Below are 104725 nucleotides of genomic sequence, written 5' to 3' on the forward strand. Positions count from 1 at the left end.
AGGCCATTTTAAAAACATCATATTTTGGTGTATCCCTCTGTCTCTGTGTGTACTTGTTTCATGTTGGTTCCTGTGACTTCCTCATGAGAGCTACTTCAGAAAAGACCACTGGTCCTGACAGGCAGGTCTGTTGGTAATTGAAAGATTAGAGTGCTAAATGGGGGACCCCTCTTTCCAGTTAAAGCTGCCCAGAAGCCTTTGAAGTCTGCTGTTCTTACAGCAAAAGTACTGGTGCTGATGTGAAGCCGGTCTCCCAGCCCAGATCTCCTGGTTCTTGGGAGTCCGCCATGCTATGCCTCACTTTGTGAGATCAGCTTGTGCTGAGTGTATCGTCTTCCAGTAGCCACTTCATTCCATTGGGTAGGAGGACTACTAGGCTGTCTAGCAGCAAGGGAACGAACGATATTCATCTTGATAAAGATGTCATGTAGGTTGGCCTTTAATTCTGAAATTTGTAGAACACCACCACCTTGCATGCATAATGCAGCACAAGAGAGGTCCCTTCCCAGCAATCAACAAATTGCTCATGAAACTGAAAACAGCAAAGGACACTATCATTCGGGCAAAGGGTCAGGCTTCAGAACGGGAAAAGATTTTTTACCAGTTACACCTCTGATAGACGGCCGATATCTCCAATGTACAGAGAACTTAAAAAGACTGGACATCAAGAAAACAAATAACCCAATTTAAAAATGAAGCACCGAGCCAAACAGAGTTCTCAAAAAAGATGAAACAACAGCAGCTGCAAAACCCTTTTAAAAAGTCCCAAGCCCTTAGTTGTCAGGGAAGTACAAATCATGATGACTTTGAGATTTCAGCTCACACCAGTCAGATGGACAAGATAAATAAGTGACAGTTTATGCTGGTGAGGACATGAAGAAAGGAGGGCATTCATCCATTACTAGTGGGAGTGCAAACTTAGGAAAATCAATGTAATGGTGCCTCAGGAAGCTGAGAAAAGATGTGTCTTAGAATGCAGCTGTCCCACTCTTGGGCGTATACATACCCAAAGAATGGAGCTGGACAACGCATAGAGAGCGAAAGATTTTAGAGCAGAGAGTCCTAAATGGGGTATCTTCATGGCACCTCGTCCCTTAGGGCTCAGTAAGCTCTATAGAAGATTGTAAAAGCCAGTGGAGAAAGAGGGCACCAGGGACACAGTGCCTTCCAAACATAGCAGGACTAACGCACATAGGAACTCAGATGACCTCATACACGGGGGTCTGCACAAGTTCAATTCAAGAGGGGTCCCAAACTGGGGATTTAGGGTGCACATAAGCCCCATCCCAAACCAAGAAACTGTCTCCAATTGACATCCTTTTGCAGAGGGAAAATTTAGTTTCTCCTGTGTCTCTTGTTTGGTATTTTGTTTTTTATATTATCTCTTCTAGTTTTGTACTTTTATGGGTTTTGGTTGTGTGTGTCTATATGTGTATTTTTCTGTGCTTTTTCTTATTCTGATTTCAAGACTCCTGATAACTTTCCTTTTTCGTCCATCTGCAAATGTTTCTCTGAATGCTATTACTGTTGGGTCTCCCTTAGGCAGCTCTAAATTATTAAGGTTCTTAAGGACTGGAGGTGGCAGTTGGCTGGCAGCAAGTACATCTGGCTGGACAGTTTTCTGCAGAACCATTCCAGTTAGTGTTTAGAAGCTGGGGAATCTCATAGAAGCCAGTTCCTAGCCTCTCCTGTAACACCTTGGATCTGATAACACTGGCTTGGACCTGATAACACAGTGGAGCTGTAGCAGGCAGTCTGGGGTATACATTCTAGCTCTTGTCATGTGCTTCCGGTCTATTGGGAGGGACAGCAGGTGGCAATCTCCTTTTACTTCTACTACTTCTGACTTTAACTGCAGAATTAGACCATGGACTAGGGGACAGCAGATACATATACAGTTCTTGTCCCTGAGCACTCTAAGGACTCCGGTGAAGACTGTATAGTCTTCAGCATCTGTCTCTCCACGGTACATTCAGAGGCATGCGTCTCCCAAGTGCTATTTACCTAGGATCAAACTTTGGAATTCAGTGACTGAGCAGCACTCTCTTCTCTAACTGGGACTATTCAGGCCTTTTCTGCAAGTTTAGCGCTTTATTAGGACTGCTACAGCTGCCTCCAAGAAAGCTGCATTCTCCTTGTGTGAACCATGAGAGTCTTCTGGAGGAAAACTGGTGGCATCCATCAGCTGCCAATATGTAACTTTTTCCCCAGTGATTTTTCTTCTCAATGGATACACACATGTGCCACTTGTCGTATGTGTATGGGGAAATTCAAATATATCACCAAAGGCCTTTTTGAATAATGGAGTACCCCCAAATGGAACAGCTATTAAGCAGTGAGGTGAAACAACCAATTGTAGTCATAGGGGTTGAAAAGCAAGTCACGGGGTAGAGCTCACCGTCTCTCTGTTAGACATTGATCTTGGGACCTTGTACACACCGAGCCAACACTGCCACTGAGCTACACCCCCATCTCAAGAAGACTTCTTAATACTCTGTGTTTGGAACATGTGAAGGGGGTGCTGAAACTGGACAAATAACTGTTTACTTATGGAGATGAGGAGTGGGAAGAAGCTTCAGTGTTTGTGTTTGATTCTGTTGGCAGGATTCCTGCCATGCTTACTCTTCACTTTCATGGTGACCCTTTCTTGAAGTGTACAGGACCTGGAAATGCCAGTGTAGCTGCAGAGCAAAAGGCCCCCCCCCCCATTGCAGCCTTTCTGAAGGGCCTCTTTCTGGCCTAGCCCTCTTTGGGGATGGACACTGGGAGGTGCTTGCCTGTAGGTTTACCTACTGGAGTCATGCCTGGCCCTTTTGAAGCTAGACAGCTTTTCTTTGGTTTTGATAAGTAGAGTGTTTCTGTTCCCCAAGTCTGGGGTTCGATGGAGATCTTTTGGGAGGATGCGGACTTTACCATGCCTGAGTACCAGACCAGAGTGGAAGATTCAGACTCGGAAAGGTAGTTTATCATTTATTAAGCCTTTATTAAACACCTCCCTGAAAGGCCCAGGATGACACCAGGACCTTTAGTTAGGACCAAGATGTAAATGCAAGGACAGCACAGACCCAAACTACCCGCTCGTTAGTTCAAATCCAGCATGACTCTCCATGGAACCAGAGCCTCGTGAACTTGAGAGTGTTCTGGCTCATTCTTCCTGAAAAATCTTAAAAGAAAACAGCAACTGGGAACCCAGTTTTCAAAATTGCTTTTAAAGGCCAACAAGAAGTTGGAAGGAAAAGGGTAGAAGAAATAACCTCTCTGTACATAGTAAGTCTACACAGACGGCCACAGAAAGCTCTTAGTGTGGGCATTATCACCTGCTGAGACCCTCCCCCTGCCCGGAGAAGAACGCCTGGATAGCTTCTCCTTGGTTTCACCATATACTCCAGAGGTATGTGTGGGGTTTGTTTGTTTTTTGGTTTTTTTTTTTTTGTTTTTTGTTTTTTGTTTTTTGTTTTTTTTTACATTTATACAGTTTACAAAGCTTGACCCATAAATAACACTTGTGAGATTAACAGGGCCTAGTACCAAGTATGTACATAGCCCCACCATGCATACAGAGCCTTTTTTAATATTGAAGGAAACAAACAAACAAAAAAAAAGAACAAACCAACTTTCCATCAATAAGCAATAAAATTGACTGTCTAAACTTACAAGCCCTGACTAAAATACAAGCAGTCATCTCATCGATAGATGCTGTTTCTGAGTTCCTAAACAAATCTAGCACGGCAGTGTAACAAACATCTTGCAATTCAGGGATATAAAAATATCAGCTTTAAAATCTGAACTGTACAGTATATACACTAATATTTGCACCGTTAAATTAGGAATACACTTAGGTCTATGAAACACTACATATAAATACCAAGTCCTTTTGATCTGTAGCTGGGAGTAATACAATATGTTTTACCTGGCTAATAAGGGCTGAAGGAGAACAGGTTCACCTTACACAATGGAGCACACGGTGTTAGCTAGGTCGTCATGGTGACATGCATGCCTCACAAGACACCAGTCAGGACCTGAGCCAACCTGACTGAAGTAACGACAAGCACTATTGCTTACAAAGGTGGCTATCGATCTTCTAACACTCTGTCCAATCACCTGCCGGCAGTTTCTGGAGTGTTCTCGGGCACAAGACTGTGTTACTATGGCACCGAGACTGGAGAAACCACCCCTTTCGTGTGTTAACCTTACTGTAAACACAGTGGGGCTCTCAATTACATAGGCCAAAGAAAGCACTTTATACTATTTTAGCGACTTTCCTAGGATGAATAAAAGGTCAAAATCCAGGCTAAATGACTAAGTTTTAAACAAAGACTCTCATGTCTACTTGGTTAAGAAATGATACAGTTTTTGCCCTTGTGTCCCTTTTTCTTCTTGGATTTAGTTGTCCTCTGATTAAACTGTGGGTTGGGCAGTGCAGACGCTGGACTAGAAAGGTCATCCGTATAGTAAGTGAATCTCTGTGGTCGCGGCTGAGGGATCGGCTGTCCAAGGAAATACCCTTCTTCTTCAGAGTCGGAGGAGGAAGTGGAGGATGAACACCAGGAATCATCGTCGTCCCCGTAGAGACCCAGAAACCGGTTCATTCCTGGGTTCTGCAGGGCATAATCAGACGTGGCGTGAGCATACTGGCCATAGAGGTTGGCATTCTGCATGTATGCTTGGAGCTCCCGGGCGCCTTTATTCTGTATGAATTTCTCATAGTTATCAGGGGTGTACAGCCGAAGTCTGTCCTTAGCGGAGTACTTCCTTTCTGTGACCAGGTTCAGGGCATTGTCAGACCGCGACTTTCTACTTCTCCGGTGGCGATGGTGGTGAGGCCTGGATCCCCTCTCTTCAAAGTGATACACTCGTCTCCGAGTCCGTTCGCTCATTGGAGGCTGCCGGATTTCAATGTCATAGCTTCCGTTGTCAATGACGTCATCTGAAAACTTGACCTGCTGTGGTCGGGACTGAGACTTTGATCTTCTGAGCACCGGCAGGTGCGCTGGTTTTTCCTCGGGTATAATTTTTTCTGGGCACAGCTCCGAATTCAGACTTTTTAAGGACTCTGCACTCCTGTGCAGCATGGAAGAATTCAGAGTTCCCATATTGCTCATTTTCTCACAGTCCTCCGCCTCTATCTCCTCAAAGTTTTGGAGAGAGTATAATGACGGTCTTGGCTTGGTTTCTCCATCCACTGATGCCCCTGCAACAGAATCGAAAACACAACGTGAAGTTCTCACAAGTCCTAACATTCTCAGAGCTGTCAAATGTGATCGGAAGAGCATTTCAAGGAAAAGTGCCTATTTAATCATTTGATTAAAGCACACCAGGCACTGTGTATTTGTTTACCAACCGAGAAGTAGGAATCTTGTTAAAGTGACTAGGGAAACAAAAGATTCCCTAGCACAAGGCATGAGCAGCAGAAATGAGCACCTATTCACAACAGAACCCCTTCAGTGTGGGTGTTCTTCTTTAGCTTAGACTGAGGCCAGCACCCTGCTCTATGTAGTCACACCAGAACACATCTGGCCAGATGCTGTCTGGGGCTGCTTCCCCCAAGTGGCAGAACTGAGTAGCTTGAACTGAAATGATATGGCTTGGCCAAGAAAGTGCAATGAAACCCTTGAGAGCAGACGGCTTGCCAGCCTCGGGTCTGTACTATGTTGTCAGTCATCCTCCTCCAGTCCTTAAAATACACTACCTCCAGATTGCTCTTACTTCTGAACCAAAATCGAGGACCCCAGTTACTCAAATATCTATGGAGCCAGGACAGAGGGCAACTGCTTTCTAAAGATAGCTGGTTTCTCAGTCCCTTATCCCAAGGACCCTCAGCCTCTAACATCCCTAGTTTTAGCTTTCAGCACTGGGGGTTAAATGAAGGACCGTATACACACAAAGTGCCCACTGTACTTCTGAGTGTCACCTCCGGCACCTGCCTTTCACATGTGGTGCCTGGCAGGCAGTCTCACCCACCCTGCTTCCTAGACTCCCCTCTATAGTAAGACTCGTGCCTGACACGCCAGGAGCTAGGATGGAGCAGTGTCTCTTCCTTTTGCACAAACCACTCTGGCAGCAGACAGCGCATGGCTCTTTCCTGGCTGTATTATAACAACATAACAAGCTGGCACTACTATCTCTGTCTGTTTGCCTGCCTGTCTGTCTGTCTACCTACCTATCTTTTTTTTAAAGACAGGGTTTCACTGTGTAGCCCTATCTGTCTTGGAATTCACTCTATAGACCATGCTGGTCTTGGATTTGCAGAGATCTACCTGCCTCTGCCTACCGAGTGCTGGGATTAAAGGCATGTACCACCACTGTCCGCCTTAAAGTACAAGCTGTAATTTGGGGGGGGGGGGGAACAAGTGGTTTTTTTTGTGGGGGGGTTGTTTGTTTGTTTTTGTTTTTTTTTTTTGTTATCTTTTGCCACAGGGAAATCCAGAAATATTTATTTTTAAGAGTTAAAAAATCTTATAGCACACTCAGGCTACTTTTAGTATCTTAAAGCATTTGGTATCATTTAAATACAGAATATCTAACCAATAATCGAGACACAGATTTCCTTATTCAAATCAGTTTTCAGGCTATGTTCAGAATGTTATACATATGTATGGAAATACTATCTTGTGGCATGCAAATGAAAAACCTTCATTAGTCCAGAGTCTTAAATAATACGCCCCCTACTGGCACTCAGTTGTAACTAGTGTATCAACCTTTTAGTGCCTGTTTTTTCAAACACCCCTTGGATGACATACCAGTGATGTTGGACAACGCCAAAGAATCCATCGAATCCCGGACACTCTGCTCTGGTTTCAAGTCGGATAGACACTCCAGGGAGTCTTCATACCATTGGGTTTGGTCGTGATTATACCCTACAGCACCATGGTCCAGATCTAACTCTTGTAGCCTTCGGCTGCTGGCAGGGCCTGGATGGCTGCCGTAGGCAGAGTCACCCAGCCCATCTTGGGACTGGGCCCAATACATATCGGACTGATACTTTTTACTTGCAAGGCTCTGGTGATTCGGCTTTACCTCGGACTTATTTGTAACCATGTTGTCGGGTATCCAGTGCTCACTGGCTCTCATATCCACCTCACTGGGCTGCTGCTGGAAGAGATTCTTATCGCCAAACTTGAGGAGAAGCTGTGTCATATAATCTTCATGCTCAGCCCATTCTTCGGGGTCTTCAGACGCCTCCTGATCTACTCTGGCTTTCCAGAATTCCTCGTTAGCAAAACCGGCTCCCTGCCTGGAGAGACTCATGTCATCCAGCTTCCGAGAAAGTGTGTCGTCAGCATTGCCGGAAAGACCTGGGAACTTGTAGTTCAGGGCGGGAGACAGGAGAAGAGACTGCCTGCACTGGTCTGCAGAGCGGCTGCTTCTGCCCATCCTCACGCTTCTCCGAGAGTCTCTCGATCGGGCTGACTGGAAGGCAGAGTCAGAGGAATCAGAGGCGTGGATGTCTTCCCCGAGGCTGCAGGTCTTGGAGCAGTAAATCTGACCTTGTTTTGGGAGGAAGGGGCATCCCAGCAAAGAGGCCTTACACTGTGCACAGGAAAAGCAGGCCTCGGTGGCATGCCAGTGTTGCCCGTCGTAAGTCATCTGTGCGTGGTCCACACCTGTTTTTAAAGGGTAGGAAAACAGTTAGGGTCTGTGCAGTGGTGTGACCAGGAGGGAATTGTGGGTAATGGAAATGTTCCAGGCTTTGTTTTAAGGCAAGGTCTCGCTGTGTGGTCCCAGCCAGCCACGAACCCAGGGTTGGCTCTGAGTGCTGGAGCTGCAGGTGTACACCACACATCTGGGTCTGTGCTGCCTTGGTCAGGTATGAATTACATATGCTCAGTTAACCTTCCTTATTTTGCAGATAATATGTTTTTCAACGTATCTATTCAAAAAACTATTTCTAATCCCCAAATTCATAGCCATAACACAGCCATCAACAGATACGCAGAGCGATGAAGATACAAATCGACCAATATGTTCCTCACGGAGGCACCATTTGGTCTTATCACACGTACAGCAATCAGGTATCCTGCACGGATGTGTTCAGTGCAGGGACTTTTGTATTTCTGTGCCTTTTTTGCCGATGCTTTTGCTATTGAAGATGGCTCGGGGCATAGTGTTTAAGTGCTGTCTAGTGATTCTACACACATGCAAATACAAGCGTTACATAGATTCTAACCATGAGTCACCTGCTGTTGTTAAGAGCTCAACATTGACTTGCTAGTAATATTTTCAATGAAATGTTTCAGACACATATGAATATGTTAGTAGACTGATAAAAAAAAAAAATGGTGTGACCAGGGCCTTTCTAATACATGCAGTTCCCAGGGTTTCATCTCCAGCACCACCAGCACCCCATCCAAAAGAAAAAGGAGACTCCCTAGAGGCTCATGGGAACTTCAGCTGTGAGCTTCCCCAGAATCAACAGCTCGCTTGGCATTCACTGATTCTGTGACTTCTGCTCTGAATACTCAGAATCCAGTATTCACCTGCCAATCACTGCAGGGCCGTGTATTCCAATATGTGTAAGTTATACCTTAATTTTCACAAACGTTAAAGATGCAAGGCCGTGTGGGTAATCACAGAGAGCTGTGTGACAGGGCAGACGGCGTGGGTGGGAGCTACACTTACCAATATGCTCCCCACAGGTTTCGCAGTACTCGGCATAGAGAGACTCGAAGCAGCCACAGCAGAAGGGGCGGCCGTCCTTCATGATGTATCTCTGCCCTCCCAGGACAGTTTCACACTCGAGGCAGCAGAAATGCTTCATGTGCCAGTGGCGACCCTCGGCTTCTGTGCACTCGTCAGCAAAAATGATCTTTGGAGAGAAACACAGGACCGTGGATGGAGGATCAGCATGTACCATCTCAGTGACAAAGCTCCGCCCTGCACGGCTGGCACTGGCTGTCAGATCTGAGCACAAAGACCCTAGAGCAGGTGCTGTCTCAGGGGTTCACTTGGTGGTGACATTCTTGATGGAGGTAGCCTTTGGGGTGGCTGAAATCCTCTAAGTCATCCAGGAAAAGAAGAGGTGAGGAGAGAGAGAGAGTATGTGTGTGTGTGTGTGCATCTGTGTCTGTCTTGCTATAAAATGGTTGTGTCCTGGTAGTGGAACAAGGCACCCACTATATCTCTGCCTAACTACATGGTACTGGCTTCTTTGGGGTATGTGCTGAGCAAACATGGCTGGCTGGACGAGACCCAAGAGTGAGGAGAAAAAGATGGAGGAAGTCGTATGTGGGGTGGAGTGAACTCTGATGGAGCAGGAGGCTGACACATTGACAGGGACCCTGACAGGGACCCAGACCTGGCATGGAAAAGGTCTTGCTCCCAGGACTTAGAAACAAGAGACCAGTTGAATTTCCAGGACAGAGTTGGGCGATGGTGTGCAGGACGACAGAGGCTGGCAGTGTCAACGGAAAGTAAGGAAGGTCTGGGCAAGGGCAGTCCAGCCCCAAGCTGTGCGTGTTCACTTGTTTGCATTCAAAGCCTTCAATTGCAGGCTCATAACTTTTACAAGGAAAAGCGTAAGGAGTGAAGAATAGCTTCACGTTGACAGGGGTCTTTCGATTTAGAAGGTTAGCTTGTTCTAGTATGTTCTATCATTGCTCTAATTTTCTACCCTTCCCTTGTTAACCCTTATCAGATTGAGGACTTTTAAAGAGTAATACTTGTCTGGTTTGTGCTGGTCTGAAGAGCTTATTGCTTTTTTTTTTTTTTTTTTTTTTTTTTTCAAGACAAGGCTTCACTATATAGCCCTGCTGTCCTGGAACTCGCTTTGTAGACCAGGCTGGCCTGGAATTCTGAGATCCACCTGCCTCTGCCTCCTGAGTGCTAGGATTGAAAATGTGCACCACCACCATGTGGAGAGCATATAGCTTTGTAATCATAAATGGTCTGACCCACTGACTTAGTTATATTGTATTTACTCCTGGTGTCCATCATGTAAGAGAGAAACAGTGACCTCTGCTATGAAATGTGTATGTTTGTCTGTTATGGATAGCTACACATCAGTATTGGCTTCTTTCAGTGTTTTCATTGCACTGACCAAGACTTGTCTACAAGAATATAAACTGACAGTGTTGGAAAGGTAAACTACATAAATGTTTGCTTAAACATGAAGAAAGAACATTTCTTCATGGAGGTAGAATTCATTTGTCACACTGTTCCTGAGGAAGATTTTGGCAGCATCGTCTGGCAAAGCACACGCTAGCCATCATGTACCTTTTGGTCTCTGTGTGTTTTAACTGAAGTAAAGGGCTGTGGGCTGTGCACAGAACTACAGTGGTTCTGTGATTGTGTGAGCAGTTGTGCAGGAAATGCTTCATCTGACACCACAGGTCCACCTGCACACTAAGGACTTTAAAATTGTTAGATCGCATTGAAGAAATATCTGTGTGGGTGTATAAGCTTTCTGTCCCGGGCTGAAGAAGATGGAGAAGATATACAGTGAGGAACCCTGAACTGCATCTTGGGATACTAGGAGGACCCAGAAGATGACCTGGGAAGTTAAAGCAGGAGGATTAGAGGGTCAAGGTCATTCCCTACATGAGTCTGAAGCTTTTTTTTTTTTTTTTTTTTGTTCTTTAAGACAGGGTTTCTCTATATAGCCTTGGGTGTCCTGGAACTCACTCTGTAGACCAGGCTGGCCTCAAACTCAGAAATCCGCCTGCCTCTGCCTCCCAAGTGCTGAGATTAAAGCCATGTGCCACCACTGCCTGTCTGCTCCTACCTCTTAAGGCTTATATATTCTTAACTTCTAAACTTAATTTTAAGCCTTACTTTATCTTTAACCCTCATTGGATCATATTTCCTCTGAACACTATGACTAAATAAACTTACCGATGTCTCCAAACATGGAAAAGGAAATGTAAAGAGAACCCGTTGGTGTAAGTCCTGCTCTTACACGAATGGTGGGTCTTGCTTTTTTCTTGTGATGGTTTGTGTATGTTTGGCCCAGGGAGTTGCACAGGAGGTATGGGCTTGTTGGAGTAGGTGTGTCACTGTGGGTGTGGGCTTTAAGACCCTCATCCTAGCTGCCTAGAAGCCAGTATTCTGCTAGCAGCCTTCAGATGAAGTTGTAGAGCTCTCAGCTCCTTCTGCACCATGCCTGCCTGGATGCTGCCATGCTCCCACCTTGATGATAATGGACTGAACTTCTGAACTTATGAATCAGCCCCAATTAAATGTTGTTCGTATAAGAGTTGCATTGGTCATGGTGTCTGCTCATAGCAGTAAAACCCTAAGACACACCCCAAGGTGATGGAAGATGCCATCACCAGGAGCTGGAAGAATGGAGTTTAGGGGCTCTCTACCGTATCTTGTCAACTTTTCCCTAACTTAAAGTTACTTTAAAATAAGAAACTTGGTAGACATCATGGTATGTATCTATTATTCCAACTCTAGGAAGGTGGAGGCAGGAGGATAGGAAATTTAAGTTTGAGACCTGCTTAGTGTCACAGGACCATTTCAAAAATACCAAAAACTTAATCAATAATAATAACAACAATTATTGTTATTAATAATAATAATGTAAATGGAAGAAATGCCTTTCACAGAGTCATCCGTCTTATCCTCTCCTGAGCCAGTCTGTCTATATCTTTGCTGACTGCATGCAACGTATCTACTACATTGAGATTTTTCTTTCCTGTGTTTGTGAAACAAAAGATCATATTCTGCATATCCTTGTGCACAGGTTTCCCCCCCCCCCCCCTTGCATTTCAGAGACAGCATCACGGGCAAGCAAAAGCACCTGCTGCCCTCTTTTTTAGCTACATAGAATTCCAGTGAGAATGGGCAGCTTTATCTTAAAAATATCCATACAGAACAAAAGCAGGAGAGCCACGTATTTTGCTTTGTTGGGAACAGTGTGGAATGTTGGCCATTGGCTTATTTTTCCATCATTAAGGGATGAACATTCTTTTTTTTTACCTCATCACAGGCTGAGCACCGAGGTTTGAGCAGTTCGGCGTGGTGCCTGCCACAGTGGATTTTTCCATCCTGATAGAAATAGATGAGGTCGACCAGTAGTTCATTACACGTGAAGCAGACAAAGCAGGACGGATGCCAGCATACTCCAGGACCCGCACGGGAGGCAAACACTGCGACCTCCCCTCCGTTCATCTGCAACCCGCACTAAAAACAAAGACTTGGAATTACAAATGGGCCTTCACCTAAATTCCCAGATTTTCAGCTTTTCCCACTTGAAAATAAACCACAGGTTTGTTAGGATAGCTTTAATTTCTGTCTGCTCCTGCTGGTGGTTAAATGGCTATCCTACCTTCGATACATCTTATTCAGCCACTCTTTCCAGCTCTGTCCAGTGTGTCTGAGCTGATCTCTGTTCACAGAGGCTTTCCTGTGGGGTGCGCTTCCTACTGAGAACCATTAGTAGGGGGGTCAAAATGTCTTCATTATATCGATATGTTTTAACTACAAGGTTTCCCCTCTGCAAGACACAGTTTCATTCAAAGAGACTGACTCCTGTGGTCACATAGCAGACCGTGAGTAAGAAGTTTTTAGGGTGTGCATCCATGCCAGCCATGGACGCATACCCCTCTGGGTCACCCTACACTCCTCCCACCAACCCTCTGCTCCATCTAGAAAGGGCCTACCTGTTCACACACTGCATGCATCACTGCTCTGGACAAGAGTTTAATGGTTCCTCTTCCCAGAGCTTCTTTCTTCCTCTGAGCACTGAACACCTGCAGCTCCTTTTTCTCCTCTTCGCTTAAAGACTGGCAGTACCGCACCTTTCCAGGAGAGAGAACGGAAGAGCGTGATGGAAGGCCGTCCTTACAGGTCTTCACTCCCAAGAAGCCAAACAGGAAGCCTAGCTGCTCTGCCGTCAGCCCTCATTTATAGCATGGCACGGCTCAAAGTCGTGACACACAGGCTTTTCATCCCAGTACCCGTGACTTAGAGACCTGTAGATCTTTAGGAGTTCGAAGCCAGCCTGGTCTACAGATCCAGATCTAGACCCTCAAAACCAAAAAGTAAAACGGACCCCAGTCTTTGGAAAGGGGGCACACTATCTGACAGGACAGGTGTGGTTTATTCTTTTTTAAATGTCAACTGATTGCGGGGAAGATACCACCTTCCTCAGAAGGCTGAAACTGACTGTTCTCAGTCCACATTCTACGGGAGCTCAGGTCTTCAATGCTGAAATACCCTGAGGTGCCCACGCTGCACATGGAAGGAAACGCTCCTGATAATTGGTGGGTGGCTGAAAACACTATCAGAAACAACTTGTGTGGAGCTTCCTGCTACGATGCTCTTGTCTCTCTTCTCTTTAAAAAAAAAAAAAAAAAAAAAAAAAAGATAAAAAGAAAGAAATAAAAGCTATATTTTTAGGGTGCATTTTAAGAGAGGCCTAGCCAGTGGAGAGCTGGGATTTCGGAACGGCCCCTTGATGCTTACTGTTTATTTATTTATTTATTTATTTACTAATTAGCTTTCCTCCTGTTACTTTACCTCGTTATCATGTGGAGGCAACTGGTACAGAAGCTGTTTAATCCGGTGTTTCTCTCCAGGGCTGTTAACATAAGGAACCTTTTCCTCTGGCAAGCATGCGAAATACAGCTGGATCTGTGGAAGCAGACGCCATCATCAGTACGGAGAAGGAAGTCCTGAACCGCCTGTCTTTTCTCTTCCCTCCTCAGAGGGCTTGGCCTCCTGCAGCTAATGAGGGGACCAGCTGAGCTAACTCAGCAGCAGTGCAAACCTGCATCTCCTAGCATGCACTAGCATCCAGCTGCTAAATTGCTCCTGAGGAATGCAATTTGTAGTGACAATTAAGGGCGCCATAAATTATGCGCAATCAAATGTGCACATTTATGGTGACTCTTCTCCAGTCTTGCAAAGGTCAGCAGAGGGATCAAGGGATAGCGCTGGGTGAATTCTCTAAATGACCACACAGGCTGTGTGACAAGATCCAACACCCAGCCCCTCTACACAAACAGACTCAATTTTCTCTCTGAATTCTATATGGTTCTGTCCAGCATCCACAAGGCAGGCTTCCATGGGTGGTATCTGCAGTGTCCAGCTCCACTCTCCCCAAGGAAGCAGGAGGAGGGGGATGCTGAGCTGATCTTAGCTACTTTGTTGCCTTTAAGGAACATCCCTTGATGAACACAGCAGGATCTTGCATTGCTGAGATGGAACCAACACCATTCATTCAAGTGAAAAAAAAAAAAAAAAGATTAGGGACTTGGGACTTGTCTGCAAGCAGCAAGTCTACAAACACATACCATCCAAAGATGTAAGGGATCCTCTTCACAAAACAGTTTGTCAAACTCCACTTCCCTAACTGTTACACTAGTGTAGCTTTCTTTCCTGTATTGTCCTAGAAGCTTTTCTGTTACTTAGCCACTTATACACTGGGCCTTGAATGTATAAGGATTTTCTCTCTCTCTCTCTCTCTCTCTCTCTCTCTCTCTCTCTCTCTCGATATATATATATATATATGTGTGTGTGTGTGTGTATGTGTGTATATATTATTATATACATATATATGTATATAATATGTATATGTATATATACATATGTATATATAATATGTATATATATGTATATATATATATTATATATATACACACATATATACACACACACACACACACACACACACACACACACGGAGTACACTGTCGCTGTCTTTGGACACACCAAAAGAGGACATCAAATCCCATTACAGATGGTTCTGAGCCATCATGTGGTTGCTGGAACTTGAACTCAGGACCTTTAGAAGAGCAGTCAGTGCTCTTAACTGCTGAGCCACCTTTCCAGCCCTATCTCAAAAGGGTCCCTTTCTACCTCTCAAGAATGGCAACTCACAATCAGGCATGGAACTGGTTACATCTTCTGTTTTGAAAGATAACCTGGCCTGTACAAGATCTACCAATAGTTTTTTTTAATAGACTCATCATAAGGATATTGGGAAATAAAAATAGATCATTCCCATCTTTAAAACAGGGAGAAAAGGAAGCACCGCCATGATGCTTCAATAATCCCCACTGTACTTATCAAAGGCCACATTTACTGGCCACATCACATCCCTCTTTCACACAGGAGCATTGTAGAGAACTTGCCTGGAGGTGGTCTTTTATTTCTTTTTCTTACTGAAGCTTTGAAACATGTAATAGTGGCACACACCTTTAATTTCAGCACTTGGGAGGTGGAGGAAGGTGGATCTCTGAGTTCTGCAGCTGGAGGCAAGCCAGGACTACACGGTGAGGCCCCATTTCAAAGATAAACACCCCTCCCCCACCCCCTACCATTAAAAACAAAAATCCAAATCGGGAACTCTTCACAAGAGTGACTTGTGAAAGCCCCATCAGGGACACCTGCGGTGCCCTGCCTGCATTAGTCACCACAGCTGAAGCAGGGCACTGCTGTGGGCCAGAAGCTTCTACTGAAACCAAACCAGACCTTAGAAAGCAAAGCCAGCCGGGGAGAAGAGAGGTCCACACTTCCCTGGAAAGCAAATCAAGGGAGACTTGCTTCCTACCTGCTCGGGCCTGAGGCCAGGTGGGACCCAGGCATACTCTTCGAGCGCACAACCGGAATCATCGTCTGACGTGGAGCTTCTCTGGCACCCGAAGGCCAGTTTGCTCATTTTGGGTTCCATCTCCAGAGGCATAATAATGAAGTTTAAAACCCTGGCTTCTCAGTCACAGGACATCCAAAGACGGTTGCTGTGGGTGACATAGAAGATACAAAGTGTTAAAAAAAAAAAAAAAAAAATGCTTCTCTACCAAGAGCTTCTAGTTAATAGGGCTTACACACTGATGGGCTCAGAGAAAGTGAGCAAATGCCTGGAGTCACTAACTTCAAGCCCCAGTGCCAACCAGTTAGGAAGTGATCCCCTTAACCAGCTCAGTACCAAAAAAAAAAAAACAGGCCACCAAGTTTAGTGTTCTCAGTTGCCTTTAAAAGATGCCTCTTGCTCGTGATTTACTTGGTAAGGAAATGGCTCTGCCTGACTAATTACCTACACATGAGATCCTTCGAGGTGTAAGAGTTTAGACAGAAGGGCTGAGAACTGGGCTCTCTGCCTCACCCAGAAAGCTGGCTGCAGAGACCCTGAGAAAGTTGCCCACATTTTCTAAGCAAGTTTCCCAATTGAGGCAGCAGAGACAGCTGAGAGCGCATCCCTGAAGCAAAGTGCACAGCTTAAACTTCTAATCCCTGACATCAAACTTTACGCACAGACTGGAAAGGGCAAGCAGTCAGTCAGTGAATCCTCTCAACACACAATAAAGGAATACAGGATACAGTCCAGGTCCCCACTGGTCCAGCTTGGTGACTTGAGAGTTTAATCTCATTATCAACCAACATTTAGGAGTGCTTATTGAGTGTGAAATGGAACCAGCCTGCTATTGGTCAAAGTAAGGTGTTAAATCTCTGAATAAGCAAGCAGTCTCAGAGAAAGGGCACTGAAGGTGTCAAGGAGTGGTCCTGAGGCTGAGATGTCAGCTTTGTTAGCACCTCATGTTATCCCTTTGTCTTCTAGTTCTTAAAAAAAAAAAAAAAAATCATCTCTCAAACATGAGGCACTAAGAAAGAAAACAAGAACCTACATGGCTCCAGTTTGCTTTAAACGTTTTTGATCTTGATATATTTTGATATAAAGAAGTGTGTTGGGGGGCCAGAGGGTTTAGCTGCTCTTGTAGAAGACCTGGGTTCAAATAACGGCACCCACATGGCAGCCCACCCACATCTATAGAGATCTGGTGTAGAGTGAAAAATTATAAAGGCCATCTTATGAAATATGTGTAAATTTTTCGCCTTAGACCTTGGGCAGAAAAGCACCTGCCAGCAGGTTTGGGTCCATCTAATTAGTTACAGAGGAGGGGGGAGTTACAGTACAAAGGCCTGTTAAGAACATCCCAGAAACTGACTGGCCAAGGGAAGAACTACACCCTGCCCCATGGTACGGCCTACTAGTGTTCAAAAAAGGTAAAACAACCAATCCTGTGCACCCGCGCGAAAGTTCGCTTTTTCCCTACCCCGCCCATATATAAGCGCTATGCCCCTGAGCCACGAGGTCAGTCCCTCTATCCCTATGTGAGATATGGGGATATGGGCTGGCCCAGAGCTCTGATTTAATAAACCACCTCATGTGCTTTACAGCAAGACGGTCTCTCGTGTGTCCTTTGGGTGCGTGCTATCCTGTGACTTAAGTGGACCCCTTTCTGGGGAGTCCCGGACCTTTCACTGGCACCTCAAAACATACATGTAGGCAAAACATCAATGCACGTAAAGTAAAAATTAATATATATTTTTTAAATTGTGATTAGTCGGATCTGGTCACTTTACAGAGAAGGCTCAAGGATGGCAAATGACTCTTGTACAAGAGTTAAAGCCTCTGACTTGAAATCCTAACCAATCCCAGCCCGAGGTAAAATGGTGTTTCAGCAATTCTCTCAGTGCAACACTAAATACTTAGCGGTGGGGCTGGGGAGCCACTTGTTAAAATACACAGCTAGCAAAACATCCAAGGACATTTTAAACTTCACACTTTAGAACAGCTCACAGAGGGTCAGAGTTAAAAGAGCACCTGCCTCATGGCTGCAGTCATTCGTGCAGGAGAAATGGTGACTCAGCAAGATACCGCCTCAGCCAGTAAACTGGGCTTTCATCCACCCCAACAGAAGGAAAGGCAGCCTCATTTCCGACCCCATGGCGGCGAGGCTGTCACCTTCTGACCCAGTCATGGCACACAGGTGCAGACAATTCCCGTCTTAGGGAAGACTCTAAACAGAGGTGCATTTCTCCACCCCCTCAATAAAAGGGGATGTGTTAATGAAAGTCAGAAGACAGCCTGGGTCTTTTTCCCTTTTGCCCTGAAAGATCCGCCCCCAATGTGTCAAAGGAAGGGAACTAGGGATTAAGACTTTAATTAGTAACTCATGGGCTCTCACCAGGAGAACTGGTGCTTTACATGCAATTTAACCCGAATTTTGAAATGAGAGCATTTGTCTGTTGCCAAACCTGGCTGGGGGTGGGGTAGGAGGGAAATAACAGAATATAAATATTAAAAAAGAACCTAAAAATTAAGCGTTATTCTATTTTCAAAACTAAAAACACACACACACACAAAACAAAAGCTCTGCAAATTATGACAGACCATGTTTCTTCCCTAAAACAAAGATCTGAATCCCTTTTCACAGCTGTACTCCCTGACAATGTGGGGTGTGTCACTATCCTGACAGAGGTGAATAATGTGACATGCCACCAACCTCCCCAAACTAGTCACTTGGATACAATGGCCTCATTTTAAACCACAAACTCTCACAGGTTCATTCCAGCCTTTGAATAAACTATCATGGGGACTTTTTTTTTTTTAAGATTTATTTATTTTATGTATATGAGTACACTGTCCCTGACTTCAGACACACCAGAAGAGGTCATCAGATGGTTGTGAGCCACCATGTGGTTGCTGGGAATTGAACTCAGGACCTCTGGAAGAGCAGTCAATGCTTTTAACTGCTGAGCCATTTCTCCAGCCAGAGACTTCTTTTTTTGACAACATAAATGGAACCACAATTCTAGGAAAACAAGAGAGTCACTTTCATCTGAATGTTAGCTTCCAGTTTTACCGGTGGTGTGGCCACCATACCTGCTACTGTTAACATTACACTATTTAAATGCAGCATGAAGCAATGCAACCTGGGAGATGTCTCACCCAGCACACACTGAGCCTTAGGGCCAGTTGCCTAGCGTCATGGAGTTAAGGGGCCTTAGAACCAGACCCATCTGGGTGAGAAGAAAGCCAGAGGTTGGCAGAGTTGGTATACTTTTTCAGAGATTATCATGGGAGTGGTCCACCTAGCCTGAGCCTCAGGAAGTGTTAACACTTCCAGGCTTCCTTCCTTTGTCTTTTCTCACCCCTCTTTCTTGAAATCTAGCTAGCTCCTTCACCATTTAAAAAGAACCACACAAACACACACCAGCCTGCAGCTGCATGACTTCTCCATCATCATAAAATTGTCAAGAGAGCATCTGGGAACCAGGCAGAGACACATGGTGTACAGACATACATATACGCAGGCAAAACACCCAATCGCATAAAATTTTTAAAAACAAAATTAAGAAGGTAAGGAATAATCCATTAGGAGCCCAGATTTTAAGTAAATATAGCCAATGTGAGAGGAATGGTTACAAATTCTACTGTGTATGTCCCTTGTGAGCCTGTGGCTGGTGACTTTGAGCATAGTGAAAAGTGCCCACATTTCAGAATTCCAGAAACAGCAGACAGAATCCAGCTGAGTGACCTAGAAACCCGCTGTTCCCCTGGAATGAGGATAGACTGGGGTCACCGCAGTGTAGGAGCTAAAGTCCAGAGTCCAGTCTTTTGACCTCTCATGTGCTAGTTCAAGTTTCCTGCAGGTGCTTTTCTCCTGGTTGTCATGGTTTTTGTTTCTTTTCTGCTGTTTTCAAAACAAAGTCTCGCTAGGTAGCTGGAGCTGTCCTGGAACTCACCCTGTAGACCAGACTGACCTCATCTTAAACTCACGGAGATCCACCTGCCTCTGCAATCCTGAGGGTTGGGATCAGAGGTGTGTGTCACCATCCCCAGCTGGGTGTGGTCATGTATTGATTCCCACTATGGTTGTCCATCAGTAAGTAGCCTTACCCTTTAGTCCATGACCAACGATTTTGAAACCTTTAAAATCTGTCGCTTTCAGTATTTTGTAAATTAGGCAAATCTTGAAAGTACAAACTGTTACAGTGAGGACCTGTGTCCCTCTGTCAGCATGGGAGTCACTGAAGGCATTCAGGACTTGAAGGTATCAGTCAACCCAGATGGCACCTCTTTACTTTTTTTTTTTCTCTCTGCTATGTTTGGTCATTGGCCATCACTTTCTATTCTACTTGGGACAGCTAAGGGGTTGTGTTCTGACTGACTTTTAGATGTACAACTCAGCCTCTGCCTTTGTTTCTCTAGAGAAGTGGTTCTCAGCCTTCCTAATGCTGCGACCCTTTAATACAGTTCCTCATGCCGTGGTGACCCCTAACCGTAAAATTATTTTGTTGATACTTCATAACTGTGGTTTTACGACTGTTATGAATTGTAACATAAACATCTGATATGCAGAACGTCTGACATGAGACCCCGGTGGGGGTTGTGACCCACAGGTTGAGGACTGCTGTTCTAGAGCAGGTTTTTCTAAGTCGGCAACAGTAAATAAAGTTCTAGAGGCAGCGGTGCAGAAGATGGTATTCCTAGGAAACAGACTCTCCCAAAGAATGGTACCTGATCAGACTGCCAAGGACTGTACCTGCCAGACAGGTACAGACTTTACCCTTGACACCATGGACAGTAAGGAATGAGAAAAGATGCCACAGGGTGTTTCTGGCCTTCTATTCTAAGAAGAGTGGTATTGAAAATTATGATCAGGAAAGAGAAAGAAGCCTAGGAGGGGCACCTAGTTCCTAAGCAAACCGGAACCAGAAAAGAAAGCAAACCAAACTAGCAGGAAAGGGGGAAATGAATCCTATCGGGTTTTTTGAGATTGTAAAGTTTAAAGTTGGGAGGGCAACTCGGAAGGGGAGGGAGGACTGGAGGGAGTCAGGAGCCTCAGAAGGTTGTAATTGTGTCAGCTCTGCTGTGGTGTCTAGTAGTCATCATTTTCTTGGACCAACTCACCAAATCACATCAAGTTATGCAAATTTAACAAATTATGCAAATAAAAAAACAGCTGTCAGGGGACTGGAGAGGTGGCCCATCAGTTAAGAGTATGGGCTGCCTCTCTGGAGGACCCAGAGTTCAATTCCCAGCACCCCATGTGGCAGGTCACAACTGTAACTCCAGTTCCAGGGGATCCACGGCACCAGGTGTGCCCGTGGTGCACATATATGTGTATGCAGGCAAAGTACCCATACGCATAAATCTTTCAAACATCTGTCAGTGTTTGCATGACTACGAAGTCTAAGATCATATCACTGATTGTCAATACTTCCCAATAAATTTCCACTCTGGCTGCCGTGTGAAAATTGCCATAATAGTGTGGGATCCTTATGAGACTCTTTAACTACCTGAACAGATACTGATCTGTGAAATCACTGGGCTAAAATTCCTTAGGTGTCCCCTGCTGCTAAGTGCCACCCTTTGAGCCACAGCCGTGAACAGCTTCTTTGTTAATCTGCTTGTTAACAAGACCCTAGCACGCTGAGGATGTCACCCCAAGTCCCTTACTCTTTCGAGCTAAACACACAGGTCAACTAAGTGTAACCAAGGGCAAAAGTGAGAGCATGGGCGGCTGCAGACTTCTGTTCTCAAAACACAAATTAGAAAGCTTTGTGGACATGCACATTTCCTTGCTTATATCCTTAATTTAAAAGGAACCCAGAGTGAGCAAACGTTAGAGTCAGGATTTGAATGTCCCAGTAAACCACACACAACATAATGATTAATGTTTTCAAAGACACTCAAAGAACGGTCCATGCCTGTTGTCTACAGAGACAAAAGGCACTGTTAACAGAACCCAAGTCAGCTTCAGGCTTACCAAACCTATCGGAAGGTGACTAATGCAACTAACTTCCTTTCTAAAGTACTTCACGCCAGCAATCCGTGGCATTTGGGCATTTGCCACATTGGGTATTTTCCAGGTAAACCTCCACCTGCCCAGTCCCCCTGCTGTTATGTGCCACCAGTTGCCAAAATACTACGCAATTTTTCCAAGAGAGAATATGGAACTCTTCGACAGCATTCGAACTTCACTCAAGTCCATTCTGGGACAGACGGCTTAACAAAACGAGGAAATTCCATGACAAGGCATGGTGCTTTGCCAGAGAGACACTTCTGGAGAGATCTAAGCTTGCGTACTGTGTGGCCTGTGACAAATCACGCAAAGCCATGTCTACCAACACCATCATTTTCCACAGTGGGAGACACATTTTCTCAAAACTGTGTTCCCATCAATCTCTGATTTTTTTTTTTTTAATTTCTATTTTCGGCAGCGGCCCAAGGAAACGGGCGGCCAGACCTGACTCCAATGTACACAGAGACTCGGGTTTCACCCCGTCACCTGTTGGCTCCAGAACAACATCCCCTTTGTGAAACTTACGGCTCTCACGGAGGAACGCGCTCCCCGGGAAAACACTTCCATAAAGTACGCGAGAAGACTCAAGTCGGGGAAAAAAAAAAAACAAAAAACAAAATCTCCACACACCGCCCGCTTTATCTGTACACGGATTAACCCGAGCCTTTAAAGACAGGCTAAAAGGAAGGATGTCACCATCTTCAGGGACACAGCAGTGGTGAGCACGGCGGGGCCACCCAGACCCGAGGGCAGCCTCGGTCCTATGCCCGGCCGGCGGCGGCGGTGACTCTGGCCGCAAGAGGGCGCCTTGTCCCAGTCTGCCCAGCGCCGGGGCTGCAGGGCGAAGGCCAGCGCCCACCCCGCGCTCCTGTCCCCGCGGTCCGGTCCCTTCCACCCGGTGGCAGTCCGTGCCCCATGCCCGCGTCCAGCAAGCACTGCGCTCCTGCGTATCCGGCGACCCGGACCCGGACCCCAGCCCGGTCCCCAGGGCTCACAGACCGTTTGCGTTCGCCGCCGCTCGCTCTACCCCCAGCTCGGCTCCGGCTCGGGGCCGCCGGTCCCAGTCGCCGTCACTCCACTCGCTTTCCAGGAACTGTCACGCTGACCGTCCTCTGGCAGGTGTCCACCGGGGCCCTCCCGCGCACGGCATTCCTAGAAAAGTTACCCAGACACCGGAGCTCCGCCGCCGGCCGCGCTCCATCCCCGGTGGCACAGGACTGTGGCCAGCGCGCTGCAGACGCCCCTGGAAGCTTCTGTAAACTTCCCCCGCCCGCAGGTGCACGCGCGGGCGCAGGGGAGTGTGCAAGGGGGCGGTGCTGAGCCTCGAACTCCCGGCCCCACTCGCTGGGCTGGGGAGGAGCTCTCTGCAGGCTTTACACCCCCAGCCCCACTGGGCTACAAGCTTACACAAATCATCTCCAGGCTGTCCATAACAATGCCAGCAAAAGGCGAGTTTCACCCAGTTCTCACTTGGAAAGGCTCATTAACATACGAATTCTCCCCCTTAGGACTTTCTTGCATTTAAAAGCAATTCCTGCGGCTTAGAGCAGGAGATTTATTTTTTATCAGCAAACAACAGCAAAAGCAAAGGAGTCAGGCACACGAAGCACTTAAGGAGCTAGTGAGAGTTTCAACTCCCATCCTTGAAACACAAGAAAACGCCCTGAGCACGTTCATGCTAATCTTGTTACTGTGCTATTTATAGGGGCTCTCAGAGAGGAATTTGGCTTCAGCTGTCTGCAGAAAGGGTTCAGAGGAGCCAAAGCTGGACCTCAAAGCGAGCCCAGGAAGCAACGACAATTACTGATGATCATTAGGAATTAGTAACCAGGAGAATCCACATTCTAAGCTACAAGCTTTAGTTGGGGTCAAGTAAGGGGATGCCAAGAGAAAGGTGAGGAAAAAACCTAGATGCTCCATCCTCCGTAAAATGCTATAGAATAAACGCACCATGAATGCCCCTCCCCCCCCCCAGTTTTAACTTTAAAGCCTTATGGTGAATTTGCAGCATATATTTATTTATATAGAGAACAATAGCCTATTGTAACTGCGATTTAAAAATACACAGGTTGCCATAAATAGATCACTCAAGTAAATAGTTGTGTGGCCAAATTCTGTTATCTCTGTTGCTTTGTGAGGCAGAGGAGGACAAGCTGGGTGTTTTAAGTTGCTAGTTTTTTTTTTTTTTAAGCGACAGAGACCAAAGGGTCCTGGCTCTGTTGTTAGAATAGTTTGGAAACACTACTAGTACAGACATCACAAACCATTAGTTGCAATTCAAGTGGATTCAAGTTTTCCAGATGATTCCCAAAGAACAAGAAGTCTCCTCTGGTCGGAAGATATGGGAGTTTGTGGGGAAAACCTTTAAGGAGCCCATTTCCCTGTAGATCTGTGAGATTCACCAGGGAGGGCTGTGTCTGAGTCAGGCTGCTCTTTAACTCCTGACTTTTGTCAAATTTTACTACTTTATTTTTGGACAGGGTTTTTCCGTACAGCCTAGGCTGGCTTCAGACTTGCTATATACCCTAGCCTGGTCTCCCAGGTGCTGGGGTTATCAGAGCAATACACCATATCTGTCTCAATATCCTATTTCATTATGTTTGATCTTCTCAGAGGTCGTGCAACCAGTCAATAGACTTTTACATCACCCTCTAAACCGGCATGTCAGTAAAATTCAGATTATATGTGGTCTTTTTAACAAGGACTCTTAAAGGAGAGTTCCCTTCACACTGAATGTTGAGAGGCACAAACACTCCCATTACATCCTGTGGAGAGGCTTATCTGTATTAAATGTAGCCACTGTGGGTATGTAACAAGGTAACTACTTGTAAATACCATTTGTTACATTTCCAACAGGTACTGTCAACTTCTCTATTGTATTTCGGCCAAAGAAGCAGTTTGGGGACAGTTAGAAACTTCCTACTAACTTTCAATCTGAATGAAACAGACTTTCAGTCTGGTCTGAAAGGCATTGCTATGGTCAACAGTGAACTTATGCAGATGGGTGCAATACCCCCAGCTGGCGTCCTTTTGTTTCCGTTAGGTAGAATATTCAGTTATTTGAAGATCACACTTTAGGGGGCTGAGAAAGGAAACTCAGAAATTCTCAGGGCTTAGCTTCCTCTGTCCTGCTTCTCTAGTCCATAGTCATTTCCACAGAGAGGGTGCCCCACCCCCCACTTACTCCTCAAAAGCCTCACCCTCTCCTTTGACCTTAAAACACTTAGCGCAGCCTGGCACTGTGTGCCAATGTAGTCACTGCCTTATTGTCTTCTGTTCTCTGGGGACTTCTGGAGTTCACTACTGTGTTCCCAGCATTGTGCCTAGTGCATAATGGTACGGTGCAGTGAGCCCCAGTTAAGTGAATGTATGATTCTCACCTGTTCTTCTCGGGTCCATACCTTATCCAAGTAACTCCTAAGGATGGGGTTGTTTTCCAAAAACAAATGTGCCAAGGGCTGAGAAACAAAGAGCTACTATTTTATCCAAATTGGGCTAGCCTTATCTAGTCTGGTAGAAAGAGATAAAGTACGGAGTGTAAGCAAACCAGCAAATCGTGGTGCTAGTTCCTAATAGTGACCTTGGTTTCTTTTGTAACACGATACCCTGGGCTGGGAAGGTGGCTCACTGGATAACTTGCTTGTTGTGCCAGCACAAACACCAGAATTGGCATCTGAGCGTCCCTATTCATGTAAAAAGCCAACTGTGGCTGTATCCATCTGTAGCTCCCTGCTGAATCTGTAAGCGAGACAGAGCGAGTCCTAGGGGTTCACTAACCAGCCAGTCTGGTTGAGACCACAAGCTCTAGGTCCAGTGGGAGACCCTGTCTCAGAAGTAAGGGAGAGAGCAATAGAGGAAGACAACCAGCGTCGGGTTTTGGCCTGCACATGGTCATACATAGGTGAGCAAACCTATACATGCATGATGCACACTTGCGTGTGTGCATACATACACAAATGCACACACACACACACAGAAGCAAAATACAGACTTCCTTCTTAGGCTGTATTGCTCTTGCTTTTCAAACATTTTAAAGGCATTAATAATGAAATATCAGTGATCAGGATGGCAACATTTCTGAAACAGGGATAACTTTCATTATAGCATCTTATTCATTTATTTCCCTAACCTTGGGAGACAGCTGACAAACAAGTATGGCTTTAGTGTTTGGTGAGTCGGGATATAGGACAGCCATTCGGTTTTCACAATGGATAGTGTCCCCAAACTGTACATTTGTAGAATCAGTCACAAGTCTTGTTCAGATCAAGGAGCCAAGTGCTGGAAGATTAACTGTCTGGTCCTTGCAACCTGGCACCAAAGGCTTCTGCTGTGGCTTGGGAGACCACTGAGCATTCAGAAGTTTTTCCCATTAGCTGAGCCTGCTCCATGCTAGGGAAGGGCTGGAAGGCAGGTGGCAAGTTCCTTCTGGAGTGAGGGGCATCATGGAGGGTTATGATAAGTTTCAGCTTCACAAGGTCTCCAATTACTTTCTTCGCCCTTTGATTATATTTAAAGCATCATGATTAGAGAGCACTGCACTGGTTCTTCAACAGTTTCTACACTCTGTCCCATTGCATTTATGACTCCAAACCTCCCAGCGACCCCTCCCCCGACCCCTCATCCCCACCTCAGCGAGTGGGGCCATCTTCACTTCAAAGTAGCCTGGCCCACAGAGTTTGTAGTCAGGAGGCTAAACGACTGTTCTCTCAGCAAGTACTTTGCCAACACTGGGACAGATCGCTTCTCTAAGGCTAGCCTTTGTGATGGTGAGGGTCCCATCTCTAAAATGTCTGTGTCTGGGGAAAGTCAATTTTAAGGCTTCTGGGCAGGGGGTGGGGGTGGGACACAACCATTTGTTTAAATAAAACAGATCTTTTGACACAGAAACAGATAAGACTGCCATAACTCTGAGGAAGTCTGTCCCACACACCCAGCCTCCTCCACGTCGAAGCTGCCTGCACCCAGCACTCCATCGGCTCTCTGTGTTTTTATCTAAGAGTTTGATGGCTGGTCATGATGCTAACACCAGATAGATGCTTGCAGCTGTGCTGTCTTGAGACCCTCAGCCCAAGCCTGGTGAAGAACACAGATCTATGGTACTTAGGGGATGTTTGCTCGGGGAAACAGCTAGTAAAACCCAGCAGCCACCTCGACCTGCTCTTCCCTTCACTCCCAACTCCTCTCAGGCACTTTTCATACCCGAAGACATGTTGGATAAACAAACTTGTGTCCGGTATATATATGAGAAGGTGGCCTCAGATTCTGACCTTCAACCTTCTCAGCTTCTTCAGGTCTGGGGTTTAATGCAAACATCTTTAAACTCCACTACTGAAAAACTACCAACGTGTGAAGACATTACGGAAAAACCTCCCAAAAGGTATTGAAAGAGCTGTACCATGGCACCGTAGCCAAAACATATTCAGGTGTCATGGCTACAGTGTTGGACTGAAAACTTACAGTACATGCAAGGCAAAATATTGACAGCATATAAAAAGGAAAATGCTTTTTTTTTTAGGGGAGGGTAGACCCATTTGAAACTACCATTTTAAGATTATATTTATAAAATAGGTAAGCTGTCACGAGTGGAACAAGAAGAATGTTGGTGGCCTGTGTCTCCCCAGTGCCATCAATCAGGACGGTGGTCAATTTAGGGGCACAGAAGGAGGAATAGCTTTGGACCAGGCTGAGCCATTGAAGGCTGAGGAATAAAAGACAGTCCCGGGGAAGGGGAGGCACCTGAAAGTGTGACCAAATGCAGACCCAGGGTGTGAATGGCTGTAGAGCCACCACAGGGACATTTAAGACATTCCGGGTCAGTGGGGAACCACAGAAACTTCCAAAAAGTGGCAAAACCATCCATGTGTTCTGGTAAAAACAGGAGGGTGAAGGAAGCAGGGCCAGGAACCCAGAACAGCAGGTGGGAAGAGCCAGGAAGCCCCCACAGCAGTCAGGAGCAGGCGTGGCAGGCCTCATCCGAGGAAGAGTTTCTGGGAGCTAAGGGCTGGACTGTAGCTACAGCTGCCCAGGACACAATGGCGAGGGGTGGCTGATAGGCCTTGCATCCCCAAGGGAGTCAATAGTCTTCTGTGGCTTGCCTGAGAGGGAAGGGAAGCTGAGCCCTGACAGAAGCGCTGACTTCAAACTGCAACAGGAGAGACACAGAGCCCAAGGCGTCCGAAAGGATTTACATTTTGAAACTAAAATGTTCTCTTTGTTTGATGACCCCTTTAAAAAAATAATAATACTTAGGTGCTGGAGAGATGGCTCAGTGGTTAACAGCATTGGCTGCTCTTGCAAGAGGACCCAGGTTCTAGTCCCAGGACCCATGTGTCAGGCGGCTCACACTCATTTTGGACCCAGGGTTTCTTACTACCTCTTCTGACCTCGGAGGGCACTGGACCTGTGAGCGGTACACATGAATATATGCTTTGCATACATGAGGTAAAAAAAAAAAAAACACACACACACACGTATAAAACACTTGCATTCCACAAAGTAAAGAGCTCAGGCCCATGACTGTGAAATAGATCCCCACAAAATAGATGCCCATGATCCTCAAGTTAGCAAACTTCATGAAGACAACCTACCCAACTGAGTACCAGGCCAGAAGAGGCCCAAAGGGTGCAAGGAGAGGGGAATGTGACGTGATGGTGGTTGGTATGGTCTGCAGTGCAGCTGTATTTAAATGAAATACCAAAGTGATAGCACTTTGTGGTAAATTTTAGATTATAGAATGTTCGGTTCATGTGCTACTTGCTCAAAAACAGTTTCGCATATCATCGGTTTCTGCCATTTAAACTCTCCACCAGCTAAGAAAGTTGAAAATGCAGGCCAGCCAGTTTTGAGCATTGTAACTGGGTGTGCAGTAACTAACCCAAGTTATTTTCAGAGGGGCATCAACAAAGAATTATTTCCAGCAGCCAGAAGCCTCTGGCCAAGAAGGGTTCAGCTGAGCATGCTACATTGTTTCTTTATCTTATCTGAGATCCCCTGGCCCTTTCTGCAATAGTGGGAGTAGAAGGGGTGATGGTGCATTAGAGACTGGTTTATGAGCTGTGGCTGGCCTGATGCTCTCAGATCACACTTAGTCGTAGATAAGTAACTGTCTTTGACCAAGTTACTTTGGCATTTCCTTTCTGCCTGTGTTCATCTGGACCTTCAGTTTCTTCAGCACTGAGTTTGCGTTAAAAGTCTGCAAGGTCCTGTTGCTTTTCTTTGATGATCTCTGGCCTAGTCTATCAGATAAGCTGCTTGGCACACATTAGCTCCTGATGAGTGGGAATGTCTCGCTTGCTCCTGTTTGATCCTCCGCAGACTGACTTGGGACCTTGCCCACTAAGTATTCATATATTCTGTAGTAAATCTACTATTCTTTATTTGGGATTTTTGATAAAAGTGAATGCTGGGGTTTGACTCACTGACAGAGATACTGCATAATATGTGTGAGGCTCTGAGTTCAATTACCAGGACAAAAAAAAGGAGGAGAAAGAAGAGGAGGAAGAGGAGGGAGGAAGAGGAGGAGGAAGAAGATAAAGAGAGAAGGAGGAAGAGGTAGAGAAGGAAGAAGAGGAGAAAGGGAAAAGGGAAGAGAAAAGGAGAAGAGGGAGAGGGAGAGGAAGAGGAGGTGGAGGAAGAGGAAGAAGAGAAAAAGGAAGAGGAAGAGGGTCAGTTGGGTCAGCAAGAGGGCCCATTGGGTAGCAGCACTCATTAGGTACAGGGTTACAACCTGAGCCTTATCCTTGGGTCCCATATGGTGACAGGAAAAATGGAACTCCAGTGAGAAAATCTGTCCTTTGACTATCACAGATACCAAAAGTAAATAAATCAAAAAAATAATTTTATGCCAACTAATTTGAGCTTCAATGTGTGTGTGTATATATTTGTGTGTACATGTATATATGTGTATATATATATGTATATATATTCACATGTTTTGTGTGTGTGTGAGAGAGAGAGAAAGAGAGAGAGAGAGAGACAGAGACAGAGACAGAGTCCCACTATGTAGCTCAGGTGCCTGCAACTTCCTATAGAGCTCAGGATGACCTCAAACTTGCAGCAACCCTATCTCGGCCCCCCCTAGTACTCAGATCACAGAGATGATATGTCATATCTGGCTTCAATGTTCTACCTTTAATATTTAAAGGAATTTAATTTTTGTTTTGGCTTATGAGATCCAACACAAACTAAACTAATAGGCTAGTCCTGATTTCTAGGCCGTAGAGCCTAAAGCAAGGGCCTCATTTGTCCCTTACTCCTGGTGCGGGTGTGGTACTCTGAGGAAGAGCAACATCCAGTCATGGATCTTTTCCTGTCAGAAATTCTATGACCCAGAGTGACAAGATTCCTGTTCTGCATCTGTACACCTAAGGAATATCCTAGAGGCTCCATGGGCCACTTAGAATCTGTCTACACCAGGGACAGCATACATCAAGGATGTTTTGGTTACTATTAATGGACTATATGTGTGTGTGTGTATACAAATACATACACACATACAAACACATAACACACACACACACACACACACACACACACACACACACACACACTGGAGACAGAATTGACCATGTGTGGCAAGCTCTATATCATTGAGCTACACTGAGCACAAAAGAGGCTGGAGAGATGGCTCAGTGGTTAAGAGCACTGACTGCTCTTCCAGAGGTCCTGAGTTCAATTCCCAGCAACCACATGATGGCTCACAACCATCTGTAATGGGGTCTGTTGCCTTCGTCTGGTGTCTGGAAACAGCTACAGTGAACTCATACACATTAATTAATTTTTTAAAAAGCTTTTTTCTAGCTCCATCAGCGTTCCTGAAGGGTCCCAGTCTCCCTTGCCATCCCGTCCCAATGGTTCAGCGTCCAGCTATTATTCTCAATGAAAACACTTACGCTGAATTGCAGAATTAACACCGACCACAGCAAATAACATCCCAACCCGATTAGTCAGCTTATAATTTGGCTACTGCTATCTGCCCTCTAGCTGCTTTCTGGGAGCTCATGGTGCAGTGCAGAGCGGTGTACAATGAAGAGAAGGAGACTGGCTAACATGGCTAGTTTATGTGAGGCGCAGAAGCCAGGAAGCAGGGTGGATTTATTTTTTTTCCCCAGAAGGCTGCAAGAGTACCGAGTCCTGAGATAGAGGGTTAAATGACCCTCCAGGAAAAACAGTCCAACTCAGCATCCCTTGACTCGGCCTCAGAGGCGGGACTTTCCTATACATTCAGACCTCTGACAGCAGGTTGTGGGCTACACTGAAAGATAGTTTTTCCAGACACAAAAGTAAAACGCAAAGCCACAGGAGACCAGTAACACTCACAGGACATCCAACAGTAAACCTGAAATGAACCTCACTAGGCTAAGGGTGGAAGGCATCCGCAGAGAGGGGACTTTGAAAGGAAACGATGGTTATGTCTTCCTCACGCTACTTGGTGTGGAGACATTATTTGTTGGGTATACACGTGGAGTCTGGGTTGACCTGGAACTTCAGACATCACCCACAGCCTTCAGAGAGAAAGGTTTTCCTTATGGTGCCCCTCGAGGACATGGCACAGTACTTTCCTTCCAGGTGACAGTTTGTGACGTAGAGGCAGTGGTAGACTCTGTATAGAGTGGGGCATCAAACGTGTTTTAGGACTGGATTAATTTTGGACATATTACGTGGTGTCACTATCTTGGTGATATATTAGGCAAGAACCCAAGGGTGTCAAATAGACCCCTTGTGACTGATACTGGGGCTTCACCTCATGGAGACACTGTATTTATTGTAGGCACTCAGTCAGTTCTAAAGATATATTTTTAAGTTTCTCTAACAACGGAAGTTGAGTCTCACATCTCAGCGTATCCTTTTGAGCTACTGTATTGTTTCTAGAGCAGAGTTGGTTTTTCAAGACATTCTATTGCATAGCTCTGGATGGCCCAGAATTCATTATGTAGACCATGCTGGCCTCAAACTCACAGATATCTGCCTGCCCCAGCCTCCAGAATCCTGGGAAAAGTCATGTGCCACCATGCCCAGCGTAGCAGCGCTGGTAAACAGCTGAATAAAATGTTTTGCCTTCCCTAACTTTTTCCTTAACACACTCGAACACAGAAGGCTACGCTAGAAACCTGAATGCCAGGTTATTTCGGTCAATAACGAAGTACCGGCTGTCAGCTTCTCTGAGGGCAGCTCTCGGATAATATATCACTTTGCTGACCTGCAGAACCAAACATTTGTGTAGCTCGAAGGCAAATACGCTAGGAACGCCTCCCTGCCTCTGGAGATTCCTTGAATTGTTGAAGTTGGCTGTGCCATTCCAATCTTGCAGACACATACACATCTGATGGTCCAAACACAGCGCAACTGGCTTACTGAGATCTTCGCACGGCAGATGTGCTGTCACCTGGTTGTTGTGGCCACACCAGCGTGTCCTGCACTCTCAGTTGGATCTCACTCTTGCATGTCATCAGTGGCTTGCCCATCACCTCCTCAACTCACAGATATCATGTAGAACGAGGGACAGATCTTAAGATCTGCTCCACTGAGGTCTCTGTGTAACTCATTCTGCTGCCTCACATGACCCCCTCCACCAAAGCCAAAGCCACTGAAATAATGCAACCATTATAAACTTGTCAGATAAATTGATTACAGTTCAAGTCATAGGATCATCGTGCTTTTCTTTTTTTTTTTTAAAGAAAAAAAAAAAAACAAAAAACAACCAACTGACATTCTTCAGTTGTGACAATAAAGAATGAGAGGGAAGAACTCGGCAATAGAATTCTTAAGTGTCTGGCAGCGCCTGCAGGCAGTTCTGCTGACATGCTGCCCAACAAAGATTTTTTTTTTTTTTTTTTTTGCAGATGAGTTTAAATAACAGGAGCCTCTGAGGGCTGGGAACTAGGTTGGGGGAGAACCACTTCCTTTCATATAAACTGAATTGGCAGCTGAAGACTGACTCCCTAGATGCTGATAGAATGGAGGAAGCCACATTTCTATGACCAATCCCTTCTGAGGCTTTTATTAGTCTTTTGACAGTATGATCCAGCAACCTTTGCAAAACTTTGCCTTGTATGAGGGTGCAGGGTGTTCTGTGGGGCTTAGACGTGGGCTTCATGTGTGCTGGGCAAGTGCTGTACCAGGGAACTACCTCACCAGCCTCCCAGTTTTGGGGAGACTGTGTCTAAAGAGGATGGAGGCAGCACATAGGAGGTTTTGATGTTATGTGCCAGAGTGCATTTGAGGATGTGAAGGGACACATTTTTTTTTTTTTTTGAAAGATCTGACAATATGGTTAAAGAGCCTCCTTGGATATGACTACTACTTAAAAGATTAAAATGTCAGGGCTGGAAAATAGCTTGACCAGTAAAGCACTTGCCTTGCAAGCATGAGGACCTGGGTTAGGTCCCCAGAGCCCATGTTTGAAAAGCAAAATCAGGGCACCCCATTGCTAGGATAATGAAATAAAATGCTTCCTGGGGCTCACTGGTTAGCCAGCCTAACAGTGACTTGGCAAACAGTGAGAGACCTTATTTCAACACAGCAATGTGACCAGCAACTGAAGCATATATGTTTGACCTCTGGCCACTATACATGTATACATATGTGCATATATACCCACTTCCTTGTGTATCTGCATGCACATGAATATGCATATGTATACTAATATCATGCACAAAATAAATGAAAAAAATATATAAAACTTTCTTTTCTTCAAAGAGGCCAAATAGCAACAGAAGCAGCAAGCATCTTCATGCTGCTCCAGGAGTCTTCCCCTGACCCCTGAGGACACCTTTCAGAAGGTGCAGAATGTTTTCAATACAGTCAGGCAAATTAAAATCTCCTACATGGGCTGGTTTAAGAGCACTTACTGACTGCTCTTCCAGAGGTCCTGAGTTCAATTCCCAGCAACCACATGATGGCTCACAACCATTTGTAATGGGATCCGATGCCCTCTTCTGGTGTGTCTGAAGACAGCTACAATGTTCTCAAATAAATAAAATAAATAAATCTAAAAAAAAAAAATCTACTACATGTCATTCCATTTCTGTGCTTAATAAGAGTTCTTAGGGAAAGGAAACACAAAGACCACACATACAAGGTACCCGGGATGTTGCTGCTAGGAAAAACAACTTGAGGATGGGACTAGAGAGTGGAGGGGCTCTAAGAACCCATGAGTGCATCACCTGGACTGCATGTTCTTCCGTCAGAACTGTGAGGCAGCATCTGCTCTTGACACTGGCATTGCTGGGACAATGAGGAGAAAGCAGACTGGGGTTGTGCCAGGCTGCCTCGAGCATCCTTCTGCAGGTATGTCGGCTAAGATCCTCACGGGAGGTTCTTGGTGGCAGGCTTTATCTTACTTAATTTTTCTTGTCATTACTTTGCGCATATGTGTGTTTTGCCTGCGTGTATATCTATGCATCACACTGTGTGCATAAAGTGCTCACTGAGGTCAAAGGAGAGTGCAGGATCCCTAGGACTTGAATTATATAGCCAATCATGGACCGCCATGTGGATGCTGAGAATCAGTGCTCTAACCACTGAGCAACCTCACTAGCCACTTCTCTCTCTCTCTCTCCCTCCCTCCCTCCCTCCCTCCCTCTTTCTTTCTTTCTTTCTTTCGTTCTTTCTTTCCTTCTTTCTTCCTTTTTCTCAAGTAGTTAAGGAACCAGAAGTTAATATAGAGGATGGCCTGGAAATGATAGATATTCAGAGTTTGTTTTGTTTTTCTTTTAAGCTTTTTTTTTTTTTTTTTTTTTTTGATGGTTTTAAAATGGAAATATGGGAACTACTTAACTGGGGTCCTCCTTAGGTATGATTCTTAAAAACTATTTTTCTGTTCTTTACTCTCGACTACCAAGGACCCACATTCTTCACTGGAATGTGTGGGGGCGGGATGTGTGTGTGCAGATGTCTCTCCTCTGTGCCCTTCCTTGCTACGAGGCTTTCTTTCGAGAGCTTTCTGATTTAGCGTCCACTGCTTCCTAATGCAAACCAGGTGAAGAAGAGCAACAGACACACAAACCACATGTTGCTTCGCTTTGCTTTTCTGAAGCAAAATTCAGTTTATAAGAAGACTACGCAGACTTCGCAGTTACACTGAAATTAAAGATGGTTTAAAAGGTTTTTATCCCTGGTATTGGCCATCTTGTAATATTTTAAAGCATAAATTGAAACATATGATCACGATGAGCTCTGATTCTACTTAAAAGCAAGCCAAAGATGTTAAACCCATGGATAATGGTAAACTGAATTAATTTTGACTTATGGGACAATCTGAACATTTTCACCTAGGCCAAAGATAAGGGCCACAATAAAAATTCATTTTAAGCACACCTGCGTGAAATCGGCACATTTTAAGTCTGGGATTAACAACCTATACCTGGACTCCAGCAGACCTGAATAAATTATTCAGAACTTTTATGGCTCAATTCAGCTGTCAAAGATGAGAGCATCATGACGACACCTCACACCTGTTACTCATGGCGCTGAGGCTCAGTTACTCCCACCCGGGATGGGCATGTTCAGACTTCCCTCATGATGGTTTACACAAGACAACAGCTTCTTTGGAGTTTTGAGTAGTAACAACATTAAGACACACTAAAAAAAAAAAATCTCTGGAATTTTCTGCAAAACAGAATATCGCAATGCACTCTAATATAGGTCATCACACAGAAGACCATCAGAAGGTCTACCTAGATGCGCCCATAAGTAAGGGCCACTGAGCTGGAGTGAAAGAGGCTGAGGCAGGAGGATTTTTGTGAGTCCCAACCGAATCTTGGCTACATGGCAAGTTCCAAACTAGTCTGGGCTACAGAGTGAGATTCTGTCTCAAAAAAAAAAAAAAAAAGAAAGAAAAAAAAAGAAGAAAGAAAGAAAGAAAGGAAAAATTAAACTGAGAAGAACCAAAACATTTCTTCCTTTTTTTAAAAAAAAGTTTTATTTATTTTATGTATATGAGTACACTGTAGCTGTCTTCAGACACGCCAGAAGAGGACATCGAATCTCATTACAGAAGGTTTTGAGCCACTGTGTGGTTGCTGGGAATTGAACTCAGAACCTCTGGAAGAGCAGTCAGTGCTCTTAACCTCTGAGCCATCTCTTCAGCCTCAAACCATTTCTTCACATAGAAGAAAAAAATCAAGTGTGGATTTTAGAAGTTTTAGATGTTAGGTGAAAGTGGAATATCAGTTTTCTTAAATGGAGGAAACAAGGTACCAGGAGATGCAGAGTTTGAGGGAAAATGTCATAAATTAGGAGGACACTTAGAGACCAGGGGTCTGGGGGCCCAGCGCACAGTCCTTAGAGGCAGGCAGTCTCCTGACTTGTCCCCTTGGGCCAGAGAGGAAATGGCTTGGGCTGAGAACAAGGAGACTTCTTAGCTATCATTCAAGTGACTTTGAGGAGACTGTTCCAGCTGGAAACCAAGTAGTCCCTGCCTCTAACAACCATATCTAGCTAGCAGAGGATCTGAACTAAGCAAGCCATGGGGGCTGCCTCCCAGTTAGGGAAGGGACGGCAGAGCTGGGATGGATGTCCACAGTATGTGTTAGTTGTAAATGCCCCAAGAAAGAGGAGGAAGACTCGCAGGCAGGGTACAGGTCTCTCCCATGTAAAAGCATGTAACTGAACAGCGGAAGTGACAACCACTCAGGAAAGGAAATCCTCTGGCAATCTAGACAGTGTTCATCTTCAAATGTTCTCTGCTTTCTTTTTTGGTTAACACTTCATCTTTCTCTTTGCAAGGCTCCATAATGGCGGCTCAACTGTGGCCCCTTCATAGCTCCTTGGTCATGATCCAGAGGGCTACCAATCACCACTCCTCTATGTTTCCTGATGGATTTGGAGGGGTGTGTGTGTGTGTGTGTGTGTGTGTGTGTGTGTGTGTATGAGTATCATGGGCTGGAGGCCAGTGATTGGGAAAAGATGAGATTATTTTGTTATGACAACTATTCCAAAAATGACTATAAAATGGATTACATGCTTTTATTTGCGTCTACCTAATACTTGCAGTCCCAGCTACTCAGGAAGTGGAGGTAGGTTGATTGCTTGACCTCAAGGAGTTCAGGGCCAACCTGGGCAAAAGTAAGACAACCATCTCTATGGAAATTTTTCTGCTTAGTGTATGGACAAGAAAACCAGATATGAGAAATTGCAGCTGGGCAGTAAGTGGTCTTTATTACCAGGTATCAGACAGAAGTACAGGCTCCCTGAGCTACCTGTAAAAATATCACGTGGGAAGCTTCTTGTACAACAGAGAAGTCTATAGAATATCCCATGTGCTCAGGAAATCTGAATTGTGATGCATATGATGGTGCTATAAATGTTCCCCATAGACAACTGCAGTTTGTGACTGGCTTAGGAACCATGGATCTACAGACAACATCAACCTCAAGTTTCCAGCTCTAAGAGAGTGGCACATTTGTGTGGTAAAAGCCAAGAGCCTCTTCAAAATACAGTCATTAGCTGGTTACTGCAAAATTCTTCCAGGACCCCAACATGTCTTCCCGTTTCCCCACAGAGCCCGCACATTGATGAGTGAATCTCATCCCTCCCCTGGAACAATCTGCAAGCAAAACAGACGTGAGGAATCTCACTCAGCTTTGCCAAAATGTCTTTCTCCAGTGAAAGTCAGTCTGTCCATAAGTGGGTTAGGAGAACTGCTATTTTGAAGTAGCTTGTGGTAATGGTTTTAATGCACAGAACCTTTAAAAACCATACATAGCTTTCCCAAAATACTTGCAAAAACGGGTTTAAAAAAAAAAACCCATGAACTAAGAAATTTAGAAATCAGATCACTTCATCATCTAATATCCAAGCCTACCATTTTGGAGCTAGGCAATGCTTAATTTTACTTACGCAGTTTCTGCATTTTCAACACATTTCTTATGCATAAAGCTCCATTTTTGACAGCACTTTCAATTTTATTTTTGCTCCTTTTTTTTCCCCTAGAAACACAGCCATCATGTAAAGCTACTTAGCGCCATTTCTATCTATATCAAAACTTTTTTTTTGAATGCTATAAAACTTTTGGTTTTAATTCAGTTGGATTAAAAAATATTTAAAGTATTTTGGTAAATGTTTTCACTGGCAAAATAAATGATTAGTTTCTTCCTTCCTCTTCCCTTCCTTCCTTCTTTCTACACAGCCTGGACTCCAGCTTCTGAGTGGCTTCAGTCTTGCCACTTTAGCCTCCCAAGTAGCTGTGACTGCAGACAGATCCCATTACTCTGCATAAACTCCATTTGGAGGCCAGTGCTGCCTCTGAGGGTATAAATGAACCGATGTCCTGTTGAGAAGGGCTGATGAACGTGAAGGCTGCAGAGCAGCTGCTGACTCTCTGACTTTGAAGTCTTAATTAATGTCTTAACACATGACACATAACAGGCAGATCACCTGTCATTTGGGGGATAGGGAATATTTGGTGAAAATACTAAGCAGATCAAGTTATATACACAAAGCAAAAAGCAAAAAGCAAAAAAAAAAAAAAAAAAAAGAAAGTGACTCTTATAGACAAAAGCTGGAAGGAGACTTAGAACCTTCTAGACATGGGGTATGCCCATTCACTGCGACTGGGGAATAGTCTCCCATCTTCTGCTACCTTCAATCTGACCACTGACAAGTGGGTCCATCTGGTTATAATTCTGCTTTGTCCTCCTAACTGTTATAATCTCCTTTGCTTTTCTCCTGATACTAGTCAGCGGCTCTTCTCTTGCTCAGCCTTCTGGTTTGTTTTATTGCATGTAATAATTTTTGAGCTATTATTATCCTATTACTGTAAGGAAGAATCTTCTGAAAGAGCTAACCTCAAATCCTCATCACACCATCTTTGAAGACAGCACCGCATGGAACCAACTACATAGCCTAAATGATGTTGACTGACACTCTCAAAGCCACAGCATCTTCGTTGGTTTAAGGCATAGAAACAGAAGATGGCTACAGTCAGTCATGTGCCAGACTACATATAAGCTTATAGCTGCCTTCAATCACTAGACTGATAGTATTAATGTTTGCTTGTTAGCCAGCGAGCAAGAGAAATACTTATCTGAGGATACATTGCAGTCTAAGAGAACCTATTCCTATGGTTTTTTTTTTAAATCAAGATATAAGCTCTGATGAAGTCAACCTCATTTGAATCAATCCATCAGTATGTCACTCATGAATCTTTGCAAGTTAGCTCTTGATAATCAGATGATAGTGAAAAGTCATTTTAATCATGATCGAAACAGAATTGTTACATTTATTTTTCTCCTTTTAAAAGATATATTCATGTATTTTATGTTTATGAGTGCTGTCTACACACACAAACACACACAGAAGAAGGCATCAGATCCCATTACAGATGGTTGTGAGCCACCATGTGGTTGCTGGGAATTGAACTCAGGACCTCTGGAAGAACAGTCAGGTGCTTTTAACTGCTGAGCTATCTCTCCAACTCCCAGCTATAACATTTCTTCTTTCCTTTTTTGGCTGTCCTGGAACTCACTATGTAAACCAGGCTCAAAGTCACAGAGATCCACCTGCCTCTGCCTCCTGAGTGCTGGGATTGCTTAAAGGTGTGAGCCACCATGCCCGGCTTAGTTATTATATTTCTAAGAATTCATGAAAATACTCTTTTATAATGGCAACAGTGGAAAATGAAAAGTACAGAGAATCTGGCTCTAAGGAGGAAGGAGGGAACAGAAAGGGGAGAGGGGTGGAGTGTTGGCCCAACACTATGTATCTTTGTAAAGGATCCTCTGATACTATGTATCTTTGTAAAGGATCCTCCAATACTATGCATCTTTGTAAAGGATCCTCCGATACATTGTATCTTTGTAAAGGATTCTCCAATACTATGTATCTTTGTAAAGGCTCCTCTGATACTATGTATCTTTGTAAAGGATCCTCTGATACTATGTATCTTTGTAAAGGATCCTCCGATACTATGCATCTTTGTAAAGGATCCTCTGATGCTATGCATCTTTGTAAAGGATCTTCTGATACATTGTATCTTTGTAAAGGATTCTCCAATACTATGTATCTTTGTAAAGGATCCTCTGATACTATGTATCTTTGTAAAGGATCCTCTGATACTATGTATCTTTGTAAAGGATCCTCCGATACTATGCATCTTTGTAAAGGATCCTCCAATACTATGCATCTTTGTAAAGGATCCTCTGATGCTATGCATCTTTGTAAAGGAACCTCTGATACATTGTATCTTTGTAAAGGATTCTCCAATACTATGCATCTTTGTAAAGGATCCTCTGATGCTATGCATCTTTGTAAAGGATCCTCTGATACATTATATCTTTGTAAAGGATTCTCCAATACTATGTATCTTTGTAAAGGATCCTCTGATACTATGTATCTCATTATACAGTAACAACTTAGTGCAGCACACTTCCCTATTAGAATATCCTGTACTTCTTGGACATTTTGGCCTAAAATTCAAGTGTTTCTGAACATCATACATAAGGTGATTTACACAAATGAACTATTGTTTGGGGGAAAAGAAAAGGCAAGTACCAGCAAAGCTGTAAATCTCTCCTGCAGTGCTAACCTTTATTGGTCTGGGCTCAAGTTTTATACATTGGAATATAGCATGTAATGATTCACGGGACTAGGGATAAAGGATTGCTTCATACACAGCTTTCCTTTAGAGCAGCAGTTCTCAATCTGTGGGTCATGACCCCTCTGGAGGTCACATGCTAGATATCTCGAGTATCAGATATTTACATTATGAGTCATAACAGTAGCAAATTTACAATTATGAATTAGCAACAAAATAATATTATGGTTGGGAGTCAGCACAACATGAATAACTGTATTCAAGGGTCACAGCATCAGCAAGGTTGAGAACTGCTGATTTAGAGCTTGAACAATCTGGAGAGAAACTTGCTTTAGGCCGAGTATTCAGGAAACATCCCAGCATTGTCTGGTTTCAATTCATAGATGGGAAGAGAGGTATCAGAGCAATGAAAAGGAGGGGGATGTGTCAGACAGAGTGGCAGCTTCCGGTTCTTGGGAAGCTGTAGTCCTCTGTCCTATTTCTCTGGTAGAGGGGGGAGGTCTGGCCTTGGCTACTGGCTAGAAGATCTCTGTCCTTTGGACTTGTGTTTCTAATCCACAAAATGGTAGGTGTTTGTTTAGGTCTCCAGGCTGGGGAGTCCTGGAATTTTCTGAATTCTTTACACAACCTAGGACTGCAGGGCAATGGATACCAGGAGGATGCAGGAGACGGCTTAAGCCAATGTGCTGTTGCTAGGATCAGAGGACAGGTGTATGTGTGGGTGGGGGTGATGAAGCAGTAAAGGACAGGTGTACATGCAGGAGCTGGAGGGATGGAGGGCAGATGTACTGGGTCGGTGGGGGAGTCAGAGGGCGGGGGGAGCTGGAGAGATAGGAGTGTACCTTCGGGAGCTGGCTGAAGCTAACTGCCACATAGAGACAACTCCATTCACTCTCTTGGAGCATAGACACCTGTGGTGGCTGGTTCCAGGGCAGCCAGTGAAGGGCTTGCAGGCCTGAACATCGAGAGTTTCTAACTTCAAACAAAGGTTCCATGACATTTACCCTAAATTCTCCATCTCAGCTATAGCTTCTCATTCTGGAATGGAAAATTCTATTTTGGGAGACTGTCTAGAGATGCATTTAAGCTGACACGAGGGAAAGCTGGAAAGCACCCTTGGACACAAATAACCAAAGAGCTGCTGGGAAGGAAAAAACGAAACCCTTAATTTAAAGCATACTTCAGAATAAAGTTCCAGAAAACTCCAGCCTCGAGCAGGAGGGTCCAGCAGCCCGTCACGACCCCTCTGCATTCTGTTCAGGCTTCACATTGAAGTGTTTGCTGTCTCTGACTGTCCTGGGGTAGGAGACGAACTCCAAAGACGTGGTACCAGAGTGCTGTGCTTGGTGCCTCACGTCAACACCAGCTCAGCAGCTTGAGCACAACAGGCATCAGACATAGGTTTGTGGAATCATAGGAGGCTATAAGATACAGGACACTTCCGAGTAAAATACCACCTTGAAAAAGATTATCATTTTATTGTTTCTCCACTTCTCTTTCTCCCAATGGCTTTCACTTACAAGTCATCCACTCCATTTGCTGTGAAAGGCTACTGAGATAATTTTAGAGCAGAACTCTTTAACTTTTTCCTGGGTAAAAGAGAGTATATAATTGGGTTTCATTTATATTTTCTTCTTCGATTTTTTTTTTAAAAATAACTATAGATTGATTCCTCGAATGTGGGGCTATTTTCCCAAAGACTTTTTTTTTTTTTTTTTTTTTTTTTTTGGAGTTAGGCATTCTTAAAATAAGTCCCCAAGTCTGTGCAGACAGGCCTGGAATGCCATTATTTGCATGCCTTGGTCTGTAAAGAGCCCAATAAAATGTGGCTGGATACAATGCCGAGGCTGGCTTATCTGAGGACTCTTCCCAGTTCAAAGGGTCATTTTCACACCAGGGTCCCAGGTCTTATCAGCTGCCTGCTCAGGTCTCTCTATTGTAAAACAAAGGATTCCTCTACTCGACAACAATGCTAGATCACCACACTTCAAAAGCAGCCTAGAGGGCGTGGCTGCCCACCCTTTGCTGTGATGTATGCTTAGCTTCTAAGAGCTCATCCTGCCTGGGACAAAGACCAGTCAAGGGCACTGGATTCTGTTCTTCCTAGAATATCTGTCTAACCACCACTTACTCCCTAGACGGTACTCTCCAAATGTAGGTTCTTGGTCCTCGATCTTCTACCAGAGCTGGAGGCCATGGAGGAATGCAAGCTGGCTTCAGAGACTGAATCTTGAGCACACAGTGGGGGTGAGTGGCCAGCAAGTTACATCTATAAAAGTCTCATCTTCAGGTATCCAGGTGACTTTTGCAGATGTGAATGAAAATAAGACTGAAGAGCTGTCCTGGCCTGCAAGATGCAACGGGAAAGACTAGAGGATGAGACGTGGAGACAGCAGCACTTACTGAACACCCTGGGAGGTGCTGGCCCTCATTAGTGCTGTGCCCTGTCAGCCTTATTTAAATTCCTTGAAAATCAAAATTCAGCCAGGGAGGGTGGTAGTGGAGAACACCTTTAATCCCAACACTCAGGAGGCAGAGGCAGAGGCAGTTTAAGGCCAACCTGGTCTTCATTGCGAGTTCTAGGACAACCAGGACTACACAGTAAAACCTTGTTTTAAAAAAGCAAAACCAAAACCCAACAAAATAAATAAATACTCAAACCTTATTTTGTCAAATCATAGTACACAAGAGAAGAGCTGTGGAGGTTCAATACCCACTGGCAGGTTTACCCTTAGGGTTGGTTCCCCAGCATTAGGAGAGCTCTAAGTATCTACTGCACACACAGGATGCCCAGACAATGGTTCTGCAAGCAGGGGGTGGAGGGGGAAGGGGGGGAGGGAGAAGAGCTTCATTTGTTTAGGATCAAAGTTTACTTACAAGGTGTTTGTTTTTCCTTTAGAGGTAGAACCTGTACATTCTTGGATGCCAAGGATTTCCAAAAGCAAGCAAACACCCTCCTTTGTTAAGAAAAGGATGAGGTGCAGGGCTGTGACCTGTGTTGATCTCTGTTCCTGCCTCCACTCCATCCATCCTCTTGCTGGCTAACTGATCATGCCCCAATTCTGTCCTTCATTCCTAAGTTCTGTGCTTGCAGGCCTGATGGGATGATGGCTCTATTGCTAAACCAAATAAAAGATTCGGGGGGGGGGGGGAACCCTCCCAGTGAGACAGATTTATTTTTGTCAAGAAATAATTTTAGGGGTTTGGGGCATATTTGAGTATATATAGAACATATGGCTAATATAAGCAAAGTCTGTTTATGATGCCCTACACTGAAACAAATGACGAGGTTGTCACATGTGTATTCTGTCCCCTTCCCATCGAGAATGGCGTCACTGGATGATAATGTCGTAAGGCAAGACTTTCGTCTGACATGCTGACTGATACGGTGAACAATGCCCACACACAGTGGTCACTCAGTATTCGTTAGTTGAACGAATACGACTGTTGGGCTGGGAGACGTGAGGCCACGTTAGAGCTGTTCTTTGCCTGTAGGTAATTTACTCTCTGCTTCTTTCACATATCTTCTATGCTTTCTTCATTTCTAGGTTGTTCTCTCTCTCTCCAAAGCTTTAGTGTGCCTCCCTCAAAAATTATTATAAAATAAGATATGGATACAATCTCATTATGCATTGGAAGCTACTCACTGAAGCGTGTACAGCAGCCCCAAGACTGTAACACTGAAGATTCATCTGGTGTCTTGGAAATCCTCTGAGGTATCATTCCCACAATAGAGTGGTTCAGACAGCATGCCATTCCCCCAAATCAGGACACATTTACGATCTCATAAAAACAATTAGTTCAGGTTCTTGCAACTGAAACTGCATTTTCTATTCTGGGGCTTAGAATGTCTTCTATTTTCTTTATATTTTCCTGTGTGTATGTCTGTGTGCCAAGAAACTAGTAAATTCCCCATCAGTCAGTGTTCCCATTACTATTCATTGTCTCTTCCAGCCCCCTCTCTTTGATGTGTATGTGCACAAGTATGTGGTATATGTCAGGTAGTTGTGTGTGTATGGAGGGCAGGGTTGTCCAGTCTTCCTGGGTTACTTACTGCTCTCCACTCTAGTTTTGAGACAAAGTCTGTGAGTGAATGTGGAGCTCGCTGGCTCACCTAGGCTGACTGGTTAGTGATTCCAGGTGTCCACCTGTGTCCCAACCCCCACCCCAATTCAGTGCTGGAGTTACAGGCGCACGGCACTGTGCCCACCTTTTACATAGGTCCTCTTGCTTGTGTGCCTGGTACTTTAAGCACTGAGTACTCGCTCCAGTCCTGGCTGTCACCTATATTACAGTTCTTTGGTGAAAGGAGAAACATTACCATTTCTGTAAATGTGTGACTTCCCTGTCAAAAAATACGCAGTTGTCCAAATATAGCTTATATTTAATAAATATGGCTGTTACAAAAGAAAGATTCCACCATGGCATGTGAACCAATACAAATACCCGGGGAAGCTCCAAGACCAATGAGTTAAGACCAGATGGGTCCATTGACCCATGAGATGAGATATGGACCATTGATGGGTTATGTGCTAATTATGTCATGACACACGTGTGGGGGTCAGAGGACAGTCTTCGGGTTTTTCCTCCCACCACATGGGTCCTAGCTCAGGAACTGAACTCGGGTCTTTAGGTTTGGCAGCAAGCATGTTTTACCAGCAAGCTGACCACCTTTGTCTTGAGACTCGAATTATACTTTGGCGAGGGATTTACTGCTATGCCCAAACTGATTTCTCCTTAGAATTCTGAAGGTGTTCCACTGTCTCCTGGAGTCCTGTATTCTGATCTTTAGTTCTCCATAGGAAACCTCTTCCTCCAATCTTTGAAAGTCTGTAGGACACTCCACGTTCCTGGTATTTTAGTCCCTTTCTGTTGATATGTGCTCACTTGAGACTATTTTCATGAAATGTATCTAACACATTGTGGGCCTTTTAATCTGTGAGTTCATATCCTCCCATTCACATGTTTCTGAAATTATTTCATTGATAATATTCATTCCTCCATTTTCTTTTACTTAGACAATGAATCTTGGGACCAGACTTCAGTTTTCTCATTACACTCTTAGTATACGCCTTTGCGCTTTTATTTTACTAAGAGATTTACCATGCTGCAACTTCTGCGCGTTCTAGTGAAGCTTTTCGTTTCTTCTCTCATGCATTTCCTCTCAATTTGAAAAATGCAATTTATTAAACGAAATACAAAATTCCTAAATCAAATCTTTGGACTCCCGCCCCCCAGATTTATTTATTTATTTATTTATGTATGTGAGTATACTGTAGCTGTCTCTAGACATTCCAGAAGAGGGCATCGAATCCTATTACAGATGGCTGTGAATCACCATGTGGTGGCTCGGAATTGAACTCAGGATGTCTGGAAGAGCATCTCTCGATGAGATAGACACCCTGAGCCATCTCCCCAGCCCCAACCTTTGGAGTTTTAAGTGAGGAATAATTCATGCTTTTATCTCTGTAAGTTCTCCTGCTTTTAGGACGGCTCTTCTTTTGTAGCACCTGTTCTTGTTGGCAGTTACTCTTTCCTCATATATGTATTATAAATTATAATTCCCTCAGCCCCTTCTCTACTGCTCCTTAGCTACATCTTCAAAAGCTGGTTAGAAGCTGTCTGCTTGGAAGGATGGAACAGGAAAGGAGCCTTTCAACTGGGTGGTTCCTCTGGACCAAAGGGACAGAGGGTTGGATTTGATCCTACCCCAGAGGGACTTTGTTCTAGCCTTGCAGGAAGGATACTGCTCCTGTGTTAGAGAGTCCTGCAGAGAAACTTAGCTGTGTCTCATTCCATCATCCAAATAAGGATTTTCTTTTGTGGTCTTCTAAGTCAGTTGCCAACTTTCCAAATTCCAAAATTCATTTTTATTTTCTTTTATCCCATTCTATAAAGGTTATTTCTTTTAAATTGTTCATTTAGTGACTATATGAAAAGGAACAGAGTTGGGCTGGAAAGATGGCTCAGCAGTTAAGAGCACTGACTGCTCTTCCAGAAGACCTTAGTTCAATTCCCAGCAACCACATGGTGGCTCACAACCATCTGTAATGGGATCTGATGCCCTCTTCTGGTTGGTGTCTCTGAAGACAGTGACAGTGTACTCATATACATTAATTAAATAAATCTTTTTAAAAAAGAAAGAAAAAAGGAAAGGAACAGAGTTAAATGTATAAATATTCCATTGTCTTTATCTATGAAAAGGTCTAAGCTTCCTTTTTGTTTTAAGATTTATTTTATTTAATGTATGTGAGTATACTGTGTGTATGTACACCTGCACACCAAGTGTATGTCTGGTGACCTTGGAGGGCATATCTCTGGGAATTGGTTACAGATGGCTGTGAGCCACCATAGAGATGCCAGGAACCAAATATGGCTCCTCTGCAAGATCCAGAGGAACTATTAACCGGTGTGCCTTCTCTCCAACCTCAGTGTGTCACGATTATTCATGGGGTGGTTTTTAGGGCCACCCCCAAACTCTAGTCCCACTGCCTTCTCCTGGCTCAAAGACACTGTTGATCTTTATATGATGACTCCAGGGGAGAGGAAGGCACCTCAGCTGTGGAAGGTATACTCAGCTATGGACTCGAGAAGAGAGAGAGAGACCTCTCTGGAGTCTGGAAGGTGATTTTCTCATCAGAGGTGGGCTTCCTTCTACACAGAAGACAGACATACACTTCAAAAGCTTGAAAGAGGAATTAGATTCAGAATGTCTTTGTAGACTTGAGTATCTGTCTCTAAAAGTAACATAATTTACTGGCACAGTGGATAAAGGTATTTGCTGCCAAGCTTGAGGGCTTGAGTTGGAACCTACTTGGTAGAGAGGGAAAATGACAGCTCCTAGTTGTCCTCTGACCTCTGCATCCACACAAGGACATGTGAGGACACACAAGCAATAATAAGATAAAACAGATAAATGTAATTAAAACCTGGTCTCAATTGTGCTTTGCTCCATCAGCAAGGAGGCGACTGTTGGTCACTAGATTAAAAGCATCAGAAGGACAGACACCGTGACAGTATTGTCAGCAGTTATCTGACGACAATGTCCGTGATGGTTTCACAGCCAAGAGAACATCTTCATTTTTTTGACCAAAGTGACTTTCCTTAATAAGCACCAACAATAAACATAGAATTTGCTGAAATCCATATGTTTTGGATTTTTTTAACACAGCAAAGTTATTTAAGTTCTGACAGTAACAACAGCTGCAAACTTACTTTGAGACTGTCGAGAATAGCGCAGAGGACCTTCATTTCCTATATTTGTCCCCTGCATCTGTTGGCCAATTTGACAACTTAAAAAAAAAAGCCATGCACACACACACACACACACACACACACTCTCTCTCTCTCTCTCTTTCTCTCTTCCTCTCCCTCTCCCCATCTCTCTCTCTCTCTCACACACACACATATACACACAACTCAGACATACTCTCTCTCACACATACACACTCATACACATATGCACACAACTCATACACTCTCACACATATACCTCACACACACACTCTCTCACACACATACTCTCTCACATACATACACACATTCTCACACACATATATACACACATACAAGCATACACACAACTTACACATTCTCTTGCATACACACAAGCACATAATCACACAACTCATACACACAACCCTCACACATTTCATACACACACAACTCACATACACACTTTCTCACATACATATACACACTTACACAACTCACGCACACTTGCTCTCATACACACATACACATAATTCACAACTCTCTCTCACACACATACACACACATGCAGACACGCATACATGCACACACAACTCATACACACTCACACACATGCACACACGCACACACACATACACTCTCTCTGTCTCACACATACACTCACACATTAATGTCACCTAAATAGAATCTACAAGATGAAATTCAGCATTGATTTATTTAAAGCAAAACTTGTTCAATTCACGCCATGACCTTGAGACACTTATGGAAGTCCCAGATGACTAAAATACAAGCAATGTGCCTCAAAGCCCTCACGATGCCAGCAACGATGCCCTCATTTCCTGATAAACTTCTTTTCCCACTGCTGGGGACTGAGGTAGACCTTGTGCATCCTGGGAGGTGCTCTGCCCCCCCCCCCCCAACGTATGCATACATGTGTGGGTCTGTGAGTGTACACCACATGCCATGCAGGAATCTGTAGAGGACAGCACGCCACAGCTGCTAGAGCTGGGGTGACATCTGGTTATGAGTCACCCCAGATGGCTACTGGGAACCAGTCTTGGGTTCTCTAGAAGAGCAACAAGAGTTCTTAACTGCTGAGCCATCTCTCTGGTCCCTGAACGCTTTCTTAGCCTGTAGATGAACATTTCCTTGAAGAGTTTTCTAAACCAAACCCCTCCTACAGGGAGGTGCAGCTGTGTCCCTTGAAAACCAAGCACCCATCCAGCTTTTAGATATGAGTGTTTTAACCCAATGTTTACTTCACTTAGTAACTCAACTAAGAATAAAGGAAGATCTATGAGCCAAGCACATAGGCATGCGCTTTAAAACACAGTAAAGGAATACACCCTCAGACGGAATTTCTCAGGCTCCCTTCTCCTTGTCAGCAAGTTCCAGTAGCCCAGGGCATATATTTGAACACAACTGCCATGTACCACACTTTATGTAGTCTCCATGTAGACTGCAATTTTACATGGTACCCACATGCCCCGTGATATGATGGAAAATGCTGATTTTCTGCTTCTTTCTCAGCCAGAGTGAATGAAGCTCTTTCTGTATCTTGGATGATAAATAAAGTCACCCTTTTCAGGGGCCACCAGACTGAGGGTGATTCTAGAGTCAAAGACAACAGAGAGTCATAAGGGATCTCCATAGAAGATGGCTGTACCCCTCACACATCTGAAGTAAATCCTGGCTTTACTGCTGTCTCTCTTCAGGATAAACTAGAAATGCAGGCACACTCCCTGGCAGTTGTTCTGTGTGAGGGAAATGTGAACAGAAGGTGGGCTGTGGGCTCAGGCAGTCCAGGGCTAGAACTGTTCCCTTTCTACTGGTTGTGACTGTGGGGCAAGCACCTTCATCTTCCTCTGGCTTCATTTCTTGTCAGTATTCTAGGGAATGTGAGACTGATGGGCCTGGATTGCATGACTGCAAGTTTTGCACAGTGGGGAGCTATTGTGAGGTCTGTCGCCAAGTTACTATTTTAATTTGACTGAGGTTTCACTTCATGTATTATCTACATTAACCTCAAAATATCCTTTTGATTTAAAAGGGTTTACTGTTGTTTGTCTTTAGACAGGGTGGGGGTGGAGTGTAGGGGCTGGTCTTCAAGTCCTCATCCTTCAGCCTCTCCCTGGCCCCCCCAGCCCCCTTCCCCCACAGGTGCTAAGGTTATACTATTGAGCTACATTATTCCTGATAACTCAATGGGTTTTTAGCTTTTAAAAAGTTCTTCAGTTTATGTGAAAAGTTGAATAACTGAACTTGGAGACAATACAGTGATGTGCCAGATGCTAGAACACATATAAGGTAGCGGTGTGGTAAAGTATGCTTCTTTATGTGCCAGCAGAGGGACAAAGGAGTTAGATATAATTGTAGATTATCTAGATAAATTATACTGCATTAATACAAATTGGTTATCTATTTTAAAGTTCAAAGAATGAAGGGGGGAAAAACCTTTACAGAATTGTTTTTTTGAAATTAAAAAAATTCATTTTTTAGTTGTTTTTTTTTTAAATTATTTTTGTGTATGGGTGTTTGCATGTGTGTCTGTGCACCACACGTGTGCCTAGTGTCTGAAGAAGCCAGAAAAGGGCATCGGATCCTGAGATTGGAGTTATGGACAGTTGTGAACTGCTGTTGGTGCTGGGAATTGAACTAGGGTCCTCTACAAGAGCAGCCAGTGCTCTTAACTAACGGGCCACCTCTCCAGTCTCCTGTAGCTCAGTTTTAAAGCCGTTATGAACAAAATACCTTTTAGAAGCCATACTTGGTTGAGTAGAACTCAACCAAGTTAAGTCCCAAGCAGTTAAGTCCCAGAGTCAGCACCTTTTTGTTGTTGTTATTTGTTTTTGGAGATGGTTTCTCTGTAGCCCTGGCTGTCCCGAATCTCACTCTGCACTCTGTAGACCAGGGTGGCCTCAGACTCAGTGATCTGCCTGCCTCTGCCTCCCACAGCACTGAGATGCTCACACATGGTGTCCGTCTACATAAACTAGCAATGAAAAGTGGGGCCATGACTCTCACAACGACATAACATGCTTTATTCTGTTAATGTTTCAACCAAAGTCAGGGTTTCCCAGACTTCTGTTTTTACCTGCTCAGCACACAGGTAAACAGATGCGTGCATCCTTGGGTGATGGATGCATGCATCCCGGGCAGCATCTGTCAGAGGGCAGCACCTTTCCTGACTTGCTTTCCCTCTAATATTTCAAGGTATATACATTTCTGCCTTGGACTTTGTGTTTGATATTATAAATTCTGCTTCCAGTGACTCAAAACAACAGCCAATAGCAGTATCACCTAATGTGCCAAGAGAGAAAACATATGCACCTGACAATGTACCTTGTTTTTATAAATACAAGTTCTGAAAATTGGGAGTGGAGGTCTACGTACAATAACTATATTTGGATCTTGGTCAGGCTAATGCTTTTGGCATCCTAGGTGTCTTTAGTTACAGTTGTGTACCTGTGCTTGCACACACATGGTTACAGGCGTGTACCTGTGCTTGCACCTACAGGGTTATAGGCATATACCCATGCTTGCACACATGGTTACAGGCGTGTACCTGTGCTTGCACCTACAGGGTTATAGGCATATACCCATGCTTGCACACATGGTTACAGGTGTGTACCTGTGCTTGCACACACATGGTTACAAGCATGTATCTGTGCTCACATACATACCTTCCTGGCTGGCTTCAAATTTGAATGCCAGGATTTACAGATGTCCACCACCACAGGCAGTTTTGGAATCTTTTTCTTTTTAAATTAAGAAATTGGTAAAGTTATTTTAAAAGTAGATACTACCTAAACTCCATCTCAAGGGGACCCTGGGCCTTTTGGTGGCCATCTTTAAAGGAGAGCAAGCTTTGCACCAGTCTGTTTTATCCTTAGTCTCATTCAGTGATAAAGCCTACCCATTCCCAAAGCAGTTTTAATTGAAAAGTGATTCTAGGGGACTTAAAAAAAATATGTCCTTTAAGAAATATTCAAAGGCCAACCAAGATGTTGTCTGGATTCTCTTCAGCTCAGTTGCCACAGGGCAGTGCTCCCATTCTGAACAAGGCAGAGGGGACTGGCACAAGGCAGAGGAGACTGGAGTGTTCTTGACAGCTTTATGAAGCATATGCCTTCCCCAGTCCTGTTTCTGAAATGACTGCCTGATGTTAGCTTCTTCGATGGAGCCTTCATAGAACTCAAAAAGGAGATGGGTGGGGGCAGTGAATTTCTACCTACATGCCTGTTTGGTGTGGTCCCCATGGCTTAAAGGATGCCCTGGGACAAACAGGAACCCTGCTGTTGCAATAAACGGTAAAAATCTAGGGAGACATTCTATAGGACAGATAGAAATCACCTAGAAACACAGTCATAACATAATTTAGATGCTTGTGATTTTTATCTATCTGCAAACTATCTAGTAAGACTATCCCATACTTACGTCAAATGGAAACTGTCAACCACAAGGTCACGGTAATGATCTTGGATGTTAAATACAGTATTCTGAAGCACTTTTTAATTTTTTTATTAAACAGGCATTTAAAAAAAAAATAGTAGCTATCTTCAAAGCACAGTGCACAACACGTGATCCCAGGAAACCAGTGAGTACTCAGAACAACTGTGTGGAATTAGGTCGTGATCTTAAACATTCTTTCTTCTGAACTATATTTTAACACTTTAATTGAATTGACCATGGCCTTGTTGAGCTAACCAGAGTTACTTCCTATCTTTAAGATAATTTTATTTCCACTAAGATGTCCTGGGCAACACAGGTAATTTAAAACAGCACAAGCATATGTAACATGGTTAATACAGGAGAAGTGGAGTCAGCTGGGATCCGAGGGATGAGGGACAACGAACATAAGGGTATGTCCTACAGGTGAACTCTTTCCCTCTGTCCTCCCTCAGTGGAAGCGAAGCCAAGGCCCACCTCTTAAGCTGCAGGAAGCTCTGCCACAGTCATTCCAAGACAAGGGTGGGACTACTCTGACTCTCCTGGCGATCTACGAGGTCTAGGAAGACCTGGGAGTACCTGCCACGTGCTCTGTGCTCACAGAGCCTCTTGGATTGACTTGGTTTAGCTGGGATCAAAGCGTTCTGACTTCTTCATTTACAAAATGGAGATGAACATGATAAAAATCAAAGGGAAGACATTCTTAGAATAAGACATGATCAACAAGTACTGGGCAGAAAGGGTTAAGTAGGGACAGGAAACATGGAGATGGGACAGAAGACATGGAGATGGGTGTGGGAGACATGGGTCAACAGAAACCATGTATGAGAATGTCATAGAGAAACTGACTTTGTAAGCTATTTTTAAAAAAAAGTATCCATAGAGCCAGGCATGGAGGCACAGCACACACCAGTAGTTCTTGTATTTGGAAGGCTGGGGTAGGCGAATCAGGAATACAACAATATCCTTTATTATGCAGTGAGTTTGAGGCTAGCTTGGGATATATGAAACCCAGAACAAAAACTAAAAACTAAAAACACACAAAAAAATATTGTTAGTTGGAAAAATAAGCAGCTACTTGAGACCTCTTTGTGGAGAGTATTTCTGTCTAGCAAGTAGTACATCAAACGTGGGATACTGGCGAGACATTACATATCTACACACTTATATAGATAGGTCTTTTATTAAACATTTAGTTATGAGTGTTTTGCTTGTATGTATGTATGTATGTGTGTATGTATGTGTGTGTGTGTACCATGAGTATTACTGGCACCACAGAAGCAGAAGACTGTGCTGAAACCCTTGGAACTGTAGTTATGAATGGTTGTAAGTCACCATGGAGGCGCTTGGAACCAAACCCGGGTTCTCTGCAAGAAAAAGTGTTCTTGAAATATTTACTTATTTTATGTATATGAGTGCTCTGTTTTCCTGTGTACCACAAGAGGGCATCAGATCCCACTACAGATGGTTGTGAGCCACCCTGTGGCTGCTGGGAATTGAACTCAGGACCTTTAGAAAAACAGCCAGTGCTCTTAACCTGTGTGTCATTTCTCCAGCCCCTGTACAATTCTTTATACTTCTTTACCCAAATTCCGAATTCTTATCTTCTGCCTTTTTTTTTTTTTTTTTTTAAATAAGTCAACTAGAGAAATAAAATGAAAGTCAAACATTGTCAAATTCACACAGGACAGCTAAGTTTGTGTGGTTCAAAGATGGCTTCTAGTTTTGAGAAAAACAGATCATTTGCACAACAACAACAACAACAACATATGCCTTTTCATGTACAGAGCTAAGCTCAGGAACAGAGTATGGTGCGATGATGAGTGTGTTCCACACATATCGTAGCCAAGTTCTACCCTGAGCACCCGCAAAAACCACAAGCAAAGAATCAACGGAAAGACGAACCCAGGAAGCGCTGTATCTGTCTGAATGTCAACTCATAAGACATTATTGTTTAAAAAAAAAAAAAAAAATCCTTAACCTAGCAAGTTTTCTAAGTTAACTGAAAGTTAAGCATGCAAGGCCCAAGTCTCCCTACAGCTGTAATCTGGGTGAGCAGAGGGAAGAGGACTTTATTTGCTTTTGAGCCAACTTGTCTACACAGTTTGCCTGGTTTGCCAGGGCTGCATAGCGATAACCCTGTTGCTCCAGGAAGGTTTGGGGGAGCTAGAGTGCAGAGATGGGGATCCTTAATGATCATATACATTGTATCCACGTGTGACATTCTCAAGTTATTGTGTAGAAAACAAAATAAGTAAGTAAATAAATAACAAAAGATCAACTATTTCCATTAAATATCAGCTGGAACCTGAACCAACTGCAAGTTTTCAAACACACCAGGGAGTGAGAGTCCGCAGGTGTGCTTAGGCTCAGAAAACAACCCAAGTCACGAAGTTGTCCCATGGATGATGGGCTGGGCAGGTGACACCTGCGGCTGCTGCCTTTCTGAGTCACACATCTCTGCCATGGTGATCACTAGAAAAGAGTTCTCCTGTAGAAACCCACCGTGACTGGACTGTGCCTTTCAGAGCTCCAGAGTGATGAAGCCTCCCTCCTTCCATCCCTTCCCCTCCCCACACCCCCTTTCTAATGAACGCACTGGGCTCTGTCTTTACCCTCTCTGGCCTTGCACATGGAAACACTTACAGAATCATACTAGAATAAATGACAGGATTCCCATCTCTCTTTTCTAATTAGGAAAAATACCTGCTCCTTAAAACTAGACGCGTCACTTTTGAATTTTATTTGTAATCAAAATTTTGCTTTGGAAGCCTTTTCTGTAGTCTTCATTCTTCAAATAAACATGGCCTTCTGGGACTTTATGTCACTGATGTGTGGCAGACCTGGTGATGGCAAATGCTTAATATGGAGTTAGACTATTTATTATGTACACAAGTTTCCAAAAGCACCTAAATGAATAGCCTTTAGAAAAGTTTTTTACATTTCTAACTAGCAAAAAAGCTGCTGCCTGTCTACTTACTGGTAAGAAATGGGCTGCATTAGGCCAAGAGTCGGGATAAAGGACCTACTTATACCTGCTTCTCATGTGGCCCATAGGCTCTCATCTTTCAATGCCATCAAAGGAGGCTGGGCTGTTATTTGTGTAAAGCACTAACTAACCTAGTGTGGGAGCAGGCCTTGAGTTCAATCTCCAGCACTGTGAAATTTAAAAGTATATATTTAAAATACATTATATATTATATATTTAAAATTACACATACACACATATATATGTATGTATATAATACATATATATATATATATGCAGATGTATATATATACATACACACACATATGTATATACACAGGCCTTTACCATGTAGGCTGGCTGGCTTGGAACTCACAGAAATTCTCCAGCTTCTGCCTCCTTAGTCCTCGGACTAAAGGCAGGTGCATTTTATTTAGTTTTTGTTGCTGTTAATTTTAAAATGCTACTGACAGATGATGTGATTCTTAGAGAATACAAGCCATTTCAGATCTACTGCTACTGAGTCTGACCTAAAACTGAAAACATCACAGGCTAGTATGACATGGTGCATGCCTTTGTATATTATTTATATTATATATATTTATTATGCCTCTGTATATTATTGGAAAGGCATAGGTATATCGAATAAGGAAGGTGTGACTCACCAAAGGCACATCTGTCAGCTGGGTAAGGTAGCTCACACCTGTAGTCCTAGCAGAGACAGGAGAGTTGCTGAAAGTTTGAGGCCAGCTGAAACTACATAGCAAAAAATGAACCACACCAGCAAAGCCCCAAACTGTTCAAATTAGTGAACCGGGAAACCCTTTTTTGCTGTCAGATTGGACGATTTTCTACAGGGGGCTAGGGCAACAAGAGGCGGCTTATGTGAGCGTGTGCACGCCAGGATCTCCAGCTCCATAGTGACACAGCGGAGCCCTTAGAAACACCTGTGGTTCTCAGTATTATTCTTCTGGAATTTGTCTTCCTCTTCTCTCCTAGAAAAAAACCACCTCTGGGTTTGTGCTTCCTAAGGGCTGAGTTGATAATTCAAACTCAAAACCAGGGGCAAAGGGAGGTACTTGCCAAGTTGGATTCATGTAGGCTTTTATTTTTCTGTCCTCCACTATTAGACAATGTAACTAATGATTTCAAATAAAACACAGGCAGTGAACCAGACACGTCATTTTATGAAATGCAACAAGCCTTTAAATTACATTCAACTTTCTGTTTGGTGCAATAAATCCTTCCTAATCCTACACCTGAGCCGAGCATAAGCTCCACTTCCTGAGTCAGCAATTCTTCCACACCACCCATGGCGCGAGAAAGAGACCAGCAACTCCCTGTCAGTCGCCAGAACAGAACCAAATCTGTAAGGGAGCAGGGGCAGCCCTATTACAGAGGCACTGCTGGCCACTAATACAGAAAGTCCAATGTGTTTTATCCAGTTAATACTACAAGAAAAGCACACAGGGGCAGCAGCTGCTTGGTCTAAGCCTTTGATTTTTAAATCGCACAATACTAAACAAAGCTAAGACTGTTGGCTTGTGCCTTTACACAGACAGAGCCAACACTATAGGCCTCTGATAAGTTATTGCTTAAACTCACATCCTACCAGACAAATCAGAAATTCTGAAGTCATATGTTATTAGTATTTTCTACCTTTGATCAACTATAGCCAACCAACTTAACCAATCTTTAATTTAGAAGACTTCTGTGACATTCTGACTCAGTACTTTTCAAGTCGGATAAAGCAGGAAAACTCCATGTAACTTTACAGTACCAACCTAGTGGTGGCCAGTTGTAATTTTTTTTTTTTTTTTTTTAAATATAATTGTAAAGATGGTTTTTGAATCATAGTCAAATGAACAATGGATAATCACTGGAATGATTTCTTTCTGAAAAAGGAGAAAGAGAACTAATGAAGAACCAAAACATTTGTTTTTATTTATTTACTTATTTTTAACAGGGGTACACGTGTGGAGAATGACTAAGAGGAGTCAGTTGTCTCCTTCCATCTATATAGGTCCTGAACAGAACTCATGTTATCACATGTGCACACACACCAGAAACACACATATACTCACACACACACACACATTAGACACACACATCATATACACAAACACACACACTGGACACACAGTCACATACTAGACAACACACCCACACCAGATATATATATATACATGCTCATATATACACATTAGACATACACACCAGAAACACACATATGTCATACACACAAACACACACACCAGACATATACACTCACATACCAGACAACACACTAGATACACATGTCAGACAACACAACCATACCAGACAGACACACACTCACACACACCATACACACTCACACACACCAGACATACACACTCATACACACACTAGACACACACATACATACTCACACACACACCAGACACACACATACATACTCACACACAAGACACACACCAGATACATACACACCAACCAGAAAACACACCAGACACACACATCAGACAACATGTCCACACTAGACACATACACAACCACATACAAGACACACACACCAGACACATAAGCACACACACACACACACACACACACACTATTTTTAAAATTCAAGAACAGTTTATATGACATATATACAGTATGATTTTAACACCATGTTTTAAAAATTCATATAGGAAAAGAGCCTAAGGGGTATATGTCAAAATGTTTACAGTGTTTTCTAATAAACCTGTAATAACTTGAAGTTAATGAACAGTTATGTTACTTAATGGCTTCCAATCAGCATAGGTTGGAATTATGATAGTCAAAGCCTGATCCTTGAAAAACTGAGGTGTGTTTGTTCTGTATTTCATACTAGTGTTCACTGTCTGCAGAGAATAATTCACCACTGTGGGCAAGACTTGTATTTTGAATGTTAGCCCTAACATTTGCTCCTAAATGTGTGTGTGTATAATTATAGTATAAGAAACTGTGGATAAATTATTTCATTGCCTGTTAAATAGCCATTTGTTAAGTCTAGACAGCAATAATAAATAGCCATTATTTATAATGCGGCCATTCAGAGTACTTGGGGGAATTGTATAATAAACAGGTAATATGACCAATACCCTCTGGACCCCCTATTCAGAGACAGGGCTGGCAGGGAGGGAGGTGAGAGAGGAAGGGGAAAGGGGGAGGGGGAGGAGAGGGAAAGGGAGAGGGAGAGAGTGTGAGAGGGACCACCAAAAATGCTACCTGCAGACACGATCTACCGTGAAATTGAATGGTGAGACGTAAGAGCATGAACATCACGTGCCTGGCGTCCGGTCATGTGACACACAGTACTTCCCTCCCCCGCTGACCACAAGGTTCTCAGGTCAAGGCCAGCATGCCTTTCCTCTTCAACCCTCTTGCAGCACCTCCCACCACTAGCACTTGACCTGCTGAGACAGTCAGTCATCAGAGCATCTTCAACAAAGTTCCCAGGACCCTTAAACAGGTCCAGAAAAAGCTGACATTACAGTAATCTGTCATGCTAAGAAATATTTGCTGAAGTCCCACTTGTAATATAGGGCGCGGGTTATGGTTAGGAAAATCTCCGAATCGTAGCTGAGCAGGGAGAGGCAAAAATGGAAAAGGGTTCTGTGGAAGAAAATCAGAGGCCAAGTAGGGTCTCTTTCGCTGACCTGGTTGGTTCAGGATAGACAGATTGGAATGAAAAGAAGCATGTGCTCGTAGAGGTAAGAGGGTGGCTGCTCAGGGCTGTTTGGGAAAGCTGGGCAGAGTAAGAAAGCAAACCCCGGCTGCGAGAGTCCCGCAGATGAGCCAGCACTGCGCATGATCAAGCGCTTAGCATGCTCGGTGAGCCAGACACACGTTAAGACCGCCCCACATGATAGTGGGTTTGTTCTCCCAGAGGTAGGTATCACTAAACACCTGTGAAGTGGCTGTCTTGTCTAAGGTGGCAGGGTTTGTGAAGTCGGGGCAGGGATCAGCCCGATGCTGGAGTCAGAACTCTGACTCTGATTGGTGGATTGCCTCTCCTAATTTATTTTGCCCTGATGCCTATGAAACTACGGGAAATGAAAAAAAAATTTTTTTTTTTGGAGTTACTGGGGGAAAAATAACAAATTAGGGTGCTGTAGCAGATACCTTTCTATGATCTTTGTTTTCCTAATACCCATTTTCCTCAATTTTGTGTGAAGATAATTTGTCTTTGGAAAGTTGTGCTGGATAGTTTTTTTTTTTTTTTTTTTTTTTTTTTCCAACTTGATACAAACCAGAGTCATTTAGAAAGAAGGGAAGTCAACTGAAACAAAAACCAAACCAAACCAAAGCAAAAAACACACAACAAATAACAATAAGACAAACAAACGTCTCCGTAAGATTAGCCTGTAGGTAAACCTATGGGTCATTTACTCCATGATTGATACTCAAGTGCCCAGCCCACTGCAGGCACTGTCACACCTGGGCAGGTGGTCTTCAGGTAAACAAAAATGCCAACTGAGCAAGCCAGGAAGAACAAGCCAGGAAGGGCAAGCCAGGAAGGGCAAGCCAGGAAGGGCAAGCCAGAAAGAGCAAGACAGGAAGCAGCACTCCTCCGTGGCCTCTGCGTCAGCTCCTGCCTCCAAGTTCCTCCCCTGCTTGGCTTCCTATATGCTGTTACACAGCGACTGGGATTCCTAAGCCAAATAAACCCTCTCCTCTCCAAGTATCTTTGCGTCATGGTCTTTATCACAGTAATAAAGAACTAACCAAGACAGAAACCACCTCTTAAACCCTCTGGTGGCCTGTTTTTGAGGCTGATCACAGAGACCCTTTAGACTTAAGCAATTACAATCCCACATCCTTTACCAGAAATTTGCTTGGAGATGGCATACAGCTGATGATATCTGAGCTCGACCCCAGGAACTTTCCAGAACAACTGAAAAGGTGCAAATGTCCATTGCCTCCATGCTGGATGATCTGCCTGAGAAAGAGGCCCGTGTGGGTCTTGGAGACGGAGGCTGGGTTCTTGGTAATCATCAAAGTAGATGGTGCTTGAAGCAGATTTACTCCTGGGCTTCGCATCTGAATGGACCAACAGGTTCTTTTTCTCTAGAAGTGGCGTTTGAGAGATCTGATTTGGATCAGAGCCAGGGCAGACTGGCTAGCGATGAGTAGACGGGTCATCAGAATGACCTGTGTTGTATGACCATTGAGTGTTCAAACATCTAGAATGACAATGTTCATCTCTTCTTTGGGACAGGCAGCCAACAAAGTGGAAGATGTAGCTGGGAAATGTAGCAAGTAGCCAGCAGGCAATAGTTATTGGTCACCTAGTGTGAATCAGGCTGTAAAGTACAGAAAATGACAACCAATATGACTCGGTCCTTCCTAGCTTGGAGTGCATTGACTACTGTAATGGGCCAATAAATAAAACGCGTCCAACGTGATATTAGAGCACAGTTAATATAATTTAATAGCTGAGAAAAAAATATAAATGCATTATAGCTGTTGCATCCGGAAGCACATATGCTAAGTTCAGCCTTAGAAATAGGAAATACTTAAATACTGTCCAAAAATAAAGGTTCCCAGAAACTCTCTGTCTTTGTCTTCCTAACCCATACACACTATCCTGGAAATTGAGCTTTTTTTTTCTGACGCTGGCAGAAGTCTTGATGTGAGCAGACACCCCTCCAATCCTCTCAGCAGCTACCCGCCAGGGAGGCCTTATTTCTCTATAAATCCCAGTGCCTGTTGTTAGAGTCAGTTATGAATGAGGAGTTCTGTAATTAACTTTAGAAAGCCAGTTGTTTTCATATTTTCAAGAGGTACATGTCTATATATTAAGTTAAAAAGCCAAAAAAAACCCAAAAAACAAAAAATTTTAGTGCTTTGTGCCTTCTTAAATGTTCCTTAGAGAGCATCGAGAAACACGTTTATGACTGCACGGGACTGAATGAAATGTCAAGTATGTTCCGGCTCTGGTTTTGATCTTGGGCTCCAGAGGAAGTTGAAGCGACAGAGGGGCAGAGAGCCCTTTAATTACAATCCACTGTCCCCAAGAACGCTTGATAGCTCTTCTAGTGAGTATTCCAGTTGGCAAGCATTTCAAAAGCTAAAGCCATAGCTGCGTTTATTCTACAAATGAAAGTCTATGCTAAGATTCTTCATGCCCCTGCTTCACCTAGGAGAGCAATGATAGCGGACAGAATCTCGCCCCAGAAAGATCCCCATGACAGGAAGGCTGTGACTGTGACTGCTGCCTGAGAGCCTGGACTGCAGTTGCCTCCTGAATAGAAATACTCTTCTTCATCATCTCAGCCTTGGGAGAATTCGCTGTCTGTAAGACACACAGTTTTCATCTGTGAAATGGGAACAAGAATGGGGCCACTGGGAGCACTCAATACTATGCTGACCATACATTGCACATATGCAGTAAGGAAGCAGCTAGGCACGCTAATTTTGAAGCAAATGCTGTTATTAGTTTGTCTGGTTTTTCAAGACAAGAGTTCTCTGTGTGGCTCTGGTTGTCCTTGGACTTGCTCTGTAGCCCAGGCCAGCCTCAGAGATCTACACATCTCTGCTGGGATGAAAGGCATGTACCACCATACCCCAGCAGCAAATGCAATGTTTTAAGATCAGACAAGAAATTGACTGTGGCTCAGTATGCAGGAAACGTTCTTGGCCACCTTTCCTTTTACTTATGCTTAGATTTTTTTTTTCTATTTTCAAACAAAATATTTATGAGCAAAGTAAGATATCTGGATTTCTGGTTTTAAAAGAGAAACATATGGGCTGAGGGTGGGGCCCCACAGCTTTAATCCCAGCCCTTTGGAGGCAGGGGCAGTCTGATCTCTATGGGTATGATACTAGCCTGGTCTACACAGCAAGTCCCAGACCAGTGAGACCTGCCAATCAATCAATCAATCAATCAATCAAATCAATCAACTAATGAATCAATCAATTTTAAAAAGATATGTTGTGTGCTGTCTCAGTGCTCCACCACTATGATAAATACTTGCGATAGACTAGAATGTCTATTTCAGCTCACAATTCAGTCCGTGAGTTAGAGAGGGCATCTTCTGTTTGGGGGCTCCTGATGAAGGTGCCAAGTGGCAGTGGAGAAGTAAAACTGCTCACTTCATGTCTACAAAGCACAGGAGAGTGAGGAGGACAGATCCCCCTGTAGGGCACACCCCAACAAACCCTAAGGAACTTTTTAAACAAATGGGTAGCAGGGGACACCTATGACTCAAACTATAGTTGGGTGGTGGCGGCTCATGCCTTTAATCCCAGGATTTGGGAGGCAGAGACAGGAGGATCTCTGAATTTGGGGCCAGCCTGGTCTACAGAGCTAGTTCTAGGACAGCCAGGGCTACACAGAGCAACCCTGTCTCAAAATGAAACAAAACAACAACAAAAGACTCGAACTATAGCATCTGTTTACCAGAAAGTGCCCTACTTTCTAACTAGCCCACTTTCAAAAAACAAAATTATTCAGAAGACACTGTAGCAAAATGTCAAGAAATGTTAGTGAGCAAATAGAGTCCATGATACAAAATGCACTCCTCAGCAGGGATGGTCAGACATAGCATTATTGAAATGGGACTTAGCTGGCTCATTACAACAGACATGGGTAATGAGAATTTATGTTGTAGAGGAAAAGAATTATTCAAGCCACGAAGAGGATTCTTTTTTATCCTTAATTATCTAATTCAAGAATGTGTTGACGTGATTTTTCTCCCATGGAGCACAGAACTGGCCCAGGGACAGATAGAGCCATTCATTTCCTCATGTCCATTGAGAGAATGGTCACAGCGACAATCTCGAGAGTTGGCAAGCAGCACTGTCAGACAGAAGGAATGTGTGTTGGCGGCACAGCCCAGTGAAAAGGATCAAATGTGTCCATCCCTGCGTGAGGCTGACCTCTATTTAGCAGCCGTGCTTCCAGTCCCCCTGCCTTAGGTTCCCAAATGCAGGTCTGCAAATGCTGGTTTGTAGGTCTGAGCCATTGGACACTGCTCTAAACAAGTTTTAACAGAGGTGTTTACTCTCCTTCAGAATTCTGCATGTATATTTGGCCCGGATATCTCAGTCTTTATAACCTAAAGTACTGTTTTGGTTTTCCTTCTAATGCTACCGACCACTCGAAAGGTCTAGATTTGTCCTACATTCTGGATGTCGTGGTTTATGCTGTCTTCAACATACTTTGCCAGCCCCTCACTGTGGCCAGTGTTTCATGCAGAAACCTTGTCAGTAAAAGCGACGGTATTAGGAAGTGGAAGATGATCAGGTTATGTGGCTGACGCTTTCACGGCTGAAATTAGTGTCTTCAGAGAATATCTGAGAATTGTACTTCAGGGAGCTGCTTTTGCTCTTTCTCTATCTGAGGACTTGGGAAGATGAAGAAAGTCAACGAACCAAAAGAGATCCTCATCGGTCACAGACTCTTTCAGCACCTTGATCTTCTCAAAACAAAGACAACTGATGTTTTTATCTAGCCACTCACCTATGGTATTTTATTATAGCAGTGCAAACATGCCAAGATCCTCCCAGCGTCCCCATCAACTGTGTAAAGGTCTCCGAGACTCAAGCAGATGTTCCTAGAATGGTCTCACTAGAGTCCTCGTGCACCCCACACTGCGCCACACCAATAAGCATACCAGGGTACCTTGTTGGTACTGAATTTGATTGGGTATATTGCTAAAGCTTATTGATACATTATACATAATACATATTTAACATGATGCACATGAGCCTCTGGGTATGAATGAACCTAAGCCACTGACCACAATGGGAAAGAGCTTACTTGATAATACTGGTGACCACCAGCTTTCTGTATGGTAGAGGCAAAGAGGAAAGGCATGTGGTGTGCATGGAGTTACACTGTGCATATCATTTGGGGGTAGTCTTTTATAGTCTACTCCACAACCTTTCCATAGCCTGCTCTGCAATGACGTGGCAGGACCTTCCCATTCCATAGCTAATCGTTGTCCTGTTCGTTATTTAATATCAGTACCAACTAAAATGCCCCTGCACCATTCAGAAGTTGACCTGAGGGTCTGGTGAGGCCAAGTTTCTTGCACTCGAACCCCCAGAAGTTACATTAAAGCTTCAGGCCCAGAGCAATGAGGTCCTAAGAGGTACTGCGGGGGCGGGGGAGTGTCCCTCAGAGGGTAGCGGCACTGCTAAGAATCTATCTGCAGAGATTAGTTTGTGCTCTGATTTCTTTATCAGAGTCATACATAGGCACACGTGTTTAAGGGCTAAACAGCCAGTTCCAAAACATTAGCCACTTGGAAGTCTTGTGGCTACTTCTGATATGAGAAGCCGCTAGTTCCCTGCTCCTTGGAAAGACACCCTGAGCTATGTTACTGGATTCTGTCAGCAACTAACAACTGGCTCCAGTCAGCAGTTACTCATCAGATACTTGCTGGATGGTTCAAATGCACACACCTAACTATATTCTGAAGGTCTCTATGGCAGACGTACCTACAATCCTAAAGCCACATGCATTGAATTGGTTATTTGTACCCAACTTTAATATGTTCCTAGAAAACATTAAAACTTAACACATTAATAATTTTAAAGGTAAGATGACCCTGAAGTGATTTGAATGACTGAGAAAACAATAAACAAAACCAAAAACCTGCTACTGGATTTTCCAAGTAGGGGGCTCAGCAGTTAAGAGCACTTGACTGCTCTTCCGGAGGTCCTGAGTTCAAATCCCAGCAAGCACATGGTGGCTCACAATCATCTGTAATGAGATCTGATGTCCTTTTATGGGGTGTCTGAAGACAGCTACAGTGCACTTAAATAAATAAATAAATAAATAAATAAATAAAATGTGGGGTATCTGAAGACAGCTACAGTGCACTTACATAAATAAATAAATAAATAAATAAATAAAATGTGGGGTGTCTGAAGACAGCTACAGTGCACATAAATAAATAAATAAATAAATAAATAAATAAATAAAATGTTTTGGCCGGAACGAGTGGGGCCAGAGCGAGAGGGGAAAAAAGAAAAAAAAAATTTCCAAGTAATTTCTTATCTGGTTGTTGGCAATTGAACTCAGTGAAGGCTAAGCACCTACTCTACCACTGAGCTACCCCTATCTGCTGCTGCCTTCTCCATGCCCTCTCCTCTGTCCTTCCCTCCATCCCTCATCTCTGATATGGCATCATGCCATATTGTCCAGGCTGGTCTTGAACTCCTAGCACAGTGTGTGTGTGTACAACCTCTCAAGTGTGATTCTCCATAACCACATCCAGCTCCGTTGAAATGGGATCTTTCTTTGACCTAACAACTCCTCAATGAGTTTAGATGGTCTGGTCATCAAGTCCAGGAATCCTCCTGCTTCAGCCTCTCCAGCGTTGGGATAAAAACCATGGTTTGGGGGGGAGGAGGGTTGTAAGTTTTTGTTTTAGTTTTTGTTTTGTTTTGTTTTGTTTTTGCTGGCCAGTGGTGGCGCAAGTCTTTAATCCCAGCTCTTGGGAGGCAGAGGCAGGTGGATTTCTGAGTTCGAGGCCAGCCTGGTCTACAGAGTGAGTCCAGGACAGCCAGGACTACACAGAGAAACCCTGTCTCGAAAAAACCAAAAAGAAAAAAAGTTTTCGTTTTAAATGAATATTTGCATGGTTCTGGGGATAAATTTCAGGTCTTTGTGTTTGCAAAGCAAGCACTTTATTGACTGACCATCAGTCAAGCCTTTTCAACTAGAACACCGTGAATGAACCTTCTGTGTGTAACGCTGTGAGCTCACTCTCATGGCCATGAACTCAGCTTTACTGGCTGGATGCTATGATTTTAGTGGGCTTGTTGATGCGGTCTGCCTTCTGCTTTCCTCGTGTTTCAACTATGATCCAAGAGGGGCAAAGCAGAAGAGAATTCATTTTTACTTCGATTACTTATTACATGGCTCTGACAAGATACACCCCGTTTTGTTTTGAATTCAAGCTCCAAGCTCGAAGAACTCTTCTTGTGTGTTTACTAAATCAGAAACCAGAAGAGTCATGAAGTATTCTTTCAGTGGCTAGGATAGGTTCTGCCCCTACTTCCATGATAAACTTTGGTCTTATAATGACAAGTTCCTAGCATAGAAAAGTCTTGGCAATGAAGTACAACACAATTTCCAGCCAAGGCATCACGGTGCATAGTGGTTCACAGAGGGGAGAGGAAAGTGTTGGGACACAGCTAGTAACCTAGCGGTGTGTTACACCCAGTTTTGAAATTTCAGCTTATTCATCTGTAAAGGACACTAACAACAGGTATTCATAAGATCCTTGGGCAGATGTGTAAAATAACAGATGCACTGCATCAGCTGTGTTGGGTGGGGCTAAGCTCCACAACTTAAGGTGCAGCTGAACCTTATTGGATCCCCATTCCAGCTTGCCTCCTCCTATCTATGACCCTTTGGACAGGCTACTCAATTTCTTCAAGGCCCAGCTCTATCATTGAAGCTGAGAAAATAACACCCGGCAATGTTATTTTTATTTATTTTGTTTTTCAGTTGTTAATCTTTTGGGAGGGCTATGGAAGCGCCTCGCCACTGAGCCACGCCCACAGTCCTGACATTATTTTGAAATACTGCAAGGGATAATATGGATTGCGTTCAAATAGTGTGAACTGTTATTAAAAGCTAGGAATTAGCCCCACTTTCAAGGTTCTCAGATGAAAAACGTACATATGATAAAGGCGGCTGGCTACCTGCCTATGACTTATAATGTTGGTTTATAAGAAGATCAACGTTTATAGCAGGTGGAGGAGAAAAATACATACCACAGGTCACCCTAGAACGTTAACGCAAAATCGTTATGTGCTTCTAGGCATAAAACAATGTAGAAAATAGAACGGGGGGACTCGGTGGAGATTTCCACCTGGAAGGACAATCGGCATCCACATATACCAGAGCTAACTAACCACAGAGGCACGGATGCTAAGTGGCAAATAAGAGACATAAAATAATAAGCTTTACTGGGGTTCCGAGGAGCAAAGGCTGGCTGGCTTGTGGGAGGTAAGTTCAAAGGAAAGGGTGGATGCCGAGCTGGTCCTTAGAGGGCAGGATTGGGAGGGGGGCACGCTGGAAGTCATCATTACAGAGGGTAAGAAAGCTCTGCCCTGTCTACCCCACCTGGCAGGAAAGACGCATACTGGGTGTCTGAAGACACTACCTTTGGTTTTGGCAAGAGAATGGCTCTAAGATTTCTAGCTTCAAGACCTCACAGGAAGCCGGAAGAAGATCATCACTAGCAACAGCAAGCAGCTATTTTTTTTTCCCCATCTCAATGGTGAAAAAAAAAATACGTATTTTCTAGATATGTATGGGAGAAAAGCCATGATGTCTGTTCCAAATAAGGTCCAGGAGAATCCACGCCCGTGGGAAACAAAGTTAACCCCACAGCGGACAGCAGCTGAGGCTGTTGGCTGCCGAGCTTGTGTTGAGTCTCCTGAGCTGTGCGCAGAGCTCTCAGTACAAGAATACTTGGGACTCCAGCCTCGTCTCTCCTTTTTGCTCCAGGCCCTTATGACGAATGAATATCTCTACCTGGGTGACTCAGTGTCACGGTGCTCCTTCCTCCCAGTCCTGTCTCGTGGGACTCATGGCTGCCTAACCCAGAAGCCCACAAACCCCGCTCTTTCTATTTCTGCAGGAGACTGTTCATTTTTTTTCCCCAGTCTGGTCTTCCTTCCTCTAATCTTGCCATCCTCCAGACTACTGCTACAAAGACAATCCCCAGCAGATAAAATCTGAAACTCCTTTCACCCAGCACCAAGGGGCATTATTACCTGGCCCCAGCCCTCCAGCCTCTGAGCTGCTATTACTCTGCCTTGAGATGTACATTTGGCAACGTCTAATTTCCAGAGCGGTCCTTGACACTCCTCCCCTGCTTTGGGGTCACCGTGCTGACAACTGATAACGTGTTCACCTCTAGCATAAATGACTATCTCAACGCTCACTTTGTACTGTCCTGCGTGCTGAGACTCTCTCCTGTCTCTGTGCCTCAGATGTCGCAAACAGGTGGAAGCGTTTATCTTGGTGTCTTCTCTGTAAGCACACGGAGGCCACATGCAGTAACATATGTTTGCCTTTTTATCACATATGTATGTAGAGGACATACATACTTTGTTAAGTATGACTATACATCAAGATGAAAGCAGTATCATTTGGTTAGAGCCAGCAAGTTGGGAGAAGTCTCCTACAAACATCAGTGTATAGGGGTAGGGAGGACACACATGTGGGGGTGTCGTCCGTCACTCCGTCCATTCTTTGACTCTGCTGAAACATTTGTTCTCACACATGTTGTGCATGTTGTAATGGGACAAGGAAGGAAAACATTGTGTGCTTTTATTTTGTTTTGTTTCTGTGACAGGCTCTTTACAGCCCAGGCTATTCTTAATCTCACATGTAACCTGTGCTGGCTTTGAAATCATTACATAGCCCAGCCCTTGAATCCATGGTGATCTTTCTGACTTAGACTCATGAGGCATGAGACACCTCCTTTGTTAATCTCTTCTGCCAGTCCCGAATTTACAGGTTTTGAACTATCCTTAGTTGGTACTTAATTTTATCAAGATTATTTCCATTCTCCTTGAACTCCCAAAACAAGAAGCAAAGAAACTGACAAATATTTAGAGCCAGCAAAGGCAACAGGGATTCACCTAACTGAACTCGGAGGACTGCAAGTCATGATGTGGCTACCGGAAGCAGATTTGGAGGACTCCAAGACCAGACGGGACTACCGGAAGTGGCTCTCTTTTCAGCCATTCCTTGAGAACGAAGGTGATGCACGGCACAGACTCGTGCCTGAAATAATAATCTTCAAATTTTGAATATTTGACTAATGTAATCATTTACTTTCCCTGAGAATTAACAGAAACCATCTGCTTAAAGATAAAGCTGAGCTCTGCAGTTGTTTGAGAAAAAAACATATTCGTTTGACGTGCCGCCGTCAGCATAAAAATGTCAGATTGAGGAAGCCTGTGAGACATAGATTTTTAAAAAAAAAATAATTAAACCCAATCACATCCATTAATTTAAAAATGCTGTGTGTTCATGTCTCTATTTCCTTACTTATTGGCACCACCTTGCTAATACGCACGGATCCTTCAGTTTTAACTTGCAGTGCCTTAAATAGCTATCTATAATTGTACAGCGGTTCTGATCACACACCAGGATGCTGAGGTGATGGTGAAAAAAAAAAGATAGAAAAACGAATGTCCACTCTGAATGACACGGCTACCTCTGGGTCTGATGCCTGTGTGTAATAGAGCCATTCTCTTTTCTTAGCAAACAGGAAGATGATTACAACACTGCACACAGACTTCCTTTGAACTGGCCTTGTCTCAGGCTCTGGGTGATGCTAACCACAGCTCTGCTGGCTGATGGGGAGAGACCCAGGGCAAACAGGAGGCTTTTGTTACACAGAAGCCTGAAGACCAAGAAGCCAACGTCTCTGGACAGTTGTAAATATTGATCCACCTGCAAAGAATGAAGTTCTCATCTCTGTATGACAGCAAATAATCAGAGGGAAAGGAGACCCTAGCAGAGAGTGGCACGCATGTGTGAGCCTGTGGCTGGAGTGGGCTCTTCTTTGTGTGTGGCCCAAGGGAGGAGCAGATGTTCATCTGGCCATCTCCCTCTGAAAAGGAGCCAGTGGACTGTCGGCTTTCAAATGGGTCCTGTCTACAGCCAGCTAATTTCATAAGCAGACACCAAGTACTTACCAACTAACTGCAAGAGAAAGTTTGAATTCACAAATCAACTGGTGGCAGATCCACACAAACCTAGTCGTCTCCCTCTCCCTTTCTCTCTGTCTCCCTATGTCACATAGAAACTAGAACAAAACAAAACTCCTCAAACCAAAAATCCTTAAGCCAACAAACCAACCAAAACAAACAAGCCTACAAAGAAAGCCACAGCTCTCTGTTGGCTGTTCACTCATAATTGTACTTTCCAGGAAGCGACTTAATATCATTATGTCTGCTTCTGTATTGTAGGGAAAAATCAAGATAGTCTATAGAAGTACTGAGTACAGAGCCTGTCACTGAGTGCAGAGTACTGGGTACTGTGTACAGAGTACTGAATACAGAGCACTGAGTACAGAGTACTGAGTACCGGCTTGTTCATTTTACTCTCCCTTCCTGCCTGTCAGGTCCAATAATCACCAGTAGGGGGCCCCACCTAGGAGAAGGCATCATTTCTTTAAATTCTTTTTTTTTTTTTTTTAAATAACATGTTGGGGTTTTGCCTGTACGTCTGTATGAGGGTGTCAGATACTCTGGAATTAAAGTTACAAATGGTTGTGAACTGCCATATGGGTGCTGGAAATTGAACCTAGGCTGAACCTAGGCCCTCTGAAAGAGCAGTAGTACTTTTTACTTTATTTTATATAGTATTATTCATTTACTATGTATCCAGTATTCTGCCTGCATGTGTACCTGCAGCCCAGAAGAGGGCAGCAAATCCCATTACAGATGGTTGTGAGCCACCATGTAGTTGCCAGGAATTGAACTCAGGACCTCTGGAAGAGCAGCCAGGTGCTCTTAACCACTGAGCCATCTCTCCAGCCCTTAATCTCTCTTCATTTGAGAAGGACTGGGGGGTGGGGTGGTTAGGAGTCAGTCTCAGGAAGCTGTGAACAGCAGGAGCAAGTAGCCCCTGCATGGGGAATGTACATACAGACTCTGTTTTCAGTTTCGGCAAACACAGCAAATTTTTGAGAAACAGCGAACCCGGCTCCTTGAGTACAAGTATTTTTATGTCACCTCAGTCTTTTTTAAGCATTTATTTATTTTCTGTGTGTATGTATGCAGTTGCATGCGTGCAGGGGACAGAGAATAACTTACAGGAGCTGTTCTTCCACCATGTGGGGCCCAAGCATCCCTCAGGCTTGGAGGCAAATGCTTTTGCCTGTGGAACCATCTGTGGCCCCAGGGTAGGGTAGGACGCTGCCATTTATTTTGATTACTATAAAACATTAAGGTGGTCATGTCCACAAGCCTGGGCAGTCAAAGGTTCAGGATGGTGGCGCATGGTTCTTACTGGATAAGCATATGAACAGAAAAGGGTAACAAGAAAAAAATAAGCTGTAATTTCAAAGTGGAAACTTTTAGAATTAAGGGAAAGCCTATAACAAAAATGTCCAAAATAGTAACCAGAGACTATTTTCAAGAGAACTAAGGAAGTTTCCCTAATTATCTTGTAAAATGGGGATCTAGAATAGGAGGCTGATAAGTTCCAAAGGTGGGAGATGGCTCCACCCACACCCCAACTCTAACAGTTCATAAGCTACACACAATGAGAATCAGAAACCCTCAGGGATGGAAAAGCTTCAATGAGGACAGGAGGAGGGGAGGGGGAGGGGGAGGAGAGGGAGAGGAGGAGAGAGGGAGGGGGAGGGGGAGGGAGGGGGGAGAGGAAGAGGAGAGGTTCGATGAAGAAGGTTTGCAATTGGGAGACTCATCACAAAGACTGGTCCTGTTCTGTAGCAGAAGATGTTCACCTTCAATCCAGCAGGGAATGCTGGGAGGGAGGACCCTCCTGGAAAGCTGAGGGAGGTGGAGGAGCCCTGCCTAGCATCTGTATCAGCCACACCAACCCCGGTGACCAATGGGGTGAAAGGGGGCATGCCAGACTGTCCTAACATTGTTTACTGTCATTTCATATCCGTGAACTCATGATGCAGACCAGGCTGGTTTTGAACTTACAGAGCTCTGCCTGCCTCTGCTCTCGGAATGCGGAATGCGGGGATGAAAGGTGAGCCAATCGAAACACATCATTTTGTTTCTTATTCCTATCTCTAAAGTTTAAAATCTTTCACATGTCCCGTGTCCCACACAGGATTTTCCTGTAAGTGGCACAAAGGCCATTATCCTGCTGTTTCTTCATGTTTCAACAGAGAAAAGAAGGCAGGGTTCCCTCGGAAAATGTTTCCACTAGAACTTTTCACAGCCTACTACAGAAATTTAAAACGTAACAAATGGGTATTTGTAAGCTCTAACGCATTCTAAACATCCTAGCAGTAAGAAATAAAGGTAGCATTAAGAGGGACAGCCTCTAAGAGCTGCCCCCCAGGCCCCCCCTGGAATGGTAATTAATTCTGCACAGCATTTTCTTCTTGTGCTACCTGGTTGCTTAGCAGTAGCAGGAACCCCCCTCCTAACAGCAGCACATAGAAACCTTCTATTATTCCGAGGGCCCGGAGAGTAGAAAGAATTACACCTTTCACGATTTAATCACCAAATCTGATTTCTTTATAAACAGCCTGGGGTTAGGTCTGTAATATTACAGTGTCTCTAAATTCCACTCGAAGGTAAGCAAACATTTACCATCCCACTCAGTGGCTGAATACAATAATATTCCTTTCTGTGGTTTGCACACAAAGCGCTATTGATTATGTTCAAGTGGCCACTAACAAGGCTGCCTTAAGCAATCGCTTGCAGAAAGCACCAAACTGAGGTTTTCTAACCCAGGCAAAGACAAAAGGCTACACGCCTCATGACATCCCTCCCCAACTTGGCCCAGGTTGAAGTCTTACAAGGCAGTAAAGATCCTGGAAAGATCTAGTGCCTTCCTTCTCCCCAGCTACATCACAGTGATGCTTGGCTTTGCTCTTTCTGAGAAAAACAAACAAACAAACAAGCAAACAAAAAACCCAAAACAACAAAAAAAAACCATAGCAGCAAAAAAAGTCCCAACAAACAAAAACATGCCCCACAGTCACTATGCCAATAATAACTAAAACCCCTATGGGGCTCAGGTATTATACATATGATGGTATTTGCCATCTTTACGGTACCCCTGGAAGAAGTTATGGTTACTATTCCCCCCTGTAGGAGCAGTTTCTACAGTCTGCCTGGGATCACTTAGCTAGCCTGAGTGTCATGGCCAGGATCATATAAGCTCTGTGCTCTGACTCAGTGGGAGTGTGGAGGAAGGTCTTAGGAAGCTTTCATCAAGCGACTGGATGACTGAGTGCTATAGCTGGCCAAGATGTAGTCTTCATTTTTCAATATAAATAGACCTGTCTTTTAGGCTTCAAAGGAAGATGAAAATGCACAACGCAGAAAGCTGCATTTTGTAAACTTGAATGCTCTTCACAAATGCCCTGTCGCTAAGGTCACAGATCCAAGAATCTACTGCATGCCAGATGTCCTATCTAGAATGTGTCTTCAGAGGGCTTATTACAGTTTGCTGTTACATTTCTACCAGGGCGACTGGCCAGGGGCTACTCGGCAACAGGAAGACGCCGCCCTATGCCAAGCTTCGGGGAGGGTTTGAGGTAAACCCGTACTAAAGGCAGCTGCTTTTAAAATGTAGTTTATTTGACAGCTACATATATTGGGTTGACCTTTGTGTAGGCTGGCTGGGAACAGCTCTGGTGAGGAGTAGGGAGGGCTATTGATTAGATGGATGAATGACGTCAGGCTAACTGAACTGCTCACATCGACTGGGTGAATCCACTGGAAATCCTATGTAATTCTATGTAATTCAGACAATCCGTGCTTCTGACCTGTGCTGGAGCAGCAGGTAGCTCCACATTGCCCCCCTCCCCCTTCTGCCAATGCTCTATGCTAAAGGCATTGCCCCTCTCCCCTCCCCCTTCCTTCTGCCAATGCCCTATGGCAAGGAAGCCACTTGAAGGATTCCTTTGGAGGCAGGGGAGCCGGATCCACCTTCGGTTCATCTGATGGTGCACAATCCAGTGAACCAGGAATTATTATGATACCGGGGGTTCTGTGGGAGTTACCGAAATCAAAATTTTAGGTTTCATGGTTGTTTTATGTCACCATGCCAAATTTCTCTCTCTCCATGGGGAAGTTTCTAAAGCCCACACTAAGCTTCCTGGCTCCAAACCACCACAGTTTTTCTTTTCAATCAAAAAATGAACAGCTTTGACACTTTAAAATAATAAAACTGTCACATTCAGGGTTTGATTAGACTGTTCTAATAGCATGCTGGAGTCATTAAAACCAGCTCTATACACTCAAGCTGCAGGGAACAAATGTGTGTTGAGCAGTGTTTAAGAACACCAACTGCACATCTTCATAAGGAAACAATGTTAAATCACGTCAATAACCGAGCCGCATCTTAGGTGGATTATGCTTACTTTTAGGAGAAAAAAAAAACCCTCAAGATACCCTGTGGCATATCTACATCACCATGATTTGTAATACGCAAAAAGCACTTTGTAATTATTATTATTATTATTATTATTATTATTATTATTATTATTATTATTATTTGTCCAGTATTACCATTAAGGGAGAAAAGAGAAAAGCGTTCAATAAGTTTGTTAATGGTTTAGAACAAAAATGCCAGGTTAATTAAAACAACTACAGCAAAAAAGGTACAATGTTTCCTAAGATTTACTGCCATTTTATTGAAGGACAAACCTTCTTTAAAATCCCAGCTGTTAGACTGCCTGAGGAAAATTCCGAGGTTGTAGTGGAAAGAGCCGTTAAGGTCTCCAACAGGACTCTGCTTGCCTGCATCTCTGGCTGGCTTTACCCTGGGCTGGCAGATGCCAGCCCTAAGTGGGTGCTGGACAGACCACAGACTCACCAGGACCAGCCTGCTTGTTGCCTTCGGGTAACTAAGCTACAAAGCCACACTGTTGTAAAAGTCGGCTCACAGAAAGTAATAAAGTGCTCTTTCTCTTGGGCTTTTATGATCTTATTTTCTTTTAAATAGCTTCATGCTCCTCCAAAGAGCTGAAATATATGGCGGGCAACAGTAAAAATGTCAGCCGAGGGTTGCTTTACTGAGAAAGCAAAAGACATTGCTGGGGTGGTTGAATCTATTGAATTGCTTGCTTTATAGTCAATCAGATAGCTAGCAAGCGGACATTTTTGTAAAAGGACACTTAACCCAATGCAGCCATTGCGTGATTGGCTATTGATTAGTTTCATCTAGAAGTCTTAGCTTTTAGCTTGCAGCTTTGAGTGGAAATTTTTGTAGAAAAATAAGAATTTGGGAGTACTAAAGAATTTGCAAAAGGCCTGGGGCAAAATGCCCCCCCCCCAACTGTAAAGCCAACCCCCCCCAAACAAGCTTAAAAAAGCAAAGGACAAAGATTTGGGGCCCACCAGGATCTCTCTCTTCCCTGTTCTTATTTCTGCTTACTACCAACTGTTCTTTTTTCAAACTGTTTCCTGGTGGGTTTTAGGAAGCAGCAACATACCCACTTGAACTGTGAGAGACCGTGAGATCTGAAGAATGTCTTTCTTGTGAACCGATTTAACTGCACTTTTATAATTAACATGGACCAAATTAAACTCGCTCAAGTCTTTCCGTGCTGAGGGAGCCATCCTGGCCTCATCATTAAGCACAGGTGACTGACTTACTTGTTGGCTCTGGTGTGGATTCTACCCAACACAACAGGTTCCACAGTAGGGGACATCACATTAGATGGACAGGTGAAGCCTGTCGCCCTGTGCTGAAGGGCTTTCTTCCTCTATGCCATCCACAATCACAGGCAACAGCATCTCACAAAATTAGTGTCTAACCAACGATTTTTTTTAGTTTATTTTTTATTTCTTGTGTGTTGGTAGCTTGCATGCATTTTTTTTTTTTTTTAATGTCTATATGAAGAAGGCGTCAGATCCTTTGGATCTGGAGTTACACAGTTGTGAGCTGCCATATGGGTGCTGGAAATTGAACTCAGTCCCCTGGAATAGCAGCCAGTACTCTTAACTCCTGAGCAGTCTCTCTAGTACCCCCACCCCGAAACAATTCTTAATATACCAGAAAAGAAAGAAAGAACCGGAGACTAACTCTTAACAATCAAAATGGAGAATTAAAATTCCAAATCCAGTTAAATGGACTACCTTTTGACTTTTCGGGTATGTGTGGTCTCTGAAATGTGTATTCAAATTTACACTCTTTCTATTGTTCGAGACTGTTTGTTAACGTGGAAACAATGCCAGAGGAAAAAAGGGCAAAGGAGACACAAACAGGAAAGAGCAAAGAGGCAGGAAGGGGGCGTGGTCAATTTCTATTAAGGGCTAGTGTCCAGAACTTCTGTATGTTACTCGGACTAGGCAAAAGGTACTTTCACACCTTATCATGGCTCAAGCCAGTATCTCCAACTCTGAAGGTCATCTCACACGTGGGCACCACTATTCTTAAGGAAGCCCACACAAGTATAGATGCATATCTGAGTCAAGAAGAATGCCCCCATTGTGGCAGGCCAGCCCTATCTGCACACAAGAGGCTCTGATAATAGTAACAGTACTGCTAACACTGACTAGTAATATAAAAATAGTAGAACTCCATCCTGAAAAAGAACAAAGAAGTGGTCCAGGGTTTGAGGTGCCTGAAATCATAAATCTCTGAAGACGGGTTATATCCGTCCTACATCCTGGAGGCATTTGTCACCTCGCTGACAAGATCAAAATGAGATAAGCCCCAGAAACTCTTTGAAGCTATTAGAAAGCTGATGTTAGGGAAGAGGCTAGCGTTAGACTATCAAACATCCTTCCGAAGCTCGTTAATAACCAACTGTCACCTGCCTCAGTAGACTGGTGGGACCATATAGCCGTCAGTAAGCCAGTCCCTTCTTTCCTTGTGTTATATGTATTGCTAGGAAAAGATCCATTTAAAGCATCCACAATAGAAGTAACATCGGCCAGGCATTACCCTTAAGAACCAACCTTTCCACTCCCAGTCACTTCTCTGAACTTTGTCCCACCAAATGTTCCCACTACTCCACCCAAGTTTTTCTTCTGAATACTTTTTTTCCTATTTTAGTTTTAAAAATTATATATAGTCTGTAGCTGTCTTCAGACACACCAGAAGAGGGCATCAGGTCCCATTACAGATGGTTGTGAGCCACCATGTGGTTGTGAGAATTGAACTCAGGACCTCTGGAACAGCAGTCAGTGCTCTTAACCGCTGAGCCATTTCTCCAGCTCTTTCCTACTTATGACTTTTATTTAACGTATGACTATTAGAGCAGTAGTAGAATGACCAGTCTGTAGGAGGGTAACTCTACTCTGCCTACGAATTAATGAAGTATTTTGTTTTAAATTTCTAAACCACAGGTTCAGAAGGTAACACATTTTTAATTATAGAGTAAAATACATGCTACAAATTCTCAAGTGTAATTTATCAAAGTATAAATGAGATTTGTACAACTTTCCATTCAGAACGTTTTTGGTACTAATGACCCAGGTCTTAAGTACAGTATCTATGATGCACTTGTGTACAGTACTGATAAAAGGCCAGTTCAATCAAAAGCCATGATACTATTTAGTCATAAGGTATTGCTTAATTGCAAACCACCTACCCATAATTCCACACTTTAGAACCTGAAGCAGGGGAATCTCAAGTTTTAGGACAACTTGGGGCTACTGAATGATAACCTGTCTTACAAAAAAACAAAAACAAACAAAAAAACAAAAAACAAAAAAAAACCACAGTAAATCACAGTCAGTGTAGCCTTTAAAGATATACTGGGAAAAATGTAACTTATTTGCTAATCAAAAGATTAAGAAAAAATTAAGGCACATGCATATGTTAATATGGTGATACAGAGAGGGAAAGACTAAGATGGAGACAGAAAACTCCTAGAGACCATGTGAAGAGACAAGGAATTCAATTTGAGGTCAATAACATGTCAGTGCTTAAAAAGAGTAACACTATATATAGTAGACACACACACACACACACACACACACATATATATGTGTGTGTATGTATATGTGTGTGTGTATTTGTGTATGTGTGTATATATACATATATATGTGTGTGTGTATGTGTGTATGTATATGTGTGTATATGTGTGTATGTGTGTGTATGTGTGTATGTGTATGTATGTATGTGTATGTATGTGTGTGTATGTGTGTGTGTGTATGTGTATGTGTATGTGTATGTGTATGTGTATGTGTATGTGTATGTGTGTGTGTGTATAATAGAAGGTTTTTAAAAGATTGGAATGTACTTGAAATTGGCTGATAAGGTGTTAAGAATGGTGAATTCTGAAAGAAAGCACTCTGGGAAACAGCTTATAAACAAGAATTAGGGAGGTAGCCTGGTGGTAAGCATCTTTAATACCACACCCAGGAAGCAAGAGGCGGGTGTTTCTCTGTGGGTACACGGCCAGCCTCGTCTACACAGACTTCTAGTCCAGTCAGGGATATCCAGTGAGACCCTGTCTCAAAAATAAACCAACAAAGATTCAGGAGCTGGATGGTTCAGTGGTTAAGAGCTCTGTCTGCTCTTCCAGAGGTCCTGGTTTTGGGTCTCAGCACCCACACGACAGCTCACAGCCATCTGTAACTCTAGTCCCAGGGGATCCAATGACCTCTTCTGACCTCAGTAGACACCAGACACACTTGGTGCTTATGCATTCAGACAAACACTCATACACATAAAAATAGACAAATCTGTAAAATAAGACTTAGATCTAGCCATTCGTGAGAAATAGATCCATGAATGAGTCAGCGTAAGAAAACAAAGATGGCTCAGTGGTTAAGAGCACTGGCTGCCCTTCCAGAGGTCCTGAGTTCAATTCCCAGCAACCACATGGTGGCTCACAACCATCTATAATGGGTTCTGTTGCCCTCTTTTGGTGTGTTTGAAGACAGTGACAGTGTACTCACATACATAAAATAAATAAGTAAATCTTAAAAAAAAAAAAGAAAAGAAAAAGAAAAATGTGAGTTTTCAGGGACAAATACACAGGGAACTGCCAGAACAGGGGAAAGACTTAAGGGTATAAATAAAATGTAAATATTACTTTCTAATATGGAGAAGACGTTATGAAGACTGGTCTTAATATCTTAATTACCGTAAAAAAAGAGAAAATTATATGCAGGTAGAATACACTTGGCAACATAATTTGAGAGACATCACTGGCCAGAAACACTGGATGGCCGACAGAGACAGCGTGTACTAAAGTCTTAGCAGATGTAATAAAAACATTTAAACTATAACCAGGACAATTCCGTGATTTTGGACTCTGTGGCTACCTGGTGGCCACAACTTGCTTACTAATGCAGGCCGAGTAAGAGGAGCAGTTCTTCTCCATCTATGTAAGTGCTGCAGGTGGTTTTGTTTTTTGTTTTAAGTCCAATTTGTTTTCACATTTATTTGCAAAATAAATGGACACAGAGAAAGCTGGACAGTTGCTTGATATTTAAACAGACTGAGAAGAACTTTAATATTGTTATGGGAGCCAAGACATTTTTTAGGATTTAAAAGGTGCTATTAATGATTATTAATTAGGGTGGCACAAATGTTTGATGCTGGTCACCCCAAACAATTAGCAGTCTCCAGCTCCTCCCTCTCCCCCTCTTTTTTTGATAGACAGGGTCTCCCTATGCAATCCTGGCTGGCCAGGAATTCCATAGATAGAACGGGCTGGCCTCACATTCACAGAGATCCACCTGCCTCTGCTTCCTGAATGCTGAGATGAAAGACGTGCACCGCTAAATACAGTCTAGCAATGTCTAAAGTGAAATGATATTTAAAAAATTGACTTATAAGTCATATCTTTTCCGTGATTAAATCTCTCTTTTTAAAGCAGTATTGAGATCTTTCTTGGGGGTCATATTTTAAAATCTACAAATACTTACACTTCCCAAGTGTACTTCAAGTAGACTTTACCAGTATACTAATGTGTATTTGGAAGACTTGTAGAAGGATTTAGGTTTGGGGATTTTTTTGAGGGACAGGGGGAGGGTGTCTCAATTATTTGTATTATTCCAAAGTTTCTAGTGGAACGTAAAAAAATGAAAAGGCTATATTAACTACTGTGTAACGATGTGCAGGGTCCAACTGCTCTAGTCATAGACAGCAATAATTCAATTATCACACAGAGGATTAACGTACATTTAACTTGCCTAATTAACTTATATTCATAATTGGGCAAGAACACTAACCACTGGGAAGTAGTGGTGCATGGCTTGAATCCCAGCACTCAGGAGGCAGAGGCACAAGATCTCTGAGTTCAAGGCCAGTATGGTTTACAGAGAGCGCTCCAGGACAACCAGGACTACACCGAGAAACCCTGTCTCAAAAACTAACTAACTAACTAACCAACCAACCAACCAACCAACCAACCTTTATTCACAAACACCACTTCAATACAGTCAGACAGCAATACAAACATTCTATGTTAACTGGGGATCCCCTATTCACAGAACTCAGCTGCTGCCTTCTGTGGAGCAGACCTCTTGTGGAGGGAGCCCTGAGCCTGGACACAGGTTTGTAAAGGCCCTTGAAGCACAGACCTTAGTCCAGCTCGTTAATCCCACCTTGGAGCAATGCAAGGGCAACTGTAGGGAAGGCAAGGTCTGGGGCAGGGGTCACATGACCCCGGGGACTGATCTAAGTGCTGCTCTAGAGTGGTAGTTGTGGGGATGGGGCAGTAAGGAAGGAGCATGGGAAGCAACTGTTCACTTCACTCCTCTGTCCCAAGCTGGCATCTTTTCAAAGGCTGAAAGGAGAATGAGCAAGCATTCAATAAAGTAGTGTGGTATAAATGCTATGTGTGCATAGGACACATGGCCAGGAAAGATAAGCAGTGTGTGTGTGTGTCTGTGTGAATCTGTGTGCACAAGTGTGTGTGTATCTATGTGTGTGAGTTTGTTCATGTGTGCGTGTGTCTGAGTGTGTGTATGCATGTGTGTGCAAATGTGTTGTGTGTGTATGCACGTGTGCATGTATACATATGGTACAAGTGTGTGTGAGAAAGTGTGAGTGTGTATGTATGCATGTGTGTGAGTCGGTGTTTGTGAGTGTGTGTATGTGTGTATGCATCTGTGTGCAAGTATATGTATGTGTGCGTGCATGCATGTGTGTGTATGTGTGTGTGTACATTAAATCAGGTCCTCATGCTTGCATTTTACCAAATGAACTGTCTCCCCAGCCATGTTTTTTGTTTTGTGTAGCCCAGGCTAGCTTAAAACTTGCTATGTAACTGAGGATGACTTGAACTCCTGACTTCAAACTCCCAAGCATGTAATTATATGATCAGTATTCCCCCCCCCCCGTATATTATTTTAATAGTTAAGTAAAACCAGAAAGAAAAAACACCCCTTAATCCTGTTTGCACAGACACTGCCATAGATAAGTACATAAACACAATAGTATATACACATTACTGTCTTCCCACAAAGAATAATCACTTTTGGGACCTTCTCCTTCCACTTGAATATATCCTGTGTATTTTTCCATCTGTATTTTTGCTTCTTAGGAGGTACATACTTTTCCTACCTTATGGACATACCAGCATTTTGTCTTGGCTTTTACTGTCTAGAAGAGCTGTCTGCTAGCCTTTCCCATAAGTCACATTAAATGAGACATTAAAACAATTCAGGTACAAAGTGAGCTCAGTAAGAGACCAGATATAGAGCTAATAAGGGATCATCTTTAATTTTAAAAACAAAATTCCAAACCTCTTATTGCTCCTAGATTTGCAGTTTTATTTTTTTAAATTTATGTAAATAATTTAATTATATTTTAATATAGTAGATACATTCAAGATGGATTTGCAGTTTTAAAGGAAGCCAAGTTCCTTGGTAAAAAGCGGACACTTCTGGGCATGCTTTGTTTGGAAAAGGTCATTTCTAGCTCAACAGTGCCCCCTAGTGCTTCTTTTCTTCCTGTTGGCTCAGGGAGGAGTTATTCGTCACTGGACTCATTAACTCAGGTTTTAGATCACGGCACACTTATGGCCCAGCTGTGCTGATTAAGGAAACTGATTGCACTGCTCTGTGGTCTTGGAGAAAAAGCAAGGCACAGACTAAAAATCAAAAGCAGTCATTTAACAGTTTTTTTTTTTTAAACCTGACCTGTGCAATTAAACCTGACCCTTCAAACAAGACAAATTAACTCCATTGTGGTGACACAGTCCCTGGGATAGATGGGTCAATCATGGGGACAGGAGCTCTTCAAGGCTGACATTGAGTGGGACGATATTTGCCAGGTCTGCTGGCCGGTACGCCTGGAAGCTAAAAGGCAGACTCTGAAACCGGAGATCATCACAAGCACTGTGTGTCCCAGGGCATTCCTTTCGTGAATCAATTGCAATCAATGTCCAGTGTGGTGTTTGGTGGCACCGTGGTAATGGAGAATTGCAGCAAAGCTGGTCTCAGCCTCATGAGCTCATGGAGACGCCTGGGTGACAGTGTCCTCTCACCTGACTAACCTCACTGGTTCCGATAGTCCATTCCCCTTTCTTGAGCCATATATGACTTATGTTTTACTATGCATTGTTAAACATCAGACTCCATGCTTAAATGACTGTTTTCCAAGTGGGTCATGAAGTGACTTTGTGATAAAGTTCACAGGGGTCCTAAGGAGTTGAAGAGCTTTGGCCTCGGTTTTAAATAAATCCCACATGGCAGCTCAGCAGACAAGACCCATCTCTGACTTCCACAATTGTGGACTGTGTGATCTGCTGAGTGCTGTCTCTCTGAAGCATCCGGCTTATTCATAATTATGTAAATCCTTAAGAAAGTTCCTTTACGTTTATTCAGTGTTCAAATTATTAATTTCTTTAATCTAGGAGATTATTTTCATGAATATGTTGATATCAATAATAATGAAATTTAATTTTTTAAAAAAAGATTTATATTTATTTAATGTATATGAGCACACTGTTGCTGTCTTCAGACACACCAGAAGAAGGCGTTGGATCCTCTTTCAGATGGTTGTGAGCCACCATGTGGTTGCTGGGAATTGAACTCAGGACCTTTGGTAGTGCTCTTAACCACTGACAGAGCCATCTCTCCAGCCTCCGTCTGCAGTTTTATTTAATATGAAATAGTTTGGATGAATTTAATTTTGATCCTAAAAGTTGTCTTAGCAAGTATGAGACCTTTTAGGATCCTAGATTTTAATCACACAGATTTTCTTCTCCCAAATTGCCCTCCAAATTCTACTTTCGTCTAGCCACTGAGAGAGCGACATGGGCTCCTCTTCTGCAGCATTCCTATGTAATATCAGGATGAGAAGAAAGTTCATGTATTTTGGCCTCCTCCATATTGTATTATAGATTGGGATGATTCTCAAGCTAAAACAAAAGCCAAACCAGGAAGCACTCTCCAGCTGAGTGGCATCCCAAGCATGCTAAAAGCTATTTTCTGAAGGACGAATTTGAAGAATAAAATTACAGGTTATTTTCTCCTCTAAGAGAATACATAAAAGCTAAAAGACAACAGAAGGAGAAAAAAGAAGATAAAAAAGTACGATAAAGATAAAAAAAGAAAAAAAGTAGCTTATATTATATAGTTGATTAAAAATAAATTCCTTGAAACTAGAAGGGAAGCCGCTGCACACTTGTCAAACAGTTGTCATGAAACCAAAGGCCGGCAGACACCGGCGTCAGTCTGTAGCCAGTCCTGGTACTGGCCTCCTTGGAAGCAGCAAGTGAGTTCACTGGTTAAAGGCTTTGGGTTCAACGGCTTCAAGATCCACATCACCGGCTGGGAGCTTGTGTTTGCTTTTTACAGTATTGTGTTGTATGAATCCTACCAGGACCTCACGTGTCCTGTGCCCTTAGATACTAATGGAAACATTCAGCCTGGTGGATCTCAGTCCTCCTTGGACATCAGAACACTCCCGTGCTAAGGAAGGCCCATCATTCCCCTTCCCAGAGTGACTGGGAGGTAAGCACTGTCCCCCACACAGCCAAACCCTGAAGGGAGGACTTTACCTTCCTTTCCCTGTTCCTCCTACCCACGACCTGGTCATGTGACATGATGGACTATCTTCACAACTTTGTGGTAGGTAAATCAAAGAACAAGATACATGTTTTAACTTTGAACAACTTGAGCAGGTTTCACATTAAAAACTAAGTCAGGAAGACACAAACATTTATAAACTGAAAACAAAAAAGACCTCATAGGGTGTGGTGGGGCATGCCTTCTTTCAGGAGGCAGAGGCAGGAGGATTTCTGTGAGTTTGAAGCCAGACTGTTCTACACAGTAAGCTCCAGGCCAGCCAGGGCTACACAGTGAGACCCTGTCTCGAAACAACAATGAAAGATCTCTACCTAGGACACTCATGTTTATAATTGGTGTTGATCTCTCTGGGGCATCTGGCATTTGGATGGGAGAGTCCTCGTATAGCAAGCACGAGACCCTGGGTTTGGTTCCTAGCACTGCAAATAAATAATATATTGAAAGCAAATAAAAATAAATTTCAAAGCCGGGCGGTGGTGGCGCACGCCTTTAATCCCAACACTTGGGAGGCAGAGGCAGGCAGATTTCTGAGTTTGAGGCCAGCCTGGTCTACAGAGTGAGCTCCAGGACAGCCAGGGCTACACAGAGAAACCCTGTCTCGAAAAACCAAAAAAAAAAAAAAAAAAAAAAAATTAAACGACAACTAACATTTTACAAATACAAAATCTTTTACAGCTGCCTAGTCATCTGTGCCAAACAGCAAAACAAGCACATAGGTCAACTTAATCTCAGGAGAAGGACCCCAGCTTCTTCTATATTTTAAAAAAAAATATATTTTTTATCAGCTAACCAGGGAGTCCCTTTGGTACTAAGGAGTTATTTTCCCCCAAACAAACATCTGACTGATAATCACTCAGTACTCGCTAGCACCGAGGAACTGAATGGCTGAATAAATAAAAATACTCCCTGGAGTAGCGGGCTAGAAAAAAAAAATAATGAGAACGACTTCCCAAATCTGCTTTTAGATGAGGCAGCAGGAAAACAGGCATGCTTCACTGAACACTGAGAGCAAGCCAGGGCCTCTGAAGGCCTTTGCCTTCTAGAGCAAAGGATGAGAGTGCCTCCAAGGCCACCCAAGGCTGACTCCCCCCCTCCCCCCCATGGTCACCCTTGGACCATTCCCATAACTCCTATTCATTTTCCCTTCATTTGCTTGGGGCAAACAACCCCTACTCATGGGCATACCACCAGCTCTGCCTTCTTCGAAGAGGCAGCTTCCGTGTTAGCTTCCACATGGGGGTGACAGCAAGCACTGCTGACAAAGACAGGGGACTATCGGGTTTGATCAGAGGAGAAAGGAAGGGAGAGCAAAGCAATAAGCCTAAAAGTATCATGTGCGGTTATGTGCAGTCACAGGAGCGCTGCCAGGAAGAGTCCCAGGAACCAGCAGGGCAGGGCTCACTCTTTCTCAGTATTTGTCCAGATGGATTCGGTCTGTGGCCTTCAAATATATTTAAGGAGCCAGGAACCTCCACTGTCTAGGAAACAAAGGAACTAACTGGGAGAGCAGCTGCAGCCACCAGCTCGGGGTTGCCACATGAAATACAGAATAATGTGTAAGTAAACTTGACACAGACAGTGAGTGATTTTTAGGCAATGGCCGATGATTAGGGCACATTTGTACTAAAAAACATATTGTTATCTGGAATGCAGATTTGACTAGCATCACATGAGAGGGTTTCTTTTGGGTGAACAGGCAGCCTGACGAAGAACAACTTTCCTGCCTCCCAACATGGCAACCATGTTGGCTTGAGGTAGTCTGGTGTTAGCATCAAGTGTTTAGCTCCCCCTACTGTCAACGTTTGAAAATGTCTTTGGGGGATGAATTCGAGCAACCAGTCTGAGCCTCACTGTCTGTGGATTTCCCATCAATAAACCAAGAGCATCTGGATGTTGAGGAAATTAATTAAAGCCAGTAAAGCTCTTTGAAATTGGCATGTTCAGCCACATATGCTACAAAATATTTATCACACGCCAGACTGCCTGGAAACACGAGCAGCAGCCACGAGAAGACAAGAGATTCTAAAATGTTAAGTCAAAAACTACCATCTTTTCACCTTAAAGGACCATAGCTTTAAGAAGAGAGTTCACTGCTCTAAACAGGACAAATGAATGTGCTTTGCTTTCAGATGAAAGTACAGTAGTTTATATTGTTATTCTAAAAGCTGAATTATAGGTGTTTTTGTTTTTAAAATGTTTCGTTTCACTAAATTACAATTTTTTTTTAAAGGAGTTCAAGAAATACCAACAAATGAAGACCTGGGCATGGTGTTGTACCCCTTTAATCCCAGTACTCAGGAGGCAGAGGCAGGTGGATCTCTGCAAAGCCAGCCTGGTCTACTTAGTGAGTTCCAGGCCAGACAGGGCTACATAGTGAGACCCTGCCTCAAAAAGGAGGCAAAGGAGGAAGAGAAGCAGAAAACATCGAGTCTACCAATCTCCTATGAGGCTTCTGTTTACTATATACACTTTGTAGGTTTTTATTTTATCATTAAAAAAAGGTTGCATGAGACAAAACAGAGGAAGCAACGTAGTAAAGTCACAATCCAAGGCTATTTGATGACACTTGGGCTTTTCTGTCCACAGAATCTCTACCAGAAACTAACACAAGCATCCAAGAAGTACAGCCTGCATCCCTTGGTGCTGTCTAAGTGGACATTCAGTGAACCTGAAGGGTCTGGCGTGCCCTGATGCAACGAAGAAAGAACACGTGTGTACATACCTGGCGGTAGAGCCGGCTGTTCTCAGCCTGTAAGAGGAGTCTCCTATCCCAAAGCTTAAGGCTGCCACATGTGAGAGAGACAAGTTCAGAGGGAAGGTTGTCACACGCATCTCTTATTGCTGATTGGAACCAGGCATTTGTAAAGGGTCGACAAACCTCTAACGAACAGCAAAACCAATGTTTGAGTCGCATACGCTTGCAACTCAGGGATGCTTCTCTCCGTTTTCTGTACACTCTGCCTTGTGTCTAGAACAACCCAGTCTCCAATTCTAATGGCTTGGGCAATTAATTCTTCATCCTTCAGACCCAGAACTACCTTCTCTTTTTCTTCCTGGTGCTTCCCATCACAACCCACACAGGACACACAGCCCGTGTCTTCACCTTTGTGCCAGTATGATAATACTATACCATATACACTCTATAACATATAAATGCGTATACATATACACTTGTATAAATACATATATACATGTATATTTCATTTCTAGTGCCTTTTTCCCTCTACCAACAGTTAATTCTTTCATGATTGGACTACTCTTGCCTGGGGTTTGTGTTCTCAGAGCCTTAGCCCGTGCCTGGCCTGATGTGATCATTCAATAAAGACATTTTGCAAGGAATCCAGGTCCCCAGATTGAAATAAGCATGACAGAGTTGAATATTAAAGGCTAACATACATAAGTGAGTATAGTGTCTTTCTCCTTTTTCAGGAAAAAGACAAGAGAATATGCAAATTAAGTATCAGTACTCTGAAGCGATCACATGACCAGGAAAAGATGAAAGGCCTGGCTATTCATTTAAGAGGCTAGATCAACAGAAGCTGCTGTGACATCCCTCAGGAGTCTCCATGAAAGTGTGCCAGCTGTACCCTTAAGGGCTAGCCTCCAGACCCAGGGCTCAGGCAGCTTGATTTCCATTCTGCCCTTACCAGCGCTAAAGAGGCATAAAGGTGTCATTAAGAAACACGGGGTGTCTCTGCTGTACTTTCTCACACTCCCATTACCATTGGGTGGCGTTTGATCTTTGAGTCACGGGCTGAGGTGACCCAGATTCAAACCGGTGATTATTAATGTCACATTATGGAGTCCTTCCCACTGCACAGCACTTCGGAGTTACTTAGGAACGTGCTGGGAGATGCAGCACTGGGTTGCTATGCTGATTGGTGCGTGGACTATGCCGCCGCAGGTGGCCGCATGCTTCCCAACCTGGGCTCCTGATTGAGTCTGGCCTCATTAGAAGGTGCCGGACATTTGAGGTCCGAGGATCTGCTGGGAAGTAAATGGTTCAGCTAATTACAGTGCACTAGAAGGTACTTTCAGCTGGGCATACGTGCAACCTGTACCAGCCAGGACTAGCACAACACACAAGAGACTTTCCTGTGTACCAAGCAGCTGCCTGATTTATCTGCGGAAGACATGAGAATGCTATCATGGATCTTTAAAATATAAGGAAATCAACTCAACTGGGCCTGTCTTCTAGCAAACCCTGTCATGGCACGGACATTTGAAGCACAGCTGTTATTACTATGTGACTTTACGGATCTCAGTGAGCATAGAACTCTGAGGGCCATGCTTTAAATACTCTCTGCTTCCCACGACGAACACACTACTCATAGTTAGCACTTCTTACCAGAGACAAGGCAGCCATTGTTGGACATATAACACACTGGTAGCTTTCAGTTTAACAGCCCCACTTTTCTGTTGATTTCATTTAAGGTTTTTCAAGTCAGGGTTTCTCTGTGTAGCCTTGGCTGTCCTGGAACTCACTCTGCAGACCAAGCTGGCCTTGAATTCAGAGTTCCACCTACCCCTGCCTCCCTCGTGCTGGGCTTAAATGTGTGCAGCACCACCACCTCCCCGGCTTTCTTTATTTTGATTTTATCTTTAGCTATCATGCGGTACTGTAAATAACCCATTTAAACGGTCAGGTCTGGGAAGTACAGATTCCCTGAGCACTTCAAATGTAGCAATTTCTGGGTTTTGAATTGGCCACAGGGAAGAGCAAATAAAACTGTAAGTTGAACCTGGCTAATGGGAGTAGTTTTGAGTGGACTTAATTAATTAATTAATTAAATAATTTTACCTATCCATTCAAGTATCGATGGTGATACCACTTCATATCTGCTAGTTATCATCCAGCCCCCTCCAGAGGATATAGGCTCCAACTCTCATATTTTAGAATTAAATAAAGTATGAGCTAAAAATGTCACCATGACCTTCACATTCTAACTGATGAGACCAAGGCAGAGTACAGGAAAAAGACTAGAGATTTATTAAGTGACCCATCCAACTCCCGCAACTGATTAAGAGTCAACAGTCATTTAAAAGTATTTGCTACACAGAACATATATGTGTAAGAACAGCGATGCGTAGGAGACCATGGACACCAACCATGTTGGGTAAGCAACACTGATATTCATTTGACTTTCCTGCTTCCCTTTCTTTTGAAACTCTCAACTGCAGACATGCTTCACTCAGGAGCTGCCCAGCCATAGCTGCCTAGCAACCAGAGTCTCGAACTAACGTGGATTCTTCATCAGTACGTTGGATTAAGCTTGGGTAGGCCGCTCCACAAAGCCCAGAATAAAGACCCATGAAGTCTATCAAAAGGCATTTTGTACTTGGGAGGCTTTTGTTTTAACTATAGTTAAAAAAAAAAAAAAAAAAAGCATCAAATTAAAACATGATCGTTCCTGGACAAATCGGTTGGCTAGGCTTCTTAGAAAGTTGATCCCCTGCCAATTAGTCACTGGAACTTGAGACATTAATATAATAACTCAAGCAACTACGGTTCCTAGCAAGCTGGTTGAAATCACTTAGAGGATTAGATGTGCAGCCCTGCCATTTAGTTCAAGAGTAAATGACAACCTGTCATCATCAGGAGGCCCCGAAGCCTGTCTGAAGATGCTTCCCCTACCTGACTTTTAAGTAGGCAGTGTGGCTTCTGATGAAGAGGAAGGTCATGGAGCTTCCCTGCAGGTGTCCATTTATTCTGGCCAAATCCCTCTCGGCTGGGCAGTCCTGATTCATCTATCACTGTGGGCTGGAGGAAAGGAAGGAAGGAGGCATGGCCAGGCCTCCTTGATTCTCACCTTTCTCTAGCTTTATTCAAATGAGAGGGAATTTTCTTAGAAAACATGCTAGCCGGGCGGTGGTGACACACGCCTTTAGTCCCAGCACTTGGGAGGCAGAGGCAGGCGGATTTCTGAGGTCAAGGACGGCCTGGTCTACAGAGTGAGAGTTCCGGGACAGTAAGGGCTACTCAAAGAAACTAAACCATCACCATGACCACCACCAAAAAGAAAGACCCATAAGCACCAAACAAAAAAGACTGGGGGTGGTGTTGGGGGTTTTGGGAGAGGGAAGAATCCTGGCTTCTTTTATCTTAGCATTATCTACAAAATGGTCCCTAAGCAGCCGCTCTGCAGAGACAGGGGGCCATTTGCTGACTTTATGGCCTTAGTATCAGATTGCAACTATAGTGAAGCTGTTTGTTTCCCCTGAGCACTGGATGCTGTTGTATACTACAGTGAGGATTCTGTCTGGTCACAAGTAGCAAGCACCCACCCCGTTCCCCGAGGGGCTCTAGAGCTGAGGAAGCAGAGAGATGGGACTATAGGCCTCTGGAGAAGGGTCACAGGTGGGGATGCTGTCGCTGGGCCATGGAAGCCAGATCAGGGTTTCCTTTCTGATCCCAGGTGCCTTGCACAGAGATGTGAATGGTACATGTGCCCTTTAATAGGAGTCTGGAATCCAGCACAAACATGAGATTAGCTGCGAAACTTGAGAAGAGTTAGATCCTTAAATACAAATGGGAGGCAGTCCTCCCTTGATCTCCCACAACCCTTCAACTCTTCCTGAGTACAGTGCCCTGCAGCGTTCACGGAAGTGACTGAAAGTGAGAGTTTTCAGTAACACTGGGCCAACAACCAAAGCAGATAATTCAGGCAGAAACATCCACTTTGAGGCCCAGGATATACTTTTTTTTCCCCCCCTTTCCTTCTGTCTCTTGCTCAGGCCCCACTTGCTCTGAACCAAAGTTGTTGGCTTTTTTTTTTTTTTTTAAAGTACATTGTAACCTTCTTGAGACACCCCATAAGAGGACATCAGATCTCATTATGGATGGTTGTGAGCCACCATGTGGTTGCTGGGATTTGAACTCATGATATCTGGAAGAGATAACCGCTGAGCCACCTCACCAGCCCCAAGGGCTAGGATACTTGACTTAGCAGTATGCATTTGATAGGGAAAGAGGCAGAGAAGAGTTGATTTTTGTGACAGGTTATACCTACACAGCTAGAAGTCCAAGGGACGATGGAAAGTTAGTCAGGTATTAGAGTAGTGAATTTAAAAGCCTTTGAAAAAATTAAATTGAACTAAAAACACAATAGCAGGGCCAGGCAGTGGTGGTGCACACACCTCTGATCCCAGCACTTGGGAGGCAGAGGCAGTAGGATCTCTATGAGTTTGAAGCCAGCCTGGTCTACAGATCCAGTTCCAGGACTGCCAAGGTTACACAGAGAAACTCTGTTTTGAAAAGGCAAAAACTAAAAACACAACAACAACATAGTAGCAAACAAAAATCCAGAAAGCTGAAGAAGCATCCAATGTCCTCTTGATTTTTTGCTAAGCAGACACACACTAGTGATACTATTTATTTATTTAATCACTGTGTTGGGGAAGGGACTCAGGGCCTTACACTTGCTAGACACATGCTCTGCCACAGCCTGAGTGGACTTTTAAAGTTCTGTGTAGCCTGCAATAGTGGCCAGACTGGATAATGACAAGCAGCATCCAAAATTTCAAAGACTACTAAAAGAGGCAAAGAAATCAGATGGGCAACAAATTCCCTAATCAATTTCTACAAAACTATATAATCACTCATTTCCCCAGGCTTGATAGGAAACATTTCAGATATAGCATCCTAACTGGGAGAAGCACTGTGTGTTTGTAACATTGTATTGAGATTCTTTGATATGAGCCTCTAGGCACAGCATGGATACAGTTTAAAAGAACTTCCTGTTACAGAGACAAGTGGAAAGAGCAAAAGTATTGCTGACTCTAGACACAGCAATGATTAGTTTAAAGACTGCTTCACTGGTCCAAAGAGACAGCAACTGGGCTAGAGCAGAGTTCCCCACCTTCCTAATGCTGAGACCCTTTACTACAGTTCCTCATGTTATGGTGACCCCAACCATGAGATTATTTTATTGCTACTTCCTACCTGTAATTTTGCTATGGTTATGAATTGTAATGTAAATATCTGATATGCGGGATATCTGATCTGTGACCCCTGTGAAAGGGTTGTTCAGCCCCATAGGAGTAGCAACTCACAGGCTGAGAACTGCTAGGCTAGAGGGATAGAAAGTTAAGAGAGGATCCACTCTCCCAGAGGACTTGGGTTCGGTTCCTGTCACCTACATAATGCACCCCACAACCATCTGCAGCTATAGCTCTTCGGGGATCTGATACCTGATTCCTGCCTCTGTGTCTACTTATGTGCACACATTCCTGTTCCTCCTGCCTCCTTTCCCCCAATTAAAAGGAAAATAATTTAAAAAAACTAGAAACGGTAATCAGTATTCCCATTACTGTATTTACACGCACGCACGCGCGCACACACACACACACACACAGAGTTCACAAAGGACTCATACTAATAAAATTCTGTTTAAAAATGTCTGATCTTAAGATTCAAAATTCTTAAAAGTAGGATGCTTGATGGTAAACAAAACTGTAATAAACTTGTAATTTGTCAGATAAGTTTTAAATTTTTGTATTGTGTATAGTTGAGTAATAGTTCCTCAACAGATATATTTTTCATGATCATGAAAACATGAAATTTATTTATTAGACAGCCATAGGAACTCAACACGTAAGAAGATGTAGGATAAAGTCATTTTTCAACTGTATGCAAATTGTACTTTCTGAAACACTTTCACTTTGGAATAAGCTACAATTTTCCCCTAGTCTGCCAATACCTTTTCAAGTAGAATACTTCACATTTAAAACAATGGACCAATTGCTAATCTGGAAGAAATTACAGTAAATATGCTTAAGAATATGGTAAATGTACAGAAACATAATATGCTTATTATGTTCTTTTTCGGATTAGTGAAAGATAATGGTAATTGTGACAGAGTGACAAAAAATGTAATATGAATTATGTTTTCAAATAATATTTTCACAAAGCTCTTTGACTTCAGGCATCTGCATTCGCTGGGGCCAGTGAGTATCAGGCAGAGGTAGGTGTCTGGTTCCTCTCTGACATGAATCACCACGAACTACAAACAGAGCAGAGATCTGGTAGCACCAAGCTCTGTGACATTGCAATACTTTGTCAGCTATCGAATGAAAGTAGTCATTCAGAATGGATGAACTAAAGCAGAAGAAGGGAGGCAGAGAGGGGCCATGAAGGAGTGAGTGGGAGGGGAAGAGTAAAGTCAGACAGCATTGAAGTCAGTCTCTGTGGGGCAGAGAACCTCTGACGCTGTCTAATTCCCTGGCTCTACCACGGCTGTGTACTGGAATCACCTGAATGGCTGATTCAGATCACATGTGTAGAGTCTGCCCACGGGCTGGGGGCGTGGCTCAGAGGTAGAGTAAGAGTTGAGCCCACATAGGTCTTTCTTGGGCTCAATACCCAGTACTGAGAAATAGCCCCCAACCCCTTAAAGTCTCTGTACATTATTTGTCCTTTGACAAAGTTCTATAGGTGTTTATGACTAAGTTCTTTAATAACTACATACCAATCTAATTTTTCCATTCTATATACAAGAAAAATGAAGTCCAGAGACACGGAGAAACTGAATGAAAACCACACAGCTACTGGTCTACAGTTCCACTTGTATGATTTTCAGTGAGAACCGAACTGTCTTCCTCTGTATGGTGGTTACTTGTGAGCTCACAGCTGTCTGTCTTAGAATCCCTGCTCAAGAGTGAAGAGGACAACTGGTCAACATATTTTTGTCAAAAATTACTGAAACGATGTTAAAAAGCCAGGTGGCGACAGACACAAGAAACACCCAGTGGGCTTCTCATATCCCCGTGACCTGGTCACCTCCTCCTAAGTCCTGTGCAAGGCACTGGCATTGCAAAGCACTGCTGTTTGGTTTCCATGGGTCAGTCAGGAAGGAGAGGGGGAAAAATAGATTTTTCTTGGCTTGTTCCTTAGCATTCAAAAGAAGGTTAAGAAAGTACATTTTCCAATCCCTCAAAATGGAGAAAGCTGGCTGCTTTTCTCCCACTTGGCAGGACTGAAGGCCGTGTTTCTGGCTATTAGCCTGCTTAGCTGGTTATGTTTGTAGATAGCCCACCACAGGAACATACATGGTTAAGTTGGTTAAACATCCATGCATGTCTTCTTCTCTCCCTCCATATTCACAAAAACATAGAAGGTGAAAACATTTCAGAACAATGTGAGGGTCAAGCTGTCACTTCAGCCCCTTGCTCAAGACTTGTGCGCAAATGGGGGCTGAGGCGGCTCAGAGGAATCACTCACAGGATCCTGGAAATGAACACAGCTCAGCTCAGAATGCGGTACAGAATTCCCACAACACATCTGCACTTTCTATAAGAAACATCTGCAGTTCCATTGACTTCAGAGCCCACTTTATCTCTTTCAAAAAGAAATTATGTAACATGTATAAACTTTGAGCACTGCTCGTACTTGTTAATTACCTAGACACAGAAGAATTGAAAATGTCATTTCTCTTGACAGAGGTTACACAACTGCTCCAGCATCTGGGCGATCTTATGGGAAGCCTAGCATGGTCTGGCACAGGTCCTTTAAAGCAAAGCAAAGGGCCATACAATTCGTCTCTTTTCAGCTCTGAAGCCAGGAACTTAAGGTTGTTCAAGCATTTAAATGGCCTAATTGGAAATATCAGTCACACCTATGCACTTATGGACTTGTGACTTGGCTTGTGTGGACTGGAATCAGACCAGGGGTGGGGGTGGGGAGGCTCTGTGACAGATTTCTCCAGATTACCATGATATTTGCTTGTCATCAAAATACTACTGCTACTACCACTAGCCCGCATGCCCCTACTGAAGATAGAATATAGCTCCGATCAGTGAACTTTTGCTAAAGTGAAATGGTCTAATATTGCTACGATTGGGCTACTGTGTATGCATATATGCCTGTCTATACATATAAGTCTCGGTGTATGCATGTCTCTGTTTATGCATATATGTCTCTCTGTGTGTATGTGTATCTCTCTCTCTCTGTCTCTCTCTCTCTCTCTCTGTGTGTAGACAGAGAACTGGCCAATATAGAAAAAGCTTCTAACAGATGTTCTATTTTAATTTTAATGGTAGCTACTGAGGAATGGGTTCCTGTAACAAAGGGCCCATATGCACTGGGTGTGTCTATCATCCTGAGTACTCAGCTCTGCAGCAGCACATACCCTGATTTACCTCTCCGCTGAACCAAGGAACCTGCAAGGAGGTTTAATGGATAGGCAGTGCCCAAGGATAGGCTCAAAGGGGATGGAGAAAGAGAAGGGCTCTATGTAGGAGCCACTAGGTGCTTTCTCACAGCCCTGTACTGCCCAGGCTAAGCTAACTCCTTCTAGTTTGATGAAAGATCCCAGTAGACCTGGTTACTGGTCAATTTGGGATTTAGTTAGTAACCTAACCTCCAGGGTTCAATGACCCTGGGTGAATTTGTGCTGTTCCCGCAAGGGCTCCATGAAATATGGCATTTACAGATTTGGACTAAATGGTACTATTTATTCTGTGGTGGAAATTTTCCAAAAGTGCCAGGAGAGACGTTGGCATTTATGCAAGTCAACTACTGTTGAACCCAAAGAAGCATTCTGTTCTCCAGGATGCTCTTGAGGCACTGAAAGAGCTTGTGTGAAAAGCCTTCCCAAGGATCATCTCAGTGCCTCCCCCATCGGATCCCCTCTGGCTGTGGGTGTTGTGTTTCAGGGGGAGGGAGCAGAAAACCCTTCTGGAAACAGAGCCCCCCAGTCCGGTCCCAGTCCACACAAGCCAAGTCCCAAGATTGTATATTTTCTTATTTTTAACTTTAGTATATCAAATATATCTGCTGGCTATTAGAGGATTAGAGCCACCACTGTGTTAAAAAAAAAAGTTGGAGGCCCACAGAGGAAATAGATGAGGAAGATTTGGTGCCTGTGGCATAGATGAAATTATTTGCTGTCTCCCGTTTTGTCTTAAGTATGTTTTAAAGTTCTTTGTCTACTGTTTTAGGATTTTTGTTTTAAGCCATTCTTCAAGGTCCTTCAAAAGGTAAAATGGAATAATCTGAATAAAAGACAACATGTCCAATGATATCCAATGGCCTAAATGTATAGTTATGACAGGTCTCTGAAGAAAAAAAGGAAGAAAACTTGAAAACATTATCTACTTACAATGTCTTACCAGATAACCTTCCCCCCTTCCTTGGGGAAACCCAATGGCATACAATGTTTCTTTAAGATTCTTTTATTAAGTTAGAGTATTTGCTCAAGGCCTACTGTATCCTAGAAAACTGGTGGCTACTCTGTATTGGCCTCTTTTTTGTTTTTATTTTTTTAAGGCAACACAAATGGCGGAAAAGGTGGTTATAAAAAACATCACAGGAAACCAAATAGCCTTTATTTAAATTAAAAGCAATCACAGCCTGATTCTTGGAGCACACTAGGAAATGCTTTTGGCATGCAGCTGCTTCCCGGGGCCAATCTTATGTGTAATTGGAAACATTTCAAACAGAATTGTTACTAAAGTCACAGACCATAATTGTGAGCCCTGAGCTCTGTACCTCTAAAAAAAAAAAAAAAAAAAAAAAGGGCGGTGGGTCTATGGAAGAGGACTCAAGACACCGGGGGACATCTCAATGTAGAATGTCACCCTTCACGGACACATGTTTCTTCCCAAAGACCTACTGAGAACAGAGTAAAGCTAGCAGGAGCTGTAAAATCCACAAGCAGGACTGGGCACCAAGACATAGGAAATAACACAGCCCAAACTTAGTTTCTGAAGAGTTTGCATGTAACCTGCTGGCAATGAACGGGATCACTCCAACCTCCCAGGGAGAAAACTGCATCGTCAGCGTAACTAGCCAGCTGATTTAAAAACTTTTTAGAAGAAAACTTGGGGAGAAGAGTCATATAAAAGTGAATGGCAGCTGTTGGCTCATTTGTCATTCTGTTTTCAAATGTTTACACGGGCTTCTGCCTATCTGGTGTTTTTTATTCATAGGCGAATGGCCATGGAAGGTGGTACTGTCTTTGTGTTCTCAACAGTCCCTTCGGATGTGACCATGAGCTTGTAGTTTAAACAGACAGACTCAAGAAGAATTATCGAACTGTCTGAGAGGCCTGCCCCCTTCCACCGCACCACCCCCCGCCCCCAACCCTGTAACTGGAAACAGCCCGTGCCCGTGGACCAGCGGCTCAGGAACAGCTCGTGGAAAAACCGTGTCATTTTGGCACACAGAGAGGGATCTGATTATTCTGTCGTATCTTTGTGCCAGAAGCGTCATGACATCAGCATGCTCCAAGCTGTAAAGTCTCTTTCCACCTCCTTCTTCAGGAGAGAGGGTCAGGGGAAACAGGCTTGCAAGGGTTCCTGGTTGCTTGCAAGGGTTCCTGGTTGCTATTGGCCGGCCCATTCCGCTGTTCCTGGATGCTCACCCACCAGCCCACAGCAGGGGCCAAACCCCCGATTTGCTCAGCATCACTATAAACAAGGAGGTTTGTTGGTTACCAGGGTGCTGAGGGATAACTTATGCTTATATCCAAAGGGAGGAGTCCAGAAGGGCAGAGCGGCTTTGCTGCCCTCAGGCGATCCTGGTCCCTGACACACTGTTGGAGGCGCTGGCTCCCTTTGAGGCTGAGGCTTGGAGGCAAAGCGCTGTAGCAGTGCACGGCTTGACCTCTAGATAACACTGCTTTCCTCCCCCAATCATTTGTTCATTTCTAGAAACATCACTGTGCAACTCTACAAATCTTTACCCAACAACCAGGAGAAAACTAAATAATGGTCCTTAGCGCACCCACTGGGAAACACCTCCTTCCTTTCCCTTATTGCTCGTCACTGTAGAACACTGTATACCTGGATTTACACAGTTTTAATATTCTCACAGTAGTAAGAGGTGAATGGAGAATACTGATTTACATAACATAGAACTATTTTGCAGGGGTGGGGGGAGGAGTCTATGTTGGTCAGATGACATAAACATTTCTATGCACACACGAGAATCACTTTGAGTGTGTGTGTGTGTGTGTGTGTGTGTGTGTGTATGTGTAAGGAAGTCTTTGCATGGAGGTCAGAGGTTGATGTCCAGCATTCTCCTCCATGTCTCTCCACCTTATTTCATTTTTGTTTAGACAAAGTCTCTCACTGAACCTAGAACTTGCTGATGGTTAAGGCTGGCCAGCCTTCTGAGAGTGCTCAGGTTCCTCTTGCCCCGCCTCCTGGTGCTGATTGTAAGCACGGCGACCACGCCCAGCTTTGTAGGGGGGGGGGTTTGAGGGGGTGGGGGGTGGGGGATGGGGGGGTTTCCTGAGGATCTGAACTGAGGCCTTCATACTTGCAGAACAAATACTTTACCAACTGAGCCATCTCTCCAGAACCCCATTTTGCCTTTTGAAATTCTACTTCTTTAAAATGGAAAATTTACCCATGATAAACTACCTTGTTCAGGGAGGGGAATTAAAACAAACAAACAAGCAAACAAACAAACCTAACCAGCAAACATAACCTTGATCAGACAATTCAAAAACACAGGGCAGGGCATTCTAAGAGTTACTTGATGGTAAATAAGTTTGAAAGAATCTCATTCTATTTCCCCAGTATTAGAAATGTCACTGGGGCGTGGCTCATCCATGGGGCACAGGTTAGTTCACTGTACTGCATGTGCCCAGGTTAGCTCACTGGTACTACAAAGGTTACAGAACTTAACCTTTCTGTGCTCTACTGACAAGTTACTGTAGACTTTAAAGAGATTATCTAATCATGATATTTCAAAAACTTACATCCAGCTTACTTTTGAAAATCCCTGAGGAAACTAAAATTTAACTCCATTTTTAGGACCAACTTTGTTATACTCTAGCTGTTAACTAGAAACTTTTTTTCTTTCTAGCTTGTATTGGGTGTTCCTTTCATAATCCGAGCTGACTCATTACAACAAAGAGTGGACCCATGGTCTTTGGGTATATATAAAAAAAAGAAAAACCAAAAAACCCAAAGTCAACCCTTTAAGCTTCATTGGGCATTACCAGCAGAACTGATTGAATCTGTCAATTTAGTGACATATAGCAGTTTTCTCTTCAAAAGAGTCTATGAATCAACAGGCTCACTCAGTGGCAACTCTCTAACTAGTACAAAATTAAGAATGAAAAAAAATTAAATTACTAAACTCATTCACTCATATCAGCCTGTCCATCTTTAGACATCAGTTTGTCCCTCCCCCCTTCCCTTCCTTTGTGGGGCTTTATTTAGAAGCATGAGAATTCATTCACGAGCCATAATTATTATTTCGAATTATCAGTAAGTGTGCTAACTCTTAACTGAGGGTAACGTTCATTTATTTCTAGTGTCTTTGGTATTAGCCCTTGCATGGTTAACCTTTAAATCTGTAGTATAAACATTTCTGGAAGTGCTTATAAAATATCTCCTTCTGTGTTCCCCCCCCCCCCCCCAGTTGATGGCATTTAGGACTCTCTGGTACCAGCAGGTGTTGTATTTTGCTTTCTTCAGGCTCCAGCTGGCTACAATGATAGATTCTTGCCCCAGCCACCTAGGCTAGGACCACATTGGAGGCAAAATGAACCCAGCTCCACCAGACAGCAAGATAAATGGCTGCTGTTTGAGTTTTAAATCCCCTGGTGGGAGTAAATATTGTTCTAGGGAAAAAGGCTTGACAAACATTGCGTCATCCTTACGGAACTGTCTTGATTAAAACAGAATTTTTAGATTAGATTGGTCCTAATCTAAAAGTGTATCTATCTATCTTGCTGTCAGGTTTTTTTTTTGCCCCCCCCTTTTTTTTACTCTAAAAACAGACGTATTGTTGGGGATGGTCAAACACGGCTGACACCTCCCAAGGGGCACGGTCCCACTCTTGGTAATAGAAGGCCTCCGACCACTGACACTTTACTGAGGATAATGGCGACAGCAAAGGCTTAGTCAGAAAAAGGCCAGTTGTCACCTAAGTGACAGGCAACAGCTGAGCTCACACATCTGGAGCTAGAGGAGGGCAAACCTTAGCAGCCCTCACTCTGTCTACACCTTGGGCCTGTCTGAAGAGACAGATGAAGTTTCTTTAGTCCAAAAGTACATTAAAAATATCTGATGGTGAACCATGTCAATTATATAACAACAGCGCAGACACTGCCTTTCCAAAGCGCTGATTAAAACCAGGCGGCAGACAGAACTGTTCAGGGACAGATAGGAGATACAATTTCATCAAGTATAATTTGTCATTCATAAAACCTACCCTAAGAGCCACAAACGCAGCATTATTCTTTCTTTCTTTCTTTCTCTCTCTTTTTTTAAACAGCACAAGTGCACTTGGGCTCCGCCAGCGATTTCTACATATGCTCCTTTTAGGCCGGTTCGCGGTGCGTTCTTCTTGATCCTGGCTGCAGTTCTGCCTCCGACACGTTTTAAGACCAGGAACCAAGTGCGTCAGGCTTAAGAATCTGAGTCCTCCAGAGGCAGGCTGGGACTCAAAGCGGTGCCAGCCGTTCCCGCGACCTCCCGGGTACACCCCCCGTCTTCAGTCTCCCGAACGCGCAATCTGTGGACAATTTTCCCAAAGTCCCAAAAATAACACGGCCCTGCCAATAGTCGTTGGCGATGCCGTTTGTTTTTCTTAGAGGGCAATGAAAACTCAACAGCTTTCTGCTGCATCCCGAGTCCCGCTCCTGCTAATTATTAACAGACCTAGTTTCTTCAACTTTTTCTGCCAGAAGGGAGGACGCCGCGGCTCCCCTTCTCTCCCACGGGCGAGCTGCGTGCAGAGCAAGGGTCTCCACCGAGGGCAGGCTGCGGCTGCCTCTCCAGGGCAGGCGGCCCTTCCCGGGCGCGCTAGGCGCCGAGCCTCCCCGCCGACGCCAGTAGGTGACAGGCGATCCTCAGCCACTCACCCTCGCCTCCCCGATCTCGCGTGGCCGGGCTGCGGGCCATGCAGCTGGCCTCGGCGCAGGGGGGAGCCGGCACGACCTGGCTGCCACGCAGCATGAGGGGGCCCTGCGCCCAGCCTCTGCGCAGCCACAGCCCAGCAGCCCTTCCCGTGCGGTCCCCGAGCTCCCAAACCGCCAGACGTCCCACCCCGCGCCGTGACAACGCGGCCCGAGCCGCGGCGCCCCTCGCCCCTCGCCACTCACCCCACGCGCGAGCGGCGGCCGCGCGGTCCTCGGCGGCGGCGCTGAGAGCTGCGGTCCTCCGCGTCAGGCGCGCTCCCGCGTGCGCAGCCCCGGGAGCGTCCGCAGCCCGGCTCGTAGCGCTGCGGCCGCGCGGTCCAGGTCAGCGCAGGCGGCGCGGGGCTGGCATGGTTGGTGGCGGCTCCCCGGCCGCTGCTCGGCTGCAGGCGGAGTGCGCGCTCCAGTCCGGGCCGCTGCAGAGCACCCGCCCCCGGCCGCCGCGCGGGCGCCAGCGAAATCCCGGAGCGAGGACGCCGGGGATCCAGGCGGCTCTGCGCGCCCACGCGCACAGTGCGGGGCCGCGATCCCTCCCGCGAGGCAGCACCCGCCGGGCTGCGGTCTGCAGGCCTGCGAGTCTCCGCCCCGCCCCGCCCCGCCCCCGATGCTGTGCCCTTTTTAACGCTGCTGCCCAGGTTCAGCCAATAATCCAGATGGACTGATTGCGAGATAGGAAGGGTGAAGGAGAGGAAAAGGCGAACCCAATTTCCTCTGATCAAACAGTTTGACGGGGTCCCTGTTAGGGTTCTCTTTCCTTTGGGGGCGTGTACAAAGGGCACTAGTTAATTAAACTCTTCATTTCTTCCGGAGCTCTCGCCCCTGGTAAACCCACCTGGATTCGATCCTATCTTGTGCAATTCCCCGGACTGGCCTTACTTAGGCAGCTTCCACCGCCAAGAGGGTGAGATTTCAGATCAGGAAGGCCAAACTGATCTTCTCAAGGAAAAACCCTGAGGGTTACAAGCCGAGGACCCTTGGGGACGGTGGTGTCTGGGGCCAGGACCGAGTTAGCAGGGCTCACTAGATGCAGGGTCCAAAGCCTTCATTCCACCGTGAAGATAATTTTTCACGGATCAAGCCGCTCTCCGCGTTTTCACTGTGCCCGGTCCCCAGGGTTGGGCTGGGCTGTCAGGCTCAGTCGCCCACGGTTCAACAGGGACTCTGCCTGTTTGAAAGTTCTGCCCTGACATTTGTGGCCCCTTAAACCTCAGAGCCCCGTTTTCTTCTCTACTCCCGGGTCTGTGGAACCACACTATGGGTGCTATGATCCCAGATCTCAGAGGGCAGAGCCCACTGCAGCTGATAATTCCAACCTGACATTTGGACCTTTGTGGACCTACTTCTCCATGCCTTTTAAACTTTCCAAGATGCTGAAAGAAGCATCCTCCAGGAAGAGAAGGCTTTGAGTGTTTCGAGGAGGGAGGATGACCTTGATTGGTATGATTTATATCTCTTTGAGGATAACCAAAGCTGATCGACCATTTTAGGACTTTTCTCTGGTAGCAAGCATGTTCCATTTCTTTGGTGGCAAAGCAAAGGGAGCCTTGCTGAAAATGGAACCAGTGATTACGAAGATGTAAAGTGATAATAACTAAAGACAAACGAAGGAGGGGTAGCTCCAAAGCTAGGGTCTGTTTTCCTCATCTCTTACTGGGGTTCAGAACTCCTCAGTCTGTTAACACCCTGGATGCTACTGACAGGCGCAGGCTGCTGCTATTGAAATCCTCTCCCTGGTGACCCAAGCCTTCTCGCTCCTCGGGCATTTCATTGGCCGAGGCCTTTAAAGTTGCGTCTCTGCATCACGTCTATTCTTTTATGTTATAAGCATGAGACTACTAACTTTTCTGCCCAAGAAAACCGGCAAAAAAAAAAAAAAAAAAAGACTCAGTTTATGTCTAGACATAGTGGAAAATTAGTACTTTTTAAGAGACGAATCTACTATCTTTGTTAACGTCTTAGATTTGTTTTTTTTTCCCTCTTAAAGCTTCAAAGTAAATTGGGTTTTCAAAAATTAAAAATCGAGCGATGTAGTGGATGTATCGGGAGAAGATAGATCAGATGTCAGTTACTTCCTACAGTCTCATCCCTTCTGCTGCAGAGTTGGGTGGGAGAAGCTAGAGGAAAGGGTATACTGTATAGGCTGCACTTGGACCTCCCTATTAAAAGGAGAAAGTGTTAGTATGTTACAGTATGTCATGAGTATGGTTACGGAGACTGAGCATGTGGTGCAAACACACTATGCACTATCCTCTCAAGAAGCAGTGACCTCTGTACTAGAAACAAATGTTACTAGAAACAACGTACTAGACACAAACATCTTTGTAGCAAACACTTGCTTTTCAAAGCAAGATGCTCAAGAAATTCCACCGGCAGTCCAAGGGATGGTCTGAGATTAGAGTAACCTGATTTTACATCCCAAGCTCCGTCATTTACCAAATGGAGCCTAAAGGGGTGTCATTAGCATCGCTGACCCTCAGTTCCTCCTTGGTAAAGAGGATGACACTCAAGTCAGAGAACTATTGGATTCCTGGGCTATTAGCCTGAAGATTTTATGGATGATGTCTCTAAACGGTATTAGGAATTGAACATAGGGCCTCTTGCTTTCTGGGCAAGAGCTACATTGCTGAGCAACTTTCCTGTAAGCCTGTTACAAGGTTGCATGGACTAGCTTTGAAGAACTCAAGGTCATCTCTCAGCTTCCTGGGACACTATGGATGCAGGCACATGCCACCATGCCTGGCAGAAGAAAAGTAGACCATTTTGAAGTTTAGTGTATTAGGACGTTACAGATGGCTCTTCAGTCAAGAGCATTTATTATTCTTTCAGAGGACTGGAGTTTGGTACCCAGCACCCACATCAGGTGACTCACAACTACCTCTATTTCCAACTGTCTGTCTTCTTCTGGCCTTCCTGGGCACCCACACACACAAAATATTCACTCCTATAGATATAGAAATACACATAAATAAATAATAAAAATATGTGTTAGAAAATAAAGTTTAACTGATTGAACGTATTCTCCATTGTGAACTACCTGGCTGTTCTGAGCTTAATGGGGCTCTCTTTCCTTTGTCTTGTCACATAGATAGGATATCACACCTTTTATTTCCAAATCAATTCAGAATCACTTTAAAACAACGATACTATTTTTTTTTAATAGAAGTTATACCCACGTGTGTGGAGCTGCAAAGCTCCAAATTTCATATGTTGAAGTCATTATCTCCAGTGCTTCAGAGTGTAACCTTATTCGGAAACAGGTTTTTATAGCTGTAATCAAATGAAACCAAAGTTTAAACTGAGCCTTAATCCTGTATGACTGAGTTCTTCTTTTCTTTGATTGTTTGAGACTAGGGTCTTATGTAGCCCAAGATAACCTTGGATTTGCTATATAGTCGAGGAAGACCTCCAACTCCTAATTCTCTACCTTCATCCCCCATACCATACCTTGCATGACTGAACATATGAGAAGGAAACTTGGAGACAGACCTGTGTCACGGAGGGTGCCACAGATGTGAATGTGGAGATGGTAGCAATAATTTACAAGCCGAGGAACATAACAGAGTGTGGTGAATTATCAGGAGCTAGTGGAGTGAAGGACAGCTCTCCAAAGGAACAAACTCCAGCTCTAACTTGATCTCACACCTCTCCATTCCTCACCTGTGAAGCAATGTCTTTGTGTTGTCTCTGCTAGCCCACGTACACTGTTTTCTCTGGTGGTGCCAGTCACCAAATGTGGTACCCAATGACTCATGCTAATGAATGCTCTTAGCTCACTCAAGATGAAGAATTCACAGCAGTTCGGATAAAATGGAGACTTAAGCAAGAACCCAGGAGTGCTGACAAGCCTGACTTGACATCCAGGCCTGATTGGTTCCAACCTTTTGTTTGAGTTTTGTGCTTCTTGGCCCCAGATCTCCATCCTGCAGACTCAGCCTGACACAGAGATTGCAAGGTGCATGATCTTGAGCCTGTAGTGAGCAGCTAGCTTGGAAGGCATGCTCCTGTGTTACCAGTCCATGGTGGACTTCCTGAAGTCCACTGTCCTCAGAGTAAGGAGAAGGCTGTCATATTTGCACCTTTCTGCCCCAACCTGTGCTTGCACTAATCGTACCAAACTATTTACAGTTCTTCAAAAGCATCACACGATTTGAGACCTCCGTGCTTTGATGATACCTAGAAAGTTACCCACTTATTGATGCCTTCTTTATTATCAAGTTCTTTCTGTCCTTAAAAGCCTTTGATTAAACACCCACTTCCTGGTAGTCTACTAATGTGTATGCTTATATGGGAAGCACTTGACTGATGATGTCACCCCCCCCCAGCCCCAAATTCTAGCTTTTTACTACCAAAATGGAGATGCTGAGACTGGAGAATTTATTAGTGCTTTGTTTATTATTATTTTTTGTTTATTATTATTATTTTGGGACAGGGTCTTTCTGCATAGCGCAAGCTGTCCTGGCATGCAGAATAAAGACCATGTTCGCCTCAAACTCAG

General features: G+C 44.0%; 1 protein-coding gene across 4 annotated transcripts; it reads right to left on the reverse strand.

Moving 5' to 3' along the window:
• Positions 1-2962: 2962 nt before the first annotated feature.
• Prickle1 (prickle planar cell polarity protein 1) lies at positions 2963-100564 on the reverse strand. 4 transcript variants are annotated; one of them, XM_034516564.2, is made up of 8 exons: positions 22536-22808; positions 15497-15683; positions 13462-13575; positions 12603-12740; positions 11920-12123; positions 8620-8806; positions 6741-7604; positions 2963-5191 (listed from the first exon to the last, which is right to left on the reverse strand). In XM_034516564.2, the coding sequence occupies exons 2-8, from the start codon at positions 15626-15628 to the stop codon at positions 4335-4337; spliced, it is 2496 nt and encodes an 831-aa protein (XP_034372455.1). In that variant the 5' UTR covers positions 15629-15683; positions 22536-22808; the 3' UTR covers positions 2963-4334. The 4 variants fall into 4 exon arrangements, with proteins under 4 accessions (XP_034372455.1, XP_034372453.1, XP_076768056.1 ...); XM_034516562.2 differs by lacking the exon at positions 22536-22808 and adding an exon at positions 100417-100564 and having other exon boundaries at positions 4190-5191; XM_076911941.1 differs by lacking the exon at positions 22536-22808 and adding an exon at positions 99525-99671 and having other exon boundaries at positions 4190-5191.
• Between the last annotated feature and the right edge of the window lie 4161 nt (positions 100565-104725).

Source organism: Arvicanthis niloticus, chromosome 13 (assembly GCF_011762505.2).
Source record: "Arvicanthis niloticus isolate mArvNil1 chromosome 13, mArvNil1.pat.X, whole genome shotgun sequence".
Classification (NCBI taxonomy): Eukaryota; Metazoa; Chordata; class Mammalia; order Rodentia; family Muridae; genus Arvicanthis; species Arvicanthis niloticus.

Bases quoted from the DNA above. Each gene is read 5' to 3' on its own strand.
- Prickle1 (XM_034516564.2), bottom strand. From the start codon at position 15,628: ATGCCTCTGGAGATGGAACCCAAAATGAGCAAACTGGCCTTCGGGTGC. The intron at 7,605-8,619 runs GTAAGTGTAGCT...CTTTAAAAACAG, and splicing joins AACCTGTGGGGAGCATATTG to GTGTGGACCACGCACAGATG. The intron at 5,192-6,740 runs GTATGTCATCCA...ATTCTGTTGCAG, and splicing joins GGCGTTGTCCAACATCACTG to GGGCATCAGTGGATGGAGAA.